Raw genomic sequence first — 144,179 nt, forward strand, 5'->3', positions numbered from 1 at the left:
AAATATTTCAAAATTCTCAAAAAACTTCAACATTTTAAAAAATATTCAAAATTTTCAAAAATTTCAAAAATTAAAAAAATCCAGAATTTTCAAAAATTTTCAAAAATTTCAAAAAATATCAAAAATTTTCAAAAATCGTGAAATTCCATAAAATTTAAAAATTTTCAAAAATTTTAAAAAAATTCAAGATTTGCAAATATGTTCTTAAATTTCAAGAATTTTCAAAACCCGTCGAAATTCCAAAAAAATTTAAAAATTTTAAAAAATAAAAAAATTCTCAAAAATTTTTCAAAAGTCGTCGAAATTCCAAAAAATTTCAAAAATTTTCAAAAATTTTCAGAAATTTAAAAAATTTCAAAAACCTTAAAATTCTACAAGATTTTCAAAATATTTTCAAATTTTTTCGAAATTCCAAAATATGTGAATATTTCCTAACATTTTCTAAATTTCTAAAAAATTTTCAATTATTTCCAATACTCCCCCTGGCAGCACCGACAGTCTCGAGGCTACATATCTGTCAGCCACGGCATCTACTGGGCTGCATCTGCAAGCTCGCCGCCCCCAACTGGCAGTAAAATAAGTTAAAAAATCAAAGGAAATTTAAGAATTTGTTAGTTATAAAAATTTTTTAAATTTTCAAAAATCCTCGAAATTCCAAATAATTTCAAAATTTTCAAAAACTTTCAAAATTTTCAAAAATTTTCAAAAATTTCAAAAATTTCAAAAATTTTCTAAATCCAAAACTTTCAAAAATTTTAAAAACTCGTCGAAATTCAAAAAAATTTAAAAATTTTCAAAAAATTTTCAAAGTTTTCAAAAACTTTCAAAAATTTCAAAATTTTCAAAAATTTAAAAAATTTAAAAAATCCAAAATTTCCAAAAATTTTCAAAAATTTAAAAAAATTTCAAATATTTTCAAAAATCGGTTAAATTCCCAAAAATTTCAGAATTTTTAAAAATTTTCCATAATTTCCAAAAATCCTCGAATTTCCAAAAAAATTTCATAATTTTAAAAAATTTTCAAAGAAACCAAAATTTTCAAGTTTTAAAAAATTTAAAGAAATTTAAAAAGTTTTCAAAAATCGTCGAAATTTAAAAAATTTAAATGTTTTCAAAAATGTTCAAAAAAACAATTTTGAAAATTTTTGAAAAATTAAAAAAATTTTCAAAAATTTAAAGATTTCAAAAACGTTAAAAAATTTCAAAATATTCCAAAAATTTTCAAAATTTGCCGAAATTCCAAAATATCTGAATATTTCATAACATTTTCTAAATTTCTCAAAAATTTCAATATCCTATACTCCCCCTGGCTGCAACGATAGGCTCGAGGATACATGTCAGCCACGGCATCTACAGGGCTGCATCTGCAGGCTAGCCGATCCCAACTAGCAGTACAGTAAGTTCAAAAATTAAAGGAAATATAAGAATTTGTTAGAATTACCAAAATTTATAAAACTAAAAAAAATCGTCAAAATTTTCAAAAATTTCAAAATTTTCAAAAATTTCCAAAAGTCGAAATTCCAAAGAATTTCAAAATTTTCAAGAATTTTCAAAAATTTCCAAAAATCGTCGAAATTCCAAAAAAAATTACAAAATTTTAAAAAATTTTCAAAAATTTCAAAATTTTCAAAAAATTTCAAAAATTTTTATAAATCTCAAAAACGTTAAAATTGTTCAAAAATTTTAAAAAAATTTTCAAAATTTATCGAAATTCCAAAATATCTGAATATTTCCTAACATCTAAATTTCTAAAAAGTTTCTTTTATTTCCAATACTCCACCTGGCAGCACCGATAGGCTCGAGGATTAACGTCAGCCACGGCATCTACTGGGCTGCATCTGCAGGCTCGCCGCTCCGAACTAGTACATTAAATTCAAAACTTAAATGAAATTAAAGAAGTTGTTAGAATTATAAAAAAATTTTAAGTTCTTAAAAAATTGTCAAAATTTTCAAAAATCGTCGAAAATAAAAACAAATTTCAAAATTTTCAAAAAAATTCAAAATTTTAAAAAATTTTCAAAAATTTCAAATATTTTTCAAAAATTTTCAAAAATCGACGAGATTCCAAAAAATTTAATAATTTTCAAAAATTTCCAAAAATCGTCGAAATTCCAAAAAATTTCAAAATTTTAAAAAATTTTCAAAAATTTCGAAAATTTAAAAAATGTTAAAAATTCTTCAAAATTTTGAAACAATTTTCAAAATTTGTCGAAATTCCAAAATATCTGAATATTTCCTAACATTTTCTAAATTTCTCAAAATTTCAATTATTTCCAATACTCACCCTGGCAGCACCGATAGGCTCGAGGGTACACATCTGTCAGCCACGGCATCCAATGGGCTGCATCTGCAGCGGCGAGAGACGAGCTCTCAACTAGCAGTACGATAATTAAAAAAATTAGTGGAAATTTAAGAATTTGTTAGAATTATCAAAGTTTTTAAATTTTAAAAAAATCGTCAGAATTTTCAAAAATCGTCGAAATTCCAAAAAATTTCAAAATTTTCAAAACCTTTCAAAATTTTCAATAATTTTCAAAATTTTCAAAAACTTTAAAGAATTTCAAAATTTTCAAAAATTTCAAAAATTTAAAAAAAAAATCCAAAATTTTCAAAAATTTTAAAAATTTCAAAAAAATTTCAAAAATTTTCATAAATCGTCGAAATTCCCAAAAATTTCAGAATTTTAGAAATTTTCCAAAATTTTCAAAAATCATCGAAATACTAAAAAATTTCAAAATTTTCAAAAATTTCAAAACTTTCAAAAATTCAAAAATTTCAAAAACGTTAAAAATTCTTAAAAATTTTCCAAAAATTTTCAAAATTTGCCGAAATTCCAAAATATCTGAATATTTCCTAACATTTTCTAAATTTGTCAAAAATTTCAATTATTTCGAATACTCCCCCTGGCAGCACAGATAGGCTCGAGGCTGCACATCTGTCAGCCACGGCATCCTCTGGGCTGCATCTGCAGGCTCGCCGCTGCCAACTAGGGGTACAAAAATTAAAAAAATTAAAGGAAATTTAAGAATTTGTTAGAAATATCAAAATTTTTTTGATTTTTAAAAAATTGTCAAAATTTTCAAAAATCGTCGAAATTCCAAAAAATTTTAAAATCTTCAAAAATTTCAAAATTTTCAAAAATTTCAAAAATTTGAAAAACTTTAAAATTCTTCAAAATTTTCCAAAAATTTTCAAAATTTGCCGAAATTCCAAAATATCTGAATATTTCCTAACAATTTCTAAATTTCTAAAAAATTTCAATTTCCAATACTCCCCCTGGCTGCACCTATAGCCTCGAGGCTACATGTCAGCCAAGGCATCCTCTGGTCTGTTTGTGCAGGCTCGCCGCTCCCAACTAGCAGTACAATAATTTCAAAAATTAAAGGAAATTTAAGAATTTGTTAGAATTATCAAAATTTTTAAAATTTAAAAAAAATTTCAAAATTTTCATAAACTTTCAAAATTTTGAAAAATATTCAAAATTTTAAAAAATTTTCTAAATTTTCAAAATTTTTTAAAAATTTCAAAAATTTTAAAAACTTCAAAAGTTTTCAAAAATCGTCGAAATTCCAAAAAATTTGAAAAATTTTCAAAAATTTTCAAAAATTTCAAAAACGTTAAAATTCTACAAAATTTTCAAAAAATTTTGAAAATTCTTCGAAATTCCAAAATATCTGAATATTTCCTAACATTTTCTAAATTTCTATAAAATTTCAATTATTTCCTGGCAGCACCGATAGGCTCGAGGCTACACAGGTCAGCCACGGCATCTACTGGGTTGCATCTGCAGGCTCGCCGCTCCCAACTGGCAGTAAAATAAGTTAAAAAATTAAAGGAAATTTAAGAATTTGTTAGAATTATAAAAATTTTTTAAATTTTCAAAAATCGTCGAAATTCCAAAAAATTTCAAAATTTTCAAAAATATTCAAAATTGTCAAAAATTTTTTTAAAAATTTCAAAAATTTTTTTAAAAATTTAAAAAAATTTCAATTTTTTTTAAATTTAAAGTATTTTCAGAAGAATCCAAAATTTTCAAAAATTTCAAAAATTTTCAAATTTCGTCGAAATTAAAAAAAAATTAAAAATTTTCTAAAATTTTGAAAAATTTCAAAATTTTCAAAAATTTTGAAAATTTTCAAAAACTTTAAAAAAGTTCAAAACTTTCAAAAATTTCAAAAAACCAACATTTTCAAAAATTTTCAAAAATTTCAAAAAATTTCGAATATTTTAAAAAATCGTCGAAGTTCCCAAAAATTTCAGAATTTTTTAAAATTTTCCAAAATTTCCAAAAATCCTCGAAATTCAATAAAATTTCAAAATTTTAAAAAATTTAAAAAAAATCGAAAATTTAAAAAAATTTTAAAAAATTTAAAGAAATTTCAAAAATTTTCAAAATCGTCGAAATTCCAAAAAATTTAAAATTTTCAAAAATGTTCAAAAATTTTAAAATTTTGAAAAATTTCAAAATTTGAACAAAATTAAAAAATTTAAAGATTTCAAAAACGTTAAAAAATCTTTAAAATATTCCAAAAATTTTCAAAATTTTCCGAAATTCCAAAATATCTGAATATTTCATAACATTTTCTAAATTTCTCAAAAATTTCAATTTCCTATGCTCCCCCTGGCTGCAAGGATTGGCTCGAGGCTACCCATGTCAGCCACGGCATCCTCTGGCCTGCATCTGCAGGCTAGCCGATCCCAACTAGCATAAATTAAAAAATTAAAGGAAATTTAATAATTGGTTAGAATTATCAAATTCTTAAATTAAAAAAAAAATTTGCAAAATTTTAAATAATTTCAAAATTTTCAAAAATTTCCGAAAATCGTCGAAATTCCAAAAAATTTGAAAATTTTAAAAAATTTAAAAAATTTCAAAAATGTTAAAAATTCTTCAAAATTTTAAACAATTTTCATAATTTGTCGAAATTCCAAGAAATTTCAAGATTTTAAAAAACTTTCAAAATTTTCAAAAATTTCAAAATTTTCAAAAATTAAAAAAAAAATCAAAAATTTTCAAAAATTTAAAAAACTTCAAAAATTTTCAAAAACCGTTGAAATTCCCAAAAATTTCAAAATTTTTCAAAATTATCAAAAATCGTCGAAATTCAAAAAAATTTCAAAATTTTCAACAATTTTCAAAAATTTAAAAAATTTCAAAAACGTTAAAAATTGTTCACAATTTTCCAAAAATTTTCAAAATGCCGAAATTCCAAAATATCTCAATATTTCCTAACATTTTCTAAATTTCTAAAAAATTTCAATTATTTCCAATACTCTGCCTGGCAACACCGATAGGCTCGAGGCTACACATCTGTCAGCCAAGGCATCCTCTGGGCATGCAGCTCGCCGCTCCCAACTAGCAGTACAATAATTTCAAAAATTAAAGGAAATTTAAGAATTTGTTAGAATTATCAAAATTTTTTAAATTTTTAACAAATTGTCAAAATTTTCAAAAATCATCGAAATTCCAAAAAATTTCAAAATTTTCATTTTCAAAATTTTCAATAATCAAAATTTTCAAAAATTTCAATATTTTCAAAAATTTCAAAACTTTTCAAAAATTTAGAAAAAATTTCAAAAGTTTTAAAAAATTTGAAAAAATACCACAAATTTTCAAAAATCGTCGAAATTCCAAAAAATTTCATAATTTTCAAAAAGTTTCAAAATTTTCAAACATTAAAAAATTTTCAAAAAAATCCAAAATTTAAAAAAATGTTAAAAAATTTCAAAATTTTCCAAAAATCGTCGAAATTCCAAAAAATTTCAAGACTCAAAAATTTTCAATAATTTCAAAAATTTCAAAAATTATCAGAAATCATCGAAATTCCAAAAAATTTCAAAATTTTCAAAAATTTCAAAATTTTAAAAAATTTCAGAAATAAAAAAAATCGAAAGTATTAAAAAATTTTCAAAAATTTCAAAAAATTTAAGAAATTTTCAAAAATCGTCGATATTCCCAAAAATTTCAAAATTTTAAAAATTTTGATAATAATAATAATAATAATAATAATAATTTTAATCTCACTTGTGAATAAATCTTTTGTGCGAGATCGTACGTATTTGCTTGGTTTCCGCACAAGAACAATCCGCAGAAAGTCTAAAATTCCACATTCAGTATTCCCAACCTAACACACAACAATTTCCCTCTTCTTACCGCTTAAGTGACATATTGATTTTACTGCTTTAGGCTTTTAACATATTATTTTTAGAGACGTTCAATATAGTAATAATTATAAATTGGAAACTTACCACTGCAGTTTCACCTAAATTGCAATGTTAATTATTGTTTTTAAATATTTGCAAAAATTAAGTAAACTCTACAACTCCACTAAAGTTACTGCATTCGTGATGCAAGTAACATTAAGGAAGCCGTGAAAAAATCAATAAGATTCCAGACTCATCATAGACTGGGGGAAAAAAAAGACAGACGTATATCACGGCCTGCTGGAGTATAGTAAACACAGAAAACATTTTAAAGCAACAATGTTGAAGATAGATATTTTTGTTTTGCAAATTTGCCGTCATTAAACAGAAACCAAGATGGAGATTTCATTGCAACTAATTAGAAATTCCTCTTTCAAGTATGTAATAAATGATCTTCGCACAAAATAATGTACGATATACGAGTGGTATGTTTTCTTTCAATTCTCGGAAATTAAAAAAGCTCAACTACGTTTCGCTTTTTCAATCTTTTCCTCGAACATGAAAACTTCAACAATCCGCTCTTGTAACGCATAGTACTATTACAGGAGGAATGACAGATCTTAATGAAGCAAAATAACTAATTACATGTTTTAATTTGAACTGAAATTCACTGTACAACATTTGAGACACAAAATACAGAGGCAACTTTACAAATGTATTTCCTTATTAGAACAGGCCTAGAAATATTTAAGCTGTATTCACTGCAATAAACACACCACACTCATTTTCATTGTCAAGTCAAGTTTTTGAATCCTGAGTATAAAAATTCTTCTTCAGTTTTTATTTATAATGAGACTTGAACACGCCATGGGGTTCAGGTGTGGGGTCCCTGTTACACTGCACTGTCAGCCACAGTCCAAGGAAACGATGAGACGTAACAGACCAAGATGATGATGGTGATACAACTCACAGAAATCTGCTGAGCTACCAATGTCACTGTTTCTGCCTGGACACTGTCAGTCACCTGTAACAGAAGCAGCTGTTAATATCAGTTTGTGTACAACGTTAATTGGTGGAATACAATGCACTGTTGCAGTGACGTAGCCAGGGGAGGGGCAAGTCTTGGGAACATCATTTGGCAAATGTGCCTATAACTTACATTTAACATATTTAAAAAACAGTAACAACTTAATTGTTGTTTAAGGGGAAGGACCTACAGGAAATCTCTTTTCTCATATTATTTTAAGTATAGCCTCTATTCTCCTAACATAGTTTCATATCAATGTATGAAGCCTTTCAAATACAACATTTTCACTTTTGCCCTTTATGGTACAGTCACAGACATAAAAAATGCAGTATAAAGAAAATGATATATCTGCTCTGAAGAGTATCACAGAATCACAAATCTTGTCTTAAATGAAAGCTAAAAGACTGCTAATCAATTTTGTTCGATGATTTTTAGAAATTTTAATGTTCATTTTGCATTTTTATGAACAGAAAGAAAAACTGTAGTCTATTTTTAACTTATTCTTTAATTTGCAATTTGACAATTTCCTCTTACAGAATTACTCATGTATAATGTAAGAATATCTCCTGAAAATTTTACCGAATTATCTCTATTATAGTCTGAGATATCACATATTAAAATATGTTGAAAAATGTAAAATAAACAAACTCCGGACATTCAAAGGCACTGGAGTGCAGCGGCTATTTAAAAATGGAATAAAAGTAATTATTTTCTTCCTAATGACATTGAAATTTCGCTCAAATGAAGTCAATACTATGAAGTATTTTTAGGCTAAAAATAATAATAATACAAAAATGTTAATTTTGACACATATTAGGCCATTCCTGTAGGTCCTTCCCCTTCATATTGTGGATTTTAGACTCCCCAGAAGTTGCTAATAGAGCAAACTTCATTGTTCATCGCAGAGTGAATCAACAGACACCAACGATAAATAAGTTGCTTAATCTAGTTAATGTGCTTCATAATTTCTTTGAAAAACAAAACATTGGTCAAGTTAGAACAATATAAAGGCCATAACTGAAGGCCTCCCTGGAATAAGGGTGTAACCAACAACACTGCAATTCAAGTTTCATGATAAAGGAAAATAATTTTAGGGACATATTTCATTATGCCTTTATTTACTACCACAACTATTTGACTAAACAAGATAAAAGTTCATTTTGGTATTGAATGCAATAATTTATTATTATAAATAAATTCTTCAAAACTGCTTTTTCTCGTAAATCACTTAATTTAAGAATTTGATGTTACATCATTTTCCGGGGAGTTCTTCAATTGTGGAGCATAACAGTTCAGAAAATTCTGTGTTACGACAAATATACTTGTGAATACCGTATTTACTTCTGTATAAGTCCTGCCCTACATTTGTTGAAAAAAATAATAATAAAAGAAAGATACCATACTCCTGAACTAGGTGTTTCAAAGTTTCCATGCAGCACAAGTCAGTACAGTGGTTGTTCACACTCATCTTATCTGCATCACGTAATTACAGTTCGTGTCCAATATCGGGATACCTGCAAGCTTTACCTGTAAGCAAACATCATCTGTTGTAAGGCTTCAGAAAACAACTCAGATTCCTACAGCAGCTTCATATTATATGGAATTCAGACTTTATTGTTCTGAAATACGGTATTGCACAGTTTTATGGCATAATATACCGGTAATGTGGAAGTGAGGATGAAATTTACTTTAATCAAAAGGGAGAAATAGCCGCCATCTTGATTCATATATCAATCTTTTTGGCTCCCTCGGCAAGGCAGTGAACCACATTGCCGGCTCATTCTATTTACAATATCTCTTCTATAGGCTCCACGCATGGTTTTACGACAAAATTTGGAAAAAAATATGGGGCTTGCATATGAGTGAAGAGGGTAAATGAGGACCGTTTTTGCAAAAAACTTGCTAACTGAAAAAACTAAATTTTACAGCAGACACAAAAAACTGAATGGAGACAAATAGGTTATAGGTGCAACCATCACACTTTGCCACACTACAATGAAGAGAAATAATTCAATTTCACTGAGATAACTTTAACATCGTGTAGAGGCCTGTTTTATGTTAACGAATCCACCAAAATCTCAATTTCGCAAATTTTGCAGATAGCAAGTTTTGCGAAAACGGTTCTCAATTATACAGAGGAAAAATTACACAACTGAAAGTGAAATCATGCCTAAATATAAAACACGAAGTTATAACCGAACCTTGTTTATATAATTATGAACTCGTGTTTCTAAACGAGTACACAGACTGCAACTGAAATGACCCTGTGGACTGAAAGGGACGACACAGTACACGTAAATTAATAGAAAACCTATATTATATTTTGTGATTAAATACAGAAAATTAAGTTGGAAGTTTCAGTAGTCTGGCAACTCTTTCTTCTCGTAATACACATGTAACGAAGTCAGAACTGTCGCCTTAGCAAACTACCCTTGTGGCTACGAAAGTAATCTGGTGACATCATTCAGTAGCTTCAAATTATTTGTTTTAAAATTAAATTTACACAAAAACCGTCCACACTATTGAAATGCGCCAAGGGATAAATGATTCTTTATTGGATTTGTATCAATACGGACGAAAATCACGATCCTACTCAGAATAGTAACCGAATAAGAGAGTGTTATATATTTGGGAAAAAAAAAATTTTTCTGAGAAAACCATGGACTTTCCACCAATACAGTATTACATACAGCATGAAAATCTGCGGGGTTATTCACTTTCTCTCGGTATAAACATATAGTATACCAAACAGGAACAGATTAATTATTCTTTATTTATCATATCATGCAAAGTTTTTGTACATTTCCAGGTCATTCGGTTTCTTTTGTACAGACTGTAAAATTTGTCCTTTGTCAGAAGAGAGCCAATTGTTGATCCATAGGTTTGTAAAATGTGACTTTACTGAAGCAAAAGCACTGGATAGAGATATCACTTGAAGAGGTCCTGGTTGCAAATATGTTGCCTGTTTTGCAATATTATCGACTTTCTCGTTTCCAGGTATACCACAATGACTAGGTATCCATTGAAATGTTATTTCCTTTTGGCGTTCTTTTAGTTTACTTAGTTGTTTCTGAATTGGAATAATTCTATGTGCGTATAGGTTTGGTACATATTTAATTACATTATATATAGCCCCCTTGAGTCAGTAAGTATGCAAATAGATTTTTCAGGAATTTGAGTAACACACTGAAGAGCAGCATCAATAGCTAGCAATTCAGTGTCAAGACTGGAGGAGGATGAACATGGTATGAAATAACTTTCCTGATATTTTGGAATATAGTACCCTGCTCCTGACTACAGTGGACTTTATGTTGTCGGCAAACAGCTGGATACATTAAGAAGATTGATTGATCATATCATGCAAAGGGTAGAGTGAATAATTTCAAGGAAAAATTGTTCCGGGGCCGGGTATCGATCCCGGGACCCTTCGCTTCTGAGGGATAGCTCAGTCGGAAGAGCGTTCGTGCACTAAGCGAAGGGTTCCGGGATCGATACCCGGCCCCAGAACAATTTTTCCTTGAAGTTATTCAAACCTGCTTTACAGGCAGCTACTACCTGAAAGCCAGATTTGTATAAAGGGTGGAGTGTTACAGTAAGCAGATACCACACGTTGCTTGCCCTGTTTTTGTATTTCAGGTGGTCTTCCTCCATTTCTCTGATTCTTTTATATGTCACAAATTTGATGTGATCGGTTTTACTTTCCTCCTGTACAGAGTATGAATTACACATACCGTAACTGATTCCATGCATGAAGGACATCGTGATCAACCCTACAGGTGTTTTCTGTTCAGAAATTGCCCCATCTTTCCTAATGACATGCGACTGGCGAACTCACATCATTGCTTGCTGACTACGCACTCCCGGACTACAGGCAGGACTTGTTTACGAGATGCCTTCACATTCAACTGTTTGAACAGCTGAAGGCCAGGAATCAGGTTGCTGACGTCTTCTAGCTGCAGGACGGGATCTGTACTGCTTTTCAGACATTCGACAAGCTGCAACAAAAACGTTAGCAAAACACTCACAGACTTATTTACTTGCTGAACGACTATACAAAAAGCACAGTGGGGGTGACTGAAGAGTTCTCATCATCAGGTTGACGCCCACATGAGCACACTCTTTTTCAAAGCACGCGGCCTGTAGCACACATGCTGTGCAGTGGTGCATGTCGTCATTGCAACTCTTCTTCTAGTCCGAATGCCCCACACTCACGAGGAGCGTACAGTGGATGATCACTGTCACTTCATATTCAGTGTAATGAGAACTGGGGGATTTTCATCACGTGCCTGATTAGTGAGGTGAGTTCTTGTCCCCAAGCTAAGCATAGAACTCCAAAGCCCAACATTGGCAATGGTCTGATAAAATGTCTAATTGCTCCACAATTCTAGAATGGTTATACTGACGTAGCAATAGCTTTACTTTAGGAACTGAATACAGCATTAACATAAATAAGCACATGTGAACATGCAAACCACTTTGGTAACTAGCAGCAATGCAGACAGCTTCACTGAACACCAAACAAAAAGTAGTAAAACTTTCAGATTCAAAAGAAGCCACTGTCAATTACAAATCGTAATGAAATAAGTAACGAGGTTAATTAACGCAACAAGCAAAGCAGCAGTAGTAAAAAGGATACCTGCACAAACAAGCAAATCAACTGGTTAAATGAGGAGTCAATATAAAACAGAAATTGGAAGTCCACAAACAAATACATAATATCAAAAATCATTTTTAAAATAAACACAGAAAATACAAGAAGAAGAAGTAAGTTTTTAAGTTACTGCAGTAAAATTTTGCATGCAACTGTCTTTCATACATGAACAAGATGAACTACAATTACTGCTGTAACATTTGTAGTTTATTTAATTTATTTTTACCTAAAAAGCATTAAAAATTTAACATCTCATAAGAAATTAAAAGAAAAATGCTTCTCTGAGCATGCCAGGAGTACAAACTACATCACTGTAAATGCAGCATGCGATTTATATTGATGGAAATATTTCCATAGTGTGTTGGTTTCTATTCTTTGTGACAGCATTAATATGAATTATGAATAAAAAAGGGAGACAGACAACAATCTTGTTCATCTCCTTCATTTACAGTCAGAATGAATACATCAATATTTTAGATATAAGTTGACTATTGCTGTTATCACCTGCTAAGATGCATTATCATTTCATACATACATACATACATATTGTCGGACCATCGGATCTGTGCCCCTTCAGCGCTGTCGCCGGTTTTGGAAAAGTTAACGCCTGTACTCACTCCATTCCACCCGCTTTCCTCCCACCACGTTAAACAGCAGGCCACGAACCTTGCCGAATAGGGCTGTTGCCAAACTTCCGTCAAACGTTGTCATAAATAACTGGTCCTCCATGCTACAATATTATTTCTTTCAATCAAACTACATCTTGTATTTCTACATTTTTTAAACCTAAATCCCGTGTCTCGAATCACTTTCCGTAGTTTTTCTGTCCAACCTTCGAAATTATTGCTTCTCTCGCAAGCTTCAGTAATTTCTTCAATGTTGAAACTTCTTTCTGAACAGTATAAAATTCTTGTATCTTTCTTCTTAAAATACATCGGTTCATATCATCTACAATAATTAAAAGTTCCCTTGGTCTGTTCTTCCCTGGTGATTCTAGCTTTTCATCTCCTGCACAGACTCCCTCTCTCCTGATTTTCTTTATTAGGAGTTCTGACCAGACTATATAAATTACATAAAATGTTGTATTATCAGTATTAGTTAAGTAAGTAATTTTAATACGTAATCAATTGAAATAAAATAAGCCTCACCTGTGATAGCAGCTGCTCTTTTGGTTGCCTGAATTATAGGAAACAAATATTGACCTGTTTGTTTCTCTTCATCGCAAAATGCTATTACGTACTTGCTTAATAATATTTCTTTTGCCACTCCGTGCCACAGTGTTCATGTTGAGTTAACAACACTGGACTGCAAGTGCAAATATTGTAAACTGTCCCGCAAGAAGGCCAAAATTGTGAGTAGTGGGGGACAGAAAGGGAGAGAGATAGGAATGCAGGGAGATAGGAATGCAGGGAGATAGAAATGCAGGGAGAGAAATGAATTACTGAGGCTGAGAAGGAATTAGGGTTCAGTTCGCATATCTTACGGGGGCACAGATCCGATGGTTCAACTATACATACATACATACATACATACAGTAGTATCTCGGTTATACACAATCCATTATTTATATGTAGTTCTCGTTTGTACGTAATTATGTACAACTCCTGGCAATATATCATTTAATTGCATACAAATTAAATTCTGAATTGTGCATACATAATTCGCCTTTTCTCACAATCCTCAAGGTCAGCTGCAGACCGCCGGCTCTTTACATCAGATCGGAGGACTCGTACTAATAAGAAGCAAACTGACATAGCCAAGGAAGCCGTAGGCATACTTCCCAATAAGAGATATTTTGGACACCGAAAATTAAAGATAGCTAAAGCTATTGAAAAAATATAAGAATACAGCAATGTAGTGGAGTACTGCCTACAGATATTACCAGTGTAATCAATAAAATATTTTAAATAGGTGGGAGTAAAAGCACATCAGGGGCAAATATAACTTGGTGACTTAACGTACAAGTTCACAATGGTGCGACATAGTGCAAAAACCCTGCAGTTTCACACCACGAAATAACTAAGTTAATACATATTTTATATTTAACATCTTCTTCAGACAAACAAGGACCATAAAATTACCTTGTGAGCTGCCTCTGGTGCTGCAACATGGAACACAGCGATGTCTCTCTGTATCACACCGCCCTCTATGTGAAGACCCATCACTACTACGATGTTCGTTTGCATTTCTGCACAAAACTCCTTCAAGGCTTCCATGACGTTGGGGCGTGTCAAGAACTCCTGCAATATCACAATTCACAGGCTTCACGATGCCGTATGTTGCAAAATTTACACAAAAACAAGTGCAATAAATAGGCAAATTCATGAATCAATAAACGGATAACTAAACTTACAAAGTATTGCATAGTATACGAAAATAATGTGTAATTATTTGTTATTCAATGATGCTGTATGCAATGCGACATTATCTAGCTTTGGTAGTGAGGTAAGATTAGCATCACACAGTTAAGAAAACATCGGAGTGAACCCAACCTGCTGATCAGCCTACCAGCCAGGAAGCACAATCAATATTATGAAGTAACATAAACAATTAAATGTGTATTATGTACTGAATGTAGTTTCTAGACACACACCTTCATCTCAAACAGCAGAAATAACTAAAATGCTCTCTCAATTAATATCACTCAATAAAAGAATTGTATTCCAATGGATACCATCCCATTGTGGAATCCTGGGAAACGAGAATGCGGATGCTTTAGCAAAGAAGGGCAGCACTGCTACTTACAGACCTGTTACTAAATCTACGTATTACTCTGTGAAGAGATTTATTAAATCTACATACTTAGACTTCAACAAACAAAATTTGATAACACAATCCCAAGGGAAAAAATGGAACTCTCTGCATCAAAATCCACAGTTAATTCCCGATTTACCACGCAAATCGTCTGCAGCTGCATTTAGATTAGCAACAGGCCATGATTGTTTGGCCAAACACCTGCATAGAATTGGAATATATCAGTCCCCTAACTGCCCATTGTGCAACTCAAACCAAGAAATGGATTCGGAACACCTCAAAATCTGTGCTTCAGTGGCTGGCCATGATAATATCTTTGAAAAATATTGGAGTGCAAGAGGTCAAATGACTTTATTGTCAAACGCCTGGCATTAGAAAATAACATGTACTGAATGGACACACATCTCTACGCTCACACCTGCAATAACAATGGATTCTTTGTATGAAAACAACATACCAAAAAATAAATTCACAAGTGGCAAAATAAATAACAGAAATGATCAAGTAGTAATAAAGATAAACAAATACACATCAAAACACGTTAAAAATAAAGCGTGCCAAGTTAGCAATCTTTTCAGAAGCAACTTCTGGGAAAATGAAACAATTTCTACATATTAATTTAAATTGCAACAAGCAGGTGAACATTTCTGACTCTGCTTGTAACGTTCTTGAGTTGTGAGCTGCAATTACATGGAAGAGTGAAGATATCAGTCAAATATTTTAATACCTTTTCTATCATGAAATAAAAACAAAGAAAGCTTTACATTTGTACAGTTTTTAACTAATTGTGCACTTCTGTTACTGGTCATACAAATAAACCACTTCTCTCAGAATACAGCATTCATGGAAAATGTGTCATTTCTTCCAAACAAACCTTTCTCTAATCCCCACCCTTTCCCAAGATTCTTTGCGTTCATTCTATTCTTTTTATTTGATTTGCTAAGACATTCAAATGACTGACAGTTCTTTTTTTTTTTTTTTTTTTTTTTACGTAAAAGTAAGTTAATGTTTATAAGCGATTCTTTCCATAGTGATAATGAAAAGTCATGTGCCACCAACTCTTGCTTCCTACAGGCTCAAAAGCAGATTGGTACACAAGCTATGAAATACAAACGAAATTGCTTTGCAGTGAATTTTCAAGAATTTCTTTAAATAAGATTTTCCCAGTTTTGCTGCAAAGAGATTTATTCCATTGAAAGATATGCTTTTACAGAAGACCCTGGTGCAGAAATAAAATATATGTACAAAGTAAACTGTCACTTGAAATAATGTTTTCCAGTCAAGATGGTGAAAAAATGTAAAAGTAAAAACATGTGGATAACTCAGGGAATTAAAATATCATGTGCTAGAAAAAGGAATCTATATTTAATGAGTAGGAATAGTGATGATCCTCATGTTCTTAATTACTACAAGAATTACTGTAAAACTTTGACAAAAGTTATAAAAGATGCAAAGAAAATGTATCTGAATGAAAAAATACAATATTCAGATAATAAGATTAAAACTATTTGGGATATTATTAAAAATGAAACTAATCGATATTCAAAGAGTGAAAATATTACTTGCATTAAAATCAATGATAGTAAAATAGATAACCCAATATCAATTGCAAATCATTTTAACGACTTCTATATAAATATTATTCAGAACTTAAACATTCAAGATTGTGCAGATGATGCTGCACTTGGTTACCTAACTGATGCACTGAGTTTTTAGGTCTCAAATTTATTCCCACTACCGCAGCAGAAATCATGCATGTGATAAAACAACTAAAAACAAAATATTCCTCTGGATATGATGAAATTCCAAATAAAGTTCTGAAAGCTTGTTCTGAAATATTATCCCATCCGTTAAGCTATCTATGCAATTTGTCAATGCAATGTGGTATTTTTCCAGAAAGACTCAAATATTCAATAGTAAAACCAATATACAAAAAGGGAGATAAATGTACTATTGCTAATTACAGACCCATATCATTATTAACAACATTTTCAAAAGTGTTTGAGAAAGTTATGTATAATAGATTATATCATTACCTGGAGTCCAACAATATATTAGTTTTAGAACAGTTTGGATTTAGAAAACAAAAATCGACAGAGAATGCTGCTTTTAGTTTGGTGGATGAAATACTAAATTCATTAAATTCGAAACTACATGTAGGTGGGATTTTTTGTGACTTGGCTAAAGCATTTGATTGTGTAGACCATAGTATATTAGTAACAAAATTGAAGTTTTATGGTATTAAAGATGAGATGTTGGGTTGGTTTACATCGTACTTATCAAATAGAAAACAAAAAGTAGAAATAAATGTACCAAATAGTCATAAAGTTACTTATTCAGAATTTAGAAATATTAAACATGGTGTTCCGCAGGGGTCAATTTTAGGTCCATTGTTGTTTCTAGTTTATATTAATGATTTAGCCTTGACCATAAACAATTCATCCCATGTAATTTTATTTGCAGATGATACAAGTGTAATTATTTCAAGCAAACAATACGATCATTTTATAAACACTTCTAATACAGTGCTGAATCTAATGAATGAATGGTTCCATGCAAATAAACTAGCACTTAATGTTGATAAAACCAGTGCAGTCAAATTTAGTACACACAATAGTGCTCAGGTTTCCTACAGTATTCGATTAAATGGAACTCATCTCAAAGAATCTATAAGCACAAAGTTTCTTGGATTAGAATTGGATAATCACTTGAACTGGAAAACGCATATAGAATGTATTACTCGTAAATTGAGCTCTGCCTGTTATGCATTAAGATCCTTATCTACTATTGGTGATATAAACTTACTTAAAATGTCATACTTTGCATATTTTCACTCTGTAATGAAATATGGATTAATATTCTGGGGTAACTCGTCTGAAGCTAAACACGTTTTTGTTTTACAAAAGAAAGCTATAAGAATAATGACCAGTGTGCATAAAAGGACCTCATGTAAAAATATTTTCCGAAACTTAGAAATCTTGACTTTACCTTGTGAATACATTCTTTCCCTAATGATGCTGTATATTAAGAACCAAGATAAATTCAGTACTAATCAAGACATTCATCATTTTAATACAAGACATAAATCAGATCTTCATCTATCCTCTGTTAGTCTAAGCTGTTTTAAAAAAGGAGTTCGCTATTCATGTATAACAGTCTTCAATGCACTGCCTAATTATCTTAAAGATTTGAAGAACAACGAGAAAAGGTTCAGAAAAGAATTAACCAAATTTCTACATACTCATACCTTCTACACAATTGATGAATTGTTTATGCTTGTGAATTGAATTATTCTACTTAAATGACACGTACAATTTTATATAGCTCAACTAAAATATGTTTTTATATTGACTTAATCTGTTTACTATGTATTGTATTTTTTGTTTAGCATAACTGATGAATTGTATGTACTGTAAATTGAATAGTATACTGTATAGGTCAACTGATGAATTGTTTAAGCTTATAAATTGAATTAATCTACTTCATAGCTTAACGAAAATAAGTTTGTAAATTGAACTAATTTGATTGTATATGTTTGTATAGTTTGGCTGATGAATTGTATATGTTCTTAAAATGATTACTAGTCTGTGTAGCTCTACTGATGAATTGTATATAGACCTACTGTAAATTGAATGGTAATATGTATAGCTCAACTGATGAATTGTTTATGATTATAAATTGAATTAATCTACTTGATATTAATGGCACAAATTTGTATAGCTTAATGAAAGTATGCTACTTTGTATTGTATATATTTGTATAGTTTTGGCCGATGAATTGTATATGCTTTAAATTGAATAGTAATCTATATAGCTCTACTGATAAATTGTTTGTGTTTGTAATTTGAAGTAGTTTGCATGATATGTATTATCAATTTCTGTATATCACAACTGGTTGAATTGTTTTTGCCTTAAATTTAATTAAATTGTTTTGTATTATAATATAGCTCAACTTATGAATGATCGTTTGCGTTTGTAAATTTAATAATCTGATTGGCTATGTATTGTATACTTTTAGTAGAGCCATCGATGTAGCTCAGTCGGCAGACTCGCTGGGCTGCTGATCCGGAGCTGCGTTCGGGCTTGGGTTGGATCCCCCTTTGGACTTTGGTTTCTTCGGAGGTTTTCCCCAGCCATGGGACTGAAGCCGGATGGTCTATGGCGAGTCCTTGGCATCAACCCCTTTGATTTGATTACCTGGTTGGGTTTTTCCGAGGTTTCCCCCACCGAAAAGGCAAATGCCGGGTAATATTTTGGCGAATCCTCGGACCTCATTTCATCTCACTACATCTCGCCAAAATGTAAAAAAAATTGTACAACATTGTAAAAATTGTAGAAAATTACTAAATTGTAAAACTATAAAAATTTGTAAAAATTGTAATTGTAATATTGTAAAATGTTGACATGTTCCACATCTTAAAGCTTCATTGCTCATGTAAGATCTATGGAATAAAATAAATGAATGAATGAATGAATAAGAAAATCGCCCATGCATAACAGGGTTGTTTACTCAACTGTCCGAAGATGGTCTGGACCTCACAGCAAACACCGAAGAGGCACCACTAGGCCAGAAGATAATGGGGTAGGGTGGCCAGTACCTTCCCCCTCCATGCATACTGGTTACTTATCATACTTCAGATGTATACAAACAATTGTTCTTCCTCTGACACATGTCAAGGTCAAAGTAGGTTATTTTACGACGCTGTATCAACATGTAAGGTTATTTAGCGTCTGAATGAGATGAAGGTGATAATACCGGTGAAATGAATCCGGGGTCCAGCACCAAAAGTTACTCAGCATTTGCTCAAATTGAAAAATGGAACTCTCTGCATCAAAATCCACAGTTAATTCCCGATTTACCACGAAAATCGTCTGTAGCTGCATTTAGATTGGCAACAGGCCATGATTGTTTGGCCAAACACCTGCATAGAATTGGAATATATCAGTCCCCTAACTGCCCATTGTGCAACTCAAACCAAGAAATGGATTCGGAACACCTCAAAATCTGTGCTTCAGTGGCTGGTCATGACAATATCTTTGAAAAATATTGGAGTGCAAGAGGTCAAATGACTTTATTGTCAAACGCCTGGCATTAGAAAACAACAACAACATTTGCTCAAATTGGACTGAGGAAAAATCCCGGAAAAAACCTCAACCAGGTAACTTGCCCTGACCGAGATTCGAACCCAGGTCACCTGGTTTCGTGGCCAGAAGCGCTGTTACTCCACAGGTGTGGACCTGACACATGTCTAACAGGGTTAAGAATGAAAATGGTAATTTGTGTTGGATAAACAGAAGCTGCAGAAACCTTGCTTCTGTGTCTAATACAGAAGAGAAACCAAATTATGAACAACGGGCTGCTGAAGACCCAGAATTGTTGGATGTTGAAGTAAAATATCACAGAGCACAGGGAGAAGAAAGGATTCAGTGGCGGTTCCTCGGGGGAGGGAAGGGAGGAACGTCCTCCTCAAATTTTTCTTCTTTTGAAAGTAAATACCAAATAAAATATGTGCCTTGAAATTCAAAGAAGATTTGATAACTTTTAAGTTTACAGCTATAAGAAAACTTCGGTTGATCGAGTTTTAAACTACGCATGCTCATGTGCTGCTAGAAAACTGTGAGAAAGATGCGAGATTGTTTGTGTGGAGGAAAGGCTCTTCATTCCTCCTCTACTGCAGTTAACACACATAGACAACAGCGCACTAGCGGCCAGTGAAAGAAGCAGAGTTTTAAAGCAAGTAAATGAACGGAGAGGGAGGAGATCCTCCTCTGAATCAGTCATGGGCGGGAAATAGAAACTGACTGGTCGTGCAGCAAGCTCGCTACCGCTGCCATCTAACGATGCTGCATTCAACCAGACTATAACACATCTAGGAGGAGACACAACAAAAACAGTTTTAACGCAACGCTATGAAAGACACCATGTAAACTTTTATTTTTTTAATTATAAATAAAAAATATCATTGATTGCACTTTATATAGGCTACTATTCATGGTTTGAAACTTTCATGGATAATTGAAAGTTAAAGTCGGGTTTATATAAAACAAAGAGGAAGTAGTTCTACCTTAGTATCGCAGATCTTTTTGGCCCCTGAAATTCACTTCCATTCATTGTCTACTAGACAGGGCAACAGCCAAGTTATAAGTTTTGTACAATATATTTGAAATTGAAAGTAAGTAGGTACTCCAAACTAGATTATTTTTAACATAAAAAATTGGCCACTGGCAGCTTTGAACAATAATGATAGTATGACTTTACAAGAATTGACATTCTTCAAAAGCATGTGATACGGAACTTGTAAAATGTACATGTGGCAACACAGACCACGTGGGTGGGTGCAGTGTTCTCGCTTTCCTCAGATTATTTCCCATTCCCATTTCCATTTTCATAAAACGGTTCTGGTTACGTGTTAGTAGCTGGTCTCTTCCAACACGTGTGATGCTGTAGTGTGCTCAAAAATGCTACGAGGTTGTGAATTTCCTTGTAATTGTTAATTTGTGCAATTATTCAACAATGAATGGAAGTGAAAACATTATATATTTTGGACAATTTAGGAAACTCAGTTTACAAGAACAGATTATTGCTATACAGAAGGGAAGGCCAACCCCAACACTACCTGGTATTACATGTATGCATGTAGGCTAATTTGTAGCATGTTTCATTCAAGAAGGTGTAATTTCGTGCTGTTACCTTCTTTCCTCCTCTTAAGAAATACGCAGGAGCCGCCACTGAAAGGATTGTTTGAGAACTGTTAAAACATGGTCGAAGGGAACTATACCGACAATTACATGAACTGATATTAGGCATTTGGCAGAGAGAAACCTTACAAGAAAACTTGGGGAGAAGCCATCATAGTGTTAATATTCAAGAAAGAGTTTAAACATTTTTTACACAAACTGTGTCAAGAAAATTGAAGTCATATATCGTAGAGAGCACTGGAGACTATGAAGTTAAATTAATGGAGGAGAAATCTACAAATACCAAATATTCATACTCAAATAATGTCAAATCACTGAGAATTCAATAAGGAAGTGTGTCTTATGTTTGTAGACTTTTCAAAAGTATATTATGATAGCATAACAAGAGCACATGCATCACAAGTGAGTGGACTTCCTGAGAAACTGACTAATGTCACAAGATTGTCCATTGCAGAGACAAAACGTAAGAAGTAGTCAGAAAGTTTTCCAGTTAGTACAGCAAGCAGGTGACAGTCACCACTACTTTTTAGTTTCGTTTTGGAAAAAGTATTGCACATCTCCCCTTTTGGCCTAAAAATGGGACAAATGAAATTCCATGTATCAGCATATCAGATAATGATTTATTTATTTTGATATAATTAAGGCTATCAGGCCTTCTCTTCGACACGAACACAAAAATCAAACTATAAACATAGAATACAGGCACACGAATTACACCTGCTACAGTAACACACACTAATGAGCGAAACTAAATTTAAGAGGCTGAGATCTTTATTGGGAAAACAAAGGATGAAATTACAGTTGTCACAGATTTTTAAACATGACGCGTATAAAGTAGGTTTCTTTCTATATAAATGTTGAGAGAAGCAGTACAAAATGGACCAAAATCGAAAAAAAATTGAGCCATTTTAAACCTCGACTTATCCCAGCTAAACTTAATTGGGTTTGGCTCCGAACATTCTTGCTGTGTTCAGAACTGTATGCCGGATGAGAACGGGAGTGCTGCACAATATGCTTATGCCAGCAATGCTTATTACGAAAATGGCGATAGCTTCGTAACTGCACAGTCATCTTTTTTTAGTAGGTTATTTTACGACGTTTTATCAAAATCTCAGGCTATTTAGCGTCTGAATGAGGTGAAGGTGATAACGCTGGTGAAATGAGTCCGGGGTCCAGCACCGAAAGTTAACCAGCATTCGCTCATATTGAGTTGAGGGAAAACTCTGGAAAAACCTCAATCAGGTAACTTGCCCCAACCGGGAATCGAACCTGGTTTAATGGCCAGACGCGTTAACCGTTACTCCACAGGTGTGGACAAAGCCATCTTTGATTAACAATCCGTGCTGTTGAATAAATGGATCTGTGTCTGGTAGCTCAGTTGGTATATTTAACCAAAGGTCTCGGGTTCAACAATTTTTCCTCAAAATTATTCAAAACAACTTTACAGGGAGTTATACCTGAAAACTTGATTTCCAATCCGTGCTGTTGTTAGAATTGGCAACATTGGCCTCAGTCAGTCTCTCAGCTGGAGTTTAAAGTCAAGTGCAGGAGAATAATCGAAGATCGTAATTAGACTTTAATTTCAAGTAACATTAACTTTTTGAAGGTGTTTTTAACAGCTGTTTTTCTTTTTACTGTTATGAGAAAAATGTAACGGTAAGAATTACTATAATCAGGTTCTCAGCCAGGCGAGTTGGGGATTTGCTTCCAAGCTGGCTCTGCCATCTTCTTCAGGAAATGAAGTTAGTGTCGTGGGACCATGTCTAGCCATGTCTACTGACTACATGGTCCTATGACACTTCATTTCCTGAAGAAGATGGCAGAGTTAGCCGTCGAAAGCTTGGAAGCAGATCTCCAACTCACCTGGCTGAGAACCCGAGAAGATTTATTCTACATCAAATGCTGGGAAAGCCTCAAGTCATACTATAATCGTTTTTCATATTTATTTAACTTACTTAACCTAAAAATGCAGAAAATAGGAAATATTAGAGAATGCTGGGTTTGCAGTGAGAGACCTGTCCTTAGATAGAACACTGCAAATGAATGAAATGAACCCAAACAAAATGTTCACATTTCATTTTAAACATATTTGTATTGTTAAAATTTAAGGATTTCATAGATGCCTAAACAATGTTGTGTTCCAGAATGCAAGTCTAAGTGCGATCAGGCAAGCGTGTAACAACATTTTCATTCCCCAAAGATGAAATAGAAGAGAAGCATGGATTGGTGCAGTACATCGAAAAGATTCCACTTCTATCTTTTCCACAGCTGTGTGCCTCAACCACTTTGACGATAAAGATGAGACTCTTTATGACAATTATTATAGACACTTATGAAATTACTTCTCAGGTATCCTGAACAATGCGATGCCCCGTAACTCAGTACAAGAAAACATAACATAACCCAAATTCTGGAAGAGAAGGCATAGAAATGAGGAAAGAGAAGCACAGGTATTGAAAATAGACGTAATAAGTGATTAATAAATGATTTTAATAGCTTTGCTGACAAATTTAAATATGTGAGAATGGCTCTTTACATGAAATGATGATTATGTATGGCTATACAAATTAAACTGTGATGTCACTGATAATGGCAAAAGCGTAGTATGTAGCAATGTGATTTATATGTGTGTGTATCTAATATCTACCCACTTCACTTGAGTAACAACCTAAATTTAAAATATATTAAAAAAAAAAACAGTGAGATTCCTGTAAATGATTTGAAGCATGTGCAGAATTCACTTTGAAATCTAAGAGTATGTTGGTAGAAGAACAGTGTGTGAAAGGGTAGCAATGTATATATTAAAATAATTGGCATATTGTTTAGCTTTTCCTTAAACTGAAATATCTCGAGACCTAATCGAGCTATGTTAACGTACATGGGATGTTCACATTATGTTGAGCCCCAGTTTACTTGATTCGGTCAATTTGTGTCAAAGTTATAGTGGAAAATGTATTGGTTCACATGTGTAATTCAAATGTAGACTTTCTATGAAGAAGACGTTAAATGTTAAAAGAAACAGAAAATTATACTTAATCATGGGGTTACTTATGTAGAACATAATTCATATAAGATGGAAGTATTGCTGCCATTTTGTTATTCAGTCATTAACAGTTCCCAGAATGAAGACAGACTGCAGTATCTGCACCGTTACATGAATACTGAGGCCCAAGACTGATTACTGTCTTCTGGACTATAAAACAGAGGGGCTTCACTGCCAAGTAAATGTTGCCAAGGTAACAAAGAATGGAATCACTTCTCATACGCTCACCCTGACCAGGATGGGCAGGCCGGGCACTGGGATGCCGGACGCCACCTTCATGTCCTTGAGCAGCAACTGGCCCGGAGACAGGGTGCTCACATCTGCTCGGGCCGCCAGCAGCTCCGAGAACAATTCTTCCCGTTTCTGGGAGCCAGCGGCCTTAGCCTCCAGCTGTGCCACCACCTGGAGGTCCAGCTCTGTGGTGCGTTCCGCTGCTGCAGAGAAACATGCCGTGTCCAGCACAATGGGGCCTGCAACAACAACACTCATTATACACCACATGCGGGATCTTTCAGAAGTAACACATAATTTTATTGAAATTAAAATTGAATGACAGAATTTTAGGCTGAAAGCTCAGACGTAACAAACCCTGTACTTCGAAAGAAACATTTTTATAGCAACAAAATATTTTTACGACTACTGTTGTGCAAGATATGACGTCATCGAGAAAATTTTGAAGTGATACCATATTTTTTATATCATCAAGACGGCCAGTTCAAAAGGGAAACAACTTAAAATTTAAATTTTCAGAAACTTGCATTTTAAAGCTTTATGTTGCCCTTTGAGAGAGGAACAGAGATTAAGGGTGTTTAAGAATAAGGTTCTTAGGAAAATATTTGGGGCTAAGAGGGATGAAGTTACAGGAGAATGGAGAAAGATACACAACACAGAGCTGCACGCATTGTATTCTTCACCTGACATAATTAGGAACATTAAATCCAGACGTTTGAGATGGGCAGGGCATGTAGCACGTATGGGCGAATCCAGAAATGCATATAGAGTGTTAGTTGGGAGGCCGGAGGGAAAAAGACCTTTGGAGAGGCCGAGACGTAGGTGGGAAGATAATATTAAAATGTATTTGAGGGAGGTGGGATATGATGGTAGAGACTGGATTAATCTTGCTCAGGATAGGGACCAATGGCGGGCTTATGTGAGGGCGGCAATGAACCTCCGGGTTCCTTAAAAGCCAGTTAGTAAGTATGTTGCTGTAAAAATCACAGGATCATTGAAATGACTCCAAATTCTGTTAATGATGTTTTATATAAACTGTAAGTTTCGAATTAGAGTAGTTAACAGCAACATGAAACTCTAAAATTAAGGCTTCTCAAAACTTAAAATGGTGAGTTGTTTTTGTTTTGAACTGGGCCGTCGATTTCTGAAAGAGCATTTTTTTTTTATTATTATTATTTTTTTTTTGGTACAGAGGAAGTATGGCTGTGGTTACTATGGTGGCAACTTTATTGTTGATACATTTTGCTAGTCCCTGTGTTATGAATCCGGTTTTATTTATGAAATCACCATAAAACAAGATGTTCTTAACAGGAAATGAGAGAATTGAGATTCTGATGATGATACATGATAGGCTTTGGTGATAGAAGACAAACACAATAAGAGGTATACACACTTTTCATCCAAATCGGTTACCTATTTCTCAGTCAGCTGTGAGTAGAATAGAAGCGAAATTCAGAGAACATGGAAATTTCAAAGACATAAAAAGATTATTTCCTGGTAAGAACATCCTGTGTTATTCTGATTTCGTCAATAAAACTGTTTTCAGAACACAGGGACTAACAAAATGTTTCAAGAATAAAATTGTTTCCATATTCTGTATAAAACAAAATGAAGTATTACATAATAATTTGCTGTTTCAGATGATATAAAAAAAAAGAAAAAAAAACTATAGGGTGTCATTTACAAATGTTCTCGATGACGTCATAACTCGGACAATAGTCGCAAAAATATTCCTTTGTAAATTTATTTTATTGGGTTATTTTACGACGCTGTATCAACATCTCTGGTTATTTAGCGTCTGAATGAGATGAAAGTGATAATGCCAGTGAAATGAGTCCGGGGTCCAGCATCGAAAGTTACCCAGCATTTGCTCGTATTGAGTTGAGGGAAAACCCAGGAAAAAACCTCAACCAGGTAACTTGCCCCTACCAGGATTCGAACCCGGGCCACCTGGTTTCACGGCCAGACGCTCTGACTGTTACTCCACAGGTGTGGACTCCTTTGTAAAGAAGGTTTGATGCATCTGAGCTTTTTGTTGAAAACTCCCTACTCAATTTTAATTGCAATTGTGGATTAGTTTTGGAACACCTTGTATATAAACTAAATAAGTAAGTCATCCATTATTTAACTGTTGGGCACAGCTACCACTGGCAGGTCAACTGCAACAGCTGAACTATTAATTCTAATCATGCAACTTGATTATAACTCAATTTATTGTAGACATAATAAGCAATATACATTTGAACAAGCACTCAATTGCAAGGATAAGTACATACATGTGTAGAAATTCGTGAGCAAAATACAATAAATAGGCACTTACATAAATAAGTAAACGAATATAAAATATATATTGTAAAATATAAACATATTCGCAAACGGATAAATACAAATGAAAAAAATATGTAAATACATAAACAATTATTAAAGTATAAATACAGTGAAACCTGTTCAAATTAGAACCTGAATAATCCGGAATCCTGTCTATTTCGGAACAATTTATTGGACCCGGTGAAATTCATATGTATTATGTGTAATTTTTCCTGAATAAAACGGAAATTGTCCAACGCGGAAACGGAAACTGTCTGCTACTGTTCAAAATGGAAATAATATTTTGGAGACACTACTTTAATGTAAACTATATTTTGAAACAGTATGTGCTTTCAAGGAATGTACGAAATACTAGTAGGTTACTAAAATAAAAACAAGTTTTCTTTGTAAAATTTTTGAGGGTGCGAGTGTGTGTTGGCCTGATGGTCATAAATTTTATTACCCTATTGACTAGGCAGACCAGTCCCTTCAAAGATGTTCAATGCTTCACTCCTGTATCCTGTCGTAGCTGGGTAGAACGCAAGTGTATATGATTTCGTGATAAAAAAAAAGTTGCGTAAAAATGTTGCACTATCATTAATTGATGTACTAAAAGTTATCAAGGAAAATGAGAAATGAAGAGTATGGAAAATAATGTTGAAATTTACGAATGGAAAACTTGACACTTTCAAAAATAAAGGCCGTATCATGAGTGAGTGGCTTGCGGTCAATAATGGTGACATAAAAAGATAGAGAAAACAACTGGTTACATAGAAATAAATGAACTGTTGTGGGAGTGGATTGTTCTTGCCCTTTCAAAGATCGTGCAAATTTCTGGACCTATTCTGCAAAGAAAACCCTTGAACTGCCAAAGAAATTAGATAATCCAGTTCAAGGCTTGTAGGCTCCTAGTCCAATTAAATAATGTGCTGTGATATACACTACAGTATTATAGCATAGTGTTAGATATTAAATTTAGTGTAAGTAATAAACTTTACAGTGTTTAATGAGTGAGTTACGATACAATTTATACACGAAATGAGATTTTCATCAAGATCATTCACCATTTAAATAAGTGACAGGAAGCTGATTTAATGTCAGTAGTGTTAAACGGAATATTTTGTAATTCCTACAATTTGCGGCATGTCATTTTGTTTTTCATTTATGCAAATGATAAAATATTCCAGTTTAACTTCACACCTGAATAACACGGAAACCTGTCCACAACGGAAAAAAAAATTAGGACCATGTCACTTCCGTCTTGAACAGGTTTCACTGTACATATATTTGACAATTAATAAGTGGATAAAATAAAAAAAAATAATAAAGGCAAGATCTATAATAGCAATATATGTGAAACCCTCTTAGAGACTCACAGGACCTTCAGGCTTCCATTTCATAAGACAAAGATGGATATGATACAGCAAGGTGCAGTCATGAATTCAAAGTAATAATGGTGATGTCACTGACATACAAAGGGTGGTAGAGTTCCCTTGCCGTCTGGACCTCAGCACATCATGCTGAGTGGATGCATATTACTTCCTTGAGCTGGCTTTGAACCAAGGCTATTTCACTCACCATAGAGCAGCGCAGCTACCTGGACATCCAGCAGATGTGGGCGGCGTGTCAACACTTGGTTCGCAACCAGAGTGGCGCACGACCCCACCGTGGTCAGGATCACATTCTGCTCTGTCCAGCGCCATGCCGGATCCTGCGGGTGGTGGTCAACGACCTCAACAACGGCTCCACGCAGGCCCTGGGTCTCTGAGGACAACACGTGGTGATCCACCAGCGTCAGCTCAAGCTGGCCGGACTCCAGCAGACTCCTCAGCTCTATCGTGTCACTGCAATCAGAAATGAACCACATTAACATCTTCACATTCACGGTTCACAGGAAATAACAGATTATTTCAAACCATCTGAATCTATCCACAAAGAGTTAATAAAAGAACTTTTAATAAAATTTCTCATCAGAAATAAATGTGTGGATTTAAATACCTGACAGTCTATTTTGTTCCTGAATGTAAAAAGAATACAATGTATTTACCAAACGCATGTGGTCTGCATACAATAAATGAACACCATGCACATTTTATTACATATTAAAATAAACACAAAACCAATTTTTTGCTTAAATTAATACTATACTAGTTTTTCATTGTGTGTATCATTCCAAGCTGTTTCTGAACAGCGGACATTTATTAACAGCGAACAGTTTTACGCTCTGCATAGATGTCCTTTGTACCATTAGCGTCAACCATAAACAACTTGTCCCAAATAATCTCATTTGTAGATGATACAAGTGTGATTATCTGAAGGAAACGATCTGATCATTTTATAAACACACAGTGCAGTGCAAATCAAGCTTGCAGGTGTAACTCCCTATAGAGTTGATTTGAATAATTTCGAGGGAAAAATTGTTCCAGGGTCGGGTTAAACGTACCAGTTGGTAGAGTGTTGGTACGTTTCAATAGCCGGCCCCAGAACAATGTTTTCCTTCGAAATTATTCACATAGTACAGAGTTACAACTAATGATTGGACAGTTCAGTTAGAGCAAATAAACCAGCGTTTAATACTTATGAGGAACCAGGGTAATCAAATTCAGTACATATAGTAGTACTTAGTTATCCTAGAAAATTAGATTACATCTCAAGGGATTTATAAGCACACACTTTCTCCTCCGTTGGTCTCAGCTGTTTTTCTTAAAAGAAAAAGGAGTTCACTACTTTTGTATTACGGTCACTGTCTAATAACCTTAAGAGAAATGCGATGAAAGAGTAATGGAACGGAGAAAAATTCTCTCCGGAGCCGGGATTTGAACCCGGGTTTTCAGCTCTACGTGCTGATGCTTTACCCACTAAGCTACACCGGATACCACTCCGGCATTGGAGAGAATTTTTCTCCCTTCCATTACTCTTTCATCGTATGATTACGCAAAATATCTGCATGGAAATATCATATGTACTTCGGTACATTAAATAATATATATATGATATGCGTAAATCACTTGTGATTTAAGACGGCGCTTATTCCGCCGGATCCCGGCCAACTAGTCACTCATAACGAGTGCACCTCAGCACATGTGTGGACTTCAGTCCTTCGTTCATAGACATCTATGACGTAGTGCAGAGGGCGGCCACTAGAGGGTGGTATCCAGTGTAGCTTAGTGGATAAAGCATCAGCACGTAGAGCTGAAAATCCGGGTTCAAATCCCGGCGCCGGAGAGAATTTTTCTCCGTTCCATTACTCTTTCATCGTATGATTACGCAAAATATCTGCATGGAAATATCATATGTACTTCGGTACATTAAATAATATATATATGATATGCGTAAATCACTTGTGATTTAAGATGGCGCTTATTCCGCCGGATCCCAGCCAAATAGTCACTCATAACGAGTGCACCTCAGCACATGTGTGGACTTCAGTCCTTCGTTCATAGACATCTATGACATAGTGCAGAGGGCGGCCACTAGAGGGAACCCACCGACGCTGGGGTGGTATCCGGTGTAGCTTAGTGGATAAAGCATCAGCACGTAGAGATGAAAACCCGGGTTCAAATCCCGGCGCCGGAGAGAATTTTTCTCCGTTCCATTACTCTTTCATCGTATGATGACGCAGAATATCTGCATGGAAATATCATATGTACTTCGGTACATTAAATAATATATATTAAGAGAAATAGTTGAAAACAGAATTACTAAAATTTCTCCATACTCATATCTTGTACCCAATTATGAATTGTTTATGCTAGGAATTTCTTTAGCTCACATGTGGCAGACATCAGAAAGCTACACAATGGCGAGCCTCCACACATACTCAACCGGAAGACAAGAAGATCTAACGGTATGCCGTTCTTCCTGAGGAAATACGTGACTTCTGTCCTCAGAGGCAATTCCCTCTGCAGAATGTTCAGCAGCGGAATAACAGCCGTGCTGGGTTCGGCTTCGCTGTGGAGCAGGTATGCGTACACCAAGGCCGAGATGCACGAGTCCAGGTCGCACGACTCGTTGCCCATGACGACCCTGACTGCAGCATACCTGTGCAAGGCAGTCTGCAACAGAAAGAGGAAAATTAGCTAATTTCAGGAGGAGGCCAAGTAAAAGAGAAACTTATTATCCGGAGCAGTGAACTAACGAGTGGACAGACGCATGATAAGAATTTGGTGAAACGAGCGTTGAGGGACTTCGGCCGACTTCTGACTCCTGCTGCATTCAAGTAATTATAAAATACGATCATTTGGTCCAGGGAGCATCCGTTTTTGGTGCAAAGATAATTCGTTTGGCGTGTTTCTTAATTGAAATTAACCCAAGTGGGTCGGTGTCTAATTCCAAAATCGGCGGAAGTCCCTCAACGCTCGTTTAGCCTTGTATCGGTCTTTACACATAACCAAACAAATTTGTCGTACAAGAAAGACAATTGAATTTCGCAAATAGTTATTCACAGTTCTGCACCCTAATTATATCACTTACCACTACTTGGGATACATACTCCAAATATTCATCCATATTCTATTATTGGAAACGTGAGAAATCTATTAACAGATACAACACAGATCAGGACAGAAACCCTTCCGTCGCGATATTGTTGTTTCCTCTTTATCAGCGTTGCCAACCTGAACACGAGCGAGTCGGCTACAAACATCCCGAAATTCAGCTACAAAGACTGAAATTAAGCTACGCTCAAAACTTGAAGAATTTGCGTATATGTTGTTCAATCTGCTGCGTTTAACGATGATTTCATTGAGCGTTATATTAATTTAATAAAAATAATTCGAAAGAGCTACGAATACAATTATTATTATTATTATTATTATTATTATTATTAATGGAGTTATTAATGTTAATATTCATAGTGATCATTATTATTTTTTACAAACCGAAAAATCAATACATAGGCCTAATCATCAACACACTTCTATAGGTTTGGTAAAGCGTTGCTAACCCACTCTACAAAGCATGCAGCAATATAAAAAAGGGAAAGTACCGGAATTTATTAACTCACCTAATGAAATCTAGTTGATTCTTCTGATAACACCTGCTAACACATACAAAAAAAAGTCACAGTGTCCACGTGTTTAGATATTTGTAGGTACATATTTACAGTTACAATTTTGTAACACTAACACACATTGAAGAAGCCATCAACCTCTTTTTCTTCCTGTTGTTCGTCACTTGGTCCTGCCTTAGGATATAACACTGACTTGTCATTGATCTTAGCATGCGATGATAACAGGAGACCAATCAGTGTGTTCGTAGCAAGCTTATTACGTGAATTATAATTCCTCTTGGATGATTGACACTCACTGTCAGAACTCAAAATGAAATCACAACACACTACAGTAAACTGCACAAAAAAGTTACATTTACTAAGTATGTGTTAGCTTAGTAGAACTCGACTGACTGGAAATCAGACACATGTAAGACTGTTTTCCTTATTTCCAGTATACTGACGGGGGAAGACGCCATAAAAGGAAATAAATAACAATGAAACATAAGACTCACCCATTTTGAAAACTGGCCGTTCCCGGCCTTCCCACTCATATCTATCTCAGTGCCAATTTGTTGCGACATTTTGTGCAAAACATTGTAGGCCTAAACACTGTATCATCAGAAGACCTTTCGTAAAGTGCGGTATGTCTGGAGATATTTTAGAACTTTAGAGATAGTCCTTATTCTTGAGTAATAAATAGAACCGAGGATCAATGTTATGATGTTTACAATGTTTTGCACCAAGTGTCGCAACAAGTGGACAATGGGATAGATATGCGTGGGAAGACCCAGTTTTAAAATCTAAGAGGCTTTAAGTTTCATTGTTATTTGAAGTCGGAGTACGGTTATTTTTGTGGAGTAGGCGACCCCTAATAAAAACTCTGCTGTGTGCCGGGAAGTTCACCAACAGAGGAACTGTCAGGTTACTGGTTTACTTTTGGTGGGTAGGCGACCCCTAATAAACCGCCTGACGGGTGTCTGCAAATTCATGAGTACAGAAATTGTCAGTTAGGTAATAAACGCTATTCACATAACAGGAAAATAAAACTGAAAATAGCAATGCTATCCTTGCCTTAAATGTGGGTCACATTGTTCAGAATTCAGTCTGTGACACAAAGTTTGTACCGGTATGTTTTCGTAATTTTAATGAGGAAGTGAGGAAATTCTGGTGGGTATTAATATGAGAAAATAAATTTGTTGAAAGAAAGTGTTTACCTATAAAAGTGGAGTATTCACACATGGTCGCTAGATTGAATCTCAATTCGGCTACGACCATTCTGCTACAAGCTACATGACTAAAAATTAAGCTACGTTTAGCCGAATTCGGCCACGGTTGGCAACTCTGCTCTTTATGAAGAAAAGCGCACAATTTGAACATGAGGTGGGAGCAATCTGTGTTTACGTCTTCACCACCGCCGTCTCGATTGTAATATATGCAATCCAGATGGCGGTTGTCTCCACATATTACGAATTTTGCACCTTCAAACTGACATCTATTAGGAACTCTGATAACTAATCGGTGTAGCTACAGGCTGGAAGGGGCCATAACATAAATTCAAACAAAATACTTCCGTCTTTGACGGTCTTAGTAATCAACTTTCTTTAACAAAACCTATTTACACTTCAATTTATAAAATCATATTTTTGTAAAAGGCAAGGGTCCAAGAGACCTGGTACTTTTAATAAAAAACATCTTAAAAAAAAAAAGAGGCTGGAAGGTCCTGGGTTCAAGCCCTGGTGGAAGCGAGATATATCTCGTCAAAACTTCCAGAACTGTAATTCCTGTAACGGTCCTTATGTCAGACACCACTTCATGCTGTGCAGCAAGGGAGACTGTATTCGGCGCAGAAAAATACTATTTTTCACATTGTGCGCATTTATTTAAGTAATTAGGTTAAAATGTTATGTATAATTTAACGACGCTCGCAACTTCCAAGGTTATATCAGCATCGCCGGTGTGCCGGAATTTTGTCCCGCAGGAGTTCTTTTACATGCCATCGACCTGCCCCGGGATCGAACTCGCAACCTCGGACATAAAGGCCAGCCAGCGCTATAGCAACTGAGCAAACTGGGCTGACAAGTAATTAGGTACCGGTTATAACAGACGTGAAATAATTCTTTGTTCGCATCTAGAATGAACACCTGGTCCGAGATCCCTAGTGCGACGGCAGAATTTCAAACGCTTCTGTAACAGCACTATGCGCCACAACCGAATACTAATGTTATTAGTAGGTAGGCCTACCGTAACTTTAACCTGGCGCAGTGATGCCAACTCCTCTCGCTACAGGGTGCATAAGTTGCGTATAAAATTAGCCATGCAACACAGTCTCAGTAATATCTTGGTATCGTGACTAGGTACAGACTTGTGCGACCACTTGTTTGATTTGTAGTCATGGTAATATACACGTACGATATACTTTGAATGAACATTACAAAAAAAAAATGTTGTAGCTGGGACTAATTTCGGAATGTCACTTCATATGAAGAGGTAATTACATGCACTTCATTATTTACTCTCCACTTCTAAACCAAAACAAAATAAAACACTCAAACCAATGCAAACTGTACGGTAGTTTCACTCCCGAAAGTGGGTGACGTATTTTATAAGTCAGTGTATCCCTGATACAGTGCAGATTTTTTTAAATTTCCAGAACAGTCCCAAGGTTCTACTCTGCCTCCTAGCAAATTGATTACCAGGTCTTCCTTAGGGGTAAAAGTTGGGGCGTGGTGCTGACCACACCACACCATGCCAATCCAGTGGTCATGAAAGCTTGGAACACTACCTCTATGCCTCCCACGCACTGTCACAGCGTATACAGGGGATACCGTTAGTTCTGAAGTCGTGGACGACCTCTGGTGAACCTGTTCGATTATGCAATTAGGTTGTCGGCCTGCCTTGTATTACTTCCTTGCCTTTTCTGTTTCACTGTAGATCTCCATTCTGAGAGAAGAAAACATCAGACTTTGTCTTGGCAACCATAAATGATGTTCTCTTATTTTACAAAGCCTGCTAATTTCTAGACATGGCTACTGATTAAGTTATATGTTCATTGTTTTTACACATAGGTCTTATGGCTATGTTAAATCCCTATATCCTATATTCAGAAAAATAAAATAGTTTAATCAGTGCCATGTTTGTAAATTAGCAAGCTTTGGCAATTTATGAAACAAGAGAACAGCACTGTCCGACTCATAAGCTCTCTCCTCTGTTTCTCAGATGTTGCTACTCTTATAGAATGGCACTTTGACAGATTTCGCAACTACTGAATGATCAAATTAGCGTGGAATATATATAAAGTTCATCAGTAAACCATAACGAATCTAATGATTTTGTGTGCAGTAATGTGGACATAACAACTTAGTGATTTCATATGTTATCAGAAGTTAAGTTGCACACCTCTGGTCAAGCTGTCAGTATATGAACATGCTTGGAGAAGGCACATCCACAGCTACAGTGTGTCTGAACTCGAGTCCTGGTCTAGTAGTGAGGCACTTTGAGCTAACAGTTGCAAATTAAATAAGAAGTACAAGTGTCTATCAAATCGAACCAATAACAAGAAGAATGTAACTGCTACAAAAAATATTAACGTTGAAGGATGAAATGATATCACTGTTTTATTTAGACAGGAATATCTATAATGGAGAGTTCTTTCTTTGTTATTGTAACTGTAAAATCGGTAGACAAAAGTGCTAAAACTATATTTTCATCAGTTACGGCATGTTTTGGTGCAATGTGAAAACAAACTCTAATTACAGTTCATGCAGAGGAAAGAAAGTGCCTGAGCACACACTTGGCTCTCACTTCAAGATCAAAAGCAGAGCTTTTTTTCAGAATCAATATTCGCCGCATTGGAGGCAGGCATAGCCACCAGTTCTTCTGTATCACACAAACACACTTCACTACTTAGACAGTATTCTCAGAGCATGTGTTCAAAGTCAGGCACTTTTCTTACCATGCACACAGTCTGGTAAAGGAAGAGATGGGATATGAAGCTGGCCATACAGAGAAGAGCAGGGTTAATGCGAGGAAGATTCTAAACAAAAACATGCATTCATACATTGTTTTCTCAATTAACAGGAATTGTGGGAATTTTTAAAATAAATAATGACAACACATTAAGTTGAAGTTATTTTTTTATAATAATTACACCAAACCATTAACATCTGAAAGTTCATGCATTGAATCTTTACTTTAATACAAGTCTTCAAACTTAGAGATTACATTTACATAGGAGATATTTCATAACTCTCATGGACCAAGTTTCTTTCTTTACATTGTGATGTTCTTTTTTTCATGTGTAAAAGTAAGGAATTAAGAAAAATCTAAAATATGTATACTATACACGATTACTAATTAAAGGAATATATTATGCATATCACTTAAGAATTCAGTTATAACTAGCTACTTATAATAATCTGTAACACAACTGTCCCCTGCAGACTGAAAAGACATGATAGATACCTTACAATTACGACCAGTGGCAGCTCATGAGAGACATGTTACAATCCAAGTAATGGAATGCTTCAAATTATTTCCTCAGCAAGCACTTCACCTCACAGCTGCTGATGGTTAAAATAAATAATAAATATACACTGAACAAAACCATTAATAATTCAGCAGGGATTAAAGAAAATATATAAAAATCGCATTTGTATAAATAATGTTCAATAAACCCATTTTAAATTTAATGAAAGTGAACAGATACATACTTATCAAAGTTCATGCAATGTCTCCAAATCAAAAAGAAAAGAGAAACAAAATTCTCCTGAAAATAACAGAACTATGTTTGAAACAATAAGAATATAATCGTGAGCAAGAAGTTTGGAAGATTTTGGGATGTTGTGCAACAAGATGGCTGTGTTAATCACAGTTAACTTCAACTTCATGTGGGTTTCGGCTGTAGACTTTATTCGTGCTCTTTAATGTTGCCCTGTTACCATAACAACATGGTTTAAACAAACCACTTACTTGCTTACTGGCTTTTAAGGAACCCACAGGTTCATTGCTGCCCTCACATAAGCCCGCCATCGCTCCCAATCCTGAGCAAGATTAATCCATTCACTATCATCATATCCCACCACCCTCAAATCCATTTCAATATTATCCTCCCATCTATGACTCGGCCTCCCTAAAGATCTTTTTCCCTCTGGCCTCTCAACTAACACTCTATATGCATATATGGATTCGCCCATATGTGCTACATGCCCTACCCATCTCAAACGTCTGGATTTAATGTTCCTAATTATGTCAGGTGAAGAATACAATGCGTGCAGTTCTGTGTTGTGTAACTTTCTCCATTCTCCTGTAACTTCATCCCTCTTAGCCCCAAATATTTTCCTAAGCACCTTATTCTCAAACACCCTTAATCTCTGTTCCTCTCTCAAAGTGAGAGTCCAAGTTTCACAACCATACAGAACAACCGGTAATATAACTGTTTTATAAATTCTAACTTTCAGATTTTTTGACAGCAGACTGGATGACAAAAACTTCTCAACTGAATAATAACAGGCATTTCCCATATTTATTCTGCGTTTAATTTCCTCCCGAGTGTCATTTATATTTGTTACTGTTGCTCCCAGGTATTTGAATTTTTCCACCTCTTCAAAAGATAAATTTCCAATTTTTATATTTCCATTTCGTACAATATTCTGTTCACGAGACATAATCATATACTTTGCCTTTTCGGAATTTACTTCCAAACCTATCTCTTTACTTGCTTCCAGTAAAATTCCCGTGTTTTCCCTAATCGTTTGTGGATTTTCTCCTAACATATTCACGTCATCCGCATAGACAAGCAGCTAATGTAACCCGTTCACTTCCAAACTCTCTCTGTCATCCTGGACTTTCCTATCCCCAATAATTTCATCTACATATGGAGTTAACCTTCTAAAAAGAATATTGGACAAAATTTTGTACGTCAACAAAAGTGATATTCCTCGAAAATTACTACAGTTAGTCTTGTCCCCCTTGTTAAAGATAGGTATGATTATGGAGTCCTTCCATTGTTGTGGTACAATTTCCTTTTCCCAAATAGAAAGTACAAGTTTATAAATTTCGCTAGATAATGCCCTTCCACCCTCCTGTATTGGTTCTGCTGGAATATGATCGATACCTGGAGACCTATAATTTTTCAGATTTTCTATCGCAATTTCGACTTCAGAAAGTGTGGGTTCGGGTATAAATGGCTCAGCAGTTTGTATTTCAATTTCGTCCCGATCATTTCTATTTGGCCTATGTATATTTAGTAGTTGTCAAAAATAGTTTTTCCATCTGTTCAGGATTGAATGAGCAAGTCACCATTCTCATCCTTGATCATGTTTAATCTTGCCTGATAACCATTCTTGAATTCCTTTATGCCCTTATATAAATCTCGAATGTTTTTATTTTTACTATTTGTTTCTACCTCATTTAGTTTTTCCTTCAAGTAACCTCTCTTTTTATTCCTAAGTGTACGACTTGCTTCCCGTCTTTCATTGAAATAATTATCTCTCCTCTCCTCAACTGGATCCTGTAAGAATTTCAATTTTGCCTGTTTCCTTCTTTCTACTACCATGCAACTATCTTCATCAAACCACGGTTTTTTTTTCTTAGTTTCATAATAACCTATGCTCTGCTCAGCTGCAATTTTGATACTATCTCTGATATTTTCCCACACGCTATTAACATCTAACTCTTCCTCAACTTCGTTGGAACTTGCTAATATGGGAAACCTATTTGAAATTTCTACCTGATAATGTTGGTTAATTTCGGAATATTGAATCTTCTAATATTAACTTGTTGCTCTACTCGCTTGGCTACTGATAGTCTTTCTTTTAGTTCTCCAATTACCAAATAATGGTCAGAATTACAGTCTGCAACGCTGAAGGTTCGAATGTCTACTAAAAATTGTAACGCTATCACGATGCTTTCTGTATCGTGTCTGTTTGGGGTAGCCTTTAATTGATCATTTGACTATAAACATTATTCGCTCTTTTATATACATAGTTCTTAATTTTCAGAATTAAATTTTTTAAAATTCCAAGTACATAAATTAAAGTAAACACAGTGTTAACTGAGGCACTAAACGAAGTGCTTATTACTGAGAGGAAAATTAACTCAAAGTAAGAGCTAAAGAAAATAAACTCTAAAGTGTATTAAAAATTTAGTACTATGAGTAAAGTTGCCGAAATTCTGAAAAGTGAAGACTGTAATGAAATTGTGTCTTAACACCATTCCTTTGCTGTAATATGCAAAGCACCTTCTTGGGCCTTCTCCAGACATCATGCATTGTTCCACGATAACTGCCATTGTCTTGTGATGGTAAGCATGCAAAATCCACAGCAACAACAAAGTATTGTCACCCATCAATGTCTCGTCACAATTGGTAAGTAATAGTACTTACTTTACATAATTATAAAATTAGTTTAAGTAATAATGAATCAAAATATCGATGGTGTTGAATAGGTACCCCACATGTAAAAAAAATTGAACAAAGTGACATTTCACTTCATTCTCATCAAAAAAATTTTCCCGGATCTTCCACAAACACAACTTAAGTCAAAGGATGGATACAAACTTCACAAAAAAGAGACCCTCTGATGCCAGACATTAAAATGTTTCTTCACTCTCCTGTAAAATTGAATTTTCTCACATAGGGTTGCAGTTCAAAGCCATTAATAATTTTTTTTACTTCTTTTTATAAATAAATTTATATTTTCAGTACATAAAAATAAATATTTAAAACTTTTTAGCACCTAAAAATCCGTTCTGTGATAACCAGTCTCATAAGTGGGCTGTAAATGAAGAGACCAACTGAGAATTCAAGTACAATATCTACAGCTTCTTTATATTTGTTTAAATAAAGAATGCCAGATGCTCCACAAGATACCCTGCCTAACAGCTTTCTGAATGCTCTGTTCCACAGACAGGGCTTGTTCTGTCAGTTCTCTCTTGTTATAATTATAGGATTCATTATTATAGACAACACGACTATTTTCTGTTGTCGAAGTTGTAATACTTCGGTTGGATAAAAAGGAAATGGCAACAGTTCGATATTTCTGACATGGCTTTATTCACAGGGGTACAACATTTACGTACCTTCTATATAGTCGCCCCCTTATTTATTACCTTTTGCCAAATGTTTGGAAGGCATCGTACACCATCAGCACGTCCATCTTTGTTGATGTTCCGTATTGACCGCCCTAAAGCACGGATAAGTTCATCTCTGGTATTGTACCGGGTCCCTCGCAGTGGTTCTTTCACTTTGGTGAAAAGATCGTAATCGCATGGATCATATCAGGTGAGTACGATGGATGTTCCAGTAGTCCGCGTTTTCTGTCTGCCTTGGAGGTACAGCGTGGTGCAGTATTATCCCATCAATGTCATACGCCACAATGAACATCTCCTTCACAGCACTTTGTGTAGGGCACACTTTCTTTGGACAAAGAGAACCTGGATGCTTCCATTCATTTGATTGGCGTTTCAAGTTTGGTTCATACGAGCGAGTCCAGGTTTTGTCCATAGCGACGATTCGTCCAAGAAAGTCGTCACCTTCCCTTTGGTACCGGTGCAACAAGGCCTTCCCGAAACGCTTTAACCCATCGTGCAACTGTGCGATATGGCAACGCTGCATCGCCACATGCTTCACGCAGTCCCTGAAAACATTCTTGTGCACTATGACCTCGTGCCATTTAATTTTGATCCAGGAACGTTGCTCTAGTTTTGTAAGGATGGTCTTAGGGAGCTCGCACTATCCCTATGAAAGTGAACGTTCTACATACTGCAGAAGATTGATGGAGTACTGTCGCCGCTGCCTGCACTAACTCATCTAGCAGTACTTGTTCATGTCCACACAGCTGGCAGCTCTCGAACGCACCATCGTCACGTGACAGCAGTGTTGCCATTACTTTTTATCCAACCTATGTATTTACATCGTCACTGTTTATCCTTTGTTCATATTATAGTGCAAAGTCTCTTCATATGTTACAAAAGGCTCTTGTCCGACAACGGCCTCACACCAATTTTCGATTCTGAATTCATCTCATTCATCAAGGACAGTCGTGGCTTACAACAAACAGACCCGAGTTCAAAAATAAAGAGCAGTTGGATTATGTGGTGGACAAAGCCATCATTTCACAAACTAGCCACCCCTTGTGTTTGCATAACACTGGACTGATGATGGCTGATGGCTTCTAATTCATTCACAGCTGCATGGCAGAGGTGAACTTGATGCAGGGTGGAGCAGCACAACTGACACGAAAGCCTCCTTGCATTCAACGCTTAGGGATGCTCCAAAAAACACCTGAGCCACCGGCGTAGCTCAGTCGGCTAAGGCACTTGTCTGCTGATTCGAATTTGCCCTCAGGCACGGGTTCGATTCCCGCTTGGGCTGATTACTTGGTTGGATCTTTTTCCAGGTTTTTCCCAACTGTAAGAAGAATGTCAGGTAATCTATGACGAATCCTCGGTCTCATGTCACTATCACCAATTCCATCGATGCTAAATAAACTAGCAGTTGATACAGTGTCGTTAAATAACCTAGCTGATACAGCGTTATTAAATAATTAAAAAAAAATAATACTTCTACTGCAAATTGGACAGTGTATATTGTCATCTGCAGAGAATATGTTCCACGATTTTAGCTTCCTCTAAAATAATTCTGTAAGTAGGCCTATACACCATTTTAATTGTCCTCAGAATATTAAACTTTACTGTCCGAAGACAACCTCATAAGTGACAGCAATAAGGTATCACTCATGAGACAACTAAGGCAGGAGATAATGGGTAGGGTGGCCAGTTCCTTTCCCCCCTCCATCGCCGACTAGCTACATATTCCACTAGTCAGACTTCAGATGTATACAAACAATTGTTCTTCCTCTGACACATATCGTCAAGTGAGATGCACTGCCTGGTAATAGATGTACATATCAGCCAGAACCTCAATCAGAGGTATAATAATAATAATAATAATAATAATAATAATAATAATAATAGCACCTTTAGTAGTAATTTCCGAATTAATGTCAGCCACCACTAGTTCCACCTACATGAAAGTATTAGAATATGTTCTCAATAAATGTTACGTTTTATTTAACGACGCTCGCAACTGCCAAGGTTATATCAGTGTCGCCGGATGTGCCGGAATTTTGTCCCGCAGGAGTTCTTTTACATGCCAGTAAATCTACTGACATGAGTCTGTCGCATTTAAGCACACGTGAATGCCATCAACCTGGCCCGGGATCGAACCCGCAACCTTGGGCATAGAAGGCCAGCGCTATACCAACTCGCCAACCAGGTCGACTTCTCAATAAATCTTACTACTACTACTTCGTGAAGTGTTTTATCAGTTAACAATTATTCAGAAGTAGACTAACAAAACCTTTAGTAAATTATTGAACTAGTAACTAGACTGGTGACTAATGAGTCATTATCTCACCGTTCGAGAAACCGGAAATAAGACAAATGCATAGACAAATTTCCTTGGGAGAATTGAAAAATGTTTTCTACTTCTCATGTAACTTACAATTCTGTTTTCATCAAATTGCGACCTCAAAACAATAGTGAAATGAACTTTAATAAACGAGATGGTTGCATCAACACGATGCTTGTCTTGTTGGGATGTAAAACAACGAACACATCAGCTGCTGCATCAGAAGTCGTCTGTTGGTAATGGCTCTGAAACATTTCATGTTTCCACTACTTGGTGTACAAAATAATAAAATCTTGCATCACGTAAATCTTCATTTGCAAAATGCAAACAAGAATTTGGCAATTAAAGACTGGGAGAAGTGAAGAATTGCACTGTCATTGAATGACGATGATTATCATAGCAGTCAGCTAGTTTCTTCCACTGTTTCTTTTGTGCTCTCTCGAGTGTAGCTTGTCTGTTGTCTGGGAGAACGATCATGGCTGGATTCGTCCTTCCTGTACAAGATGCAAGGCACACTGATAAGGTCTGTTATCTGTACACACTCCCAAGTCTCTTCCTTACCTGGGACTGAACAAGAGACCCCTGTGCACTGCTCGACAGCCCAGCTTCTTCGTCATCAGGAGCAGCAGCCTGTATGCCCATGTCATAGTCGTAAATTGAACTGGAAAATCAAAATGTACTGATAAATCCATCAAGTGGCCAATAAAAACTAAACAAGACTTAATGAACTGTGTATCAGAAATTAGAATTATGATAAACTGATACATTTTTAATACTGTACAAAATAAAAAAAGAGGTCTTCGGGTTTTCATTTATATTGTACATGTTACCTGATATGAATAAGTGCTCTGAAAATGGATTTATTTAACATTACTTTCAAACGTCTGTATTTGTTACTTACATTATAATGATCCGATTTAAAACTAGTACACTGATCCAAACTGAACACAACCTGTTATGTGCTACAGCCAAAGTAAAGAATGCGAAATAGAGTACACAACATGTTGATTATTCCAACTTCACTGGTGAATATAAATTAATCCAGTTTTTAAATTACAATCTCACCATACTGCATCTACTGGAAGCACTTATAATGATCTAAATGAGGGGTTGGAAAGCAATGGTGGATTGTTAATGTTTAGGTGAGGGGTTTGGACTTTTTCCATTGCTGGTTGTCACAATCAAAAAATTAAGACACAACGTTTCGAAGGGTGGAGGGGGGGTGTGTCTTTCATCAATTTTTAGCCACTTCACGCCCATCTTCTTTATCCCGTTTGGTTTTAGTGCCAACATACTGCAAATGACTTCTGGTCTTTCTTAATTATAATCTCCACCGAAGCCAGGAATCGACGATCAGTCATACAGAATAGCTGTACATAACGATCCCAACAATAGGTTTTTTCTCTTCTCTCCTTCCTTCCACCTGAAGACGAAGGGAGAACCACCCTTCGAAACGTTGTGTCTTAATTTTTTGATTGTGACAACCAGCAATGGAAAAAGTCCAAACCCCTCACCTAAACATTAAGCACTTATAATACATAGAAAGTAGTGACGTAATAAAATTGTCAGTAAATTACAAAAAATCTAATTGTTTGAACTTACAAATTTTCATATTGGTTTAACTTAAAATCAATATTATGAGGAACCTTTCAAATAAGCAGCCATTGGTAAACATGCTGATAAGTTTAAACATCTTTCCCACAGAACTGCAGATTGGAAACGGACCATGGCTACTCAGATCAGTGGTCTTCAACCTTTTGTGTTTATTCTGGGCACTGTTTTTTTGTACTAATGTAATGAACATCATGTTTTCATATTCACATTGCCGGTATAGCATAATAACTGTCTAGAATAAGGTCTATTTATTTAGTTAAAATTAGTATTTCTTTGCGGGCCACCAAAATTAAAGCAAAGGGCCGCATTCAGCCCCCCTGACAGGAACAGGTCCTCCCTGTGTGGAGAAGGAACACTGCACACAGCTGGAGGACGCCAGCAACACAGTTTGTGTTACAATGGTGTAGCACAACTATGCCATATTTAACACTGTGCTGCCATGAGTTCCATGTACTGCTGTTTGGAACACTGCCCATTCTGTGTATTCTGCTCTGCTATAGGGAACGGCTGTCTCTGATGGCCAGCCAGAATTTCACTCATAACATATTTTGCAATGACTACCAAATTTACTCGCGTATTTTTCATACTTTTATACGGAAAAAATCATCTTCAAAGTGGGGCCCCATAAACTACACGAGAAATAAAAAATACACTGTTTATTAAAGTAATGCACTCCGTTGCAATGTGTGTCTGTATAATTTGAAAATGGTCAAAAACACAAAGTATCATCGGAAAACTCACAACATCGGGTACCCTGAAACGAATACCCTATTTACTTGCGTAATTTCCTTCATTTTTCTAAAAATTCGGGTAAAGATATAACGTAAATGAAATCCACCCAAATAGATGCAATTTCATTTTCCGATCTGCATACAAAAGACATTCTTTACAATCTGAAAAGTAAGATATGGTCTAGGCTTTATTTACAGATTGAACAGTTTGAATAATTTTGTACAAAACAGCTATTGCTAAACTGCAAGCATTTCTACTTACGGCATTTAAAAGCAATACAAATACATTATGACACTCTAACTTTCACTTTCATTAAAACTTCTCCTATGGAGATTTATAACTGTTAACTTCGAATTGCTTAATAAAGAATTGGGACTTACAACTAGTGACCGGCATTTCTTTACACAATACTCTATCTATGCATTTATCTAACCAGAGGAGGTAAATCAGCAACGAAAAGTGTGTATGTTGTAGGCTTTTCGTGAAGATCCTAGGCACATCATACAAAACCATCCTGTAGTGAAAAAATACAGCATTACACTTCTGCTGCCATTCTTTATGTGACCAAGAGTGCTGGAAGGATGACTTCATTTAAATCTTTACATCAACTGGAGAAACGTCAATTTGAAATCCGGCAGGTAGTGAAAAGTTGGGTTCATTTTCTATATACATTAGCTGATTTTTTTTTTTCCAACTTTATTCATTGCAAGTTTCATTTAGTGAGTAATAGTATAAGTATTTCAGTACAGAAATAAACAAAAAGAGCAATATTTTACCTCATTAAGTGCTGAAGAAAACTACGCTCACAAAAATAGGTTTGAGCTTACATTCTGCATGCGGTGTTGTGAGTTAGATTTCCAAGTACTGCATTTTCAATACTTAACACTGAATACCGGTTATGAATAATACTTCATACATTTAGTTCAATTTCACATTATGTGAATGTTACAATAACATGAGAGACCAACATAACCTCAATTTCTGGGGTTACACACATACCTTATGCAATTTTTGTCACGACCATTGCTTTATTGGGCCTTCCTCCATAGTATTTGAACACTTTTTCCTTGGATACTTGTTTTTCTAGTTCAATAGGCTCTCCCATTCTCCACCTTAATTCACGTCTTTAAAACTGGTAAATTTCAACAATATAAGCTAATACTGTAGCCTTCTTCAGCAAGTAGATAAAAAAGATGAACTTTCATCAAATGGCGGCTTGAGCTAGTTACTTCATGAAATCCCAAGCCACTACATTATTTTAAATTTGTTTGATAAAAGCCAGTTGTTCACGATGTGCCTAGGATGTTCTGGAGGAGATCAGTTTGAGGAAAAGTCTACAGCATATAATTCTGTAGCGATCGATAATAACTTCTCTTGCCTGGTAAACCAATTCTCATTAATCACTTTATTCTATGTAATGCAATGAAAACCACTAATTTACACTACATCACCATTTTGTCTGTTTTTTATTTTAAATAAAGTCTTATTCATTTTTTTCTCATACATATTCCATACATATTCATACCTATTGAATATGAAGAAAATCAGACCAGCAGTTCATAGCAAATCGCTGCACAGACAGACAACCGACATGACTAAACAGTTTTCAGTGCTTTAATCTTGCAATTAATTTTTTATTGCATAAAAATGGAGGGGTTGAGGGCAAACTAAATAAAAAAACCACCTCTCCATACTGTATTTCAACTTTGATAGTCATGACTGTCCACAGCAATTGATCGTATTCAACCCCCACCACCTTCTGAAGGACCGATGCAATTTTGGCTGTGACTATGTTTAGGATTGCTACTTTGACTTGGTCGATAAATGGTTCCAGCTGCTTTACCGACCCACTGCGGATGATACAGATTCTAAGCTGAAGAATGAAGTTAACTTAACAGTAAAATTGCAAAAACACAGTGCATGTGTATGTGTATGTGTGTGTGTGTACTAATTATATCTGAGGTGTGGTACAGCTTACTTGCTTCTGCTTCGTCTTCTATTTCGTATGTCTGAAATTAAATAAGAGGAGGAGAAACAAAAGAAGCTTGGCTGGCTGATTTCTAATGCCAAACGCTGCAAGCTTGTACATCAGCTTGTAGACCAGTCAGTTTTTGTATCGACATACAGTATTTAAATTCTTTCAGTTTCCTACCATCACTGGCATGCTGACATGAGAATGCAGTAATGGAGAGCTTCAACATTCTCTCTTTATGAGAAATTTAGGCACTAAACGCTAGAGTGGATGTGGTGTCCATTGGGAGAAATTTAGGCCTGGTTCAAAATACTTTGAAACCTGACAATAGAGACCTGTGCCACATGACTGGAGCATATGCACTGGTGTGTATGTGATTCAATTCAATTCAATTTTCGTAATGTATCCAGCTGTTTGCTGACAACATAAAGTCCACTATAGTCCACTGTAGTCTATTCAGTTGTTGTTTTTCACGAGAAATGAGGGGTATTTTGACCGAGTTCATTATAGATGCCTGTTGCTAGTAGCCAGAGGTGGGGTGTAGTCAATATATACTGCAGGGTTGTGTCTTCTGCAACTGGTACTGATCATTTTAATTTACTTCTTTTGTGGTTTATGGATGGACAGTATAGAAGAATGTGTTCATCATGATTATTACACCACAGACAAGTAGGATTATCAGAAATGTGAAATCGGTGTGGGTACAATTGAGTGACAATGTGACCTGTTCTGGCTCTTGTTAAAAATGTTTGAACATGTCTGGGCAAGTTTTTGTACATTTCCAGGTCATTTGGTTTCTTTTGTACGGACTGTAAAATGAGACTTTACTGCAGCAAAAGCACTGGATAGAGATATCACTTGAAGAGGTCTTGGTTGCAAATATGTTGCCTGTTGCAATATTATCGACTTTCTCGTTTCCAGGTATACCACAATGATTAGGTATCCATTGAAATGTTATTTCCTTTTGGAGTTCTTTTAGTTTACGTAGTTGTTTCTGAATTGGAATAATTCTATGTGCATATAGGTTTGGTACATATTTGATTATATTAAATATAGCCCCCTTGGAGTCGGTAAGTATGCAAATAGATTTTTCAGGAATTTGAGTAACACACTGAAGAGCAGCATCAATAGCTAGCAATTCAGTGTCAAGACTGGAGGAGGATGAACATGGTATGAAATAACTTTCTTGATATTTTGGAATATAATACCCTGCTCCTGATGTCCCATTATTAGGATTTAGAGATCCATCTGTATAAATTTGAAGGTGATCCTTATGTGTGCTGCAGAGTAGTTCCATGGAATCTAACTTAAGAATGTATGGAGGATCATTTTTGGAATGATTTCCTGGAATTTGTATGCTATGTTCTGGAATCACCCATTTCTATGGAGGAATTTCGTTCACAACTGGAGTTCTAGCAATGAGTGCGTCTGTGATATAGATTGGTATTTCTTCTTTTTTTATTTTATGGAACTCTCACAGGATATCATCTGACAGTTTGAAGAACATCTGAGATCTGGATGAGGCTTGCAATTTTAAATGTATTTTTAGATGGCGTGTATGTGATGAGCAAGACGATTAAAGGAAACAAAACTGAAGACTGGCAATATCTTGTTAGCAGTCTGCTCCGTCACCAGTACTGGTTTACTAGACACATGCGTTAGTGTCTGTGGCTCAGTTGTGTATTATGAACCACGCCTAAAACTCTTCGAAGATTCACTCTAGCATATTCTTAACCTTCACTACAGTGGGCCAATAGCTTGCTCCTTCATTTATCACCCAGGCAGGCTTCATATTCGTCCACTCACCCTCTCATTACACTTACCCTATGTCCTCACGTCCTCTATACATATTTGGTGTTCCTCGAATGTGATTTCTTCCTTCACCTCACTCTTAGCACTCAGGTCTTCCAGGGACAGGGAGAACTCTTCAGCAGGGATTTCTTCCTGTTCTTCCTTGATGCTCCCTAGCACTGTGTCCTGCCTGTCATCAGCGCTGGTGCCTGCGTCACAAGGCTGGGCTGCTGTGTCTGCGTTGTCCTGGGCAACAGAATGAATGTCTGATTATACGCTTCCTGGAAAGAGTCCCATTTATTGTTTGTCCAGCTATTCAGTTATTAAAATGGAGTGATTTATCTCTTTTTTATATGTTTTTCGTACTTTTTAATATTCAAACAGTATGGCAGAACTTCTGTCCACACACAATGAGCATACCATTTTCACAGGTTTTCTAATGACTTTATTGTACGCAGTATTACAGCCCGTCAAACTGCACAATGCTTCAGTTTACAGTTTATTTAAATAATACAAAATTACAACAGATTTAATCAAAGTTAACAATGTGTGTGTCCAGGTCTACCAACTTCACTTTTGCGATTCAGGTTTCGCATATTGCGGATACATAGCAGCAATGTGACCCATTTTCAAGTTGCAAACAAATTCAGCAGATCATGCTGTGCATTATGTGTATATCGTGTACCAGGATGAGTGCATGTGTTAGTGTAGTGCATGGGGAATGGGTGAAGATGATGATGAAAATGAGAAGGGAGAAGGGGAAACCCAGTGCCAGAAAATAGCCTACTCCTGTCAAATAGCACCAAGGGGGCCGCCAGGCTTAATGTCCCCATCAGATGGACGAATCACTATCAACAGTGACAAATGCCTTCTCTTCATATGACCTGTGGAGAGATTTGGGATTTAACCCAGGCATATTAGTGCACAATCTAGTGATTACAAGTCGTGCACCACCATCTCTCCTAGTCCCGAGGTAGAGATTTTACACAAAAACCTCTGACCCCGCTGGTAATCTAACGTTGAATTTTTTAAAATTAAAGCTGTAATGGGGTGTGGCATTTAAAGAGCTGTCAAATTTTTTTTTCATCACAGAATTCTTTTTTACAAATTTCTGATTACAAACCTAGTAACTTTTTGTTCTAAAGTTGACTCCCTGAAGTTACTAGATGAATGTAGAGGAGGATAATTTTAATTTACATAAATATTTATTTTACTTTCAAATCCATCTTCAAGTTTATTTTTCTTGAATCAACACCAACTTTCCTATGCCACATATTAATCAGTCTAGATAACATTTTTACTGCAAGTATTCACGAAGTAGCGCACGTTTGTATGCATTTATTTTTATTAACATTTTTCCTTTCAGGAATTATAGAAAAAAATAACATTTTCAAATTTTCAAAAAACAATTTTGACAATGAATAAAATGAATGCATAGAAATGCTTCTCTATGTTTTGTGAATGTAATCAAGACAAAGGAAGCTTAAAAATTGAGATCTTCTACTAAAAACTTGGCTTTGAAAATATTTCTAAAAGAAATAGAAAAAAGAAATAAAAAATCAAAATCGAAAACATTTGGGAATTCAAAATTTGGATTTTGTTAGTCCTGTACATAGTAAACATGCTAACAAAATTTGGTTGAAAAAATGATTAGGAAAAAAGTTTTAATATTTAGTGGAGTGTCACCTTCTGTGGAAGTTATTTTATTATACAGAATCACCAGTATGCTGAAAATCTCTGGCTGCCAACGTAAATCATAGCATTTGAATCTTCCTTTGAGGTATTAGGCCTACTGTCTTGTTGTGGTAGGGATGATATATGTTCAAAAATGGAAAGCGATACTATTTCAGTTATGGTAGAGAAAAGTCCATCTGCTTCAAACATGCCCCTGTTTGGCGTAGAAGTGTTCTATCTGATTGAAGGCAGAGTTGAACATACTGCGTCTTGTGGTAATATAGGCGTAACAAGGCGTTTTCACGAATATCATATAGCCTACTACCCCCTTTACTTCCAATGCCACCTTTCGACATTTCTGGTCCTCTGTCTTGGCAGTGACTTAGGCCTATGTGTAATCCACTTGCGAGGTTGGGAGCTCTGGAAGATGGGGTTACATCACCCCAGTGATATGACAGGATCATTATATGTTTATGGGCACCAGGAGACGCCTTAAATCTAAACTTAACCCAATTTCCAGACAATGCACGAACATATGAACAATTCTTCCCTTTAAGGAAAAATTTCAATATTCTAACCGGGAATCGAAACCAGAACCTCAGACAACTAGACAATGAGGCTGGTCGAATATCATATAGGGTGGGGTTGCCAGTAGTTGACAGTTTAAGGAGAAATCTTTCGCAAAACAATTATTTTAAATTTTCTGTAGGGGATATGACAAATTTGTACATGGTATTCAAAAACTTTTATATTTTTGTACCTAAAAGCAAATAATGGATCCACACAGTACAGTTTTTACCATTTTTCACACAATAAATAATGGTACATGCACAATTATTCAGTAGTTGACCAAGAAAAACCAAAAAATGACCAGGTGTTCAACGCTAGTTGACAATGTTGCTTATTTTCTTTAAAGAAATCATGCAAGTTCTACAATGCATAAAATAGACATAATACTAAAATTTAAAGGAATGCCTTTCTTGGGATTTGCCATGAGTTCTTCCTCCTGAGAGGTCAGAATAGTTGGGGGTCCCATCTTCCTGGCCAACAGCACACACTTTCAATTAGACCACTCATGGGAGGAACTACCCTCAAGATATGAACTGTGTCCTGTTCACACTGAAGTCTATTTTGGACAAAACTCCCATTCTTCTAGAATGCATGTGCAAATTATTTAACAATAAATAGCAACGGTTCTCATTTTATGACGTTTTTATCTTACGTTTTTTCCAAACAGAGCACCCTGTATTTTAAACATTTTTTTTATAAAGTTTTAGTTTTTAAGAAAGTTTTATATTTAAATAAAATAAATTTGTTATTGTATTAGGATTGTTATTTTTTACTTTGGAAATATAAACAGATAAACTTGTAATATTATTCCCTAAAATAATGAGGGGAGAGAGAGAGAGTATTTAGTGAAGAAGTGATTTCGCATGTTAAATCCCTATGCCAGTGTAATAATACTAATAATATTGTTGCTGCTGTTGCTATGGAAATCAAGTTTGTTGATATAGTTGTCATTTATAAATGGTTCTAAAGAAGAAGTACTGTTAAAGAAATAGTATATTTAAAAGGACATAAGTTGAACTTATACATGATACTGTTGCATCCATTACTTCGATTTCCACAGTGTGTAATAAGTTATGGCTGTACTGTGGAAAATTTTTTGGGGCATGTAGGAAACAAATCAGACTGTATTATAAGGCATACTGAACTAGTTTGTGCACAGAAAGAAAAGAGGCACAAGGGACTGACAGCAAAATGGAGAGAAGTTACGGTCAGTGGTTTCCAATACTACGGTACCCAGCACTTGGTACTAAACCTTGGGCTTTTAAGAACTGTCTCGATTTGGCTTTCATTTTCAATTTGTGGCTCTCTCTCTGTCTGTCTCCTTATCACACACATTTTATACTGTTATATGCTGTATAATCTCAAGTCTGATCAGTTTACTACGTTACTAGTCAGCAATGTATGCAATGGAGGGGGGGGGGAAGAACTGGCCACCAAACCCCAATATCTATTGACTTATCTGCCTCATGAGTGATGCCTTATTGGTGTTACTTATGAGGTCCCAATCTTCGGAATGTTGACTACACATAGATACATTGTATAGAGGGCTGTGGAAAATGATGACTGATGAATTCAGGTGACTAGGAAAAAAAAATTACTGGTACAACTCAGATCTCACAATTCACCATTCTGAGAATTTCAGGTTCATCTAGCTTCTTTTTGTTTAATTTCGAATTATTTATGACAAGTTAAAAAACATCCTTAATTGCTCTTGCCAAAGCATATAGCTATGTGGCGAGAATGCATATGTTGAGATATTATTATTATTATTATTATTATTATTATTATTATTATTATTATTATTATTATTATTATTACTATTACCAACTTTACCATGTTCAATGAAAACCTAACGTCTTTCTCCAACACATATACATATACTTTATGAACTCTCTAATATTTTCTTTAACTTTTCTATTGTTGGCAGCCTGTGATTGCTGAGAGTCGTTATTGTATGTCTGCAATAACTTTATACACACAGGATGTTTCAGAAATACTTTGACAACAAAACAAGAAAAAAAGTTCATATAAACATATGTCCGAAAATCATTAGTTTTTTCAGTTATCATTGAAAGAACATAATGAAACATCTGTTAGATATTGTCAGCTTGGAAGTAAGTGTTGCAACTTTAATCAAGTCAGAAACTCATAACAAATGTTCAAAATGTTCTCGTGCTTCCACTTTCATTGTTATGAGTTTCTGAATTGATTAAATTTGCAACACTTGCTACCAAGCCGACAATATCTAACAGATGTTTCATTATGTTCTTTCATTAATAACTAAAAAAAACTAACGATTTTCGGACATATGTTTACATGAACTTGTTTTCTTGTTTTGTTGTGAAGAACATGCCCCCAAGGTTTGTCAAAGTATTTCTGTATTTCTGAAACATCCTGTATATATATATATATATATATATACACATATACATATACATAGTTTACTAATTGCGGGTTTTTGACTTAGGTCATTCACCTATTTTAAGCCAGATGTGTAGACCAATTTACCGACAGAGTAGTAGCCCAGGGTGCGTCATAGGAGGCTGGTCTACACTACATCCGCGATGAGATGATTATGAAGATTTGTTGGGATGCCAGAGGGGAACCGGGGGAAAACCCCTTTGTTACCTGGACCATGGTTTGCCTAAGCCAAGTTATAAATCAGGGTTATGCTGGGGATCGAACGCGGGTCCACAGGCTTACAAGTTCAGCACTCTAGCCACTAGACCACCTTGACGGCTATATACCACCACCACTGTTACTTTTATTTTCTATTGTTAATAATGATAATCAATAGCAAGATGCACGCATTGTATTCCTCACCTGACATAATTAGGAATATTAAATCCAGACGTTTGAGATGGGCAGGGCATGTAGCACGTATGGGTGAATCCAGAAATGCATATAGAGTGTTAGTTGGGAGACCGGAGGGAAAAAGACCTTTGGGGAGGCCGAGACGTAGATGGGAAGATAATATTAAAATGGATTTGAGGGAGGTGGGATATGATGGTAGAGACTGGATTAATCTTGCTCAGGATAGGGATCGATGGCGGGCTTATGTGAGGGCGGCAATGAACCTCCGGGTTCCTTAAAAGCCAGTAAATAAGTAAGTAATAGCAAGATGCCAATAGTAGTTACAGCAAAGATAGCAGTAGAAATGCGAATATCAGAAAGAATAATAATACACATTATGCTCAGTAATAAATAATCATAATTGTAACTAGGGCCTATACAAGTTGGCAGTTCAAATGCATCCAGATACTGGAGAACAAGAATTGCCTGTAACTGCTGTTGTAATGAACATTGGAACTTCTGACACTTTTCACAGAAACGTGTAAGCTATCACTGTTTATGAAAAATTCACAGATCATACTACTGTAAACTTTAAGGACCTTGAATGAAGTCAGGGCATCGAGATCTTGACGTCAGCAATACAAAAATATGAATAAATCACAACTTTTCCCCCTATATGTATTCTTGAAATCAGGGAGCAGAAGTCTGTACTAACACAAACAAGTGAATTTGCATTGGACAGTTTATAATTCCGCCGAATCAGCTGTTGTAACAGACTGCAGCTGCAGATTCAGTTTAACGTGCAGTGAAGTATTAAAAGTGACTGAGGCATAGAAGAATACGTCATTGACTGACTGTAAGTAGGCCTTTTAGACACAATATTCTGATTGCATGGTTATAGGCCTAAATTAAATCAGTATGCTAGCTGTAAATACACTAAGATCTTTGACAGAATCTCTTGTGTCACATTTTGATGTAAGTTATAGTTCAGTATAGGGGAGATAGCTTTCCTAGTAAAGGTTATGACAATAAGTTTCCGAAACATTTATTTTCATGGCATTCTCCTCATATCTTAGGCCTAACAACTATATAATAATAATACTTACTTACAAATGGCTTTTAAGGAACCCAAAGGTTCATTGCCGCCCTCACATAAGCCCGCCATCGGTCCCTATCCTGAGCAAGATTAATCCAGTCTCTATCATCATATCCCACCTCCCTCAAATCCATTTTAATATTATCCTCCCATCTACGTCTCGGCCTCCCTAAAGGTCTTTTGTCCCTCCGGTCTCCCAACTAACACTCTATATGCATTTCTGGATTCGCCCATACGTGCTACATGCCCTGCCCATCTCAAACGTCTGGATTTAATGTTCCTAATTATATCAGGTGAAGAATACAATGCGTGCAGTTCTGTGTTGTGTAACTTTCTCCATTCTCCTGTAACTTCATCCCGCTTAGCCCCAAATATTTTCCTAAGCACCTTATTCTCAAACACCCTTAACCTATGTTCCTCTCTCAAAGTGAGTCCAAGTTTCACAACCATACAGAACAACCGGTAATATAACTGTTTTATAAATTCTAACTTTCAGATTTTTTGACAGCAGACTAGATGATTAAAGGTTCTCAACCGAATAATAACAGGCATTTCCCATATTTATTCTGCGTTTAATTTCCTCCTGAGTGTCATTTATATTTGTTACTGTTGCTCCAAGATATTTGAATTTTTCCACCCCTTCGAAGGATAAATCTCCAATTTTTATATTTCCATTTATTACTTTTATTATATTATATTTATTTATTATTATATTATATTTATTTTTATATAATAATAATAATAATAATAATAATAATAATAATAATAATAATAATAATAATAATAATAATAATAAATAAAGTCGAGATTTCCTCCCCTAAAAATACACTACCGTACTTTAAAACTTATTTTACAGAAATACTTAAATTTACGTATTTTTATCCATTGGGCAGCAGGGTTTATGTACCCATAGAGGGATTTAACCGTAAGTTCACACTTCGGACTTTTACAGACAGGCAAGGTATGGGACTTCGTGACGTATGCCTAGCATCATGTAATGGTAGTGGTGTACAAGCAGATGTGGGATTTTGTGTAACATGATGCAGCCCTACATTGTGTGACACAGCTTCCTACACACATGGATTCAACATGGGAAATAAAGCTGCCACGGTGGTCTAGTGGCTAGAGCACTGAACTTACAATCCTGTGGATCCGGGTTCCATCCCGGAATACTCCAGATTTATAATTTTCCTTGCACAAGTCTGTGGTCCAGGTAACACAGAAGTTTTCTCTGGGGGTTCCCGCTCCCCTGTGGCATCCCAACAAATCTCCATCACCATCTCATCTGATTGTGGGTGTAGTGTAGACCAGCCTCCTGCGGCGCACCCTGGGCAACCACTCTGTCGGTAAACTGGTCTACACAACAGGCTTCATATGAGTGAATGACGAACAGTCAAATGCCCTCCATTAGTAACAAAATAACAGTAATAATGGAAAATAATTATTTGTAAAGCCTACTATCTTCCCCATGACTTATGGTCATAGGAAAATTTTATAAGACTATTACACTCTTACTATGTCATACTACTTTTGACCAATAAAACGGTACGAAAGGATGTATTTCAACCAATCATGGCTGCTTATCGCACAATTTTATCGCGCCCCTAACATTTGTTTAATTTTATCGCGTCCCTAGCATTTGTTTCTTTGTTTGCCAACATTTGAAACTGCGCTGGTCTGGACGTCAAAAAAAAAAAAAAAAAAAAAAAAATATATATATATATATATATATAATTACAAACCACTCCAGTCGATGCACAGCAGTTTCAAATATGACTCGCATTGGCATTCAAGAACAAGAATTAATAAAAAATCTTCTGAAATCCGATTTACAAATAGATGAAGAGCACCATTCGGAAATCCTGAATAAGTTGAATACACCATGTAGGCCTAAATCAACGAGTTCCACTTCTATTACGCACACGTCCAATATAACATCGATTGAACCACCAACCACATTCAAATTTGAAAATTTTACATTCAATAATTATTCCTTTTAAAATTGTTCATTCGGAAATTCTGAATAAGTTGAATACACCATGTAGGCCTAAATCAACGAGTTCCACTTCCAATATAACATCAATTGAACCACCAACCACATTCAAATTTGAAAATTGTACATTCAATAATTATTCCTTTTAAAATTATTCAGGTTTATTTTTTATGTCATCGTCGTTAATTAAAACTTTTCTAACACTTGTGTATATTAGTTAGGTTATGTTATAGCTTCTGCTATATGATATTATGGATAGTCACGTATCAGAGATTGTTTAATATTAAGATTTATTGAAAATCATCTGTCAAGTGACGTTGATTACTGGGATTCGGATAATTGAAGTGGAATGTTGCATTTTAATAAAAATGAAACTGAATCAACAAAGCTTCTTGACTAGTAACATTGCCATTGTGTATAATAGATATAGAGAACTTTCTCGGCGAGAAAGGCATTGCTCACTACTGCCATCTAGCATGCATCTAGCGTAATATTTGTAATGTTGAGATGGTACAATAATACATTTGAAGACAGTTGTAGGCCTATTTTCGTAAGTCAATTAATATTTTATTGTATTGGAGTACTTCGTTACTTCTAATCTTTATATACTTTCTTCTAATCGTGTAATAGTCAATTAAATCCCACTCGAGTTTTGATTTTCTCTAGATAAATCTGCTCGTGTTCCACTCGCAGATATATCGATAAAATCAAAACGTCTAGTGAGATTACTGTTGATAAAATGTTAAGGGATTAAAAAGGCACCGAAATGCACTATTACTAAGTTCAGGACTATTAAGGGGACACTCAACTATATTTTGGAACTTTTTTCCTATTTGACCAAATCTTTTTCAAATATGGAGAAAAAGTTTAATATACACATGGAAAGTAGCATGCAAAATCTCAGCTCATTAGCTCCAATACTTTTCAAAATAAAAAATATTTCAATTTTTAATCAATCATTAATTGAAATAACACTTTTAATTATCATTTATGATTTTTTGGCTTTGTGCATTTCACTGTGACTTCTCAATGAATAGGGGAAGAATTCTGCGCATTGATTTAGTTCTGTCACGTAAATTAGTGTAGAAATTTAATTTTTCATTTCTATGACACTTTTTCTCCAATTTTTAAGTTGAGTGTCCCCTTAAATTAATTAACTACAATAGTTCTGAGCAATTACATTAATTGAATACATTAATTGTACTTAATTAATTTAATTGATCTGAACTTAATTTTTCTAAAATTACGTAATTATTCTAAAAAGTAGTAACTTGATTTGCTTTATTTAACTTTTTATATTTGTTTCTTCTACAGGCAGTTTCAATGATAGCCTACCTAACTAGGGTTTCTATTAAAGAAAAAATCGAATTAAATATAAATATTCATTTAGAATTGATTAGGAGGCCGATTAAACCTTGGTTGGGACGGCTATCAAATATCTAATATCTTCTGTTATCGAGTTTCATGGGGCCATGGCGGCACAAATAACACAAAATTAAAATAACATTGTTGATGCGTTAGGCAAAATACAGCATAGGCTACATGTAGAATTTTATTTCAATAATTTCTCGGAAAATAGCCTAAAATAGTGCGTTTTGATGAACTTTTAGTCCCTTATAAAATAATTTTAATTGTGAAATTCTAAAAAATAAACGAGGAAGGCAGTATTTACAAATCATAGACTGCCCATGTTAAACGTCTATGAATAGTAATCTGTATTAAGCACTACGATATATCGCGATGTACGCTCTTAGAAAAATTTACAAGTTATGTTTATCTTTTGTTTTCCCTGATTCGTATTTCTTCAGGGCTAAATAGTACGTTATGTCTGAAGATAGGGTTCATAATTTACTCGATGGTCATTCTTAGAAGATTTCCTATTCTCTACATTTACAACGTAATTTCCATACAGTTCAGTTTTCAATAGGAATTAAGCGACAAGTCGACCTTACGAAACGAGTTCGATCTGAGAATGACAATTTGTGATGAAAGATTCCGCTGCTACGTAATTTCTTGTTAAACAAATGCAACCGCTGAATGAGTGTTTCGAGTTTGGAACATCGTTCGAAGTTTTGTGTCGTAGTAATGTATTATGGTGTATTACGCCTAATTTATTCGTGAAATAGAGTCTTTAAGCAGTGTTAATTTGTAGTATATTAGGGAAATCGGATTTTAGTATGAAGGAAGGAAGATGTAAGCAAGAATTATCTGTGATACGAACTTTTTAATTCTAATATGTGATACGAAAACTTTTGGATACGGATTTAGAACTTGGCACAAAGGACGCTTCGTTTACAAAGGTAATGTACTGTGTCTAAGAATGATTTGTTGCTTATTATTTGACTGTCATTTATGTATTTTGTTTGAAACTTATGCCAAACTAACAGAACCAGTGCAAATTGTGTGTTCGGATATTTTTTTAAATCATTTCCCACCGACTAACTTTATATAGTTAGCGCAAAATTAAGTATGATGGAAGGTCAATGAACCTTTGACAAAGGAATGACATCATGGCGGATTATAAAACAATGGCAACGAAAAATAATGTAATGTAAAGAAACACCCGTTAGTCGCTAAGTGTTGACAATTTCTAAACTAACCATAGTAATATAACGGCGTGAAATATAAAATAGAACTCATTTTAAGATATTATGTATTGCGAAATACGTGTTTTAGGAAATAATGGGCGTAAATGAGTAATGACATACAATGTTGCGTACCGTGTCAGAAATGTCACTTAGTGGTAGCGAATGAAATGGTCAACGTGACGTTGATGAAGAAACGGGCAATGATACAGAATTCTGGTCCGTCCTTCAGTAAATAAGTAAATAAATAACTAAAAAAAAAAAAAAATGAAATGAATATACAAGTAGATAATTGATAAAATAAATAATTGAATTAAGTAAATAGTTAATTAAATAATGAACTAAATAATTAAATGAATGTGAAAGTAGTATTGTTCACTCTGATTAAATAAATAAATAAAATGTGAAAGAATTCTTCCGTCAGATTAAATCGTTAAATAAATGAAAATGAAAGTAGTATTTTCCCTCTACACGATATGCAAATTCAGTTTAATTGACCTATAGGAATAGTAACAGCGTTTTGTCTTTGGGTTAACAATAAGTAATTTTTTATAAATAGTTTTCAAAATTCAATTACGAACGCTACTTATAAAATTATTTGCTCCACGAGTGCCTAATTAAAATAAATTGAACTTAACAACACAAAATATCACAGTACTTACCAATACTAGTTTTATTACTAAAGTTATTTCTGGTAATATATGGAAATTTAACTTTTAATTAGTTTGGGTAGAGGCTAAGTTGTTGTGAAATAAAAAAAAGGTCAAGAATTATTTCACGTGAAGTGACGTGAAACAAAAATGGAATGCAACACAAACAAGGCACGATTACTAATTTTATTAAGGTAATTATAATACTAATTGGGTAAAAAGAGTTCGTAAATTTTTACAGATTTCCATTTAGGCCTGCTTAAGATAACAGTGCGCAGAAAGATAAAATGCAAATATGACAATATTCTTATTCATATACAGTATATTAACCTGTTAAAAAAAACAACAAATTTAGTTTGCTTACAGCAAGAATGTTTATTAATCAGACCATATGATAACAATCGTCTGTAGGTACACATGACCAATTAATGTTGTCATACATAAGATAAATAATATACCATTCTATCTAGTATATAATATAATAGTAATAATAATAATAATAATAATAATAATAATAATAATAATAATAATAATTTCATTTGTTTAGTTACTAGTTTGTTTCGTTGTTCATTTATTTATATTTGATATTTACGTGCCGGATATCAGCTTTTGCCAATAAAAGTCCAGCACAGTGATACAAATTATAATAATAACAATAATTTCATTTGTTTATTTATTTACTTGTTTAGTTATTTATTTTTGATATCTATCTGCTGCAAAATCTGTCTGCCAATAAAAGTCGAGCACAGTGATACAAATAATAATAATAATAATAATAATAATAATAATAATAATAATAATAATAATAATAATAATAATCAGCATTCTGTATCTCGTGAAACCTACTTGCTCATGAGGGGAAGGAAGAAGTGGACGTCGCTACACTTAGACCAGCTAGCTAGCTCACTTACCCCAACATAGGATTCTTACTGTGAGCTATGGCACACAAATGCATTAATTGGGTCCACCAGATAACGAATGACCTATAATAGTAATTGCATACTATGTTTGTAACAGCGTAATGGTCTCGGGTTGCCATGGAAACTCACATTCGAAAATACAATATGAAACCATATAGAGAAACATTGTGTTTGGTCAAAAAATAAGAAATAAATTTAGTGCGAGAATATGTCAGATCAGTCACGAAGTAAAAGCATAACAATTTTTAACAACAGAGGCCAGTCTGGTTTACTTAAAACTTAAATAATTCTTTTTTAACACTGCCAGAGGCACTGCAAACAGTGCTCGTGTACAAATGGGTCATGTCACAAAATGATTATTTTTAAGTGCATTACGTATACAGTGTGCTTTCCTTTTCACACACAGGAGATTTTGAAAATTGTATCAGTAATAAAAATTAAGCTACTTCTAGATCTTACCCACAGCAAGTAACAAAAACTTTTCTACTATGTAAGAAATACACGTTTATTTTCTCTGATGCATAATATAGTACATAAATTCCATTTTATCTTACTTTTTACATTTATTTCACTGTAAATTTACAGGATAAATTGGCCAGACTATCATTTGTTGGTGGAAATAGTGTTATTAAAAACATTGGATGGTTTGCATGTGAACAGCAATGATTTATATTAAATGCAGAGGCTTTAGGCCTATGTTATAGTGAAATAACCAAATGCCTGTACATTAACAGCCATGTAATGAGGTGGCCACACCCTTCTTACGCCCAACACCGCTGAAACTGTCATGAAAGTAGCCTACATTGTTACTGTGAAGACGAATGTTTGCAATGTTAAATACTACTAATGAAAAGTATGCCATTTGTGTGCGTTTTCAACTTAAACGATACAGTTTAAATATGATTTCCTCAATTGAGCCCAAATGTGTAAATGACCAAGTAACAAAAACCACTTTTTGAGACAACTGAAAAAAAAAAAAACTGTTAGAATGGCATTACTCATTTATTTCTATGGACTTCGGGTAATTTTTATTTTACGTTAGCTTGATCAGTTATTGACTCTATGTTGTCACCTGGACATTGCTTGTGTTAAGCTTAACTGTGAATTACTTCAATCATTCATCTCATTTGTTTAAAATATTGTTTCTTTGTTTTTAGTTAGGCCTATTTGTTCTGCATTTAAGAGTGTGATTGCCTATAATTATTTTTTCTTTGAAAAATAATTTCAGAATGTATTTATTTGCTATTTTTTTTAACTTATTTTAACAACCAACCCTTCGTCTTCAGTTTACCCTTGTCCTGTGCAAGTTTACTGTTGACTGTGCCACTTCTTTGTTCTTCTTCCTACCTGAGGGCATATACAGCTACACCAGCACTTAACCCTTAAAAGCCTGAATTATTTTTCGTTAAGTTTTTCGTTTATTTCATTATAGACTAATTAAATGGATGTAATTGAACACAACAATGCTTTTGTTTTCAATTGTTGAAGCGAATATGTGGGATTACAGGGCGTGACCATATGGTAACGCTAGGTCATTAAGTTGTCAAATCTTAAAGAATGAGTTGTTGCCTTATAATGACATCTTTCAAGCAATTTATTGAACTTAACTGAACTTTAGCATACAAATAATATATTCATCACTCATTCAGTGTTTTGCCCAAGGTCAGATATTTCACTGCAAACCCAGCATTCTCCAATGTATTCTATTTTCTGCCTTCCTCTTAGTCTCCTCATACGATCCATATATCTTAATGTCGTCTATCATCTGATATCTTCTTCTGCCCAAACTCTTCTCCCGTTCACCATTCCTTCCAGTGCATCCTTCAATAGGCAGTTTCTTCTCAGCCAGTGACCCAACTAATTCCTTTTCCTCTTCCTAATCAATTTCAGCATCATTCTTTCTTCACCTACTCTTTCAAACACAGCTTCATTTCTTATTGTCTGTCCACAAGGCACTCCGGCACGCTCTATCTTACCAATGTTAAATTACTGATTTAAAGTGTACTTTTTCTCAGGATTTACTTGGAGTAGAACTATGAAATTTTGTGGACTTGTTCTTGGGCCTCTTGTAGGCAATTTAACACGGTCTTTTTTTATTTATTTCATATAGTATATTAATTAATTATTTTCTCTCTTCGGTGTGTGTGTGAACAGCATTTTTCATCATATTTTTAGCTACAAATCATATGAAAACTTGAAAATCAGAAAAAGCTCATGTTAAATCATTGACATGTCCATGATTAATAATCCTGGAAAATTTGAACTCATTTTGACCAGTAGACCCTGAGAAAAAGTACAGTTTATACAAAAAATTACAATTTACGGGAAATGACCGCTGAAGTTTCTCAATACATTCCTCGTCCTTGTGATGGGTTTTCAGCATCCTCTTCCAGATCCTCCACTAGTTTCCGTTTTGCAGATCTTCTGTGTCGTCTAGCTTTCATTTCAATGTCCCTTGCATAATTATTAGCAGCTCTGAGTCTTTCTTTGTCCATCTTGTACATGGCTTTCACTGTATGAAGTCCGACGGTTTTCAACAAGCGCTGTAATACTTTACACCTAGACATGTTGCCATCATTGAAAGTAATTGCAGCATCATACACTCCAAAGTGAAGTGTACCAATTGTCTTTGGTAGTCGTACCCATATGATACTGTTAACGCACTCATTTGGATTCTGTTTCTTACCGTGGAGGCATTTTTTCAAAAGCTCAATATTTGTGAGCTCTCTGAATATTGGTTTGGTTTCTTCTACTACTGTATAAGGTAAACTGTTTTTGTGACTGAAAGGCTGTCCAGATTCCTTAGCTTTATGGTACTTACACCAAGAGTCACCTCCTTTAGGGCATAGTCCATGATTTGGACTTTTGTCACTCGAAGACATGTGAAATGAAATACACCACACTGCAGTTTTCATTGCCTCAACACTATGGGTATTCTGCCTTAGAGCTAAACCGTAATAATTTTGTATTTTATTAATCACTGCTTGTCAGTCGATTTCTTCCATCCAAACCCTTTCCATTAGCTAATTTTTTCCCTTTACATGTCATTTTCAGCCTCCAAAGTCTGGTACCCATCCGCTTCTGCACATGTCCTATGCATTCTAGTTTTGTGACAGTTACATTTTCACCATAAGGTTTCAATTCATTTACAGTTTTGTATGCTTTTGAATCTCCATCACCCAAATGATGAACATACTACATGTTTCAGAACGCTGGAATAATTTTACAACTCCAGCCACTTCCACTGTAGGGCATCTGCGGTGTTCAGACATGATTGCAATATCTAATATTTTACCATTGTCTATACTGGTACAACTAACTATGCCATTTAAGGAAGTGTGGCCTCTCTCTTGCCAGGAACCATAGAAAGCAGCTGACAGGTCTCGAACATTATTTTTTCCCACTGCTTCTTCAGTTGCTTGCTTCATTGATTCCATAGCAACATCCTCAACTATATCCCCAATTTCAACATTATATTTTGAAAATTTTGCCGGAGGAGGAGCTAAATTCAATATTCCACAGAGGACATTACCTGCTGCTGGTCCCTTTCCAATTGCTCGTAAGCCATACACCAGGCGTAAATTAATGTCGTATAATTTTGGATTAGTGCACTCACCTTCCCTTTCAGACACAGGAGAACTACAAAATAACTTATTGAATTCACACATTGTACACTTGAGTTCCATTTCAGCAGCTAGTCCAACGTGTATTTTTGTTTTTAGTTCTAATCTTCCTTTACCACACTGATTACAACATGTATAGTTTAGAAAAATGTCATGTAATATGTTCAAATTAAATATTTCATTTACGTCATTTTCAGAACACTGAGCTAATTATTTTCTTATGATACTTTTCTGCACTTTTTAGTTTTTTGTGTGAACTCTTCACTTCACAATCTTCATTGTTTTTATTTACATGTGAAGTTGTTTCACCTATTGGCACTACAACACTTCCACTTCTTGGTTTGTCCACATCTTTTCTCTTTTTAAAAACTTTGTATTCGTTTCTTCCCATGTTTAATAAATTACTCCTAATAATATAAATACTAATCTCACACAATATGCAGTAAAATTTCAGAGTTATCCCTAAAAAACCTGCTTCAAAATATATGATCAAAATTCAAAACAAATAAAGAGGAACATGAAATGAAGACAGCAGAGACAACTAAAAGCAAACTGGCTACCAGGTTAGCCATAACACAAAATGTCTCAAAGAATCCCTGCATGAGCGGGCTATACAAATATGTAACAGTTCAAATCCGTGAAATGTCAAAAACCAGACAGCCACGCCCACGTCATGTTTTGCTTAAACGATTATTAAAACTATTTGGAATGAGAAAACACACAAGTATCATATATCATTCAAAAGAAGAGATTTCAAAGAACACGAATCTACGAAAAACAAAAAATTGAAAAATTCAACATTTTCAGCTGTCTGGAGTGCTTTAACACGTTCCATTCTTCTCCTTATTCACATTTCAAATGCATCTATTCCTTTCTCTTCACTTCGTCGTAATGTCCACGTTTCTGCCCCACACAGTACCACACTCCACACAAAAAATACAAAAATTAGAAAATTACTTTCACATTACCTGAAAAAATATACATAATAGAATTATTGTCACAATATACTCGTATGAACAAAACACATTTTCGTAACATAACGGTTTACATTAATTTTTTGTTTGATTTTCACACATTTCGGTAGTAAGGTAAAACATTTCTTATGACATGACGAAAAACATGGGCTGCAGAGACCTACATCTAATTTTGAGAAAGCTGTATGCCAGAAGAACATTCTCACTAGCACATCGCTGTCTTTTGTCTCCGGGTATCGGAATCACTAATGTTCCATTCCATCGTATTTTATATAATCAGATGTTCTGCGAGTGATGTCCAGAAAATAAGTTTACCAGGAGCCGTTTACAGAAAGAAAACACAATTTCATGAAAAGATTTATTGCAACAGATACAGCAATTGTTGAACTATTTTTCAACATATTTCCCACCGGAACTGAGACATTTGTCAAACCGTGGGATCAACTTTTGTCCCTCGTAGAAGTCTCCTGCCTGGAATCGGAACCAGTGCGTGACAGCCGTTTGCACCTCTCTGTTGTTCCCACGGTAACAAAAAGTCTCAATTCAGGTGAAAATATGTTGAAAAAAATAGCTCAACAATTCCTGTATCTGTTCGAATAAATCTTTCCATAAAATTGTATTTTATTTCTGGAAACGGCCCCAGGGAAACTTACTTTTTGGACACGTCTCGTAGCTCCAATATCGCTGTATTTGGAAGTAGACGGTCACCCCTTGCCTTTTGGGGTGCTCCCGACTTCTTCAAATCTCTCATTTGAATTCTAATTCATTCAATGTTGAGCCAGATCTTCTACTTGTCTGCCAAACATTTTGTATAGCAACATCTAACAACCTTGTGAAAATGGACTAAAACAGTTTTTACATAGATAAAGCGAATTTTTATAAAGAAAACAAAATTTGTCACATCTCTGTCTTTAAAAGTCACTCTCTGGAGAAATAGATTGAACTGTTATAACCTACTGTTTTATCCACTTGCGTTTCTCTGCTGGCACCATTTCTACACATTGCAATGTTGACGGTATCATTCTCTTTCTATCACAGATGACTCTTCAACTTCTTCTTCTTCCATGAAAGGTATATCGTCTGGTCCAGCTATTCTGTCGCTATTAACAAAAATAACCTCAGCTTCAGTACTCAGTTTCCTTCCTCTTAGGTTGTCGAACACCCTCTACATCTGCAGAGTTCTCGTCAGATACAAAGTTGGACTTTGGTGGCTGCAGGCCTATGTAGAATGCTCTAATCTTTCGTTTTCTGATTCCAAAAGTATCTCATGCACTTCCACGCACTGTTTGTAACATTCATTTTGTTACTTGTACTTCCTTGTAACTCCTCCATCTTACTGTTAGTAGCAAGAGAGCACAAAGAATGAGTACATCATATTAGCCTAGCGTTACCATATGGTAACGTAAGAAACAATGTACTATATCCACAACAATGTTACGGATTGTAAACTTGTGCTTGATGTACACGAATACTGAATCAACCATAAGTAAAATACCACAACAAACATTACAATCAAGTTAATCAAAGTAACAAATAAATTATCTTACTTCTTGTTGCTCTCCAAAATTGCTGCTGAGAAAGCAACATCTAAATCGCGCAGCTGCTCTTGCCCAACTAGTATAATAAATTTGTGATTTCATAATGTAATAAGAAAGAACCAATCATGCAGGTTCGATTCACAAAGAAAAATTGCAGTTTTATTAATTAAAGACTGGTATGAAGAAGTTATATTGCTTTCTGCACTGGTAACGCTAGGTTAAAACGGGTTAATTATGCACACATGGCCGGCCAATTGTGTGCCCCATAAACCAGAAATGATCCCAGCACACTGCAGTGGGTGACCTCCTTCACAGTGCAACTGAGTTTGATCTCCTGGGAGACAACTTGTGTTTCCTAAGTATCTGTGCCTGATAGGCAGGGAGACTCCACCAGTGTTGCCACGACCTACTCATAAAAATCAGGAGAAAATCATCGAAAAAAAAAACAGGAGATTACAGTAGATTAATTAAACATGAATTTCCTCTTTGTATTATAATATTAATTATTATATTATTAATATTAATAATATTATAGAGCGTTAGTTGGGAGACCGGAGGGAAAAAGATCTTTAGGGTGGCCGAGACGTAGATGGGAGGATAATATTAAAATGGATTTGAGGGAGGTGGGATATGATGATAGAGACTGGATTAATCTTGCTCAGGATAGGGACCGATGGCGGGCTTATTTAAGGGCAGCAATGAACCTTCGGGTTCCTTAAAAGCCATTTGTAAGTAATTATAATATTAATTACAAAACAGTGTACTGTAGGAAAGATGATACTGTTGTATTACTATATAGCACTTCCCTAACCAATGAAATGGAACAATTTTGCTAAATATAATTACTGCTATCTCTACTCAGCGTACATTTCAAAGTCATGCAATTTTGTTTTTACACAGTAATGTCTTATTGACAATGTTTCGCATTAAATCTGGAATTTTGCATGTATTGACGAATGATTTATTTTAAAGGTGATATTAAATACAGTACTGCATTAGCTGCGACTATAACAGACGAAAAATTATCCTCTTTCCTGCTTTTGCATAACTATCCTTTAAACTGTTCACCATTTTCCCCACTATAATTTATAATATTCTGGGAGCATTTACCTTTTTTCTTTCTTTCTGGGACACTTTCACTCATTTTAAAAGATCACTGTGCAAGATATGTAACACTAAAATGCCATTACCCATTCTTCACTCCCTCACTGTTTCACGTGCACACAATCAGAAACAAACTTCGCTACTGAATAAGTTCCGTTCCTCCTCTGTTCCCTGGGTCCCCAAAACAGTAATGAAATAACTTAATTCTGTCGTCGATTTGCAAAAGGGGATACGTCCAAAATAACAAAGTGTTGGAAAATCGCTACCAAAAATCAGAAACTTAAAATATTAAAATGTTCATGGATCCTGAATGTATTGTTGTTTATTGTTTATTGTTAATAAAATAACATTGACATAAATACAATCTTAGTTCTTCCCTGAAGGAGTAAAAAAACTCGTGCTCAGGGAGATATCTAAACACAAAGATAATTTTTTGACACAAACTGGGTCAAGAAAAAAAAATTACAGGAATAAATTAAATTTAAAAATACAATTTCAATTTTAACAATTTAAGTCATACACATACATATACATATTAAATCAATATATATTCTTTAAAAATTAAATTCCTAACGCTATTTTTGAAATTCCTGATACTAAAATTTTCCAAATTTGGGTATTTATCAATTATTTTATTGTATAACCTTGGACCAAAGTAGGTACCATGGCTCAGAGCTGTGCTTGTGAAACACTTTGGTTCCTCTAGTCGTATAAAATCGGATCTTTTAGTTCCATATTTATGATGATACAATTTGAATTTATTACGGTTTTTATGTATGAAGATTAATAAGGCAATGTAATAAATCTGTTTAATTTTCAAAACATTAAAATCAGTAAACAAAAGCTCGGATGAGTAATCAATTGGTTTATTAAGGCATATTTTAATGATTCTTTTCTGAATAAGTATTAGTGGAGTGAGATTAGAATTACAAGCATTTCCCCACCCTAAAATTCCATACTGGAGAATGGATTGAAATAAAGCTAAATAAATGAGACGTAAAATATTAATTGGTAAATATAACCGAAGTATAACAAAGATATAAATTGTTTTACGTAATCTATTGCATAAATATGTAATATGTTTGTTCCATCGTAAGTATCCATAGTGATCTAATTAGAAAAAAAAATATGAACATTTTAATTTAACTTATAGTTCTGCGATTTTCCAACACTTTATTTCCGAAATGTCTCCTTTTGCAAATTGACGACAGTTATCACATGCTTACGTTGCGTGAGGATTATATACTTGCGCGTGTGTGTGTGTGTGTGTGTGAGTGTGAGTGTGTATGTGAGTGAGGAAGAGGGTTTGCATCCTTTCGTGGTAAGGTTTCAAACATTTGTTCTCTATCGATCTGTAATTATGTTTAGACTGTCGAGTGGATTGGAGAGACCCATAATTCAGAGCCATGTGTATAGAACATGGTCTTTATCTGATGTGTGCTGATATCATAATCTGCCGCTGGACTCAGGCGAGAGCCGTCTCCTTGCTTCTTGTAAGCATCATTGTGGCGACGCAATATGAGCAGGGAGACAAATGAAAGCATTGGCTTGAGTATAAGATGCAAAAATAAGACATGATGACATAATATAGGCCTATGTGTACCAAAGCAATGAGTTGAAAATCCGGGCATAGAACTAGGTCACTGCAGCATGCCAAAAAGGCAGGAGAAATTCGGACTTTTGACATAAAAATCAGTAGAGCAGTAGATTCAATGGAAAAACAGGAAATCTCCTGCTAAATCAGTAGGTATGGCAACACTGGACTCCACTGTAAATCATGAAAATTTTCCAAACAATTTTTATTGGCTAGTTCACTTCTTCAGAATATATATTTTCATACTGCAAATGGATTTAGTTCAATTCTGATTCAAATACGTTTAATTTTTATTTTAATTAAATCTATAAGGGAGTGTGGCATTTAAATAACTGTCAAAATTATTTTTTCATTACAGAATTGCTTTTTATAAATTTCTGATTACAAACCCAGTAACTTTCTGTTCTAAAGTTCACTCCCTGAAGTTGCTACATGAATGTAGCAAAGGAAAAGTTTAATAGGCAGACCTATGTATAACATAAATATTGATTTTACTTTCAAATCCATTTTTCTGTAAGTTTATTTTTCTTGAATGAACAGCAACTTTTTTACACCACATATTAATCAATCTAGATGAAATTTTTACTGCAAGTATTTATGAGGTAGCTGCACGTTTCTATGCATTTACTTTTATTAACATTTTTCTTTTCATGAATTATAGACAAAATAACATTTCGAAATTAAAAAAAAATTGGCAGAGAATAAATGAGACATTTCATAAAATGAATGTATATAAATGCATCTCTCTGTCTTGTGAATGTAACCAAAATAAACAAAGCTTAAAAATTGACATCTTCTCCTAAAAACTCGGGTTTGAAAATATTTCTAAAAGAAATAGAAAAAAGAAATAAAAAATCCAAATCCAAAAACAAGTGGGAATTCAAAATTTGGGGTTTGTTAGTCCTTTACATAGTAAACATGCTATAAAAATTTGGTTAAAAAATCATTAGGAAAAAAGTTTTAATTTTTAGTGGAGTGTCTCCTTAAATATGGATGGCTATGATACAGTTGTAATCTTTGTAGAACTTATTTTATTATACAGTAGGCCTATCACCAGTATGCTGAAAATCTCTGGCTGCCGAAGTCAATCATAGCATAGGGATCTTTCTTTGAGATATAATGTCTACTGTCTTATTGTGGGTAGGAGATATTATATGATCAAAAATGGAAGGTGATACTACTATAGTTATGGTAAACGCCAACTTGCTTCAAACATGTCCCTGTTTGGATAGAATGATGTTTCTCTGTGGTTCTATCTGGTTGAAGGCAGAGTTGAACATTGGAACATCTAAAACTGTGCCTTGCGGTAATGTGCTATCAATAGGCCTAACAAGGCGTAATCCACTTGTGAGGTTGGGGCTCCTGAAAGGTGGGGTTACATCACCCCAGTGATATGATAGGATGACTGTATGTTTGTGTGGCACAGGAGAAGTCTAAAATCTAAACTTAACCTAATTTCCAGTCCATGGACGAACATAGAAACAATTTTATTCTTCCCTTTAAGGAAAAATGTGTGTATTCTAACCGGAAATCGAAACCAGAACTTCATACTGTAGTCAGAAGCTCAGACAATGAGGCTGGTCGAATATCATATAGGGTGGGGTTGCCATTACTTGACTGTTTAAGGAAAAATATTTTGCAAAACAATTATTTGAATTTTTCTGTAGGGGATGTGACAAATTTGTATATGAAATTCAAAAACTTGTATATTTTTGTACCCAAAAGCAAATAATGGATCCATAAAGTACAGTTTTTACCATATTTTCAGACAATAAATGATGGTACATGCACAATCGCCCAGTCAGTAGTTGACCAAGAAAAACCAAAATAAGACCACACGTTCAATGCTACTTGACCATGTTGCTTATTTTCTTTAAAAAATAATGTACCTAAGTCCTACAATGCATAAAATAGAGATAATATTTAAAGGAATGCCTTTCTTGGCATTTTCCATAAGTCCTTCCTCCTGAGGGGTCAGAATAGTTGGGGTCCCATCTTCCTGGCCAACAGCACACACACTGTCAGTTAGACCACACATGGGAGGAGCTAGCCTCAAGATATGAACTGTGTTGTGCTGGACACATTGACTTCTAATTTGGACAAAACTTCAATTTCTCTAGAATGCATGTACAGCTGTCAAAAGAAAAAGTGGCCGCTCTCCTGTATCAAAGTTCCCTTCGGGTATCTTCGCTACAATTCGGAGACAGGCGATGTTACATGTTGTTGGACCACGTTGCCTGATATCTACAGTTATAATTGAAGTATACTGTGTGTTATTCGATAGCATAATGGTAGCGTTCAGGCCTCTTATTTATGAGGTCCTGCGTTCGATTACAACCTCGTGCTTTTTATGTCCTTTTTTGTTCTGTTTTTGAGAGAGACAAACTAGACATAATGGCTCCTTTCTCTTTTATGATTATTTTAGTAATTAACATCAGGTTCATTAATATATTATGCCATGACTTTATCATTATCATTATGATATTGTGGCTGCAAATGGAAAGAAAAAAGATTTTATTCTCAATAAAATATCTTTCGTGGCATAAACATAACAAATTTACTGGCGTCGGCCTTAAAACATTCAAACAATTAAGCGTTCAAAAAACAAAACAAAAAGCCACAATTCAATATTTAGTCTATCTTCCTCTTATCTCGATCATCTTGCAGTCGCGTGGGCATGGAATTGACTAGTCTTTGCAAATAGCGACTGTTCTTAGACACGATATTCCAGGCATTCTGAACATACACACATAAATGTTCTGTCCATGGGGAGGTCTTACATTGCAAACCCAGCAATCTCCAATCTTTCCTATTTTCTGCCTTCCTATTAGTCTCTGCATATGATCTACATATCCTAATGTCGTCTATTATTCTTTTCAACCAGAGACCCAACCAATTCCTTTTTCTCTTTCTAATCAGTTTCAGCATCATTCTTTCTTCACTCACTTTTTCAAACACAATTTTATTTCTTATTCTGCCTGTCCACTTCACACGCACCGTTCTTCTCCACATCCACATTTCAAATGCTTCAATTCGTTTCTCTTCATTTCGTCGTAATGTCCATGTTCTTTTCCCATACAATGCCACACTCCACACAAAGCACTTCACTAGTCTCTTCCTTAGTTCTTTTTCCAGAGGTCCGCAGAAGATCCTTCTTCTTCTATTAAAAGCTTCCTTTGTTCATGTTTGCAGTTTTCTTGGGAAGGATAGGCCTAAATGCGGTAACATCCCGTTGCTTTCCGCACACCACTATCTCTTTCGCATCTTATTAAATTCCAAGGGGCCCAAGCGTGGAGATAGGAGAGTGGATTTGACTAATTGGGCCCTCCGGACTTCATCGAAAGTCAAGGCAAGGGTTAAATATTAATTCTATCAGGATGTTTGACCCGGTCAGAGACCGGGAAATCTCAATTAGCCTTTGCCCCCCGCATCCTGGACTAGCTTCTACGAATCATCAGAAGATCTTAGAGTGTGATTGGGCCAATTTTTCCAAAAATTGTTTCCACACTTTTGCTCTCGTAGCTCAGCGGACGAACGTCGGAATTTAGATGTCAACATCTCAGGTTCAATTCCTCGTTACTCCTTTTCATTTTATTGTGGTTCAAGATAGTATAATGTAATAATACAAAAAGAAAAACTAATAGCAGTATTATGCAACTGGATTTTTCCAAACCTAATATTAAATTTATGTTATTTATATCGCTAAAGAACGATTACAATATAAATAACTTGAATATTATTTATACAATATCACTAAAGAACGATAACAGAATGTAAATTATAAATATCGGTTTGTTTAATTAATATATTGCAAAAGAACAATAACAATATAAATAACTTGAATACTGTTTTATAATGCTAATGAAGGAAAACAGAATATAAATGATAACTCGAATATTATTTAAATAGCTAAAGAACGATAACAATATAAAAAACGTGAATATTATTCATATCGGAATTTCACAGATTTATTACAGATGTATTTAAGAAATTGTAGAAGAATAGTAATTAGTAACAGTGTCCTATCTATTCTTCTTGGAGCCAAATTTGTAACTTTTAAAAGTGTGGTTACTATGTTGAAGTGTATGTGTTGTAACGGATGCTTGATTTGTTATGTATGTGAGTCAGTTATGGGATGCTTTATGTCGTCGCAATGTCGTAATTATAGTTTGTGTTTGTGTGACTATTGTGTATTAATTTATGATGTATGGTACGGAAAGCTGCATATTTGTGTTATAGAAGTGTTACGTATGTGTGTTGTTAATGTTTTTGTATGTTTCAAATTGATACCTGATATTTGTTTTGCAATCGCAATGCCTAATTTACGGATTGTTTATGTTTTGTTTACATCGCGTAAGCTAATTTAATTTTCTTTTCCATTTCTCTTTATGCTTATCTTTTTTGTGTATAAAACTATAGCCCTAACATACATATGTAAAATACGGCTAACCCCCATTGGAAATACAATAATAATTATTATTCATATCGTTATAATACGATAACAGAATACAAATGATGACCTGAATTTTATTCATATCTCTAAAGAACGATAACAAAATATAAATAACGTGATATCCATAAAGAACGATAACTGGATATAAATGATAATTTGAATATCATTTACATCGCTAAAGAAAGATTAAAAAATAAAATGAAAACTTGAAGAAGGCCCGAACCCACGACCTTTGAATCATTAAACAAGCACTCTACCGCTGGTCTACGAGGCGTAGATATGGAACACTTTCATAGTTCCGGAACTGCTTGTACAAGCACATGCATCGTGTAACATCGCCGCGACCCGAAGTGGACTTTGAAAATATTCGCTGTTCACGAGTGCGGCCACTTTTTTTTTTTTGACAGCTGTACAAATTAAGTTAACAATGAATAGCAACGGTTCTCATTTTATCACGTTTTTATTTTATGTTTTTCCCCAAAGGATCACCCTATATTTTACACATTCTTTATAAACTTTTAGTTTTTAAGAAAATTTTATATTCAAATAAAAAAAAATTGTTATGGTTGTATTAGGATTATTTTTTTTATTTTCGAAAGATAAGCAGATAAACTTGTAATATTATTCCCTAAAACAAACAGGAGAGGAGCAACAGTAACAAATATAAATGACACTCGGGAGGAAATTAAACGCAGAATAAATATGGGAAATGCCTGTTATTATTCGGTTGAGAAGCTTTTATCATCCTGTCTGCTGTCAAAAAATCTGAAAGTTAGAATTTATAAAACAGTTATATTACAGGTTGTTCTGTATAGTTGTGAAACTTGGACTCCCACTTTGAGAGACGAACAGAGGTTAAGGGTGTTTGAGAATAAGGTGCTTAGGAAAATATTTGGGGCTAAGCGGGATGAAGTTACAGGAGAATGGAGAAAGTTACACAACGCAGAACTGCACGCATTGTATTCTTCACCTGACATAATTAGGAACATTAAATCCAGACGTTTGAGATGGGCAGGGCATGTAGCACGTATGGGCGAATCCAGAAATGCATATAGAGTGTTAGTTGGGAGACCGGAGGGAAAAAGACCTTTAGGGAGGCCGAGACGTAGATGGGAGGATAATATTAAAATGGATTTGAGGGAGGTGGGATATGATGGTAGAGACTGGATTAATCTTGCTCAGGATAGGGACCGATGGCGGGCTTATGTGAGGGCGGCAATGAACCTCCGGGTTCCTTAAAAGTCATTTGTAAGTAAGTAAAATAAACAGGAGAGACAGAGAGAGTATTTTGAGAAGAAGTGATTTCGCGTGTTAAATCCCTATGCCAGTGTAATAATACTATTAATATTGTTGCTGCTGTTGCTATGGAAATCAAGTTTGTTGATACAGTTGCTGTTACTTATAAATAGTTCTAAAGAAGTAGTGTTACATAAATATACTTAAAAGGACATAGGTTTGAGTTATACATGATACTGTTGCATCCATTACTTTGATTTCCACAGTGTGTAAAGGGTATGGCTCTACTGTGAAAAATTTTGGGACATGTAGCAAACAAATCAGACTGTATTATAAGGCATGCTGAACTAGTTTGTGCACAGAAAGAAAAGAGACACAAGGGACTCACAACGAAATGGAAAGAAGTTACAGGCAGTGGTTTCCAATACTACCCAGCACTTGGTAACTAAACCTTGGGCTCTTAAGAACTGTCTCGATTTGGCTTTCATTTTCAATTTGTGACTATCTTTTTCCCTCCGCCTCCTTATCACACACATTTTATACTGTTATATGCTGTATAATCTCAAGTCTGACCAGTTTACTGTGTTACTAGTCAGTAATGTATGGAATGCAGGGGAAAAGGAACTGACCACCAAACCCCAATATCTATTGACTTATTTGCCTCATGAGTGATGCCTTATTGATGTTACCAGGAAAAAAAAAATTAGTGGTACAACTCAGAGCTCAGAATTCACCCTTCTGAGAATTTCAGGTTCATGTAGCTTCTTTTTCGTTTAATTTCGAATTATTTATGACAAGTTAAAAAAAATCTGAATTAATAAACAGGAAATGCTCAATTGCTATTGCCAAAGCATATATCTATGTGATCAGAATGCATATGTTGAGATATTATTATTATTATTATTATTATTATTATTATTATTATTATTACCAACTTTACCATGTTCAATGAAAACCTAACGACTTTCTGCAACACATATACATAAACTTTATGAACTGTCTGATATTTTCTTCAACTTTTCTATTGTTGGCAGCCTGTGATCGCTGAGACCGTTATTGTATGTCTGCAATAACTTTATATACACACAGATGTAGTTTACTAATTACAGGTTTTTGACTTAGGTCATCCACCCATTTTAAGCCAGTTGTGTAGACCAATTTACCGACAGAGCATAGGCCAAGGTGCGTCGTAGGAGGCTGGTCTACACTACATCCGCAATGAGATGATTATGAAGATTTGTTGGGATGCCAGAGGGGAACCGGGGAAAAAACCCCCGTGTTACCTGGACCATGGGCTTGCCCAATCCAAGTTATAAATCAGAGTTATGCTGGGGATCGAACACAGGTCCACAGGATTATAAGCCCAGTGCTCTAGCTATCAGTCGTGACGTATGCCTAGCATCCTGTAATGGTAGTGGTGTATGTGGGATTTTGTTTAACAAGATGCAGCCCTACATTGTGTGACAGCTTCCTACACACAGGGATTCAACATGGGAATTAAAGCTGTCACGGTGGTCTAGTGGCTAGAGCACTGATGTTACAATCCTGTGCATCTGGGTTCCATCCCGGAATACTCCAGATTTATAACTTCTGTTGCAGAAGCCCGTGGTCCAGGTAACACAGAAATTTTCTCTGCGGCTTTCCGCTCCCCTGTGGCATCCCAACAAATCTCCATCACAACTCATTTCATTGTGGGTGTAGTGTAGACCAGCCTCCTGTGGTGCACCGAGGGCAACGACTGTTGATAGAACTGGCCTAGGCCTACACAACTGGCTTCATATGGGTGAACGACGAACAGTCAAGTACCCAACATTAGTAAAAAAACCGTAATAATAATAATATTATTATTATTATTATTATTATTATTATTATTATTATTATTATTATTATTATTTGTAAGACTACTATGTTCGCCATATCTTATGTTTCATAGCAGCATTTTATAAGGTAGAATGTTAAGGGGTTAAAAGGCAACGAAATGCACTATTACTAAGTTCAGAACAATTAAATTAATTAAATACAATTCTGAAATGTGTAACTTGATTTGCTTTATTTAACCTTTCATATTTGTTTCTTATACGTGCAATTTTTTTTAATGGAGAAAGTTACACAACACAGAACTGCACGCATTGAATTCTTCACCTGACATAATTAGGAACATTAAATCCAGACGTTTGAGATGGGCAGGGCATGTAGCACGTATGGGCGAATCCAGAAATACATATAGAGTGTTAGTTGGGAGGCCGGAGGGAAGGAGGCCGAGACGTAGATGGGAAGATAATATTAAAATGGATTTGAGGGAGGTGGGATATGATGGTAGAGACTGGATTAATCTTGCTCAGGATAGGGACAGATGGCGGGCTTATGTGAGGGCGGCAATGAACCTCCGGGTTCCTTAAAAGCCAGTAAGTAAATGCAATTTTTTTTATTTCTGATGTACTTGACATCGACTTTCATGGGGTCATGGCGGAACAAACAACACAAAATTAAAATTACATTCTTGATACGTTAGGTAAAATCCAGCATACATGTAGAATTTTTCATTAATTTCTCTGAATCTCTAAGAAATTAAAAGAGTGCATTTTGATGAACTTTCAGTCCCTTATAAAATAATTTTAATTGTGAAATTCTAAAAAATAAACGAGGAAGGCAGTATTTACAAATAATAGACTGCCCATGTTAAACGTCCATGAATAGTAAACTGTATTACGCACCATACTGTACATCGCCATGTACGCTCTTAGAAAAATTTATAAGTTATGTTTATCTTTTGTTTTCCCTGATTCGTATTTCTTCAGGGCTAAATAGTTCCGTTATGTCTGAAGATAGGGTTCATAATTTACTCGATGGTCATTCTTAGAAGATTTCCTATTCTCTACATTTACGACGTAATTTCCATACAGTTCAGTCTTCAATAGGAATTAAGCGACAGTTCGACCTTAAGAATCGAGTTGGATTTGAGAATGACAGTTTGTGACGAAAGATTCCGCTCCTACGTAATTTTTTGTTAAACAAATGCAACCGCTGAATGCGTGCTTTGAGTTTGGAACATCGTTCGGAGTTTTGTGTCGTAGTAATGTATTAAGGTGTATTACGCCTAATTTATTCGTGAAATAGAGTCTTTATGGAGTGTTAATTTGTAGTATATTAAGGAAATCGGATTTTAGTATGAAGGCAGGAAGATGTAAGCAAGAATTACCTGTGATACGAACTTTTTAATTCTAATATGTGATACGAAAACTTTTGGAAACGGATTCAGAACATGGCACAAAGGACGCTTCGTTTCAAAGGTAATGTACTGTGTCTAAGAATGATTTGTTGCTTATTATTTGACTGTCATTCATGTATTTTGTTTGAAACTTATGCCAAATTAACAGAACCAGTGCAAATTGTGTGTTCGGGTATTTTTTAAATAATTTCCCACCGACTAGCTTTATATATTTTGCGCAAAATTAAGTATGATGGAAGGTCAATGAACCTTTGAGAAAGGAATGACATCATGGCGGATTATAAAACAATGGCAACGAAAAATAATGTAATGTGAAGAAACACCCGTTAGTCGCTAAGTGTTGACAATTTCTAAACTAACCATAATAATATAACGGCGTGAAATATAAAATAGAACTCATTTTAAGATATTATGTATTGCGAAATACGTGTTTTAGGAAATAATGGGCGTAAATGAGTAATGACATACAATGTTGCGTACCATGTCAGAAATGTCACTTAGTGGTAGCGAATGAAATGGTCGATGTGACGTTGATGAAGAAACGGGCAATGATAAAGGATTCTGGTCCGTCCTTCAGTAAATAAGTAAATAAATAACTAAACAAAATTAAATGTAATACACAAGTACATAATCAATAAATTAAATAATTAATTGAATTAAGTAAATAATTAATAAAATAAAAGAATGTGAAAGTAGTATTCTGCACTCTGATTAAAACATTAAATAAATAAATAAATAAATAAATACATACATAAATAACTTAAATACATAAATAAATAAAGACATAAATAACTTAAATACATAAATAAATAAATAAATAAACGTGAAAGTAATATTCTTCCCTCTACATTTAGACGATATGCAAATTCAGTTTAATTGACCTGTAGGAATAGTAACAGCGTTTCGAATTTTGGTTAACAGTAAATAACTTTCTGTAAATAGTTTTCAAAAATTCTATTAATATTTATATAAATACTTTCAATTACGAACGCTGCTTATAAAATTAGTTGCTCAACGAGTGCCTAATTAAAATAAATTGAACTGTACTTACTTACTGGCTTTTAAGGAACCCGCAGATTCATTGCCGCCCTCACACAAGCCCGCCATTGGTCCCTATCTTGAGCAAGAATAATCCAGTCTCTATCATCATATCCTACCTGCCTCAAATCCATTTTAATATTATCTTCCCATCTACGTCTCGGCCTCCCCAAAGGTCTTTTTCCCTCAGGCCTCCCAAATTGAACTTTAACAACAAAAAATATCACTACTATTTTTATTACTTATTACGTTATTTCCGATAATATATGGAAATTTAACTTTTAATTTGTTTGAGTAGACGCTAGTTTGTTGTAAAAAAAATTATTTCATGTGAAGTAACGTGAAAAAAAAAATGGAATGCAACACAAACAAGGCACGATACTAATTTTATTAAGGTAATTATAATACTAATTGGGTAAACAGAGTTCTTAAATTGGTACAGATTTCCATTTAGGCCTGCTTAAGAAAACAGTGCGCAGAAAGATAAAATGCAAATATGACAATATTCTCGTTCATATACAATATGTAGGCCCTAAATATAAAATATCACCGACAAGTTAACCTGAAATTAACCTAATAAAACAACAAATTTAGTTTGCTTACAGCAAGAATGTTAATTAATCAGACCATATGATAACAAACGTCTGTAGGTACACATGACCAATTAATGTTGTCATACATAAGCTAAATAATATACCATTCTATATAGTATATAATAATAATACTTACTGGCTTTTAAGGAACCCGAAGGTTCATTGCCGCCCTCACATAAGCCCGCCATTTGTCCCTATCCTCAGCAAGATTAATCCAGTCTCTATCATCATATCCCACCTCCCTCAAATACATTTTAATATTATCTTCCCATCTACGTCTCGGCCTTCCAAAAGGTCTTTCTCCCTCCGGCCTCCTAACTAACACTCTATATGTATTTCTGGAATCACCCATACGTGCTACATGCCCTGCCCACCTCAAAGTCTGGATTTTATGTTCCTAATTATGTCAGGTGAAGAATACAATGCATGCAGTTCTCTGTGTTGTGTAAATTTCTCCATTCTCCTGTAACCTCATCCTATTAGCCCCATATATTTTCCTAAGCATCTTATTCTCAAACACCCTTAACCAATGTTTCTCTCTCAAAGTGAGAGTCAAGTTTCACAACAATACAGAACAACCGGTAATGTAACTGTTTTATAAATAGGTTTGGAAGTAAATCACGAAAAGAAAAAGTATTTGATTATTCCTGTGTTTTCCCTAATCGTTTGTGGATTTTCTCCTAACATATTCACGTCATCCGCATAGACAAGCAGCTGATGTAACTCGTTCAATTCCAAACCCTCTCTGTTATCCTGGACTTTCCTAATGGTATACTCTAGAGCAAAGTTAAAAAGTAAAGGTGATAATGCATCTCCTTGCTTTAGCTATAATAATAATAATAATAATAATAATAATAATAATAATAATAATAATGATGATGATGATGATAATAATAATAATAATCACCATTCTGTATCTCGTGAAACCTACTTGCTCATGAGGGGAAGAAAGAAGTGGACGCCACTACACTTAGACCAGCTAGCTGGCTCACTTACCCAACATAGGATTCTTACTGTGAGCTATGGCACACGAATGCATTAATTGGGTCCACCAGATAACGAATGACCTATAATAGTAATTGCATACTATGTTTGTAACAGCGTAATGGTCTCGGGTTGCCATGGAAACTCACATTCGGAAATATAATATGAAACCATACAGAGAAACATTGTGTTTGGTCAAAAAATAAGAAATAAATTTAGTGCGAGAATATGTCAGATCAGTCACGAAGTAAAAGCATAACAATTTTTAACAACAGAGGCCAGTCTGTTCTACTTAAAACTTAAATAATTCTTTTTTAACATTGCCAGAGGCACTGCAAACAGTGTTCGTGTACAAATGGGTCATGTCACAAAATGATTATTTTTAAGTGCATTTCGTATACAGTGTGGGTTCCTTTTCACACACAGGAGATTTTGAAAATTGTACCAGTAATAAAAATTAAGCTATTTCTAGATCTTCCCACAGCAATTTACAAAAACTTTTCTACTATGTAAGAAATACACGTTTATTTTCTCTGATGCATAATATAGTACATAAATTCCATTTTATCTTACTTTTTACATTTATTTCACTGTAAATTTACAGGATAAATTGGCCAAACTATCATTTGTTGGTAAAAATAGTGTTATTAAAAACATTGCATAGTTTGAATGTGAACAGCAATTATTTATGTTAAATGTAGAGGCATTAAGCCTAGGTTACAGTGAAATAACCAAATGCCTGTACAGTAACAGCCATGTAATGAGGTGGCCACACCCTTCTTACGCCCAAGACCACTGAAACTGTCATGAAAGTAGCCTACATTGTTACTGTGAAGACGAATGTTTGTAATGTTAAATACAACTAATGAAAAGTATGCCATTTATTTCCATTTGTGTGCGTTTTCAACTTAAACGATACAGTTTAAATATGATTTCCTAAATTGAGCCCAAATGTGTAAATGACCAGATAACAAAAACCACGTTTTGAGACAACTGAAAAAAAAAACCTGTTAGTATGGCATTACTCATTTATTTCTATGGATTTCGGGTAATTTTTATTTTATGTTACTTTGATCAGTTATTGAATTTATGTTGTCACCTGGACATTGCTTGTTTTAACCTTAACTGTGAATTACTTCAATCATTCATCTCATTTGTTTGAAATATAGTTTCTTTGTTTTTAGTTAGGCCTATTTGTTCTGAATTTAAGAGTGTGATTGCCTATAATTATTTTTTCTTTGAAGAATAATTTCAAAATGTATTTATTTGCTATTTTTTTAGCTTATTTTAACAACCAACCCTTTGTCTTCAGTTTACCCTTGTCCTGTGCAAGTTTACTGTTGACTATGCCACTTCTTTGTTCTTCTTCCTACCTGAGGGCATATACAGCTACACCAGCACTTAACCCTTAAAAGCCTGAATTATTTTTCGTCAAGTTTTTCGTTTATTTCATTATAGACTAATTAAATGGATGTAATTGAACACAACAATGCTTTTGTTTTCAATTGTTGAAGCGAATATGTGGGATTACAGGGCGTGACCATATGGTAACGCTAGGTCATTAAGTTGTCAACTCTTAAAGAATGGTAGAAAAGTTTTCCGGGCTATGAGGCCGTGGTCTGTTGGTTGTGAGACCAAACGTTTCGTTCACTGCTGCGGTGAACATCTTCAGTGGTGTCTATTGCTGGTGCAGCTGGTTCTACTGCGTGTGCCGATTACAGTCTGCGCTGGCTGCATCGTTGTATATATAGTGCGGGAGGGGGGGGGGGGCTTGCTGTTGTCGCCTCGGTCCGCGCTCGAATGTGCTTCGCGGGCGGGTTTGCTGTTTTCCACGCGCACACAACACAACCCCGGACGCGGAGCGTGTGGAAAACAGCAAACCCGCCCGCGAAGCACATTCGAGCGCGGACAGAGGCGACAACAGCAAGCCCCCCCCTCCCGCACTATATATACAACAATGCAGCCAGCGCAGACTGTAATCGGCACACGCAGTAGAACCAGCCGCACCAGCAATAGACACCACTGAAGATGTTCACCGCAGCAGTGAACGAAACGTTTGGTCTCACAACCAACAGACCACGGCCTCATAGCCCGGAAAACTTTTCTACTATTGACGCCGGCCGTGAAAGCCTACACTCTTAAAGAATGAGTTATTGCCTTATAATGACATCTTTCAAGCAATTTATTGAACTTAACTGAACTTTAGCATACAAATAATATATTCATCACTCATTCAGTGTTCTGCCCAAGGCCAGATCTTTCACTGCAAACCCAGCATTCTCCAATGTATTCTATCTTTTGCCTTCCTCTTAGTCTCCTCATATGATCCATATATCTTCATGTCGTCTATCATCTGATATCTTCTGCTGCCCCGAACTCTTCTCCCGTTCACCATTCCTTCCAGTGCATCCTTCAGTAGGCAGTTTCTTCTCAGCCAGTGACTCAACCAATTCCTTTTCCTCTTCCTAATCTGTTTCAGCATCATTCTTTCTTCACCCACTCTCTCCAACACGGCTTCATTTCTTATTCTGTCCACTTAACATGTTCCATTCTTCTCCATATCCACATTTCAAATGCATCTATTCCTTTCTCTTCACATCGTCGTAATGTCCACGTTTCTGCCCCACACAATACCACACTCCACACAAATAATACAAAAAATACAAAAATAAGAAAATTACTTTCACAATACCTGAACAAATATACATAATAGAACTATTGTCACAATATACTCGTATGAACAAAACACATTTTCGTAACATAACGGTTTACATTAATTTTTTGTTTGATTTTCACACATTTCGGTAGTAAGGTAAAACATTTCTTATGACATGACAGAAAACATGGGCTGCAGAGACCTACATCTAATTTTGAGAAAGCTGTATGCCAGAAGGGCATTCTCACTAGCACATCACTATCTTTTGTCTCCAGGTATCGGAATCACTAATGTTCCATTCCATCGTATTTTATATAATCAGATGTTCTGCGAGTGACGTCCAGAAAATAAGTTTACCCGGAGGTGTTTACAGAAAGAAAACACAATTTCATGAAAAGATTTATTGGAACAGATACAGCAATTGTGGAACTATTTTTCAACATATTTCCCACCGGAACTGAGACATTTGTCAAACTGTGGGATCAACTTTTGTCCCACGTAGAAGTCTCCTGCCTGGAATCGGAACCAGTGCGTGACAGCCGTTTGCACCTCTCTGTTGTTCCCATGGTAACAAAAAGTCTCAATTCAGATGGAAATATGTTGAAAAAATAGCTCAACAATTCCTGTATCTGTTCGAATAAATCTTTCCATAAAATTGTATTTTATTTCTGGAAAGGCCCCCAGGGAAACTTACTTTTTGGACACGTCTCGTAGCTCCAATATCGCTGTATTTGGAAGTAGACGGTCACCCTTTGCCTTTTGGGGTGCTCCCGACTTCTTCAAATCTCTCATTTGAATTCTAATTCATTCACTGGTGAGCCAGATCTTCTACTTGTCTGCCAAGCATTTTGTATAGGTACATCTAACGACCATGTGAAAATGGGCTAAAACAGTTTTTACATAGATAAAGCGAATTTTTATAAAGAAAACAAAATTTGTCACATCTCTGTCTTTAAAAGTCACTCTCTGAAGAAATCGATTGAACTGTTATAACACACTGTTTTATCCACTTACATTTCCCTGATGGCACCATTTCCACACATTGCAATGTTGACGGTATTATTCTCTTTCTATCACAGATGACTCTTCAACTTCTTCTTCTTCTATAAAAGGAATATCGTCTGGTTCACCTATTCTGTCGCTATTAACAAAAATAACCTCAGCTTCAGTACTCAGTTTCCTTCCTCTTAGGTTGTCGAACATGTCACCCTCTACATCTGCAGAGTTCTCGTCAGATACAAAGTTGGACTTTGGTGGCTGCAGGCCTATGTAGAATGCTCTAATCTTTCGTTTTCTGATTCCAAAAGTATCCCATGCACTTCCACGCACTGTTTGTAACATTCATTTTGTTACTTGTACTTCCTTGCAACTCCTCCATCTTACTGTTAGTAGCAAGAGAGCACAAAGAATGAGTGACAACATATTAGCCTAGCGTTACCATATGGTAACGTAAGAAACAATGTATTATATCCGCAACAATGTTACTGATTGTAAACTTGTGCTTGATGTACACGAATACTGAATCAACCATAAGTAAAATACCACAACAAACATTACAATCAAGTTAATCAAAGTAACAAATAAATTATCTTACTTCTTGTTGCTCTCCAAAATTGCTGCTGAGAAAGCAACATCTAAATCGCGCAGCTGCTCTTGCCCAACTAGTATAATAAATTTGTGATTTCATAATGTAATAAGAAAGAACCAATCATGCAGCTTGGATTCACAAAGAAAAATTGCAGTTTTATTAATTAAAGACGGGTATGAAGCAAGTTATATTGCTTTCTGCACTGGTAACGCTAGGTTAAAACGGGTTAATTATGCACACATGGCCGGCCAATTGTGTGCCCCATAAACCAGAAATGATCCCAGCACACTGCAGTGGGGGACCACCTTCACAGTGCAACTGAGTTTGATCTCCTGGGAGACAACTTGTGTTTCCGAGGTATCTGTGCCTGATAGGCAGGGAGACTCCACCAGTGTTGCCACGACCTACTCATAAAAATCAGGAGAAAATCATCGAAAAAAAAACAGGAGATTACAGTAGATTAATTAAACATGAATTTCCTCTTTGTATTATAATATTAATTATTATATTATTAATATTAATAATATTATAGAGCGTTAGTTGGGAGACCAGAGGGAGAAAGACCTTTAGGGAGGCCGAGACGTAGATGGGAGGATAATATTAAAATGGATTTGAGGGAGGTGGAATATGATGATAGAGACTGGATTAATCTTGCTCAGGATAGGGACCGATGGCGGGCTTATGTGAGGGCGGCAATGAACCTTTGGGTTCCTTGAAAGCCATTTGTAAGTAATTATAATATTAATTTAAAAACAGTGTACTATAAGAAAGATGATACTGTTGTATTACTATATAGCACTTCCCTAACCCATGAAATGGAACAATTTTGCTAAATATAATTACTGCTATCTCTACTCAGCATATGTATCAAAGTCATGCAATTTTGTTTTTACACATAATGTCTTATTGACAATGTTTCGCATTAAATCTGGAATTTTGCATGTATTGACGAATGATTTATTTTAAAGGTGATATTAAATACAGTACTGCATTAGCTGCGACTATAACAGACGAAAAATTATCCTCTTTCCTGCTTTTGCATAACTATCCTTTAAGCTGTTCACTATTTTCCCACTTACTTACTTACTTACTTACTTACTGGCTTTTAAGGAACCCGGAAGTTCATTTCCGCCCTCACATAAGCCCGCCATTGGTCCCTATCCTGAGCAAGATTAATCCAGTCTCTATCATCATATCCCACCTCCCTCAAATACATTTTAATATTATCTTCCCATCTATGTCTCGGCCTCCACAAAGGTCTTTTCCCCTCTGGCCTCCCAACTAACACTCTATATGCATTTCTCGATTCGCCCATATGCTCTGCCCATTTTCCCACTATGATTTATAATATTCTGGGAGTATTTACTTTTTTTCTTTCTTTCTGGGACACTTTCATTTTAAAAGATCACTGTGCAATACACGTAACACAAAAAAATGTCATTACCTACACTTCACTCCCTCACTGTTTCACGTGCACACAATCAGAAACAAACTTCACTACTGAATAAGTTCCGTTCCTCCTCTGTTCCCCGGGTCCCCAAAACAATAATGAAACAACTTAATTCTGTCGTCGATTTGCAAAAGGGGATACGTCCAAAATAACAAAGTGATGGAAAATCGCTACAAAAAATCATAAACTTAAAATATTAAAATGTTCATGGACCCTGAATGTAAGTATCCATAGTGATCTAATTAGAAAAAAAAATTATGAACATTTTAATTTAACTTATGGTTTTGCGATTTTCCAACACTTTATTTCCGAAATGTCTCCTTTTGCAAATTGACGGCAGTTATCACATGCTTACGTTGCGTGAAGATTATATACTTGTGTGTGTGTGTGTGTGTGTGTGTGTGTGTGTGTGTGTGTGTGTGTGTGTGTGAGGAAGAGGGTTTGCATCCTTTCGTGGTAAGGTTTCAAACATTCGTTCTCTATCAATCTGTAATTATGCTTAGACTATCGAGTGGATTGCAGAGACCCATAACTGTGAGCCACGTGTATAAAACACGGTCTTTATCTGCTGTGTGCTGATATCATAATCTGCCGCTGGACTCAGGCAGAGCTGCCTCCTTGCTTCTTGTAAGCATCATTGTGGCGACGCAATATGAGCAGGGAGACAAATGAAAGCATTGACTTGTGTATAAGATGCAAAAATAAGACATGATGACATAATATAGGCCTATGTGTACTAAAGTAATGAGTTGAAAATCCGGGCATAGAACTAGGTCACTGCATCATGCCAAAAAGGCAGGAGAAATTCGGACTTTTGACATAAAAACTAGTAGAGCAGTAGATTCAATGGAAAACAGGAAATCTCCTAATAAATCAGTAGGTATGGCAACACTGGACTCCACTGGAATTCATGAAAATTTTCCAAACAATTTTTATTGGATAGTTCACTTCTTCAGAATATATATTTTGATACCGCAAATGGATTTAGTTCAATTTTGATTCAAATACATTTAATTTTTATTTTAATTAAATCTATAAGGGGGTGTGGCATTTAAAGAAGTGTCAAAATTATTTTTTCATCACAGAATTGCTTTTTATAAATTTCTGATTACAAACCTAGTAACTTTTTGTTCTAAAGTTCACTCCCTGAAGTTGCTACATGAATGTAGCGAAGGAAAAGTTTAATAGGCAGGCCTATGTATAACATAAATATTGATTTTACTTTCAAATCCATTTTTCTGTAAGTTTATTTTTCTTGAATGAACACCAACTTTTTTTGCACCACATATTAATCAATCTATATTAAATTTTTACTGCAAGTATTTATGAGGTAGCTGCACATTTCTATGCATTTATTTTTATTAACATATTTCTTTTCATGAATTATAGAAAAAATAACATTTTCAAATTAAAAAAAATTGACAATCAGTAAATGAGACATTACATAAAATGAATGTATATAAATGCATCTCTGTGTCTTGTAAATGTAACCAAAATAAAGAAAGCTTAAAAATTGACATCTTCTCCTAAAAACTTGGGTTTGAAAATATTTCTAAAAGAAATAGAAAAAAGAATTAAAAAATAAAAATCCAAAAACATTTGGGAATTCAAAATTTGGGGTTTGTTAGTCCTTTATATAATATACATGCTATAAAAGTTTGGTTAAATAATCATTTGGAAAAAAGTTTTAATTTTTGGTGGAGTGTCTCCTTAAATATGGATGACTATGACACAGTTGTAATCTTTGTACAACTTATTTTATTATACAGTAGGCCTATCACCAGTATGCTGAAAATCTCTGGCTGCCGAAGTCAGTCATAACATAGGGATCTTTCTTTGAGATATTACATCTACTGTCTTATTGTGAGTAGGAGATATTATGATCAAAAATGGAAGGTGATACTACTACAGTTATGGTAGACAAAAGTCCATCTGCTCCAGCTTGCTTCGAACATGCCATGTTTGGATACAATGATCTTTCTCTGTGGTTCTGTCTGATTGAAGGCAGAGTTGAACATTGGAACATCTAAAACTGTGTCCTGTGGTAATGTGCTATCAATAGGCCTAACAAGGCGTTTCCACGAATATCATATAGCCTACTAGCCCCTTTCCTTCCAATGCCACCTTTCGACATTTGTGGTCCTCTCTCCTGACAGTTGCTTAGGCTTATGTGTAATCCAGTTGTGACGTTAGGGCCCCTGAAAGGTGGAGTTACATCACCCCAGTGATATGATAGGATGACTGTATGTCTGTGTGGCACAGGAGAAGTCTAAAATCTAAACTTAACCTAATTTCCAGACAATGGACGAACATAGAAACAATTCTTCCCTTTAAGGAAAAATTTCAGTATTCTAACCGGAAATCGAAACCAGAACTTCAGACTGTAGTCAAAAGCCCAGACAATGAGGCTGGTCGAATATCATATAGGGTGGGGTTGCCATTACTTCACTGTTTAAGGAAAAATCTTTTGCAAAACAATTATTTGAATTTTTCTTTAGGGGATATGACAAATTTGTACATGGTATTCAAAAACTTATATATTTTTGTACCCAAAAGCAAATAATGGATCCATAAAGTAGTTTTTACCATATTTTCAGACAATAAATGATGGTACATGCACAAACGCCCAGTCAGTAGTTGACCAAGGAAAACAAAAGTAAGACCACATGTTCAATGCTACTTGACCATGTTGCTTATTTTCTTTAAAAAATAATGTACCTAGGTCCTACAATGCATAAAATAGAGATAATATTTAAAGGAATGCCTTTCTTGGCATTTGCCATGATTCATCTACATAAGAGTTCTTCCTCCTGAGGGGTGAGAATAGTTGGGGGTCCCATCTTCCTGGCCAACAGCACACACACTGTCAGTTAGACCACACATGGGAGGAACTACCCTCAAGATATGAACTGTGTTGTGCTGGACACATTGACTTCTAATTTGGACAAAACTTCAATTTTTCTAGAATGCATGAACAAATTAAGTTAACAATGAATAGCAACGGTTCTCATTTTATCACGTTTTTATTTTATGTTTTTCCCCAAAGGATCACCCTATATTTTACACATTCTTTATAAAGTTTTAGTTTTGAAGATAATTTTATATTTAAATAAAAAAATTTGTTATGGTTGTATTAGGATTATTTTCGAAAGATAAACAGATAAACTTGTAATATTATTCCCTAAAATAAACAGGAGAGACAGAGAGAGTATTTTGAGAAGAAGTGATTTCGCATGTTAAATCCCTATGCCAGTGTAATAATACTATTAATAGTGTTGCTGCTGTTGCTATGGAAATGAAGTTTGTTGATACAGTTGCTGTTACTTATAAATAGTTCTAAAGAAGTAGTGTTACAGAAATATACTTAAAAGGACATAGGTTTGAGTTATACATGATACTGTTGCATCCATTACTTCGATTTCCACAGTGTGTAAAGGGTATGGCTGTACTGTGAAAAATTTTAGGACATGTAGCAAACAAATCAGACTGTATTATAAGGCATGCTGAACTAGTTTGTGCACAGAAAGAAAAGAGACACAAGGGACTCACAACGAAATGGAAAGAAGTTACAGTCAGTGGTTTCCAATACTTCCCAGCACTTGGTAACTAAACCTTGGGCTCTTAAGAACTGTCTCGATTTGGCTTTCACTTTCAATTTGTGACTATCTTTTTCCCTCCGCCTCCTTATCACACACATTTTATACTGTTATATGCTGTATAATCTCAAGTTTGATCAGTTTACTACGTTACTAGTCAGCAATGTATGGAATGGAGGGGGGGGGGAAGAACTGGCCACCAAACCCCAATATCTATTGACTTATCTGCCTCATAAGTGATGCCTTATTGGTGTTACTTATGAGGTCCCAATCAGTCTTCGGACTGTTGACTATACATACATACATTGTATAGAGGGCTGTGGAAAATGATGACTGATGAATTCAGGTGACCAGAAAAAAAAAATTACTGGTACAACTCACATCTCACAATTCACCCTTCTGAGAATTTCACGTTCATGTACCTTCTTTTTGTTTAATTTCGAATTGTTCATGACAAGTTAAAAAAAACTGAATTAATAAACGGGAAATCCTTAATTGCTATTGCCAAAGCATATATCTACTGTATGTGATGTGAATGCATATGTTGAGATATTATTATTATTATTATTATTATTATTATTATTATTAATATTATTATTATTACCAACTTTACCATGTTCAATGAAAACTTAACGACTTTCTCCAACACATATACATAAAGTTTATGCACTCTGTAATATTTCCTTCAACTTTTCTATTGTTGGCAGCCTGTGATCGCTGAGAGTCGTTTTTGTATGTATGCAATAATTTTCACATATAGTTTACTAATTGCGGGTATTTGACTTAGGTCATTTACCCATTTCAAGCCAGATGTGTAGACCAATTCACCGACAGAGTAGTAGACCAAAGTGCGTCGTAGGAGGCTGGTCTACACTACATCTGCGATGAGATGATTATGAAGATTTGTTGGGATGCCAGAGGGGAACCGGGGAAAAAACCCCCGTGTTACCTGGACCATGGGCTTGCCTAACCTAAGTTATAAATCAGGGTTATGCTGGGGATTGACCGCAGGTCCACAGAATTATAAGCCCAGCGCTAGCTATCAGTCGTGACGTATGCCTAGCATCCTGTAATGGTAGTGGTGTACAAGCAGTATGTGGGATTTTGTTTAACATGATACTGCCTACATTGTGTGACACAGCTTCCTGTACACAGGGATTCACCATGGGAAATAAAGCTGCCACGGTGGTCTAGTGGCTAGAGCACTGAACGTACAATCCTGTGGATCCGGGTTCGAATCCGACATACTCCAGATTTATAACTTCTGTTGCAGAAGCCCATGGTCCAGGTAACACAGCAATTTTCTCTGCGGCTTTCCGCTCCCCTGTGGCATCCCAACAAATCTCCATCATGAACTCATTTCATTGTGGGTGTAGTGTAGACCAGCCTGCTGTGGCGCACCGAGGGCAACGACTGTTGATAGAACTGGTCTAGGCCTGCACAACTGGCTTCATATGGGTGAACGACGAACAGTCAAGTACCCACCATTAGTAAAAAAAAAAAAAAAAATAATAATAATAAGATTATTATTATTATTATTATTATTATTATTATTATTATTATTATTATTATTATTATTATTATTATTTGTAAGACTACTATGTTCTCCATATCTTATGTTTCATAGAAGCATTTTAAAAGGTAAAATGTTAAGGGGTTAAAAGGCACCGAAATGCACTATTACTAAGTTCAGAACAATTACATTAATTAAATACAATTCTAAAATGTGTAACTTGATTTGCTTTATTTAACTTTTCATATTTGTTTCTTCTACGTGCAATTTTTTTTGATTTCTGTTGTACTTGACATCGACTTTCATGGGGCCATGGCGGCACAAACAACACAAAATTAAAATTACATTGTTGATACGTTAGGTAAAATCCAGCATACAAGTAGAATTTTTCATTAATTTCCCTGAATCTCTAAGAAATTAAGAGTGCATTTTGATGAACTTTCAGTCCCTTATAAAATAATTTCCTTTATATTCTATAAAATTGGGAAGGGAGTATTTACAAATAAATAATTGACTGCCCATGTTAAACGTCTATGAATAGTAAACTGTATTACGCACCATACTGTATATATCGCGATGTACGCTCTTAGAAAAATTTACAAGTTATGTTTATCTTTTGTTTTCCCTGATTCGTATTTCTTCAGGGCTAAATAGTTACGTTATGTCTGAAGATAGGGTTCATAATTTACTCGATGGTCATTCTTAGAAGATTCCCTATTCTCTACATTTGCAACGTAATTTCCATACAGTTCAGTCTTCAATAGGAATTAAGCGACAGGTCGACCTTAAGAAACGAGTTCGATCTGAGAATGACAATTTGTGACGAAAGATTCCGGTCCTACGTAATTTTTTGTTAAACAAATGCAACCGCTGAATGCCTGTTGTGAGTTTGGAACATCGTTCGAAGTTTTGTGTCGCAGTAATGTATTAAGGTGTATTACGTCTAATTTATTCGTGAAATAGAGTCTTTAAGCAGTGTTAATTTGTAGTATATTAGGGAAATCGGATTTTAGTATGAAGGCAGGAAGATGTAAGCAAGAATTATCTGTGATACGAACTTTTTAATTGCAATATGTGATACGAAAACTTTTGAATACGGATTCAGAACATGGCAGAATGGACGCTTCGTTTCAAAGGTAATGTACTGTGTCTAAGAATGATTTGTTGCTTATTATTTGGCTGTCATTCATGTATTTTGTTTGAAACTTATGCCAAATTAACAGAACCAGTGCAAATTGTGTGTTCGGATATTTTTTAAATCATTTCCCACCGACTAGCTTTATATAGTTAGCGCAAAATTAAGTATGATGGAAGGTCAATGAACCTTTGACAAAGGAATGACATCATGGCGGATTATGAAACAATGGCAACGAAAAATAATGTAATGTAAAGAAACACCGGTTAGTCGCTAAGTGTTGACAATTTCTAAACTAACCATAATAATATAACGGCGTGAAATATAAAATAGAACTCATTTTAAGATATTATGTATTGCGAAATACGTGTTCTAGGAAATAATGGGCGTAAATGAGTAATGACATACAATGCTGCGTACCGTGTCAGAAATGTCACTTAGTGGTAGCGAATGAAATGGTCGATGTGACGTTGATAAATTATAAAGGATTCTGGTCCGTTCTTCAGTAAATAAGTAAATAAATAGCTAAAATAATTAAATTTAATACACAAGTACATAATTAATAAATTAAATAATTAATTGAATTAAGTAAATAATTAATAAAATATAATAATTAAATAAATGAATGTGAAAGTAGTATTCTTCACTTTGATTGAAACATTAAATAAATAAATAAATAAATAAATAAATGTGAAAGTAGTATTCTTCCCTCTACATTTAGACGATATGCAAATTCAGTTTAATTGACCTATAGGAATAGTAACAGCGTTTCGAATTTTGGTTAACAGAAAATAATTTTCTATAAATATTTTAAAAAAATTCTATTAATATTAATATAAATACTTTCAATTACGAACGCTGCTTATAAAATCAGTTGCTCAACGAGTGCCTAATTAAAATAAATTGAACTTTAACAACAAAAAATATCACTACTATTTTTATTACTTATTACGTTATTTCCGATAATATATGGAAATTTAACTTTCAATTTGTTTGAGTAGATGCTAGTTTGTTGTAAAATAATAATAATAATAATAATAATAATAATAAAGATTATTTCATGTGAAGTAACGTGAAAAAAAATGGAATGCAACACAAACAAGGCACGATATTAATTTTATTAAGGTAATTATAATACTAATTGGGTAAACAGAGTTCTTAAATTGGTACAGATTTCCATTTAGGCCTGCTTAAGAAAACAGGGCGCAGAAAGATGCAAATATGACAATATTCTCGTTCATATACAATGTGTAGGCCCTAAATATAAAATATCACCGACAAGTTAACCTAATAAAACAACAAATTTAGTTTGCTTACAGCATGAATGTTAATTAATCAGACCATATGATAATAGACGTCTGTAGGTACACATGACAATTAATGTTGTCATACATAAGCTAAATAATATACCATTCTATATAGTATATAATAATAATACTTACTGGCTTTTAAGGAACCCGGAGGTTCATTGCCGCCCTCACATAAGCCCGCCATTTGTCCCTATCCTCAGCAAGATTAATCCAGTCTCTATCATCATATCCCACCTCCCTCAAATCCATTTTAATATCTTCCCATCTACGTCTCGGCCTTCCAAAATGTCTTTCTCCCTCCGGCCTCCTAACTAACACTCTATATGTATTTCTGGATTCACCCATACGTGCTACATGTCCTGCCCATCTCAAACGTCTGGATTTTATGTTCCTAATTATGTCAGGTGAAGAATACAATGCGTGCAGTTCTGTGTTGTGTAACTTTCTCCATTCTCCTGTAACCTCATCCTCTTAGCCCCAAATATTTTCCTAAGCATCTTATTCTCAAACACCCTTAACCTATGTTCCTCTCTCAAAGTGAGAGTCCAAGTTTCACAACGATACAGAACAACCGGTAATATAACTGTTTTATAAATAGGTTTGGAAGTAAATCCCGAAAAGAGAAAGTATTTCATTATTCCCGTGTTTTCCCTAATCGTTTGTGTTGATTTTCTGCTAACATTTTCACGTCATCCGCATAGACAAGCAGCTGATGTAACCCGTTCAATTCCAAACCCTCTCTGTTATCCTGGACTTTCCTAATGCCATACTCTAGAGCAAAGTTAAAAAGTAAAGGTGATAGTGAATCTCCTTGCTTTAGCTATAATAATAATAATAATAATAATAATAATAATAATAATAATAATAATAATAATAATAATAATAAATTCATTTGTTTAGTTCATCTATTTATATTTGATATTTACCTGCTGGATAACAGCTGTTTGCCAATAAAAGTCCAGCACAGTGATACAAATTATAATAACAATAATTTCATTTGTTTATTAATTAAACTTGTTTACTTATTGATTTATTTTTTAAACTTTTGTGCTGAATAACAGCTGTTTGCCAGTAAAAGTCCAGCACAGTGATACAAATTATAATAATAATAATAATAATAATAATAATAATAATAATAACAACAATTATTTCATTTGTTTATTTATTAAACTTGTTTACTTATTTATTTATTTTTTATATTTTTGTGCTGGATAACAGCTGTTTGCCAATAAAAGTCCAGCACAGTGATACAAATTATAATAATAATAACAATAATTTCATTTGTTCATTTATTAAACTTGTTTACTTATTTATTTTTTATGTTTTTGTGCTGGATAACAGCTGTTTGCCAATAAAAGTTCAGCACAGTGATACAAATAATAATAATAACAATAATTTCATTTGTTCATTTATTAAACTTGTTTACTTATTTATTTTTTATGTTTTTGTGCTGGATAACAGCTGTTTGCCAATAAAAGTCCAGCACAGTGATACAAATTATAATAATAACAATAATTTCATTTGTTTATTTATTAAACTTGTTTACTTATTTATTTTTTATGTTTTTGTGCTGGATAACAGCTGTTTGCCAGTAAAAGTCCAGCACAGTGATACAAATAATAATAATAATAATAATAATAATAATAATAATAATAATAATAATAATAATAATAATAATAATAACAATTATTTCATTTATTTATTAAACTTGTTTACTTATTTATTTACTTTTTATATTTTTGTGCTGGATAACAGCTGTTTGCCAATAAAAGTCCAGCACAGTGATACAAATAATAATAATAACAATAATTTCATTTGTTTATTTATTAAACTTGTTTACTTATTGATTTATTTTTTAAACTTTTGTGCTGAATAACAGCTGTTTGCCAGTAAAAGTCCAGCACAGTGATACAAATAATAATAACAATAATAATAATAATAATAATAACAACAATTATTTCATTTGTTTATTTATTAAACTTGTTTACTTATTTATTTATTTTTTATATTTTTGTGCTGGATAACAGCTGTTTGCCAATAAAAGTCCAGCACAGTGATACAAATAATAATAATAACAACAATAATTTCATTTGTTTATTTATTAAACTTGTTTACTTATTTATTTTTTATGTTTTTGTGCTGGATAACAGCTGTTTGGCAATAAAAGTCCAGCACAGTGATACAAATTATAATAACAATAATTTCATTTGTTTATTTATTAAACTTGTTTACTTATTTATTTTTTTTTATATTTTTGTGCTGGATAACAGCTGTCTGCCAATAAAAGTTCAGCACAGTGATACAAATAATAATAATAATAATAATAATAATAATAATAATAATAATAATAATAATAATAATAATAATCACCATTCGGTATCTCGTGAAACCTACTTGCTTATGAGGGGAAGGAAGAAGTGGATGTCGCTACACTTAGACTAGCTAGCTAGCTCACTTACCCCAACATAGGATTCTTACTGTGAGCTATGGCACACGAATGCATTAATTGGGTCCACCAGATAACGAATGACCTATAATAATAATTGCATACTATGTTTGTAACAGCGTAATGGTCTCTGGTTGCCATGGAAACTCGAAAATATAATACGAAACCATATAGAGAAATATTGTGTTTGGTCAAAAAAAAAAAAAAATAATAAATTTAGTGCGAGAATATGTCAGATCAGTCACGAAGTAAAAGCATAACAATTTTTAACAACAGAGGCCAGTCTGTTTTACTTCTAGCCTAAATAATTCTTTTTTAAGACTGCCAGAGGCACTGCAAACAGTGTTCGTGTACAAATGGGTCATGTCAAGAAAATAATTATTTTCAAGTTTATTTCTTACATAGTGTCCTTTACTTTTCACACACAGGACACTTTGAAAATTGTACCAGTATTAAAAATTAAGCTAGGTTCTAGATCTTCCCTACAGCAATTTACAGAAACTGTACCTTTGCATAAGAAATAAATTACACATTCATTTTCTCTTATGCATAATATAGAATAGAAATTCCATTTTATCTTCATTTTTTTTCGTTTTTTTTTCTTTTTTTTTCACTGTAAATTTACGGGGTAAATTGGTCAGACTCTCAGTTTGTGGTGGAAATAGTGTTATTAAAAACATTGGATGATTTGCATGTGAACAGCAATGATTTATATTAAATGTAGAGGCGTTAGGCCTAGGTTATAGTGAAATAACCAAATGCCTGTACATTAACAGCCATGTAATGAGGTGGCCATACCCTTCTTACGCCCAACACACTGAAACTGTCATGAAAGTAGCCTACATTGTTACCGTGAAGACGAATGTTTGCAATGTTAAATACTACTAATGAAGAGTATGCAATTTATTTCCATTTGTGTGCCTTTTCAACTAAAATATTACAGTTTAAACGTGATTTCCTAAATGAGTAAATGACCAAGTAAGAAAAACCACGTTTTGAGACAACTGAAAAAAAAAAAAACCTGTTAGTATGGCATTACTCATTTATTTCTGTGGACTTTAGATTTTTGATAATTTTTATGTTAACTTGATCAGTTATTGAATTTAGGTTGTCACCTGGACATTGCTTGTGTTAAGCTTAACTGTGAATTACTTCAATCATTCATCTCATTTGTTTAAAATATTGTTTCTTTGTTTTTTAGTTAGGTCTATTTGTTCTGCATTTAAGAGTGTGATTGCCTATAATTATTTTTTCTTTGAAAAATAATTTTAAAATGTATTTGCTATTTTTTTAACTCATTTTAGCAACCAACCCTTTGTCTTCAGTTTACCCTTGTCCTGTGCAAGTTTACTGTTGACTATGCCACTTCTTTGTTCTTCTTCCTAACTGAGGGCATATACAGCTACACAAGCACTTAATTATGCACACGTGGCCGGCCAATTGTGTGCCCCATAAACCATTGACTTTCACTTCTTTAAAATGTATATTTTCATACCGCATATGGATTTAGTTCAATCCTGATTACAAATACAGTAGAACTTGGTTATAACGACATCCAAGGGATCTTGAAAATTATGTTGTTATAAACGAGTGTCGTAGTAACCGAGATTCATATTATCAGTCTAGTGAAGTGGAAAATGAAAAATAATAAACATAATTAGGCTTATTTTAGATTTATGTATTCACTTTTAAGCATACCATGAACACAATAAAATTATAAATACAGTATTCTGTATTAAAACAGTTTGTTCATTACCCACCAGACTTCTTTACTTAGGAGTGAAGTAATCAGTCATTTTACTCTGTTGTCTCCTACTTGCCCAATACACAAATACACACTTTCTAAATTACTTTCTATGTTCATTATTTCAGTTGCAATTTCACTGCTCCCTCTCCTAGCTTCACACTCCCTCCACTAGCTTCATAGAAATGTTACGTGGGGTGGGGAATCTGCCTGCATTCCAGAGTTCTATGATAGAAGGGGACGGTAAAGGATTTGGCAGATTTCAGCAAAATATTTCTTAAAATACTTTGGTTCTTAGAAAATTGTATTCCAAACTGAGGATGAAAATGACGTTATATGCGAGGTAGACGCATATGCGTTTGTGGTATTAAGCAAGGTAGGAAAGCAAATGTCTTATGGGGAATTAGTTGGGACCACAGAATATTTGACATTATAGGTGAGGTGTCCCACAAAACGAGGTTGCTATAACCAAGTTATACTGTACGAGTAATGATTTTTTAATTGAGGCTGTAAGAGTGCGTGGCATTTAAAGAGCTGTCAAAATTACTTTTCATCAAAGAATTCCTTTTTCACAAATTTCTGATTATAAATCTAGTAACTTCTTGTTCTAAAGCTGAGTTCCTGAAGTTAGCAGATGAATGTAGCGGAGGAGAATTTTAATAGGTTTGCTTTACATAAATATTCATTTTACTTTCAAATCTAATTTCTGTACATTTATTTTTGTTGATTTAACACCAACTTTTTATGTCAAATATTAACCAAACTGGATGAAATTTTTACTGCAAGTATTCATGAGGTAGTTCCATGTTTCTATGCATTTATTTTGTAAGAAATGCTGCTAGTTCCTTTTATTAACATTTTTTTTCATGAATTATAGAAATAGTATTTTCAAATTTTCGAAAAAAAAAAATGTTTTGACAGTGAATAAATGAGACATTTCATAAAATGAATACATAGAAATGCTTCTCATGTTTCTGAATGTAAGCAAGATAAAGGAAGCTTAAAAATTGAGATCTTCTTCTAACAAGTTGGGTTTGAAAATATTTATAAAAGAAATAAAAAATCAAAAGTCAAAAAAATTTTGGGAGTTACAAATTTCGATTTTGTTAGTCCTTTACATAGTAAACATGGTATCAAAATTTAGTTGAAAAAAATTAGAAAAAAAGTTGTAATTAGTGGAGTGTGCCCTTGAACCTGGATTGGAACTTATTTTAGTATACAGAGTCACCAGTACGCTGAATATCCCCAACTGTCAAAGTAAATCATAGCATCAGGATCTTCCTTTGAGATATTAGATCTGCTGTCTTGTTGTGGGTAGAATATATTACTTATTTATGGCTTTTAAGGAACCCGGAGGTTCATTGCCGCCCTTATACAATTTGCCATCGGTCCCTATCCTGAGCAAGATTAATCCAGTCTCTACCATCATATTCTATCTCCCTCAAATCCATTTTAATATTATCCTCCTATCTACTTCTCAGCCTCCCCAAAGGTCTTCTTCCTTCCGGTCTCCCAACTGACACTCTATATCCACTTCTGGATTCGCCCATATGTGCTACATGCCCTGCCCATCTCAAACGTCTGGATTTAATGTTCCTAATTATGTCAGGTGAAGAATACAATGCGTGCAGTTCTGCGTTGTGTAACTTTCTCCATTCTCCTGTAACTTCATCTCTCTTAGCCTTATGCACTTTATTCTTCTTCCTCCTACTATTACTCCTTCCATGTTCATTATCAGTAAAAAATTACATTTTCGTTTCTTCCTAAAAAATGAATCGGCAATCTCTTAGCCTTATTTATAGTTGACCAAGTTTCTGCACTTGAAAGCATAAAAATTACGTCATATTTAAGTTAAGTGGCTGCATCCTTGAACTTTAATTCCAAGCAAACTTTAGGTACATATTTCTTCAGCACATTTCGCCATGTTCAAAGTGTAAAGGCTCTTACAGTTTTGATACTAGAAACATGAAACTTTTACTGCATGTTCAGTGTAGATACTACTGTGGTTTTAAGGGGGTAGATCCACCATTGAGTATTACAAATTAGGCAAAAAACAGAAATTTCTTTCTCAGTATCTAGAAACAGTATTAAATTAAAAATTGGCAGGGTATATTTGTACTACTTCAGCTTCAAGATACCATATTTGGTTTTTAAAAAATATGACCCATTACCGCTAATTAAATATTCAAAATGGCGTATGTAAAATGTGCACTTGGATAGCATTTCCTTAATAATTTCCACAATTTTCAATATTTTTACATAATTTCTTTTTTGTTATGTTTCTAAGATCCATATCCAGAAAATGTACCAGAGTCTCTGCAATTTATAAATAACTAATATTTTTTTATTATTTTTTTCATGATGCACGTAAATTGTCAACTTTTTTTGGAAGTTTTTTTATTTTTAATTTCTAAACTATACACACTACAACATGGATTCTGGTACATTTTGTTTATCTACAGCCAATAGACATGCATTTAAAATTTCATAGCATTATCTGAAATAGTTTCCAAGTTATGAGGGAAATGGTAATGAAAAATTGCAAGTTACGGGGAACGAGTGACAAACTTACCGAAGGTGAGTGGTGGAATTAAAATGCACCTGGTGCATAGAATAGACCCTCCTTTGCTGCATATCTGGCTTCTTCTTCAAGTCTCAGTCGTTTTCTGCATACCCTGGCTTCTTTTGTCCTCTCCAGTGTCCTCTTGGTTGATGATTGAACATGAAGTTCATTTTGCTTCAAGATTGCTTCCTGGCAAAATTTTCCAGGTACCAGCTCCAGCTTCTCCAGCACTTTCGTTCTGGACTGCATGCCCTCATTAAAGGTCATCACTGCATCATTTACAGCAATCTGAACTACTTTGATACCAGCAAATCCAGTTTTCGGACAAATTTTCCAGATTTTTTAATTGAAGGATTCATTATTATCCTGTGTATATCCTCCAACACACTTTTTTTAGGAGTTCAGTGGCCACTAACTTCTTGCAAACAGGCTTCATTACCTCCATGATGGCTGCCGGAAGTGTTTTCTTGTGCCTATAGTCCTTTACTGTACCCTCATGCACCGCACGCTGGTAGGGACACCAAGAATCAATACCTTTAGGGCAGAAATTATACATTGGGTTAGCATCAGTAGATGCCTTATGATAGCATACAGCCCATATTGCCCTTCTCATGTCATTCACTGAAGTACAGTTGGCTCTAATGTCATTGCCATGATATGCAGTAAGTGTATTGATGACAGCATCTGTCAGTCTGTTTTTTCCTGAGAGAGGTTTATTGTCTTTTAGTTTTTTCCCCTTCCATTCATTCTTCTCTCCTCTCAGTTGTGTCCCCATACGTTTCTGAGTATGACCAACACACTCTATTTTCTGTAATTCCACTTCAGGCCCATAAGGATGTAATTCACTTACAGCTTTGAAACTCTTGGTGTCTCCATCCCCAATGTAGTTCAGATACCGTACCTTGTAGATATCCATGGAGCGAGAAAAAATTTTCTTCATCCCTTCCACTTCCACGTTACCTGAAGTACCTCTGTGATTGATGCAGCAATCAGCTTCGTGATTTTCAAGCCATTCACGATACTGCACAGTGTCAGTCTTGTTTTTCCACTGTTGACAATAGAGATGGAGGAAATAATTTAATTACCAATATATTGATATTGCAATATATTGCAAACCCAATTTCGATAAACGATATATTTTACAAAAAATATATCGATATATCAAAACTATTCGATATATCGCTATTTCGCAAATTAATAGATACTAATGCAATTACATTTGTAGGTGTATATTTATTACAATAAACTTAAATTTGAATAGCCTATTCCTTATTAGCATTGAAATCAACATCATAACAGTCAAAAGATTGAATGTAAAATTGCAACGATAAACAATACATTTTCAATACCATAATTATTATGTAGTTCCTAACTTAAATCAAAATTATAGCGGAGGTAAGATGAGCTTAAATGATACAATGGGGATGTGTTAAGTGAACTCTATATGGATCAGTATTTGACACTGAAACATTCATTCATTCATGGTGTTCTACCCAAAGGCAGGTCTTTCACTGCAAACCCAGCATTCCCCAATCTTTCCTATTTTCTGCCTTCCTCTTAGTCTCCTCATATGATCCATGTATCTTAATGTCGTCTATCATCTGATATCTTCTTCTGCCCGAACTCTTCTCCCGTTCACCATTCCTTCCAGTGCATCCTTCAGTAGGCAGTTTCTTCTCAGCCAGTGACCCAGCCAATTCCTTTTCCTCTTCCTGATCAGTTTCAGCATCATTCTTTCTTCACCCACTCTTTCCAACACAGCTTCATTTCTTATTCTGTCTGTCCATTTCACACGCTCCATACTTCTCCATATCCACATTTCAAATGCTTCTATTCGATATACTGTGAACTTGAGTGAATGAGCTAGAGGAACTAGCCAAGGCAAACGAACTATGAACTGAGAACTGACAGTTTTGTTTTGTACATAGTGCTTTGTGAACATTAGTTGAGATTAGCAGTACATTGTTGTTTTCAATAATCCAAGTGAATTGTCATTGTCGTCTGTGGAGTGCAATAACGAATACTGTATTGCTGTGCAGAGTGGAATACTCATTGTTGACGGGAGTGTTTAAATTCAGAAATAGAAAGCCATTATTGTTGTGAATAAAAGTAATATTATTGTTGAAATAAAAACCACAATATCCTTGTTTCTCTTTCCATTTAAAAATATAGAAATAAAAGTTTTGAAGTCATATGGTTCCTTTTCAGAGTGGCAGTTGCTCCTGCCTTGGAGAACATTAATACTAAAACAGTAGTAGATAAAGCTCCCTTATCAATCTCATATTAAATATTAAATAGTTTGAATTCGAATTCTAGACCAGCCAATCAGAGATAGGCATTGATTGGCTTGGATATTTCAAGATTGCTCAATTATGTAACTGTCCATCTCTCGGGGAATTATCGGAGTTAACTAGTGTGGATTTTATTGTTCATAATAATTCCACAAAAACAAAAATAAAAAACCGATAAATTTATGAGAAAACCGATATATTATACGATATGTTGAATCAAATTTTCGATATCGATATATCGAAACGAAATTATCGGTATTTCGTAAAAACCGATATATCGTTCCCATCTCTAGTTGACAACCTTTGCATGACTGCGAGAGAGCATATGTATCGATAACTTTACCACATTTAGCACTGATAACACTACATACTCCATGCTGTGATGTGTGGCCCCTTATTAGCCAGGTTCCATCACAACTGACTGATATGTCTCTGCTATTAGAGAGACTTGCTTCTTCTTCAGCTGCAGCTATTTTAGAGTCCATAGCCACCTCTGAAGTTGCAGTTAAAATCCTATTATTTATCATGTCATATGTGTTGTGCACAACAGGTGGTGGCAAGTTCATAAGACCACAAAACACTTTCAAGCCTACTAATCCTTGGCCTATGCACCTAGTTGCATACACAGCTTGTCTGTTCATTGAATAAACGTTATTATTCTTACCTAATATCCTACAATTTTCAAATGATCCTATATCTAAACACTTTTTACATACTATGCTAACACTACAACCCAATCCTACTATTCTATTTACACTCATTTCAATATTGCTGCCACATTTACATCGAAGACACTTTTCTATTTCTTTGAACATAATATTTACATCAAAGATTAAATTTACACTATCACCAGTATTATTTACATTAGCATCCTCTGCATTTAGTCCAGTTACTATTTTTCTTGCAGATGCACTTTCAAGGTTTGGTACATTTATATCACATTTTCTTTTATTTTGATGTTGATTTCCTTTCAATTTACTTCTCACTGGTTTGTAAGATGTTTTTCGCTTACCCATGTTTAGATATTCTGGGAAAAAAACATGCAAAAACAAGAACAAGAGAGCACACAACAAAACACAGTGATTCACAAACTTTCCCTCTTCTAACATGTAAACATCCTGCAAACAACATGTCTGCACTTCCTGTGAAGCAGAGAGTGTAGTAAGTCAGCGGTAATCACCTTTGGAACGGCATTTTCAAATTGGTTGAATATAATTTGAATGTCATTAAAGTTAGAAGAAGTGGGCTGGGTGGAGGACATTTAAGGGGCACACTGAAGTGACATGCAGACACATTTTTGGTCTATACAAGATATTTACACAATTTTTTCACTGAAATGAAGAGGAAAGTCTATAGAATATAGAAAAAAATAATTTGAAAAATGAAATTTTTATACCCCCAAAGGTGGATGTACCCCATTAAAAAGAAACACAGTATCACTTTTTGATAAACTAAATACTTCCGAAATTAAAGTAAAACATGGAAAGTAAAAATTTACAATTTGAAGATGCATATTAAAAACTCTCCATATATAAATGTAAATTTAAAGTTGTTGATACTTAACCCATTAATGCCCAGAATATTTTTTGTGGTTTTTAGAACATATTCATATTCTACTATCTACCACAGGAAATCCTGCCGCTGGGAAATAAAGACATAAAAAATATACTTATTAAGTTATCATATTCAAAACCTCGAAATATGTTGGAAAATCATACATGTTATGAACTTTTCACTTCTTTCACATAATTTATACATCCCACAAAGGCTAAAGATGTTGAAATAATTGTTTATATAGGAAAAATATATTTAAAAACAATACATTTTACAATGTGCTGCTCAGTTTTCAGTGTGATAGATTTTCTGGCATTCTGGATGCAGCGGTACACTACATTTTTCACATACGAATGTTGTACGACGTCCACACTGCTTGCATCGTGCATTAGAATGTTCACTATGGATGATCCAGTGATCAATCCTGTCGAAACGAACATTATCATGAGGTACTTCTCGAATTTGAAGTGCTGAGCAAAGAGAATTTCTAGGTTTCCCGTACTGGAATAGGAGTTGCTGATTGCATTGCTGTTAGAAAGTTAGTAGTGATGTCCAGGGTGCGATAAAGCCCCCACGCATTTAGACCCCATGCAGACAGTGTCCACACCGTTACTGTAGGTTGCTACATATTGATAATTGGAATGCACATCACCTATATATCTACTATACAGTGCAACTGAATGTTATTGGCTTATTTGAATCGTCCTCTTTGTCTTGGAACTCCAGCATTTAGCTTTTCAAATTCAAGTCGCTAATACCAACATTGCTGGCGATTGTAACTACACTATTGTCATTCCATTGCACTAAAATTACATCATCTGCAACAACAGTCTCCATAGCTCCTCTCTTTTCCTTCGGAATTTTTAATTTATTTGCAGGAGGAGCCTTATGCACCCTGTTGCGAATTGTTCCTGTTACTCCAATGCCCTCAGCAGCTAGGTCATGCATAAGATCAATGGACATGAAATAGTTATGAAAAATACATGACTGCCCTTTTGGATATCAGTCTTCTTTAGAAGTCCAAAAACAACATCAAACCCCTGTCCTTTCCCTGAAGTTCGTAGGTTCGTACTATGGTCACATGCTCCGCATGCAGAATATAGCCATCTGCAGTACAGAGAGACCAGAGCTTGAAGCCAAACCTTATTGGTTTCCCTCAAATGAAATGTTTGGTTCCATGTCTGTCATAATACGGGACAATTGTTTCATCAATATTCAGGTGTTCTGGAATGTCACAGACTGAATGACTTATTTAGTATATCGAGAATTGGTCTAACGTAGTGATCATTTGAAATTGCCATATTATCAGCAAAATGCAGTCGTCTCATATCGTCAAAAGTATTCCACTTCATTGAATCAGAAATCAAAACGCTATGTAAATCTGGTATTCTACTCCAATAAAGTCGTCTGTGTGGAAGTTTATTATAGCCAGAAATGAAAAGAATGCCAAGAAAAACTTAAATATCTTTTGTTGTAGAGTCAGTAGAATCAGTAGATAGATTTTCTGAATACAGTAGATCCTACTTTGGTCCAAGATCAAGTCTATGAGCTCGGCTTTGGTGGTGGTGGCGCATTACTTTCGTTATCAGAATCAGAATCAAACTGGGCGTCACTCTGCAGCATACACCAAGGGAAATGACAGAATCCTCATTTGTTTCGGCCTCAGGTTGCTCCCGTGGAGGAAAAATTGTAACATTCAGCCGTCTGTGACTCTCATTACTCTGTATTTGCATCATATAACACATTTCATTGACTGTGTACAGCAGTGAACTGCAAAAATATTCAAATCAGTATAGGTAGAATATAAATGACTAAGTTATATCCCAGTGGTAGGAAAACCTGCCATCAAAGTTTAGGCTACAGTATAGTACGTTATTAATTATGAAATGATGTCAGTCACAAACTATTCAAGTAGTATGGTTTACTGACTATGTATTTTCATAATCAGGTGTCACTTGTTACTTTAAAAATGTGTACTACTTACACACTTTCTCCCTCGTTGCAAGCCATCTTTTGAAGAGAAGTTGAACTGTGACTTCGAACCAATGTACCGATGCAGTTAATTAACTAATGTTGTTAAAATTCGAGAATACCATGCGGAGTATATCTTAGAATCCATTGTTGCAATATTCATAACAAAATAATTTATAGAATAACTCTTCTCAGGTTCTCAGCCAGGTGAGTTGGAGATTAGCTTCCAAGCCTCAAGTCATACAAAATAATTTATTTATACATTGTTAAAAATTTAAAACTTGGTTGGTAGGAAAACCTGCCATGGGCATTAATGGGTTAATATTATTATAATGTACCGAAGTCCTAGGTTCATAGATATCTATGATGTAGTGCAGAGGGCTGCCAATAGAGGGAACCCAAGAGTTGGAACTTAAAACTGAGACATTCTTCCGACGCCAGGGTGGAATCCGGTGTGGCTTAGTGGATAAAGCGTCAGCACGTAGAGCTGAAAACTCAGGTTCAAATCCCGGCGCCGGAGAGAATTTTTCTCTGTTCCATTACTCTTTCATCGTATTAATGGGTTAAACTTAGTTCTTTTATAACCATATCAGAGATGATGTAAAAAAATAATCGTGGATGAAACTTAAATTCTGTAAGAGGAGATTTTGATAATATACTTTTTTTTAAATTTGCATTACTCAAAAAACTATTCATTTTGTCATAATGAAACAAACATATGTAAGAACAAGAATATTTACAGCAAGGAATTAAGTATACAGAAAATGAAGTCCCTACTTAAGAATTGTACGAAATGGAAATTTTACCCATCACTCCCCTTACGAAAAAAAAAAAAATACGGGAATGCAGCGCACACTTCTGTAAAGAAGTGAGAGCAGTGAATGTATTCGTGGGGTACAATTCAGTACACACTGTTATCTGTTTTATGTGAAAGTCTGCAATGTTCATTTTGTTCCTAATGTACTGGTGATAGCCTGTTGTATTCCAGAAAAGCCACACGCAAGGAAGTACAATTTTCCTTTGTTTCACTGCCTTTTATGAGATGTAGGGCTATATAGTGATAAACACTTGGTTTTTTTTTAGTTTGCAGGGGCCACAAATACTTTCAACATAAAAACCCTTTTATACTTAAATTACCAGTATATTTTAATGCTCTGTGTAGCCCCCCCCCCTCCAGCTTGTTATTAATTGCCAACATAATATGCAAGAGGTCCAAGACGAATTCCTAGGAAAATGGTCAGTCTCGCTAGTATTTCGTCCTGAACCTCTAGAGTCTCTGTATTTGTAACAAGTGGGAGGAGAGGACTACATCAGTGCATTAGAGTATAGTCCTGATGATATCAAACGATTTTAGCATTTAAATAAAATAAAATTGTGCCTTCTTGAGTGTAGCTTTTCTGGAGAATGACGGTTTATCTTTAATAGATTTTTCAAAATAGCTAGCTTCGTTTCATGGACCTACCTGCTGCTGGTATTGTAGTTCTTTTTCTGATCCTTTACGTTTTTCTTTACATTAGAGGACAAATATGACGGGTGATGTGAAAACTTTGAAGGGACTGCATTGTCTATGAGCTGAGGTATTTCCCCAGGCACTACAAGAATGCCGTCGTCACTTCGAACTGCTCTGTCTTCTCGTACAATACGTTGTTTAGAAAAATGATTCATGCGTACGGGGGAGTATTACTAGGCTGAAAATTGTCCCTGTGAATGGAATGGAACCATTGTCGTCTTCTGTGAGAATCTTTTTGATAAGAAAATTGCTTTTCTATAGCACGCGACACAAACTTCTAACTTGCATTTTTCTAAGTTCTACTGTGCGGAAACAGACAGGTTAGGTTAGATTAGGTTATTTTAGGCTTTTAGTATGCCTTGCGTATTCGAATCTGTTAGGTTAGGTTAGTGTAGGCTTTTGATATGCCTTGTATATAATAAATTGAAGTCAAATGTGCGTTTCGCGTTCAGTTTGAATTGTTCTACCTCTCATTAAATAGGCCTAATCACTTTTAGGTTACCTACAAAAATGAATTCTTTCAAATTTTTACTCATTTTACAGCATGTTTTCAAGGCAACTGACATTCTATATGAATTCTTTACATTCCAAACTACCTTTCTTGTGAAAATTAAGACAATTATTCCACTTTCTTCGTCAAAAAAACTTTCAGTGTCGCGTGCTATAGAAAACCCAAGAAAGACTGTTACATAACCGTCAGTCAGTGTGTTATAGTTTGATCTACAGTAAGAAGCAGCACGTCCTATGCATGATGTTAAATTATTCTTTCTTTCCATCGGCTAGTCTGCAGCCCGACTGCATTTCGAGAAGTTGAGGTTATGTTGTATGTTCGCATTGCAACTTACGATTTTTTGAGTATCCAGTAAGCTGTGATGTACTAACACAGCATAAATTTAAGATGAAGTAACGAATTTTAACATTGATGAACAGATAAAACATGCGTATATGGAACCTCTACTCTACACACCATAGGACAGCTACTACACTTCATAAAACTACAAACATTACTAATATATTGCTGTGTTTGATATTCACCATTTCGCATTTTCATACAGCTGCTAATTTCTGTTTATTTTAGACAACGATTCAGTCAGCCACCCGAACAGTGTTGTCAACACTGTATTAATAAATCCCACATTGCTTACATTAATTTCCCCTCGTCCAAAAAATAAATTGTGCAGTGGTTCCCAGCAGGGTTGCCAGATTGGGCTACAAGTAGCCAATTGGGTACTCAAAAATTTTCGGGGCTATTTTTGGGCTTTTATTATTTGAATTTGAGGAAAATTAATAATAAGGTGTAGTAATAGTCTTCCTCTCCGTGAAAAAAAAAAAAAAAAACTGATACAGTGTACGTCTAGTCTTATTTCACCACCAGATTAACGGCGTGAAACAAAGTATCTATGCGAAGTATATTGCACAATGTCACATGACCAAGCCAATGTAAGGGGATTTACTCGTTTCACCATCACCAATCACCAGTATCAGCAGAAATGCAGTGGCGCAGTGCAGTCTGCAAGTAGATAATAATCAGTTGCTGTTTTTCCTTCACTTCAAGCGTTAATATTCTTGTGAATGCCGATGTAGTTTATTACAATAATCATAAATTAGGAACAGCGTCTGTTGTAAAAGTGATATAGGCCTACAGTTTTTAAGTTATATTAGGGAATTGCTCTTTTGACATTTTTGTAGCCTAATTATAATGTACGCTAATTATTTCATTCTGAGACCGATAGTGGAATAATTAAAAAAAAACTCTGTTATAGAAATGATATATAGTAACATTTTAAAATTGTGACAGAGAATAACTTGTTATCCATTTATTTTGTTTTGTAATCATACTGAAAATGGGAAAGTGGGACAACTATACTAAAACGTTTAAAAGCCAATGGTTAAATGATACTTCATTCTCAAACTGGCTTCAGGATGTGAAAGACTACAACAATAAAGTAGATTGTGAAATTTATGAAGTTCAAGTTAATGTCTCATAAGGGAGACTTGAAAAAAAAAAACATTCCAATTGAGTTAAACATATATAATTCGCAAAATATAAATCGCCATTTATAATGGGCTACTTTTGCTGAATGTTGGCTACTTTTTCAGCGAGCTTTCGCTACTTTTAGTTATACCGATCTGGCAACCCTGGTTCCCAGAGTGTGGTTAGCAACCCTATGGGTCGGGCGGGGTGGCGTGTAAAGGGCTGTGGGCCAGAATGCGATTCTAGCGGGAAAAATTAATTTACATAAAATGTTATATCAGTAGGCGAGAAAATGGTTAAATAAGGAAAATTGAACACAATACATAACAGAAAAGCCAAAATAATGCTCATGAACTCAGTGGAGGTTAGGCATCACAAACAAATATTTTAGTAATATTAGAGCTTACCTATTTCGAACTGTAATCAGCGTTTGATGAGGGATTAGAATTATCTGTCGAATTATCACCACCTTCGTTCGCGTCGTCAACATCATCATCATCATCATCATCATCATCATCATCATCATCATCATCATCATCATCATCACAGCCAGCTCGGATGTTACCTTCCTTTTCATAAGAAGCTCCAGCTACTCTTGGTTGCATGAGCAAACAAGGAGCATCTAAGGATAATGATCCCTTCTTTTTATTCCTCGATGCTGCACTCAACTGAGCAATCACAGGACCCGAAGTTACGGGTACGATATTAGAAACATCCTGTATAGTAGCCCTACGAGAAAACTTTCTGGCATATCTTTCGCTGTATTTTCTTAAGTGCTTATTTCTTGCCTCTAGGGCCTCTTCTGATAACATTCCAATTGGCAAGATGACTCTTCTCCCGTTTACCATTCCTTCCAGTGCATCCTTCAGTAGGCAGTTTCTTCACAGCCAGTGAACCAACCAATTCCTTTTTCTCTTTCTGATCAGTTTCAGCATCATTCTTTCTTCACCCACTCTTTCCAACACAGCTTCATTTGTTATTCTGTCTGTCCATTTCATAATTCAAAAGCTTTTCCAGTCGTTTCTCTTCACTTCGTCGTAATGTCCATGTTTCTGCTCCACACAAAGCACTCCACTAGTCTCTTCCTTAGTTCTTTTTCCAGAGGTCCGCAGAAGATGCTCCTTTTTCTATTAAAAGCTTCCTTGGCCATTGCTATCCTCCTTTTGACTTCCTGGCAGCAGCTCATGTTACTGCTTATAGTACACCCCAAGTATTTGAAGCTGTCCACTTGCTCTACTGCCTCATTTAGAATTCTCACTTCTACTTGCTTTATTTCCTTTCACTCTTCCACTTGTTTGCATTTATCTTCACAAGTCATTCAATTATGTGATCTAACAATGACTGTAAATTTATTTCGCCGGAATATTCTGTGATTGTCATGTTTTCTTTTGGTGGATAACATGTTAATTTCGCTTCCCTGACAATATTGTATGGTGGATATATATTACTGTGCCTCTGCTTAGCTCCCATGCGTATATTATTGTATTGGATTTTAGATAAATTATTGTCTACAATAAATGACGAAGCTTCTTCTGGAGAATATGGAATAGATAATGGGTGGGATGACTCTTATGTCTTTCTGTATCTAGTGGCTCTGCGAGAGGTAGTTTCGGTAATGTTCTTAATAAATTTTGCTGTGTTGCTTGCCATTAGGGAAGTTCAGGATAACAGGCAGAGTTTGGAATTGAACGGGTTACATCAGCTTTTTGTCTATGCGGATGACGTGAATATGTTAGGAGAAAATACACAAACGATTAGGGAAAACACGGAAATTTTACTTGAAGCAAGTAAAGCGATCGGTTTGGAAGTAAATCCCGAAAAGACAAAGTATATGATTATGTCTCATGACCAAAATATTATACGAAATGGAAATATAAAAATTGGAGATTTATCCTTCGAAGAGGTGGAAAAATTCAAATATCTTGGAGCAACAGTAACAAATATAAATGACACTCGGGAGGAAATTAAACGCAGAATAAATATGGGAAATGCGTGTTATTATTCGGTTGAGAAGCTTTTATCATCCAGTCTGCTGTCAAAAAATCTGAAAGTTAGAATTTATAAAACAGTTATATTACTGGTTGTTCTGTATGGTTGTGAAACTTGGACTCTCACTTTGAGAGAGGAACATAGGTTAAGGGTGTTTGAGAATAAGGTGCTTAGGAAAATATTTGGGGCTAAGCGGGGTGAAGTTACAGGAGAATGAAGAAAGTTACACAACACAGAACTGCACGCATTGTATTCTTTACCTGGCATAATTAGGAACTTACAATCCAGACGTTTGAGATGGGCAGGGCATGTAGCACGTATGGGCGAATCGAGAAATGCATATAGAGTGTTAGTTGGGAGACCGGAGGGGAAAAGACCTTTAGGGAGGCCGAGACGTAGATGGGAGGATAATATTAAAATGTATTTGAGGGAGGTGGGGTATGATGATAGAGACTGGATTAATTTTGCACAGGATAGGGACCGCTGGCGGGCTTATGTGAGGGCGGCAATGAGCCTTCGGGTTCCTTAAAAGTCATTTGTATGTATGTATGTATGTATGTATGTATGTATGTATGTATGTATGTATGTATGTATGTATGTATGTGTGTGTTCCTTTTACCGGAAGCTCGCGGTGAGATTTGAGCAGCCACTGTCAATTCTTATTGCGATCGCTCTTTAATTAAAGCTTCTAACCTTTTCTGTTTAATTTTCATTCCTCTTTCTTGAGAGAGTTTTCTAGGACTTCCCCGTTTAGAGGAGGACGGAACTGAACAGGTCGTTTTAAAATTTTGAGATGCAGTTTTATAAACTTCATCAGAAAAATGTAATTCTTTTTCTAGCCAATTGGAATTTATTGTTAGGAACCTAGTTTCATTCTATTACTTTGTTTCCATCGCCCTAATCAAAGTCTCACCACACAGATCAATTTGAGAACACACACACTATTTGACACAACTCATCACACGAACGCGCCCACACAACAGGCAGCAAAGTTGAGATAGCGCCGAGATCTAGTAGGTTCTGAGGATGGTGTCAAGTAACACTGAAACAGCTGTAAGGCACACATGCTTACTTAATTAACACGAGTAAGATCGGCATTTAATCAATTATTTATATTCAAGTGTTAAAAGTGGTGTAGGAAAGATTCAACATGGAGATACAAAGGAAAACACTGAAGTAGAAAGGTTCGATCCGGTGCTGTGGATTGAATTCGGCGTAGCTCAGTGGTCAGAGCGCTTGGTACGTAGAACCAAGGACCCGGGTTCGATCCCCGGCGCCGGAGCGAATTTTTCTCCTCAAATATTAATTATAATACATTAGTAAAAATCATTGCCACATTAACTTCACCATCTTAGATGCATACGGACTTCTGGTCACCGAAGAGCCACATTCTACCACATCAAATAAACGCAGAACAAACTTTTATTGCTTGACCTCCACTTTTTAACCACAAATAAATGCCCAGAAACCGACATTAACTTCGAAAATACGATTTTTATATTTTTTTCTGCGTTGTCATGACGACTAACATAATTACCGAAGAAACAATCCACCATTGAAGTTGCGAGTGCAACACTGAAAGAAAAATATTGTTTGTTTTTCTGTTTCTACCAATATTTAGAATCTAATGTCGCTTTTTCCTTTTTCCAAGTTATTTTCATAAAATTTATCTTTTTTTCGTTTTCAAAGTACTTGCAAATAATTTTGATGCACTACACAGTAGGGAGATTCCTCTATAATTTTTAGTCATTTTTGGTGATTTATTATGTAAGTTTGTTATGTCATCCATTATTTTAGTGTAGGCTACGTACTAAAACTTATTTAATTCAGTTAAACCATAAACAATATCATTTGTATACAGTGTGTTTTTCTGGTATAGGACATATGAATTTAACATTGTCATAAGAAACCTGTGTATTAAAAAAATGAAGAAATAACTTCATCAGTGAGTCATGTCCAGAAATTAGAAGGTTTCGACAATTTGTAAAACAGAAGAACATCACTTACGGTTGCTAAGACGAGGCTGATGTTTTTTTTTTTTCTTTTTTCTTTTTGGTTTTACAACATGATCCACCGATTAAGTTATTTTTTCATTATTTTTATACATAAATTTCTTACGGCAATGTTCAGTCCTTACGTCCTATATCCAGAACAAAACACGGTGTAATAAAAGAACTGAAACCTTGAGAAGTTCATTAACACTTGGAAGACTGGATATGGTGACATACCTAGAAAAACTGAGGGGGTCACTTTGACCCCTTGTTTTATATTGCCTTAATATGCATGGAAAACTGATTTGGTTGTGCAACATGTAATGTAATGCGTTAGCAATATATTTTTAAGCATCATAATGATGGTTGTTCACAACAGAAGTACAGTCAGTATAAAAATGCAATAGGTAGCACCAAATATTATAGTGTTAGGGATTAAAGTTGATGGTTATGATTACGGATTAATTGACAGAGGTAGCTTGTTATAGATTTATTAATTTGTCCTACAGAATAATATCTGTAATATTGACAATTAATATTTGAGGAGAAACATATATGCCACACTTGGAGTCAGGCCACAAAGGGAAATAGTGAAAGAAGGAGGATTCAGGCCGGTGCTGTGGATTGAATTCGGCGTAGCTCAGTGGTCAGAGCGCTTGGTACGTAGAACCAAGGACCCGGGTTCGATCCCCGGCGCCGAAGCGAATTTTTCTCCTCAAATATTAAGAGATAACTCCGTTCTTTAAGATTATAATTTTTCTTATATTTCTATAGTTTTCAAGAACTTAGAGTAAGATATTTCGGAATGTGTTTCTGTTATTTGTTACGTTGTCTTGGTAACCTCTGCTCTTCTGTTTCAGGTAATGCCAGCCTGCCCGGTTCACCGCTGGCTTGTAAGTACTTTCACTTTCTGCTTCATTGTGCTTTTATTTTGTAAGGGAAGTATGCCAAATATCGTACACAAAGGATGAGTTATAAAACAGTACAGGGTATAGGACGCTCACAGGCCAGTTGCAGAAATTCATTGACGCAATGTTCAACTAAAACTTTCAAGTTTCAAGAATAAATTTGTAATAACTTACCCTGTTGTAATATTAATTTCGTCTTTAAGAAATAAAAATTAAATGGACTTTGGTTGTAGTAATAACATGGATGAAATTTATCCATTGTTTTTTAATACGCTGCTGCATTCATTTGTTAACAAAACAAAAGAACAATTCTTAATGTCAACAACAACAAACATGGCTTACACTGTTTATCTGTGCTTTGAGGATTAAGTTTTCTCTGTGAAGATGATCTCATGGATTATATAAAAAAGTATCGGAAGCTCTCATTCAGAATTGAACACGGAATAGTTGATGTTCATTTTAAATTCATATGATGAACGATATTATCCCTCAAAAAGATTTATGAAGTTACGGATATAAAAGTGTTCCTGATATCGTACACCATGTTACTTGTTATAATTTACTGTGTTTGTACTAATGTTTTTGCACATGATGAATGTTATAATGAATTGCATTTTATTTTACAGAAGAGTATAAATGTGTATGAATACAGTAAGATTATCTTTATCTAGAACTACGTATGGGTGCGATCAGCTGTAGACAGACACACAACTTACTGAGCTGCGTTTACTTAGGTAGAACTAAGTGAGACAAGCAGAACAAGGGGATTAAAAGGGGAACAGGGGAAAATAAAAGTGGAAGTCAAGGGGAAGAGTGGGAATAAAAGAGGGGAAGACGTGGAGGACGAAGGGAGGAAAAGAATGTGGATCTTTTACCTTACTACACATTCACAGATAAATTAATTAGGCTAGGAATGGATAAAAGAGTGATGCTTTGGATGAATAAGTTTCTAGAAGATAGAACCCAGAGTGATAAAGCAGGTCAGGAAATATCGAAAATCGTGTTAGTGAAGGAGTAGACAAGACGAAGACCATGGTTACCGGAAGAAAAATAAAGAAGGTAAACGTGCGCATTCAAAATGACGCAGTGAAACAAGTTCAGCTTCAAATACTTGTGGGGTGTGCTATAAGCAGTAACATGAGCTGCTGCCAGGAAGTCAAAAGGAGGATAGCAATGGCAAAGGAAGCTTTTAATAGAAAAAGGAGCATCTTCTGCGGACCTCTGGAGAAAGAACTGAGGAAGAGACTAGTGAAGTGCTTAGTGTGGAGTGTGGTATAGTATGGAACAGAAACGTAGACAGTGCGACGTAGTGAAGAGAAACGACTAGAAGCATTTGAAATGTGGATATGGAGAAGAATGGAGCGTGTGAAGTGGACAGACAGAATAAGAAATGAAGCTGTGTTGGAAAGAGTGGGTGAAGAAAGAATGATGCTGAAACTGATCAGGAAGAGGAAAAGGAATTGGCTGGGTCACTGGCTGAGAAGAAACTGCCTACTGAAAGATGCACTGGAAGGAATGGTGAACGGGAGAAGAGTTCGGGGCAGAAGAAGATATCAGATGATAAACAATATTAAGATAAGTGGATCGTATGCGGAAACTTAGAGATGGACGGAAAAGAGGGAAGATAGGAAAGTGCTGGGTGTGCGGTGAAGGACCTGTCCTTGGAAAGTAAACTGTAAAGGAATGAAGTTGACAGGTGATACGTTTCTTTAAATTCGTCTCCTTTTTGTTTAGGGTGCTGCCTCTACTTACAATGCTTTTTACTTTCACAGCTTAATGGCTGAGAAATTTTAAACAGTATAATTCGGCTTGTCAGTATTTATAGTTGAGCGTTTGTCATTTATTTTTAACCTCTCCATGACAACAGACAACCACAGAGGAATGGCTTTCTCCGTCTTACTGTAAAGAATGTCCCTGAATCTCAATTGATGCAATACATTGCCTATGCCTCAACGTAAGGCAATATTAGACTTGACTAACTTTTCCTTGGGTTCGATATCCGCTTGGGCTAGGTGTCTGTTTCTTTTTTTCCAAGTTTCTCCCAACTGTAGGTCGAATGTCAAGTAATCACATAGCGAATTCTCTACCTCGATTCACAAAATATGTTTCGCTGTTAGGGATAGTGAATAACGTAGTAATCGATACAGCTCAGTTAAGTAACCAACTGGTACAGAAATGAAGTATATTTTACCCAACAAGTAAGAAGCCATAATACTTCTAAAGTAGAAACTTTCGAGAAGTAAACATAAATATCATACTGCCTTCCTCTATAATTCTTTATTTATAAGTTACATATAAATGTGAATATATTTTATACATTTCAAAATGGTATTCAATGCTGTTTGTTTTTCTTTAGTATCATCATTAGAAATACGTTGTGACCAGCATTGAAATTCCAACTTCCTAAGACAGCAATTGTCATGATTTGGAAATAATTATTGAATAATGTTGATGTGCAGTTAAGTGGGTGGATCGGATGGCTATAAGGGGCGATGAGGAGGCCACTAATAAAAAAAAAATAAAATTTACGTTGCCAAACAATGCACTCTACCACTTTAATGAGAAATAATGCTTTAAAATATCATCTGATTTTTTATGTTTATTCCAGCGTATTCTCAATTTTGAGGATTATAACGTAGCAAATTCGTAAAATTTAAAATTGAAGGATGCAACTAAAATAATGTATAAAAATGGATTATATATTGTTGACATTAACCTTATAATAATTAAAATTATGAAATTCAATATAGGCAACAAAGAACGTAGGTAGATAAATGATTTTTTCTTAAATCGAGATACAAACGGTTAGAATGACCTATCTGCGGCAGTCTTTGAGTGTCGTCGTTCCTGAATTGTATTAAAAAATGACGACTAGAAACTTTATAGGTTTCGAATGTAAATTAGTTTAAAATTGCTTGTATGTCGGTCTTGGGTTAGCAATTTAAGTTTTGTGCTTTACAAATTTTCTTCATGAAAGGAAAAATACGAACTGCTGCGAACATTCGGCGAGAAGTAAAAAAGGTTATGTTGACGTGGAAAAGGCTTTTCACTGCGTCGATTAGAAGAAATTTATGGACATCCGTAAGAAAATTCCCGTCGGTTGGAAATAGAGGAGGTTATTCTGCAACCTTATGAAACGAGTCAAAGTCAGGATAGGAGAGGAAATGTCAAAGGGAAGTGGAATAGGGTGAGGAGTACGACAAGAATGACCTTCATTACCTACCCTGTTCAACATTCACATCGACTTGGAACATTTAGTGAGGAACTGTTTTCAGAACATTGGAGGAAGAAGAATAAGGTGGATAAGAATGGAATGAAGATAAATGCAAACAAGACGAAGACCATGGTTATCGGAAGAAAAATAAAGAAGGTAAACGTGCGAATAATAAATGAGGCAGTAGAGCAAGTGGACAGCTTCAAATACTTGGGGTGTACTATAAGCAGTAACATGAGCTGCTGCCAGGAAGTCAAAAGGAGGATAGCAATGGCCAAGGAAGCTTTTAATAGAAAAAGGAGCATCTTCTGCGTACCTCTGGAAAAAGAACTAAGGAAGAGACTAGTGAAGTGCTTTGTGTGGAGTGTGGTATTGTATGGGGCAGAAATATGAGCATTACGACGAAGTGAAGAGAAGCGAATAGAAGCATTTGAAATGTGGATATGGAGAAGAATGGAGCGTGTGAAATGGACAGACAGAATAAGAAATGAAGCTGTGTTGGAAAGAGTGGGTGAAGAAAGAATGATGCTGAAACTGATCAGGAAGAGGAAAAGGAATTGGCTGGGTCACTGGCTGAGAAGAAACTGCCTACTGAAGGATGCACTGGAAGGAATGGTGAACGGGAGAAGAGTTCGGGGCAGAAGAAGATATCAGATGACAGACGACATTAAGATATATGGATCATATGAGGGGACTAAGAGGAAGGCAGAAAAGTGGGAAAATAGGAGAATGCTGGGTGTGCAGTGAAAGACCTTTCTTTGGGCAGTAAACTGTGAAAGAATTAACTTGACAGACGATAAATCGCACCCGTGTGGACTTTAGGTGGTAATGACAGACTATTTAGGCTTGTTTGACATTATTCTGACTTTTATTTAAGAGACTGCCTTTACGTACGATGTTTCTTACATCAGCTGCTTGTCTGTGCGGATGACGTGAATATGTTAGGAGAAAATCCACAAATGATTAGGGAAAACACGGAAAATTTACTTGAAGCAAGTAAAGCGATCGGTTTGGAAGTAAATCCCGAAAAGACAAAGTATATGATTATGTCTCGTGACCAGAATATTGTACGAAATGGAAATATAAAAATTGGAGGTTTATCCTTCGAAGGGGTGGGAAAATTCAAATATCTTGGAGCAACAGTAACAAATATAAATTACACTAGGGAGGAAATTAAATGCAGAATAAATATGGGAAATGCCTGTTATTATTCGGTTGAGAAGCTTTTATCATCCAGTCTGCTGTCAAAAAATCTGAAAGTTAGAATTTATAAAACAGTTATATTACCGGTTGTTCTGTATGGTTGTGAAACTTGAACTCTCACTTTGAGAGAGGAACAGATATTAAGAGTGTTTGAGAATAAGGTGCTTAGGAAAATATTTGGGGCTAAGAGGGATGAAGTTACAGGAGAATGGAGAAAGTTACACAACGCAGAACTGCACGCATTGTATTCTTCACCTGACATAATTAGGAACATTAAATCCAGACGTTTGAGATGGGCAGGGCATGTAGCACGAATGGGCGAATCCAGAAATGCATATAGAGTGTTAGTTGGGAGACCGGAGGGAAAAAGACCTTTAGGGAGGCTGAGACGTAGATGGAGGATAATATTAAAATGTATTTGAGGGAGGTGGGATATAATGATAGAGACTGGATTAATCTTGCTCAGGATACGGATCGATGGCGGGCTTATGTGAGGGCGGCAATGAACCTCCGGGTTCCTTAAAAGCCAGTAAGTAAGTAAGTAAATGAGTTTCTTACTCTTACGTCTTAGTGGGTGATACATTTTAAACAGTATATTTCGCCTTGTTAGTTTGTATTTGTCATTTGTTTTTCCCCTCTCCATGGCAACAGGCAACCACAGACTTTGTAATTTCTTTCGTCTTGCCGTGAATAACTATGAATGCTACAGCATATTGCTTATATCTTCACGAAAGCAGTATTAGGCATAACTAAGTTTTCGCTTGGGTTCGATACCCGCTTGGGCTATTTATCTGTTTGGGTTTTTTTTTTCCGAAGTTTTCTCTAACTGTAAGTCGAATGCCAAGTAATCACATAGCGATATATCGGTCTCATCTCGTTAAATATATTTCCCTGGCACTACTTCCAGCGACACTAAATAATGTACTAGTTAATATAGCTTCGTTAAAGTAGCAACTAAAGAACTTAACTTTGCTTTCACACGAAGGAAATGTCTTTTACCCAACTAGTACGAGGGGTACCAAGGTAAATTTCGGTGTCAGTAGGCATATATGGTAAAGTAACGTGCTAGGCTATTGTGCGTGAATAATAGACTCAACTCAAAACTTAATAAACAAGTGAAAGATAAATATTTCACACAATTTCTTTCACCTAACGTTTTAATTACAGCTTTCACATGAATCAGCAGCTCCACCGAGGATGAAGATCAACAGAGGCATTGTTGTCAGGGGTGTCCCCTCCAAACTCCAAAAAAGTCCCTGTTTCGACAAAAATGTCGCCTAATAGGTTTATTAACGTTTCTTTCTCCTTGTAATTTTTTTTGAAGACAGAATAATTCCAAACTAAATTCGTTTTCTAGCGGTTCTTTTTCTACATAATTCGTCATAATGGTTTACTTACACTGTCTCATAAGTAATATCGATTACATTATCGATAAGCTATCGACTGATATCCACTTCAATCCGTGAGGTGCAGATTACAACTTCTGCATGACCCCTAAACCTCTTAATGTGGCGATGTATTCTTTTAAGGACAAAGTTCTTCTGATAATCTACGGGTACTTTTTGTGGATTTTCTTCCAACACTCTGCGTGCGTTCTCAATGTTCCAGGACGTTGTAAATATTTAATGTCTCCTTCTCCATTATTGAAACGCCGGAACCATAATTGAGCTATAGGTTTACTAACGCCACCTTCACCCTCGACTTCAAACTTGCTTTGAGCTGCGGCAGCAGCTATATAAAAACTTATTTCCAGTAGTGCTTTAAAATAACTATAATTCATTCACAGTTTTCACTGCAAAACCAGCATTGTCCTGCCTTTCCTATTTTATGTCTTCCACTTAGTCTCCGCATACGACCCAGATAATCTTAATGTCGTCTATCATCTGATATCTTCTTCTGCCCCGAAATTTTCTCCCGTTCACCATTCCTTCCAGTGCATCCTTCAATTACCAGTTTGTTCTTAGCCAGTGACCCAACCCATTTCCTTTTTTCTTCCTGATCAGTTTCACCCACTCTTTCCAACACAGCTTCATTTCTTATTTTATCTGTCCACTTCACACGCTCCATTCTTCTCCATATCCACATTTCACGTGCTTCCAGTCGTTTCTCTTAACTTCGTCCATGTTTGTCTCATACAATGCCACACTCCACACAAAGCACTTCACTAGTCTCTTCCATAGTTCTTTCTCCAGAGGTCCGCAGAAGATGTTCCTTTTTCTATTAAAAGCTTCCTTGGCCATTGCTATCCTCCTTTTGACTTCCTGGCAGCAGCTCATGTTACTGCTTATAGTACACCCCAAGTATTTGAAGCTGTCCACTTGCTCTACTGCCTCATTTAGTATTCGCACGTTTACCTTCTTTATTTTTCTTCCTATAACCATGGTCTTCGTCTTGTTTGCATTTATCTTCATCCCATACTGCTCACAGCTGTCATTTAGTTCCAGTAGCATATCCCTTAGTATCGTCTCCCCTTCTGCTAACAACGCCATATCATCAGCAAATCTTATGCACTTTATTCTTCTTCCTCCTACTATCACCTCTCCCATGTTCTGAAAACAGTGCTTCACTAAATCCTCCAAGTAGATGTTGAAAATGGTAGGTGATAAAGAGCATCTTTGTCGTACTCCTCCCCATATTCCACTTCCCTCTCACAAATCTTTTCCTATGCTTACTTTGAAAGCACTCTATTCGGAAACTTTATCAGCTCCATTTCGTTTTAACAGTTATTGGCGATTGTGGCATGCTCACAATACGCTGTAATAACCACAGCATCCTATAAATCTCATTGCCAAACTAAAAACAACTTACAAAACACCAAACTTATTAATCCGTCATTACTTGTGAGACGGTCTAATAAAAACCACTAAGTTACCTGTCACGTGAGCAAACTGACTGTACTAATAGCATTCTAAACTGTTCGTTAATTGCAAATCAAAGCTAGACTAGGTTAATAGTGATAGTGATAGATTTATTGATATTAGTTCACAAAAGTACAAAACTTAATAATTTAACAAAAAGATCTATATACAAAGGTAGTTATGCATAGTAAATATACAATTTCCTAACCTAATTAATTTATCGAAACTCTCAATAATTTATTGGTTCAAACTTGCACATACGTCTGGTAGGTTAATAGTGACGAATGTAGTTATAAGTTTTTATATAAGAAAATGCGGAAAGGTAACTGCTTTTATCCAATTGTTGACTGAATTTTCTTTTAAGCAAAAAACTAAAATATAATTATATATACCGGTAGTTTATAAAATTAATTGTTGCATACACAGCTTCTTGATCGTCTACATCTATAGCGTTACTAAAGAGAAATAGGCTTCTTGTCATTTTTTTCATATTTATTTATTTATTATTTTGCTAATAATTGTAACATAAAATATAATATATACAGAAAAACTTTAGCTCGCCCCTGAAAGACTAGAAAGAGTAGAGAATATTTAAAAAAATCGTAAAATACTAGTACGGTACCTATGCGTTTATTATTTCAAAAGAAATTAACCTTTTTTAGCAACAATTCCCTTTTCTCTCTACGAATATGACTATCCCATTCTTTTTTTCAGAGAATTTCCCTCCCCCTGACAACACTGATGGAAGCCAGTGACGCACCTGCTAACAAAGTAACTACTGTGTGGTTTTTATGTGGGTGTGCGATATTAGGAATGTGTACGATATTTGGCAAACTTCCCTTAAACGTTTATGCTCGAATTTTGAAATGAATAACGAAAATTTGACTATCTGAGTCAGTTGCTTGGCAACGGATCAGAATCTTGCATTGATATGGTATTTGCTAGAAGGTTACACTTATTACGTAAAAGTAATTCTAAAGTAAGTTCCCAGTTTGAAATGGCTGTATCTTCTGTAGATATTAACAGTTTGATTCCATTGTAGATACCATTATGTTGAAGAGAGGTTTTTTTCGATAAGCATTTCGTTGCTATGGTAACTGTGCCACGCTTATATAAACATTGTTATACAATTATTGCAGTATGTAATAATTGTTACCAGTTCGTATAGGCGTCGTTCAGTGCTATTACGAATGCAATAGACAATATGGAAATGCATTGAGGAGATTTCTAACGCTAAAAGACTTGAGAAATGGACATTGCTCTGTAATATCATTTCGTTAGCTGGTGAAAAAATTTGAGAAAACTGATGTAGGACAAATATTTCTTATTGAACCACTCTGTAGTGCCTCTTGTTACAATAAGCTATTATTTCTCTAGGAATAAATTTGTGTTTTTGCAGGTATAAAAATTTCTCAAAGTTATGGCCACTTTAAACAGGGAAATTACCTTTAGAATTTCTCTGTTTATATTATTTCTCTTATCACACAGCCATAGTAACAGCTCTCCAGCAAACAATTTCAGATTAACACAATTCCATTATAAATACTTCTGCAGTTATATGATATAATAAGTAATAAATAATATATGAGCTGCTCAGGCGAACATAATGGTAAGAGGTGCCATCGTGTATGTTACGATATTCGACTACTTACTTATTATTTTATACGCTGGGCAGAAATTACGAATTCTCTGTCTGCAGGCAAAATGTGATGTCATTTGTTACACTTTTCCAGAAGCGAGCGTATAAAATCATAGTAATCATGTTTCATAGCAACGGGTTAGAGAGAAAAACAAAAGAGACATGCATGTTATCTTTTCCCACAATAAATATATCATTAGGATGCACAACGTATCGCAAAAATTAACGTATCACTTTTTGCCTTGGAGCACCAGACTTTTTGTCCGATCCTGCAATCGTCCGTTCGCTGCTGCGTCACTTCGACGACTTTCGCTTTCGTTCAGATCAGCTGTTGTCCTGCTGCGGTGAAAAAGAAGGGTGCGCGTCTGCTGAGATCGTAACAATATTATACACAATTTTCAAGACAAAGATGCTTTCAAATCTTTTTATAACAGCGATGGGAATCCCAAATGGCTCAGAAGTACGTAGATTTGCATACGCATTTCGCGAACATAATGGTAAGTATCTTTCCGAAGTATCTGCATTTACAAGTTACGGTCAAATTGCTTCTGTATTAGGCTTCGAGTTTTATGAACATGATGATAATAATAATAATAATAATAATAATAATAATAATAATAATAATAATACTAATAAAAAGGCTTGTTGTTACAGCTTACAGGTAACCAATGACACGTGGAAAATAAATGAACAATCAGTCGCTGCAAAAAAAAAAAAAAAGAATTGTATATAGTATTTGTGGACCTGACTTTCCCCAAAGTGGATTGGAATAAACTGTTGGGTATCCTGAAGGAAATTGACGTGAATTGGAAAGAGAGGATCCTGTCCAGTAATATTTATATGAAACAACGATTCAAAGTCAGGCTACGAAAAGAAATGTCAGAAGGAAGTGAAATAGGGAGAGAAATACGACAATATCACATCTACTTGAAGGATTTTATGAAGAACTGTTTTCAGAACATGGGATGGATGATAGTAGGAGGAAGAAAAATAAAATGGGTAAGATTTTCTGATGTTATGGCGTTGTTAACAGAAGAGGAGACGATACTAAGGGATATGCTACTGGAGCTAAATGACAGCTGTGAGCAGTATGGGATGAAGATAAATGCAAACAAGACGAAGACCATGGTTATGGGAAGAAAAATAAAGAAGGTAAACGTGCGAATACTAAATGAGGCAGTAGAGCAAGTGGACAGCTTCAAATACTTGGGGTGTACTATAAGCAGTAACATGAGCTGCTGCCAGGAAGTCAAAAGGAGGATAGCAATGGCCAAGGAGGCTTTTAATAGAAAAAGGAGCATCTTCTGCGGACCTCTGGAGAAAGAACTAAGGAAGAGACCAGTGAAGTGCTTTGTGTGGAGTGTGACACTGTATGGGGCAGAAACATGGACATTACGACGAAGTGAAGAGAAGCGAATAGAAGCATTTGAAATGTGGATATGGAGAAGAATGGAGCGTGTGAAATGGACAGACAGAATAAGAAATGAAGCTGTGTTGGAAAGAGTGGGTGAAGAAAGAATGATGCTGAAACTGATCAGGAAGAGGAAAAGGAATTGGCTGGGTCACTGGCTGAGAAGAAACTGCCTACTGAAGGATGCACTGGAAGGAATGGTGAACAGAAGGAAGGTATGGGATAGAAAAATATATCGAACGATACACAACATTAAAATATATGGATGATACGCGGAGTCTGAGAGGAAGAACGACACATGTATAGTATAATGTCTAATAATTTTAATTATAATTATATTACTGTAACTATGTATGCTTTTGAGTGAGACCATTGTACCTGTACTACTCTCTTCCAGTTTCTTAAATATATTAAAGTGTGATCCTTTATGAAATTAAAATGCTTATAAAATGCTTTTATTAGAAGTGTAATAATAAAATTATTTCTGATTTAAAGAGGAACTGCAGATATATTGCCTCTATGTCTTAAGATTTTCATTATGGCGGTTACCATTTTGTTCCTCCGAGCAGCTATACTTAAGAAAGAAACAAAGGAAAGGTGACAATTAGTACAGTATTTCATCCTTAATCATATTCACATTTCTTACAAGTAATAACTAATTCCTTTAAAACCTGAATGTCGCAATAACGGCCAATCCAGAGCATAAACGTTTGATGTAATTGCTTTGTAGGAATGCTATGCATAGCTGCTGCTTTTTAATGCGATTTTTGTCTTGTAGTTTGTTGATATTGTTTCTTTCTTGTACTGTATTGTGAGTTATTCTGATTTACGTTATGTTTTTGTGTATTTGATATCGTGTGTGTTAATTGAGCACATTGACTTTGCTGTATTTTACAAAATCGTGTTTTGTTTTAGTCATGTATAGGCAATTTTTATTAGTGTGATACATTCTTTAGTTTTGTATACTGTTGCGAAGGTTAACATTACATTTTTATTATCGTATTTGTAAGTTGAGCTTACGATTGTTGCTGCACGCCATATTTAGACTTTTTTGTCATCGCCTGATTAACCACGTGAGTCGCGTTAGCGTGTTTATATTAATTTGTGGTTTCTTGTTTGTGACGCCATCATTTGATGGATGTATTCGACGATTTTCTTTTTTTAACTTGGGACGTTTAAGTGAGCACTTATTCGGGAAAAATGCCCTTTACTATTTTCGTGATTAAAGCTCGGAAGTTCTCTGCCGTAGCTGAGGCACCATACTCAGTTAACGTGTAATAATTTCTATGAAGGCCTACCATTTATAACCACTTACACAATGGTTAGCTGATACCTATTTAACCAGAATAAAGTCTGTGATGATTAGACTTCGTGGAATTGCCACGAGAATCGTAAGGTTTACTGTGCACGCGGTATAGACTGTATGAGAAGGGGACGTGCAACGGATGGAGTATGCCTCTGATGTAAACACTGAGCAGTATACTGCGGTTACAATAAAACCTGTATCCTGCATTCAAGAAATATAATGAATGATCATTGAAGTAGGAAATGTCTAAACATGTAAATACACAATTATTTTGTAGTGAGATATATTAACTCTTAAATTTAATGTAAGATACTCACATCATCCTTGAATATGTGTATTGCAGTGAAGAGTTACGTGCATTTTGAGCGACTGCAAAGTAACCTCCTCCGATGATCACTTAAGCAGTTTTTATTTTGGGAAAATGTACGTTCAACATCACACGATGTAATACGTACACATTTGAAGAACGGAAAGTCACTACTTTTTAGTGCATCAATTTCAGATGTCTTGTCGTGATCTGATGGTAGATCATTTATAATACGAAGTTGTGAATTGGAAGTATTTTTAGCAATAATATTTCTCAACTTACATTTCACTTTTTCTGAAATTAGTGAACTGTTATTTTGGATAAGGGTTTGTGATACTTTATCCTTTATATTAAGGGCTTCTGAGAGTTGTAGTTTAGACGATTCTAATAGTATGATGCTTTTGGACACGATTTTAAAATTAGAATCAATGAACAGAATATCTAACAATAGCTTTCAGAAGGCAATGATTTTACAGCTGCAACAGCGGAACTGTCTATGCTATCCAATGCATCAATTACCTCCATTATTTTGCCGTAATATTCTGCATAATAATTAACAGCATCCAACCACGTTCACCAAACGGGTCAAGACTGGCTGCGGGAGTAAAGGTATTCCAGGGGAAATTATTTGGAACAGCAACACTCTCATTGTAGTATGTTTGATTGAATTCTTGTCTGCACTGAACAAAATATGTTAAGCTTTGACTATTCCAACCACAGTAAAGCAAAAACAAGTGCTTACATAGGTATACATTAGCTGTAGCTGCTCTATCTATTTGGACTGGTCACAACTCTTAACATGAACTGCTTATACTACGAGACCGGGCGGTCGCTCACCTCCTCTATACTACCGTACATCGGCAACCTGATTGCATGCTGCGTGTGGCAATTCAACGAAGCCTAGTGATGATACACAGTTTCTACAAAATGACGAAAGGAAGGGATCAATTCCTTTGCAAAGTTGGTAGTCATCGAATAATTTCGAAGGAAAAGTAACCCGACTGTACGTCCTTGCCGCGTCTCTGTGTATTGAACTGCTGTCCCTAGGGACGCGGCAGGATGAGCTTTATCTGCAATACTCCACGCGCTTAGCGGTAGCGGGCCGATGTAACCCGCAACATAGCATAAAGGATATAAATGAAGTAACTCTTAGTGATGCTACATACATACATAATGATCTCTAATTATCTCGCACTCATCATAACTGCCAACGCCCAAACCAAACAGTCACAACCACTTAACTTTGAAGTTAGTAATTTATAGAGATTTACGAATCCTTTACCGTCTTTTGTTATTGTCTTGTTCCTTTGCAGCGATGTTTTCATTTTACTCATATATTTACAATCCTGTCATTGGCATGACACTGTCTATTCAAGTTTTTCTAAGGCTGATAAGGATTATTTTTTTTCTGCGGATCAGTGAATGAGTTAGACATAAGAGGATTATATCGAAAATCATACGAAGCGGTACATTGTTTTCTAACTCTTTCTAACCCAAATTAAATTTACAAGCAATCCATGTTGAAACAAATAGCTCTATTAGGACCAATTAAGTGGCCAAGTTACGGGAGTGGCAACATTTGAAACAAAACTATATTGATGAAAATGTATTGAAATAGAAGTTATCCAGCAAAATTTACCTTCATATGTAACACACAAGTATATAAATGCTATAAAGTTAATTATTGCCATATGGTATCTATAGGTAAGAAAGGGTTAAACTATGAAAGATCACAAAGAATATTCTTAGTATCTCTCTTGCACCAATACTGTTTTTAGACAAAAAAATAGAATGACGCTTGTAGAACAAATCTGACTGAACTCTTATCTTCATTATGTAAATTAGACCTATCGAACTCAAGGTTTTGGGTTTGGGTACTAGCTTCTGATGTTGAGAACCCTTGTACGTGCTGCTTATAGATAATTTGAGAGGGGCGCAGCACAAGGGGAGGGGGTAGACGAGATGGTACACAACTCTAAACGTCTGAACAGAATGTATTACACGTGCCGTATGACTTACTGTAGTAAATCAAATTCAATAGGAATGTGAGTAGAGAAAGAAATACTATACTTTCTATATAGAGCAGCGAGGCAAATAAGACGGTCTTGTGTTCAATAACACTTCCTTAGATCCCTGCTATTGCAGAGAAGTTGACAGACTTAAAATAATTATTGATGATTATGAATTTAGTCAATGTTAACGGCTTGTTATGTAAACAAATTTAAATGACATTTTAAGTTTAGTGACAAAAATAACACTTCAGTTTCCTGTAGTCAGCTTTTCTTACGTTTGTTGAATAAAAAAAAACACTTAGAATTTATTTATAATAGGTCACGTTTTTGTCATTTACCCTTCAGAAATTTCTAAGTTCCTTCAATGCAACGGCGACCAACTGAGTGAAACAATAATAGCCTTATATCATGGGAGAGAAAAGAAATTTGAGTTTGAAAGCGTAACTAATTTTAGATTGAAGTTAAAGGATTAATTCTGTTAAAAAAGTTGTTTAGTTCAGGAATTGAATGCTAGGGAATCATCAAAAGGCTATCGGTATATGAAATTGTGAACTTTGGCTGTTTTTATGAGGGACGACTCAGAATTTCCATATTTCCATATTTTCCCTTTATGGGAATTTGGGAATATGGGTTGAATATGATATACAATGCACTGCAATACAGTGTTAGAGGCAGTGCGTAATGTATTGCTTGCCTTTAATTTGAGTTTCATGATAATTTGGATTTCTTTACATTTCCTGTCACTTTTTTAGTTAATTAATTTTATTTTCTATATATATATTTTATAATTTTTGGCATATTTTATTGTATTTTAGTGTCGCGTAAGTCTTTTAAGACATAATATTGATAGTCTCATATTTGTTTAGAATTGTTATGAATTGCATATGCTTATTTTTTACTAATTCGTAGCTCTGTTTACCACAATTCTTTTAAAACGCTGCACTGGGATCATATAAAGACTTCAAATAGGTTCATTGAACATAACCCAACTCAGTACCACTGCTTTGCTTGAGATGAGCGCTGTCACAGATTTAGGCCTACTTGACATAGTTAATTCCTGCCAGAACAAATATCTGTGTCTCTTATCGCGTGTTTTCCCCACGTCAATTTTTTATTTTATTGGCTTATTTTACGACGCTGTATCAACATCTAGGTTATTTAGCGTCTGAATGAGATGAAGGTGATAATGCCGGTGAAATGAATCCGGGGTCCAGCACCGAAAGTTACCCAGCATTTGCTCGTATTGGATTGAGGGAAAACCCCGGAAAAAACCTGAACCAGGTAACTTGCCGACCGGGATTCGAACCCGGGTCACCTGGTTTCGCGGCCAGACGCGCTGACCGTTACTCCACAGGTGTGGACTCCCCACGTCAATCATGGCGTAGAACAGCCGTGGCGAAAATATGACTCGTGAGCACATTGTGGCTCGGAATGATAGCTATGCATTTCTCTTGCTTCCTACCTCCCCCAACCCCCACCCTTTCACTCACTGGAGTCAAACTCCGTTCCATTTGTATTTGTCTCTGACCTGCGAGTGGCGTATCGTCGCAATGTCTCCCTCGAAACCATGTACCTCTACAAAAACGAAAGTTTCAAGTAGGATGGGAGGACGCATTTTTTGCTGCCAATATTATGAGAATATTAAATGTATGATTTGTTCACAAGTATTACGAGGAAAACGGTTGTATAACAAAACGGCATTATACTACATGTTACTGATGAAACGTTAAAAAGTTAAGTGTTATCATCATCATCATCATCATCATCATCATCATCATCATCATCATCATCATCATCATCATCAACTCTGTATTCTATATAAAGACACGACATCCCGGCTGGTTTCTTTCAGGAAATGCTGTGATGCACATGACCTCTTAAAATACAAAAACAAATGAGGACGGATCCGACAACATGTTAAGTATAGACTGTACATTCCATTTGATCAATGTTGTACTACAAGCATAACCTGGATCAAGAATGAACAAATGAAGCTCTTTAAGCAACGACTGCATTGCGGGTTGCATCTCGCGACTCCCGTAAGAGACAATGTTGCAATTTTCGTTATAGATTTTCTCGACTGGTGTACGAAAATAGGTTCATGTTAAAAATGTTGCGAAGATGAGAAAGAAGAGGAAAGAAAGGGCAGAAGAACAAAAATAAAGAAATTAATTAGGTGAGAAGAATTGAAAAAAAACATGACGAGGAGGAAGAGCAGATATGAAGGAGAAATAGAGATTAAAGGGAAGGGGAAAGAAGAGTGAAGAAGATCAATGCAGAAATAGAAAAGTAATTCAGAAGAAAAACCGTGAATTGGGAAGGTGAGGAGTTGGACTAGAAGGAAGAGCGCGCAGAAGGTCTTGGGTTTGCTCTGTGTATCGTATTCTGAAGTAATTCCCATTTCCCGGTCTTTAAGCGATCGCAGCTTTCCATTAGAGGGACGCCGCATAGCGGACAACTCTGAAACTAACACCCACGTATCATCGTTGGTGCTGGAATGGAGTCAGAAGGCTTCAATTCCTCTGTCTGCAAGCAAACGCTGACGTCATCTGTCTTATTTGTGTCTTTATTAAGAAGGCGGTCCATTCATTGTAAACTTCACTCTTCCAGTGAAGCTATTCGGGATTGTTTGATATATTTGTCGCCAATTAATGTCACATTTTTGTACCCTTTACTGAATATAAGCAATATTTTACTAGAATTAACGTGCTTAATTGAGGAATAAGGTTTGTTTAATGATTAAAAGTCTTTACTTTTATTATTAATGATTATGATACTACTACTACTACTACTACTACTACTACTACTACTACTACTACTATTACTATTCCTACTAGTAGGCCTACTATTACTACTACTACTACTATTATTACTACTACTACTACTACTAGTACTACTACTACTACTACTACTACTACTACTACTACTACTACTACTAATAATAATAATAATAATATTATTATTGTTATTATTATTACGAAATAGGGTATATCCTGCGCCCACGCATTGTTTCCAGCCCGCCGAAGAGCACGGACGCAGACTCTTGACATTTAAATGTGCCGACATAATTCCGCTGCTCCCTGGTTATAATGATATTATGATCAAACATTTTAATCCCCGGTAAAGAAATCATGGGCAACAGAGCATGTTGTACTTCCTCGTTACTGGTGACGATGTGGGGCTTCTGCAGTTAAGTCCGTCGTTCTGGTTTTGTCAAAGAGGAAAGTAATATCTTTTCCGGTCGGTAGTTTGTGCGTTTTAAGTTTGCTTTTTATATATTTCATCTTAATCTTGCTATATTTTTTAAGTGCTGTAGGTTCATAATCTCCATCTTTTGCCGAGTTGATAATATTGTGTTACTCATTGACATCTTTCAAAGTGCCGAAATTATGTTGTTTGAAGCGTCGAAATTATATTCTGTATTCCAAAGTTCGTAAATTATATTTTGCAAAGTGCATAGATTATATTTTCCAAAGTGCCAATATATTTTCCAAATTGCAGAGATTACTGTATGTGTTGGAATGCGCCGAAATGTATATAATTCAGATTGACGAAGTAACATTTTTCAAAGTGCGGGAATGATACTTTCCATGTGGATCCGAGAGGCTGTGGGTGTGAATCCTTTCTCAAGTATAGGTGTTGTGTGCCTAAAATTTGTTGTTGTCTAGTCAACTGTCCGAAGACAGGTCTGAACCTCACAAGTGATAACCAACAAGGCACTACTTATGAGGCAACTTGACCTGTAGGTATGGGACAGGGTGGGGATTCCTTCCTCCCCTCTATTGTGTACATCACCGACTAGCGACATACCTATATATTTAGGGAAGGGAAGAAAGGAAAAGGAGTCGGGAAGAAAACAGGGGTATTTAAAAATATCGACATTAGAGGAAAAACGGCCCGTGACCGGTAAAGATTAAAATTCAAAGATGCAACTAAAAACTCTATAAAAATGGCTTATATATTGTTGACATTTACCTTATAATAATTAAAATGATGATAATGATAATAATTTAATAATAATGTTGATGTGCAGTTAAGTGGGTGGATCGGATGGCTATAAGGGGCGATGAGGAGGCCACTAATAAAAATAATAAAATGTACGTTGCCAACACTGCACTGTACCACTTTAATGAGAAATAATGCTTTAAAATATCACCTGATTTTTTATTTCTAGTCCAGCGTATTCTCAATTTTGAGGATTATAACGTAGCAAATTCGTAATTTTTTAAAATAGTTTCGTTATTATTTTCTTTACTTTTTAAATACATATTTGTAACTTACCAACTTTTGTGTTTATTTACTGACTCCTAGGCCTGTAGTGCATGAGGTTTACATGGTGATGTGTGAAAGATGTGTTGTAGTGTTTTACTCTGTTAGCGTGGGTTATGAATTTACTGATTTGAATAATTACTATTATAAGGACTGTAGTGTCTGAAATCATTTTCTGTACACACTTTCAACCTACCAATTTCATATTTCGAAGTACCGCTTTCTTATTTTACTAATTGACGGATACAGGTTAAAAATATTTAATGTCACAATATTCTTAAGTGTGATGTCGTCATCTAATTCAGTATGTAACTGATAAATTTATGTGTTTTTCTTATCAAAACTGGAAAAGGAAGATTAGCACCACTTATATAGTTAACTTTTCCCACTATTTCATTAGGACCAGCAATAAATTTCGCAGTAATGTATTAACTCAGATGATATCACCCTTAACAGAATTGCAGCTTTCAATGTTTTTCCTCGTTAATCTTCAATTCCTTACGGTATATTTCAAATAACCTGCTCGGTGTTTCTTTATGTGTGACTGATACCAGTGCTGTAGTGGTATTTTTCAAAACCAAAGAGAAGATTTTTTTTGAAGTGTCAAAGTGATATTTTTATGTACAGTTATGAGTTTGGGAGTGACGTAGTTGTATTTTTCATTGGCGTGTGATACTTCTATTGGAGGCGTACTGAATTTCTTTGAAGTGCCGGAGTGAAATGTTTCACAGTGACTGACGCAAATTTTTCAACGTACGCGAGAAATATCATTGAATGTAGGACACATATTTTCCACAGTGGCTGAGCTATGTTTATCACAGAACGTGAGAAATATCTTCCAGAGAAGGAATGACAAGTTCCAGATCCAGATCGATACTTTATTGTGCTGGAGTGACATTTCACAGTGCAAGATTATGTTTTTTCTGTACCGGAGTGCCTTTTGCTGTTCCATGTAGGCTTTTCAGGGCCAAAGTGATGGCTTTCAGTAAGCAGGCATATTCTTCAATGCAGAAGTGATATCTGTAGATGGTTAATTGATACACTTGTATCCATACAGGAAGACGTCCGACCGTGTGTGATTAATTTTACCCAATTCTCCCATTCTTCTCGCAACTCTACCAAAAAAATATAGACTTAAGAAAAATGTTATCGTCTGTATTTAGGAAGGTACCGTGTGACACGAAATCTACTCGCCAAATGGGAGAAATATATTTCCACCTTGGTTCTTGGGATCGCTGCCTTCATCCTTCACGCTACTCTGATCATGATTAATTTCGCTGTCCTTGTCGTCGGCCATATATTGTCGTAATCGAGTCTTTGTCTTTGTCCTGGCGTTTACTGTCTTCGTAATTATTCTTATGGTCCTTATTGTCGTAGTTGTCTTTTCCGTGGTCCTTGTCTTCGTCGAGTTCCTAATTATTTTTAATATGGTGCTAAATTTGTCTTCTTTCCCATTTGGCAAAATAGTTTTATGTCGCACGGTATTGAATCTAGACTTCATTGCAAACGCAGTCCGATCGATGACAGAGTTACTCAATGTTTTGTGCATCAAGGGACAAGAAAACATATCACTTGATTTGACATATACATATTCTAAAGTCTTTTCAAGAAGACGTTAGCGATCGTGCAAGTTTCCCAACTAGGAAAGTCTTCCTGCATGGCACGACTATATCTTTCTATATCAGAGTGATGTTTTGTGTGATGATAATCTTTAAGTTCCGAAGAAATCTTTCAATGCCGGCATATAAATTTCAGACAAAGTGCCTGTGTTATTTTTGCAAATTTCCGCGTTCGTAAGTTTACTGCACCGAAGTGATATTTTTCATAATGCCGAATGTTTCGAAATCCCATGTGTTAGACGGAAATAAGAATAACATCAACGCAGCACATGTGTGTCGTAAAAGGCGACTAAAAAGGGTAACGAGAGCCTGGAGGTATATTTGGGACACCCGTGATCCCAAGACGATACAAATACTTGCAGACCATGTGTTCCATCAAACAATGCCTCCAGTATAGGACTAAGAACCCGTTTAGAGTACTGCAAAATGAAGAAAGAAAAGAATTTCCCGGATTTTAAGCAGGACTGAATTTTAAACCCATTAGGAAACAAGGCACTGAAATGATTTGTTCCATGAAACAAGAATGGATAACCAACGAATCCTAAACTCATAAAGGCTACATCACCAGAAAGAAAATAGGAAGACGAAGACTAGAGTGGAAGAACTGTATTGAGAAGCTGGCCAGGATAAAGGTGAAGAACTTTGCAGGAATGAAACACTATACCAAATGCAGGATGGAATTTCGAATGTGACTGAAAGAAACCAAGACTTGACGGCTAATGGAATGAAAAGTATGCCATTGAAATTGCAGAATTGCTAATCATGAAACACCGAGTTGGTAATTTTGAAATTGCCGAGTTAGTAATTGGCAAAATCCCTTTTTGATACTCTGCCAGGTGAGGAATTGATACATTTGCAAAAGCGGAGTTGGGATATTCCGAAGTGCAAAATTCACATTTTCGAAGAGTCTACGTAATTTCCGAAGTTCTGATATATTTTTCGAACTGCCGAAGTGAAATACTTAAAGAATCTGAAAGGATATTTTGTGATAATACCGAATACATATTTCCAATAGTTCAGAAATGATATTTTTATAGTGTCAAATGAACATTTTAAGTGTTGAATTGTTATTCTTGACAGTACAGATTTGATACACGTGAAAGTGCTAAATTAATATTCCTTATAAACCTCTGAATTGATATTCCCTGAGGTTCCCAAATTACTTTCTTGACATTCCCTATTTGACTCTCTTATGTTTTATGTTGTTACAGGCGCTACATAAATATTTAGAAAATTTGCCGGTATTTATTTTACACTACCAGGTTCATGTTTCAGTGTCCGTCTGTTTATCAATTTCATAAATGGGTTCTATTATTTTGTTCGTGCAGAATGGATTACTTACGATTTAGTGGAAATATATTACGAATATCGGGAATAATGTTATCCGATTGACCATATAATCGATTCTCTAAATTCAAGATTATTATTCCGAGGTGACGAATTGATATGTCGAAATGCTGAATTAATAATTTAATGCCTATCTTTGAAAATACGGGGTGCCATCTTCCAACAGCCGGAGTTTCATCTTTGAAGATTTGCGGTGCCATCCTCCAAAAGAAGGAGGACGGGGAGCTATCGATCATTAGTTGAGTCGCTATATTTGAAGAGACAGAACATCATCTTTCAAGAGAGGGAACGTCATCTTTCAACAGACGAAGTGCGATGTTTGAAGAGGCGGGAAGCTATCGTGCAGCAGACGGATAATGCTGTCTTTCAAGAGAGTGCCAGTTTTGAAGTGACTTTATGTTTAATGATCACGTGAAAATATTGGATGTACCCTTTTGATTTTCTGTGCTAGAGTCTAGTTTTAGGACTTGTTAAGAATCTTATTGTGATCCAGACCCCGATTTTGATACCCACGCGTCTGACGTCGGTAATGGGTGAATCCGGCACAGTAACTCATTTCTCGATCGCACTATTAATTCCCGCCAATTTGTTTTTCATACTTAGTTGTGCAATTTCGTTTTTCTAATTTCGGAAATTTGCAATTGACACGCATGGAATAGTACGTATTCTACTCATACTCCATCTCTTACCTTCTCACGGGTTGGGAAACATAGTTTTTGCATTGGAATGTGCCCAGCATCACCGCACTGTGTGTCTGTTGATTTTGATATGCACAAATATTTAGTCTCCGATAAATAAGACCAGCGGGAACTCTTAATTTATTGGCTTATTGATTGAAATCATTATAATGGAACGAGTCAAATTTAGGAAAGGAAATTATATGTCAGAGGGAAGTAGAATTGGGAGAAAAATACAAGACTGCTATTTTCACCTACATTGTCCAACAGGATTTAGCGAAGGACTCTTTTCAAAACATGGGAGGGGTGATAGTACAAGGAAGAAGAAATAATTGCGTATATTTGTATTTACCTAACAAACTAGGTTGGGAGGAACAATTCACTAATACAAGGAGAGCCTGGAAGCAGTGTATCCCTGTGTGCGTATTCATAAGAAATCTAACGGAAGGTCAAAAGAATTAGCGTACCAAATACTTGATCGCTCAGTTATGGAATATGGAGCAGTATTTTGGGATCCGTAGAGACAAAACCAAATCGATTCAATAGAAAATGTCAATCGCAGGGCAGTAGAAATATGAAAATGAGAAAGGGACATGGTGAATGGGTAGTGAAAGACTTAGGGTGGGTATTTGTCAAATCAAGGCGACGAAAAACCAGATTGATGTCATTATATAAGGCAGCTAAAATAAAGAAGGTAAAGGCTCAAATTCTAAATGAGGAAGTACAACAAGGAGAGAGCTTGAAATACTTGGTGTGATTTGAAGAGAAACGCGTAGAAGCATTTCAAATGTGGAAATAGACAGGGATATAGCGTGTGAAATGAATAGACAGAATAACAAAAAATGAAGCTGTGCTGGAAAGATCGGGTGAAGAAGGAATAATTGTGAAACTCACGAGGAAGAGAAAAAGGATATTATTGGCTCACTGGCCAAAGAAGAAACTGCCTACTGAAGGATGCACGTGAAGGAATGGCGAACGGTAGGAAGTTCGGGACAGAGGAAGCTATCAGATGATAGACAATACTAAGATATGTGGATCATATGCGGAGACTAAGAGGAAAATGGAAAAAGGACGATTGGAGAACAGTGGGTTTGCAGTGAAAGACCTGCCCTCTGGCAAAAGACTGTGAATCAGTAGTTAATGAATATAATGATTTAGGTCAGGGTGATGCGTGCAATGCCTCTCTCTCCGGCTTAGGCCTAAAGCTTGAGAGTGTGAGTCCCTTCACAAGTAAGATTGTGTGCCTAGAATTTGTTGTTGTTTAGTCAACTGTCTGAACCTCACAAGTGATAACCAACAAGGCACTACTTATGAGGCAACTTGGCCTGGAGGTATGGCACAGGGTGGGAATTCCTTTCCCTCTTCTATTGTGTAGGCCTACATCACTAAAAATCTACATGCCTATAAATTTAGGGAACAAAAGGAAAAAAATGAGACGGAAAGGAACAGGGGAATTTAAAACAAATGACACTAACGAAAAACGCCCCGTCACCGGTAATATTTGAAATTGAAAGATGAAATTAAAAAACTACAAGAATTGTATGATATACTGTTGACATTTACCTTATAATAATAAAAAATAAAAATGATAATAATTTAACCATAATGTTGATGTGCAGTAAAGTGGGTGGATCGGATGGCTATAAGGGGCGATGAGGAGGCCACTAATAAAAGTAATAAAATGTACGTTGCTAAACACTGCACTGTACCACTTTAATGAGAAATAATGCTTTAAAATATCACCTGATTTTTTATGTTTACTCCAGCGTATTCTAAATTTTGAGGATTATAACGTAGCAAACTCGTTAATTTTTTTAATAGCTTCGTTATTATTTGTTTATTTTTTAAAGACATATTTGTAACTCTCCAACTTTAGTATTTATGTATTGACTCCTAGGCCTGCATTGCATGAGATTTGCATTGTAATGTATGAAAGATGTGTTGTAGTGTTTTACTCTATTAGCATTTCTTATGCAAGTACTGATTTATATAATTAGTATTATAAGGACTGTATTGTCTGATATCATTTTCTGTACACACTTTAATATAAAACTAGTCGCTTCACACACAGTTTTCTCTTGCATTGCACCGTGTACGGTCTGCGATTAATTAAGTTATGATGATATTAATAATAATAATAATAATAATAATAATAATAATAATAATAACAGTAATATTAATACTAATATTGATGATAATATAATAGCACTTAGAAAATGTTTAATACAATCGCTTTCATTTGTTAAAATAAACTACGTTGTAATAATTTCCTAGTTGACTATTTTTAGCTTAATGTTAATCGTCATCAAAACTACAACTTGTTTATTTTAAACCTCAAACTGAATATATTAACTGTATTGCTACGTGTTATAAAATGTGATTAAAATCAACAGTAACGATAATCATAATAAAAATTCTTGCAACAAAATTACAAGACGGCTTTATTGGAACCATGGGTAAAACTTGAGAGCAAATTGCTTGATAGATTCGGATCTTGTTATTTCCTGACTGTGATGTAGAAATGTTGTAATCGCCATCTAAGACGCTTCAGCACACCCTGCTTATGAGTACTTCTTTTACACGGAATTCAGGTTATCTTAACAGACCTTTCATAGCTCCTCCGATATTTGAAACATTGCGACACAGAAGTGTGTTCTGACAGTGCATTTATATTGTTTTGATATGAATATAGACTCGAAGAAGAAGAAGAAGAAGAAGACCTTAGTTATCGGACGAAGAAAGAAAAGGTACAGGTGCGAATTCGAAATGAGGCAGTGGAACAAGTGGACAGCTTCAAATACTTGCGGTGTACCATAAGCACAACGTGAGCTGTTGCCTGGAAGTCAAAAGAGGATAGCAATGGCAAAGGAAGCTTTTATTAGAAAAGTGAAAATTTTGTGCGGACCTCTGGGAAAAAAAACCTAATTCAGAGACTAGCGAAGTACTTTGTGTGTAATGTGGGGAGGAATATGGACATTACGACGATGGGAAGACGAACGACTGGAAACATTTTATATATGGATATGGAGACGAATGGAGCGTTAGGTTTAATTTAAAACAATTAATTTCTGTAGCACTATGTGAAGTTATCTTTTTTTTTAAATATCCCTTCACACCTGTGGCTACGGATGTAGCTGGTTATTTTTCCTCTATATCCGGTAATGAACATCTCTTGCCGTGAGTTGAGCACATCAGTAATCTACAAAAAGTATGACAGGTAAGTAACCCTCGAAAAATACACTTTACCGTAACCTAACTTAATTTTGATTGAGATTTTGTTCTGTGTAAGGGCAATGATGAACTATAATATTGAAGTATCTGAGCCCTTACTAGTTAGCTAGTTTTCAATTTAGTTTCTTTTGTTAAATGATTAAATGAGGACTAATAATTTTTTCTTCAGTCCACAGATTTCCAGTTCAACTTGTCTTAACGGCTCCTCTTGTCATAAATACAATAATGATGGTGGGATTGGAAAATGGTGCAGATGGGGAAAGAAGAACATTCCAGCTCCATGTGTGTTGTGGCCAAAAGGTTTTTCAGTGTTGACAGTGCGTATTCAAGCACTTCTACAAAATGCATAAAGTGAAAAACTCAAGACAAATAGAGAAGAGACAAATAGAGAAGCTGAAATTATGAATGTTCACAAAATTTATGCTGGACGTATAGAAGAGAAAATAATAGGCCAGAAAATATGAAGAGGCTGAAGAATTCTGAAAGGAGGAAGAAAAAACATAAATGGACTGGAATCAGCTAACTTCACCGGGTTTTGAGGGCTCACTGTATCAAACAAACGTTTAAACATTTACTTATATGCGTTTTAATGATAAGAATACTAGAAATTGCTTACTATCTCTTGTTAACTAAATGTTATGTACGATTATAATAAATACTTAATTATAGCTTTAGAGATTCATAATTACGTTGAGATACAATCCCTGCCTTCTGTTTTATATTTTCTGTATCGTTGCTCGGTTTGTGTATTTAGAAGTGTTTAGTGGTGCTGAATGTTTTGGAAGTGAGAGCATTGTAATTGTCCCAATTCTTGATATGTTTCATACGTGTTAAAGCTAGTGAGCATGTGTGTAAGCGTTGACAATTTATCGTGTTTGTGTACTTGTGTTTGTGTTTTGAGTTCTGTTCATATTCTGGTATAGTTTATGTTTTATTGTTTTTAATTGTGGTTTTGTAATTTCAGATCTAATGTTTGTTCAGAATACTTGATAATTTAAAAAAAAGTCTTATGTATTTGATAATGCCGGATTCATTTTTCAAAGTCTCGTTGAAATATTTTGAGAGAGAAATGAGATATCTAGTTCTACGTTACTATTTTGAAATGACCAGTTATGTATATCACAGTTCGACTTCTATATTTTTAAAACATCTCTTGCTCTTACATTTCGAAGTGCCTGGTTCGTGTTTTGAATTTGGCATTTTAATATTGTTTTATTTTGATTGGTCCCCGATTCATTTTCTTTACTATTAGGTATTCATTCGTGAAGTTCGATGTTTGTGTTTTTCTAAGTGCCGGGTGAAGACTTGTCGAAATACAAAAGTACATTTTTCAAAATTCACATTTTAATGATATCACGTTTATATTCCTCAAAGTGCCAGAGTTACATTTTCCAGTCTGCAAGGTTACTTTAATTTCGATTACTGAATTAATATTTTTGGATGTGCCCAATTAACATTTTCGTTGTGAGTTGTTGCTATTTTTATATCTACTGGATAGATATTTTTGATACTTTAGGCAGATACATTTCAGATTTCCAGGTTATATTTGAAAATTTCATGTTGTATTGTTCACAATTCGCAAGTCACCTTTTTCAGAGCACCAATATGGCCTTTCTCAAATTGCCGGTTTCAAATTTTCAATCTACCAATTTCATATTTCGAAGTGCCGCGTTCATTGAATTGACGGATAAAAGTTAAAAATATTTAGTCACAATATTCTTAACTGTGATGTCATCTAATACAATTTGTTACTGATAAATTTATGTGTTTTTCTTATCAAAACTAGAAAAGAAGGATTATCACCAATTATATAGTCATCTTTTTCCACCCTTCCATTACGAGCGGCAATAAATTTCGCAGTAATGTATTAAATTAGAAGATATCATCCTCAAGAGAATTGCAAATTTCAATGTTTTCCCTCGGTAATCTTCAATTCCTTTCGGTATATTTCAAATAACCTGCTCGGTGTTTCTTTATGTGTGACTGATATCAGTGCTGTAGTGGTATTTTTCAAAACGAAAGAGAATTTTTTTTTTTTTTTGAAGTGTCAGAGTGATGTTTTGAGGTACAGTTATGAGTTTGGGAGTGACGTAGTTATATTTTTCATTACCGGTGTGATACTGCTAGTAGAGGCGTACTGAATTTCTTTGAAGTGCCGGTGTGAAATGTTTCACATGACTGAAGCAAATATTTCAAAGTACACGAGAAATATGTTTGAACGCAGGACCCATATTTTCCACAGTGGCTGAGCTAAATTTTTCACAGAACGTGAGAAATATCTTCCAGTGAAGGAGTGACAAGTTCCAGATCCAGGTCGATATTTTATTGTGCCGGAGTGCCAATTCACAGTGCAAGATTATGATTTTACTGTACCGGAGTGCCTTCTGCTGTTCCATGTAGCCTTTTTCATTTCCAAAGTGATGGCTTTCAATAAGCAGGCATATTCTTCAATGCAGAAGTGATATCTTTAGATGCTTAATTGATACACTTGTATCCATGCAGAAAGACGTCTGGCCATTTGTGATTAATTTTACCCAACTCCCCCATTCTTCTCGCAAATCTAGCAAAAAAATATGCACTTAAGAAAAATGTTATCATCTGTTTTTAGTAGTGCAGGTCTCTATTTTAAGTGCATAATTTTTGTGTACATATATTATGGAAGTGTGGAAGGTACCGTGTGACACGAAATCTACTCGCCAAATGGGAGAAAAAATATTTCCACCTTGGTTCTTGGAATCGCTGTCTTCATCCTTAACGCTATTCTGATCATGATCAACGTCGTGGCCCTTGTCGTTCTCCATATCTAGTCGTTATCGAGTCTTTGCCTTTGTCCTGGTGTTTACTGCCTTCGTCATTATTCTTATGGTAGCGCTTGCTGTCTTCGTCATGGTCCTTATTGTGGTAGTTGTCTTTCCCGTTTCCTTGTCTTCGTCGCGTTCCTTATTGTCTTTCATTTGATGCTGCATTTGTCTTCCGAATTTGTCCTCTTTCCCATTTGGCAAAATAGTTTTATGTCGCACGGTATTAAATCTAGACTTCATTGCAAACGCTGTCCGACCGATGACAGAATTACTCAATACTTCGTGCATCAAGGGACAAGAAAACATATCATTTGAGGTGACATGTACATATTCTAAAGTCTTTTCCAAAAGAAGTTAGCGATCGTGCAAGTTTCCCATCTAGGAACGTCTTCCTGCATGGCACGGACCATATGTTTCTATACCGGAGTGATCTTTTAGTGTGATACTAATCTTTAAGTTCCGAACAAATCTTTCAGTGCCGGCATATAAATTTCAGTCGAAGTGCCTGTGTTGTTTTTGAAATTTCCACGTTCGTAGTTTTATTATACCGAAGTGATATTTTTCATAGTGCCGAATTTTTGAAATCCCGTGTGGAGGAGGGGAATAAGAATAATCCCAACTCAGCACAATGCCATATGTGTCGTAATAGACGACTAAAAAGGGTAACCAGAGCCTGGAGTTATAATTGGGACACCCGTGATCCCAAGACGATATAAATGCTTGGAGGCCATGTGTTCCATCATACAATACCTCCAGCACAGGAGTAAGAACCCATTTGGAGTACTAGAAAGTGAATAAAGAAGATAATTTCCCGTATTTCAAGCAGGACTGAATATTATACCCATTAGCAAAGAAGACACTGAAATGGTTTGTTCCATGTAACAAGAATGGATAACCAACGAATCCTAAACACATAAAGGCTGCATGACGAGAAAGAAAGTAGGAAGAGAAAGTGTAGAAGCTGGCCAGGAGAAATGTGAAGAACTTTGCAGGAAGTGAAACAATACCAAATGCAGGATGGAATTTCGAATGTGACTGAAAGAAACCAAGACTTGACGGCTAATGTAATGAAAATTATCACAT

The 144,179-nt window shown here is 35.2% G+C and overlaps 1 protein-coding gene, 1 long non-coding RNA gene and 1 other non-coding gene across 10 annotated transcripts; 1 reads left to right on the forward strand and 2 right to left on the reverse strand.

Annotated features, from left to right (window-relative positions):
• Positions 1 to 6,768: 6,768 nt before the first annotated feature.
• Positions 6,769 to 31,877, reverse strand: LOC138711734 (exopolyphosphatase PRUNE1-like). Of its 8 annotated transcripts, none has more exons than XR_011335439.1 (8): positions 31,861 to 31,877; positions 30,681 to 30,910; positions 28,434 to 28,699; positions 24,546 to 24,787; positions 13,904 to 14,062; positions 11,007 to 11,166; positions 8,575 to 8,698; positions 6,769 to 7,168 (listed from the first exon to the last, which is right to left on the reverse strand). XR_011335439.1 is itself a non-coding variant. In XM_069842917.1 (7 exons), exons 1-6 carry the CDS (start codon positions 31,362 to 31,364, stop codon positions 11,008 to 11,010), a joined length of 1,092 nt encoding a protein of 363 aa, XP_069699018.1. In that variant the 5' UTR covers positions 31,365 to 31,458; the 3' UTR covers positions 6,769 to 7,168; position 11,007. The 8 variants fall into 8 exon arrangements, 1 of the variants encoding a protein (XP_069699018.1); XR_011335438.1 differs by lacking the exon at positions 31,861 to 31,877 and adding an exon at positions 31,348 to 31,458; XR_011335437.1 differs by lacking the exon at positions 31,861 to 31,877 and adding an exon at positions 31,348 to 31,458 and having other exon boundaries at positions 30,676 to 30,910.
• A 16,536-nt stretch (positions 31,878 to 48,413) lies between these two features.
• On the reverse strand, positions 48,414 to 109,432 carry LOC138711754 (uncharacterized). The gene is made up of 3 exons (XR_011335444.1): positions 108,292 to 109,432; positions 101,023 to 102,061; positions 48,414 to 48,611 (listed from the first exon to the last, which is right to left on the reverse strand). It is a non-coding gene; the product is annotated as an uncharacterized lncRNA (long non-coding RNA).
• A 5,491-nt stretch (positions 109,433 to 114,923) lies between these two features.
• On the forward strand, positions 114,924 to 114,996 carry TRNAY-GUA (transfer RNA tyrosine (anticodon GUA)). Its single transcript has one exon. It is a non-coding gene; the product is annotated as a tRNA-Tyr (tRNA).
• The last annotated feature ends 29,183 nt before the right edge of the window (positions 114,997 to 144,179 follow it).

This window comes from Periplaneta americana, chromosome 2 (assembly GCF_040183065.1).
Source record: "Periplaneta americana isolate PAMFEO1 chromosome 2, P.americana_PAMFEO1_priV1, whole genome shotgun sequence".
NCBI classification, from domain to species: domain Eukaryota; kingdom Metazoa; phylum Arthropoda; class Insecta; order Blattodea; family Blattidae; genus Periplaneta; species Periplaneta americana.

What these genes read in the sequence shown, in the direction of transcription:
- LOC138711734 (XM_069842917.1), bottom strand. Translation starts at nt 31,364, where the DNA reads ATGGATGAATATTTGGAGTATGTATCCCAAGTAGTG. An exon ending in AGTATGTATCCCAAGTAGTG is followed by an intron (nt 30,911 to 31,328) that starts GTAAGTGATATA and finishes TTTCTGTTGCAG; the next exon opens with ACTGCCTTGCACAGGTATGC. An exon ending in GCCTGCCCATCCTGGTCAGG is followed by an intron (nt 14,063 to 24,545) that starts GTGAGCGTATGA and finishes GTGATATTGCAG; the next exon opens with GAGTTCTTGACACGCCCCAA.